We start from the raw sequence: 142,119 nt of genomic DNA on the forward strand, positions 1-142,119 counted from the left end.
CACTCAGAAACAGCCAAATGGGCAAGGTACCTGGGGGGAGGGTACATGGAGTTTCCATGCCCTCTCCAGATGCACCACCTTCCCACAACATCCGTGTGCTCACCAGCCCGGGAGCTCTCCAAATCTTATTGTTCAAGAGTTTTTTGGTTTTTTTTTACATTTACTTGTTTGTTTGTTTGTTTGTTTATTTTTTGGTGAGGAAGATTGGCCCTGAGCCAACATCTATTGCCAGTCTTCCTCTTTTTGCTTGAAGAAGATTGTTGCTGAGTTAACATCTGTGCCAATCTTCCTCTATTTTGTTTGTGGGATGCCACCACACCATGGCTTGATGAGCAGTGCATAGATCCGTGCTCAGGATCCAAACCCATGAACCCAAGGCCGCCGAAGTGGAGCGTGTGAACTTAACTACTATGCAACCGGGCCAGCCCCTGTTCAAGAGTTTTTATGTCTCAATCGCCAACACCCTACCACCCTCTAATCAAGTGTTTGGTATTTCTCGTGACAGGTCCCATCCAGAAGCTAACTAGGGGCCCCACCTGGTTCACTCATTAGTATAAACTCAGGTGTAGTCAAAAGAGGCTTTTTATGAGTAACAAAAGACGCTCCTGTCACCACTCAGGAAGTTCCAAGGGTTTCAGGACCTCTGTGCCAGGAACCAGGGAGAGACCAAATATATTTTTATTATACCACGGCTCCAGAGAGAGGTGATGCAGCAGCATGGTGAAGCGGGGGAGGCGGGGGTCCGAGGAAAAGCCTCAGCCAGTGAGGATTTCCTTGGGATGAAATGCCGACTTTTATTATTTATTCCATTTAGGTCATTTGCCATTTGTGGTGTTGCCTGGTAGTTGCCTGATAATGTAACTCTCCTCTGTCATCAGTAAATCCTTCAGTAAAACTCTGCCATATCCTTCGGTGTGTGCTTGCCTCGGAGAATCAAAGGAAAATGGGGCTGAACTATGGCTGGGTCAGCACAGGGTGGAGAGAAACCAGAGTGCCCATGAGATTCAAATGCTTCAGTGGAAACCAGATATTGGAGCTCTCACCCCTAAGACTTCCCAGAACCCCGCCCCTGATTGTCCCTGAGGCTCCCCAGAGGCATTTGGTGTTGGATTTCCCATCTTATGTGGGATGAAGCTTTTTTTTTTTTTAAGATTTTATTTTTTTCCCTTTTTCTCCCCAAAGCTCCCCAGTACGTAGTTGTATATTCTTCGTTGTGGGTCCTTCTAGTTGTGGTATGTGGGACGCTGCCTCAGCGTGGTTTGATGAGCAGTGCCATGACCGCGCCCAGGATTCGAACCAACAAAACACGGGGCCACCTGCAGCGGAGTGCGCAAACTTAACCACTCAGCCACGGGGCCAGCCCACTGTGGGATGAAGTTTTGAGTCATTTAAATGTAACTATTAACAGAGGGGTGACCCCACAAGGTATAGGACATGAGTACACCCTGGCTTTTGACATTTGGCTTTAAATATAAACTTGAAGTCTTTAGTAATGTGAATATCACTGTTCAGGAAGAAAATGGTATCATCTAAGGTCAACTCTGGGTTTAGTTTTAGCAAGCCAAAGATTTTTTTTTAATGAGCTGGAGCCTGGGGCCCTGTAGGTGACGCCAGTTAGCTGAGTTATGAGAAAAAAGGAGGAAGTGAAAACATGCGATGACGTAGGTCTTTAGGAGAGCTTCTGACCAGGTCAAGGAAAGAATGCAAAACTTCAGGGCTCTATGGTCTCACCCAGGGTCCAGGCTTCTAAAGAGGCCTTAAAAGTGCAGGCCAGCGGGCATGAGTGGATAGAGCACCCAGGGGCTGGGGGGAGACCCAGTCACTCGTGGAGGACGATTGATCTAACTGAAGCCAAAGGTCAGCCTGAGGGGCCACAGGTTTAAGCAGCCTGCTAGCTGGAGCCAGGACAGGTGAGTGGAAAGGAGGGTGAGACAGTCAGAAGAGATAAGAATCAATGCCTGAGAGGACAAGCAGAAAGTGCTCCTACTCACTTGAGAACTGGGCTTTTTAATGTGATGTTTTCTTAATGAAATATCAGAGCCAGGCCCTGCAAATGAGTCTAGGATGAATGTTCAATCAATGTCCAATAATGAGTTACTAATTATTATTCAACAACCAACCACACTCTTTCTAGGCCTGCCATAGAAACAAGGTGCTGACAGACACACTCTGTAGCTGTCTGGTCTATGCCCCGTTTTTGGAAGGGCATACTCTACCCCAGGTCTGTGAGGATTCTGTTTTGGTCTAAAATCACTTGATCGGCCTGTTCTGCTGTTTGTCCATGTTAATGCTGAGAAGCTTTCTTTTTCTGTGTTGTCAAACCCTCTTGCTAAAGATCATTTCAAACATTTAAGGAGCTCCTACTACATGCCAGGCACTGGCCTGACCACTGGGAGATACAAAGATGGACAAGGTAAACCAGATGTCGTCATCGTCCTCCAGAGTTCACATCTAATGTGTGTGTGTGTGTGTTGGGGTATGGGGGTTAGGGTGGTTGAGAGACTGGACACTCCAGGGAATTATAATACATTGTGAAGAGGGCTAGCAAGAAGTCATTGCTGAATCCAATGTCATGAAATTCCCCCCTATGTTTTCTTCTAAAAGTTTTATAGTTGTAGCTCTCACATTTGGGTCTTCGTTCCATTTTGAGTTAATTTTTGTATATGGTATAAGGTAAGGGCCCAACTGCATACTTTTGCACATGGATATCCAGTTTTCCCAGCACCATTTGTTGAAGAAACTATCCTCTATTTTTCATCATTTTGTGTGTATGTGTGTGAGGAAGATTTGCTCTGAGCTAACATCCATTGCCACTTCTCTTTTTTCGCTTGAGGAAGATTAGCCCTGACCTAACATCGATGCCAGTCTTTTTTTTGTATGTGGGATGTCTCCACAGCGTGGCTGACGAGCAGAGTAGGTCTGCACCTGGGATCTGAACCTGCAAACCTGGGCCACCGAAGAGGAGTGCACAGAACTTTAACCACTCAGCCTTGGGGCCGGCCCCCATTTTTCACCATTGTTAAGTATACAGTATAAAGTGATAGTAAGTACATTCACATTGTAGGACAGTCATCACCACTATCCATCTCCAGAACTTTTTCATCATCCTACTGAAATTCTGCGCCCATTAAACAATAACTCCTCATTCCCCTCTTCCCCAGCCCCTGGAAACCACTGTTCTACTTTCTATGTCTATGAATTTGTCACAGTCCATGCTCTTAAGGACCATATTCCACACAGGAAGTTGTGGGAGCACAGAGAAGGGCCCATGTTGGTGGGGGTGCTGGTTGGGAGAGTGATGCATGTCAGAGGAGGCTTTTGGAGGAGGAGGTGCCCAAGCTGGGAAGATATCAGCCAAGCAGGGGAGTGCGGGTGGAACAGCATATCAGCAAATGTGATGAGCAGAGGCAAAGCCTTGTGAGCAGCACAGGGTGTTCTGGGCACCACGAGTGGTCACACTCGGTCCCTCTTTGGTGAGACTGGCTGCTTACTGAAGCATAGGGATCACTGAATGATTTCCCAGCTGTCTCTCTGGAATTCCCTCCTCCTTTCACCATCCCTATTCAGAGCTGACCTTTCTTTCCCTCTGTCTCACTCCTCCTCTTTATTTTTTTCAGTTATAAACTTCTTATTGAAATATAACATATATACAGCACAATCCATGAATGTGTTTGATGAATTTCACAAAGTGAGCACACCCAGGTATCTTGTACTCAGATGGAGTAACAGAACCCCAACAGCCCGAGACCCCTCCCAGTGACTACCCACATCCTTCCCTCAAAGGTAACCACTACCCTGACTTCTAACAAAATAGATTACCTTTGCCCTTTTTGTACTTTATATAGGTGGAATCATACGGAATATACTCTTTTGTGTCTGGCTTCTTTGGCTCAACATTTTTCCTATTTTGTTCCTGTCAATTCTCATCCTTGCCTGAATGTCAGAAAATGGTCATTGTGCTAGTCCTTGTCCCAACCCAGAGGATGGAGAGGAACTGGCTACACAAATATGAGATGGCGTCACAATTCACAATAAACCACAGGACAAGAAGTTTCTCTGGCTTGGCCCTGCGGGGCTGCTGCTGAAAGAAATGGATGGTTCCCATCGAGGGCTGTAATGGAGGAGGGACAGTACCTACTCTGTGCTATTCTCCTAATATTTCAAGGAGAGTGAAGCTTAGAATTGTTAAACATTCCCAGAAGGGCCATAAATCTTATTTTAGTTAGTTTCAATTGCAGAATGAAATGGCCTGTTTTCTTGGCAACTTTTATTTTCCCCTCTCAGGCCCTCGCCCTCTGGTTCTCTGGCTCACAGGCGCATGGCTTCCTTCCTTCCTTCCTCTCCCAGACTCTTTCTCCTTTTGGCAGTCACGTTTCTGCAGAGTTCAGCCTTCCTCTGGACCCAGGAGCTTTCAGCCAGTTTTGGACTCAGGAGACAGAAGAGTTACAAGGATCCTGAAGATTAGCTGATTGACCTTACCCCTCAATTTTTGGTTGTTTAAAAAATTGAGATATGATTTACAGACAGTAGAGTGTACAGATCTTAGCACATAGCCCAAATGATTAATTCAGCTCAGTTAGCAAATTAATTTTTACATACGTAGACTGTCATGTAACCATCATTTAATCAAGAGATAGAACATTTCTAGCACCCGGAAGGTTTGCTCATACTTGTTCCCAGTTGACCTCTTCTCCTCCCCCCACCCCCGACCTTGGTAACCGCTATTTTTCTTCTATCACCATAGATCATGCCTGGCGGTTCCCGAACTTCAGATACATGGAAAAACACAGTATGTACTTTTTGTGTTTGGCTACTTTTGCTAAACAACATGGTTTTGAGATTCACCCATGTTGTTGTGTGTGTCTGTAGTTTTTTTCTTTTTTTAATTGGAGAATATGCTATCATTTATTTATCTGATCTTCTTTTCAAGGATATTTGGATTGTTTCTAGTTTTGGCTACCGATTTAGTTTGCTAGGGCTGCCATACCAAAGTACCACAGAAGAGCTGGCTTAAACAATGGAAATTTACCTTGTCACTGTTCTGCAGGCTGGAAGTCCAAGATCAAGGAATCAGCAGGGTTGGTTTCTTCTGAGACCTCTCTTCTTGGCTTGTAGACGGCTGTCTTCTCTCTGAGTCTTCACATAGTCTTTCCTTCTGTGTGTGTGTGTCCTAACGTCCTCTTTTTATAAGGACCCCAGTCATGTTGGATTAAGGCTCATCCTAATGACCTCATTAATTAATTACTTCTTTAAAGGACTTATCTCCAAATACAGTCACATTCCGAGGTACCGGAGATTAGGACTTTGACATACGGACTTTGGGGCACACGATTCAGCCCACAAGAGCGACTATGAATAAAGCTGCTAGCAACATTTTTGTGTATATTTTGTATACGTACTGTTGTCCAAAGTGGTTGAACGCATTTACACTCCCATCAGCAACATATGAGAATACCATTGCTCCACATCCTCACCAGCCATTCCATTTTACAGATGAGAAACCGAGCCCCACAGGGAAGAGCCGCAAGGCCCGCTTTCCCACATGCAGATCACGAGCTTAACGGTGCAGCACAAAGCACACAGAGGAAGCCCTGTCCCCAACCTGCTTCAGGAGTTTCTGAAACTCTCCAACACATTACCTCATTCAGTCATTCAGTCATTCATCAAAAAGGACACTGAGCACCATTCGAGGCTCAGGTCCTGAACAAGAAAGACATGACACTTAAATTCCGGTTGCATTGACAGACAATGAACACACACAATTAAGTGACTGCAGATGTGCTAAGTGCCGGGCAAGGAATATACAGAACCTGAGCTAAAGAATAAGGGCCTTGGGAGTGGGAGGGTAAAATCTCCTTCCAATGGGTTGCTCTGAATGGCCTCTCTCAGGGGGACATATAAGAGAGTCCTGAAAGATTAGATGGTGCCAGTCGGACCACGGGCCAGGGAGAGTGTTGAGGCAGAGAGAATAGGAAGAGTGCAAGCCTTAAAGTGGGAGCCGCTCTGGGAGTGGGAAGACAGGAAATGATGGTCTGTGTAACTGGAGCCAAGTGGACAAGGCAGAGGAGAGGCAGGAGATGAGGCCCACAGGGTCAGGCCCAGACATGCAGGTCGCACGGGTCATGGAGAGGAGTGTGGATTTCATTCCAAGGACGACGGGAAGTCATTGGAGGGATTCAGGGGAGTGGCAAGCAAAATCCAACTGACATGAACAAATGCACGGTAGAGGGTGTGAGGAGGGAGAAGAAGGCAAACACTTCAGGAGAGACATGTCAGTGACTTAGACTCAGCAGGTGGCAGAAGAGATAAATTTTGGAGGAAGAACTGACAGGACATGGTGATGGGTTGGATGGGCCTGTTGAGAAGCGAGGGTGAGTCAAGGATGACTTCTAGGTCTTGAGCTTTGAGTCTCTGGATAGTGAGCAAGGATCTTTTAGCTGTTAACCTACCAATTCCAGACTGTGCACTTCCTTGTCCATCTCACTATGGCGTATCTTGAGCCTCAGGATGTAGCAGGTGTTCAATAAACATTCTTGAATGAATAACTGATTGCATGCATGAATGTTTTAGCACATGGACTGGGTCCAATAAAGGTTTTCTTTTCTTTTGAATTTTTTATTGAAATAAAATTCGTATAACATAAAATTAACGATTTAAAAATTTACAATTTGGTGGCATTTAGTGCATTCACAATGTTATGTGAACATCACCTCTGTCTGGTTCCAAAACATTTTCATCATCTCCCAAAGGAGATCTTGTACCCATTGAGCGGTCACTCCCCATTCCTCCTCTCCCAGCCCCAGGCAACTGCTAATCTACTTTCTATCTCTATGGATTTACCTATTCTAACTATTTTAGACGAATGAACATGTAACTCTTTGTGTCTAACTCCTTTCACTTAACGTGTTTCTGAGGTTCATCCATCTTACAGCATGTGTCAGTATGTCATTCCTTTTTAGGGCTGAATAATATTCCATTGCAAGGATATAACATGTTATTTATCCATTCATCTCTCAATGGAGAGTAGGTTGTTTCCACTTTTTGGCACTGAGAATAACGCTACTATGAACACTGGTGTACAAGCATTTGTTTCAATACCTGTTTTCCATTCTTTTGGGTATATTCCTAGGAGTGGAATTGCTGGGTCATACGTTAACCTGTGTTTAACTTTTTGAGGAACCACCAAACTGTTTTCCAACAGCTCCGTAAAGTTTTTCTGAATAAAAAAAGAATAGGTAGGTGGGATGAGGGTTCTTCCTATCCTCCACAAGTAGCACTTCCGCTATTTGCAGGCTGCGTGATATGGGTCAAATCACTTAAATTCTCTGGGCTGCTTCCTCAATCCCAAAGTGGGGAAAATAAAATTTAGCACTGTGAGCTGAATGAGGTCTTGTTTCTAACGCTCCGGCAGGCACAGAGTAAGCCCCCCAAATTAATTACCTTCCTTTACGTCCTGACCTTGCCATTTGTGCTCCACTTGTGTTCCTGCACGGTCTTGGGGCCAAGTCCACACGCACGGGCCCCACAGCTCAGCCTTGCTAAAAACTACAACTCCCAGCGAGCACTTCTTCCCGGCCGCCTCTCCCAGCCTGGTGCGCATGCTTTGGCAGACGTGGCACCGCGAACTCGGAGGCGGGGAGCAATTGGGAAGTGGCGGTGGTGGTTGGACCCGGCGGAGCTGCGGACGCGGGAGCCGGAGTGGAGACGGGAGCCGGCCGTGGGCAGCGGCGGCGGGGATGGCGCGGGCCGGGCCGGCGTGGCTGCTGCTGCTGGCAGTCTGGGTGAGGCTGTGGGGCGGGCGTCCGGGCTGGGGCGGGCACGTGCGCCCCGCGTGCGGGTCAGCGCTCCCTGCTCCTGGCCCTCCCCGGACGTGCGGGGAGATGCCTCCGGGCACCGGGGTGGGGGTGTGCGTACCCGGCGGGCGGGGAGGCAGCGGGGTGGCCCCAGTGATCTCTCCGCGGAGCGCTCCGGGGCGCAGGGGCCAGAGGGAGCCCGGGGGGTGCTGGGCGATCCCGCGCAGGGTGCTTGCGCCGCGGGCACAACTTTGTGGGGGTGCAAGACAGGGCGTCCCGCCGGCTAGGGCAGGACACCCGCGGATTGGGGGGTGCACCCCGCCCCAGACTCCGGGCCCTGCACCTGTGTGAGTGCCGGGTGGGAAGGCGGTGCGTTCCACCTGCACTGCCGGAAACATTATTTTAGGGCCACCTTGTTCTTGGTTTTGACCCTGGGCGGCTGGGAAACATTCGGTCACCACCTGGGCCCTCGCCGCGCAAGGCTGGGCGGGCTGGGTGGGGTCGTCGCGAGGAGTTCTGCCCCTACAGCCAACGGAGGCTGGCTGGAACCTCAGCCACTTTCTGGCTGTGTGACGCGGCGTATCCTTTAATGTATCTGACTTGGTCTCCTCATCCGTGAAGTGGGGACGGTAAAGACGCCCCCCTCACAAGGTTGTCGGGAGGGTCGGATGAGAAATCGGAGGAGGAAGCTCTGTAAACTGCAGAATCATACAAGAGTGGAGGAGGGGTGGGCTCTCCAGAGGAGTTTGCTGCACTTGGGGAGGAGGCGGGGGCTCGGGGCATCCCTGGAAGAGGTCGGAATGGGTGTGTCCACCGCGCCCGGGACCCTCGGGTTTGGCCTTGGTGTTGCTGTGGGTGTGTGATGGGATTTCGTGGCCGCCTTCCACATCTCTCCCGTAACTTCTGGTCTCCTTTATTTTAGAACCATCTTGGCTCCTTTTTCCCCCCCGAAGTTCCAGGGAACTTCCTGCTGCTGGCACCCTCTCCAATCCAGATTTTTCATTTTTTTTTTTCTTTCGGGTGTGGCAAGGATGCTGGGCAAACGGGAAGAGAAAAAGTCGAGTGTGGATTGAGTTGCTTTAAACACTTCCTTCTTCCGATACCCTGCCCTTTTGGGATCACCAGTGAGGAGTGGCCCTGTATTTTCTGGCTGTATGGGAGTGGGTGGGAAAGGGCGCTCCCTGTCCGCCTAGATCTGACCGTTTTCCCTCCCAGAGAAGATTAGGCGGGAGTCGGGTAATGTCACGTCACTCACCTCTAGGTGTGTTTGATGATCTGTTTGCTTTCTATTCCTCGAGCCAGTTGGCCTGGGTGAGTCTCTAGGCCAGGCAGGACTGCAGGACTGCGGCAGGGCCATCTCCACTGAGAACCCCCATCAGGTCTTTGCACTTGGGCTGTTTTAGGAGGTCCTGTTCTCCTCTCGTCTTCCCTTTCCCCCCTCCCTCCTGTGAGAATAAAGGGCTTGGGAACTTGACCAGAAAGAAGTTTAATTCAGCAAACATTTATTTATCAACCACATTGTTTGGCACTGGGTTGGATTTTGGGTGGAGAGCAAAACACACATTGTCCTCCAGTGTGGCCCTGGGTTGGGAAGGGAAGTCCAAGCTGCAAGTGCTGATACCTGAAGTGCTGGGAGCCTCCACTGAAGGGGAGCCGTACATTAAGTTAGAGGGCGCTAGCCATGGCTCTCCTGAGGCGCTGGGTTGAGCAGTCTGGAGGGAGTGTGTGAGTCAGCCGGGCAACAGAGGTCTGCTGGTGCCGTCCCCAGGGAGGTGCAGATGAGTGGGTAGGTTTGCTGAGAGCACTGGAATCTGACAGTTCCTCCTTTCTCCAAGCCCTGGATTGGCTTAGCAGGAGGGAGGCAGGGGTGCAGAGTCGGTGGTGAGTGGCTGGTGGTCACCAGGGTGGCCTCTCTAAATTTACACTCTCTGTCCCTGTGATAAGGGCTCCCCAGGTCCTGAGAGTGGGTTGGGTTTCTTTGTTCACTAATAATTACTGAGGGCTGATTGTGCAGAGCACTGGGCTGTGACCCGCAGATGTAATGAAGTATAAAGGCCTCTACAGAGACTCGTGGACAGTGAGGTACACCCACCACGTCTTTTACAGTAGTAAAAATATGAAAATAGCTTAAATGTTCAACAATAGTGGCATGGTTAAATGACTTCTGGCCCCGTCCACACCAAGGAAAGTGATGTTGGTAAAGAATGTTTATATTTACTAGAATGCTATGTTTATTATCAAAATATTTTATGATGTTTATGAAGAATATCTAAGGACATGGAAAAGTGCTGGGGTGTGATAATTAGGGGAGAAGCAGGATGCAAAACTGAATCCCAGGGTGGCTGAAGATAGCTACTGAAGTGTTTGCGGGATCAGCAGTGCATTGTAATGTTAACCACGATTGTTCTGGAAGGTGGAGTTGTGGGCAACTTTTGCTAACTTCTTTGCATGTGGTTTTTGTGTTTTCCAAGTTCTCCCTGTGAGTATCTATTCATTTTTGATCAGAAAAGTTAATACAGGAAGCTTTTTAAAAAGGTTCCTTTGGGGGCTCTCACCCTTTCACAGGAATCCTAGGGTGGAAAGTGTCACAGTCAACACTTGGGACAAGCTGGTCCGGCCCTTTCAGACTGGGGGTCTCTGCGCTCAGGGCCTGTGGCTGGGGAGGCCATGCTGTCTTGTCCCCAGCTCTGTGCCGCCTGTCCCTTCCTGCTGTCCAGCTCAGCTCCTCCCTGCAGCTGACCCTTCCCCAGGGCCGTTCATGCTGATGGGTGTATAGTCTGCATCCTATCCTTGCAACGGAGAACTGTCAGCTGGAGAGGCCCGACGTCACCCAGCCGAAGTGGGTGCAGTGTCAGGCCAAGGACTGGGACGAAGTTTTCAGTGGTCCGTAGGCAAATTGGAAAAATAACAGTGGTTGAATGGTTTTTTTCATGAATCCAAATATTTTCAGTTTAAAAACTTGTCCATTTTTTTTGACATGGCTGTCTGTATTGGGGAGAGGGTGGTTTACAGTGTCCTTTTGAAAAATGAAAATAGTATATTGTGATTTTTTTTTTAAAAAAGCATTTTCTTGATAAAATTTATTTTTAAATATATAATACACATTATTATATTTAAAAATGTATATATTTAACAAAATATATCCTGCCAATCTGTGAGATTCCAAAGTCTAGGAACTACGGATCTAACTCAGCCCTCTATTTTATAAGAGAAAAGTGAGACTTCGAGAGGAAAGGGGCTCACTCAAGGCCCCCCGGGTTGTAGAGGCGGAGCCGGAATTAGAGCAGCCTCCTGAATTATGAGTCAGGGTTCTTCCCCCTCCATCTCTGTCATCCCAGCCCCTCACCTCCTGCCTGCTGCCCTCCACCCAGGCCGCTGCGGGGGGCCTGCCTCACGGGGCCTTGAAGCTGAGAACCTGCTGGGGCGGTGAGCGGAGGTGCAGGAAGCAGGAGATGTTTGCCCCGGTCTCTCCTGCAGAGCTTTTTAATGTACACGTTTTTAGGTTCTATACCATTATATGTTTAATAGGCTTTTGTGGGCTGGCCTGGGGACCTAATTGCCACTTAGAATGCTGTTTGGAACCTGGAGTGCACTTTTCCCACAAAAATAAATACATTACAGAGGAAGTTTTGAAACAGCACTGGCACGTAAGTTGGAAGGATGGCTGAATGCTGCTTGAGTAGCTGACAGTGATGCTGTGGATTCGGGCAAGGGGAGGGCCTGGGCCCTGAGTGATAAGGTAAGGGCCCAGCTCACGCCTCACAAGGAGGGCAGACTCTGAGCTCTGTGAGTGGTGGGGACCCTCCCTGTCCTGGCTGTGGTGTCCCCATCTTTGAGCCTGGGGCCTGCATGTGCTTGTCCCCAGGCTATGTTTGATTGAAGGGATTAGTGTTGCAGGCAGAGAAAGGAAACCTTCCAAGACTGAGACAGAGAAATGAGGAGTGATGGGTCAGGCTGGGTGGAAGGGAGGATTTGAATCCAGGGATGGTGAAGAAGACTGGAAAAGTGGATTGTAAAGAACCATAAATGCCTGGTAAAGCTTTTGAGGCTCAATTCTGTAGGTAGTGGAGAGACACGATGAAAGCTGCCCTTTTATTAACAAGATCAGTCAGGCCACAGTGTAGGGTTGGGTTAGAGTGGGAGAGACTGGATTAATTTTCCCAGAACAACACTTTTCTTCCTTTTATTTTCTTCTCTGTTATCTACAAGATAAAGTCAAGTGTGATGGAGTGGAAAGAACATGGGCTTTTAGCCAGCTGGACGCTCAGGAGCTGTGTGACCTTGGCCCTGCCTCAGTTTTCTTGTTTGTCAGAGGTGTTAATATCCATCTTGCAGAAGTGAAGGAATCAGAAATGATACAGGAAGCACCCAGCACAGTGTTGGCACGTGGGAGTGCCCAGTACACAGAGAGGAGGTGCTGGGGAGGCCAGTTAGCAGGGGGCAGTGAAGGGCAGAGCGAGTATGAGTGGAGGTTGCAAGACATAGATGGGGGGAGGGCAGTCCTCTGCCGCTGGGATTGTCCCCATCACAGTTCCTTGCAGCTGGGCTCTTGGATTACTCCTTGGCCCTCCCTGCTGGGCCCCTGTGGAGCTTGGGGTGCGGGTGCAGAGGGGCTGAGAATTTTAGTGTTCTGTCTTTCTCTCCTCTTTCTTCTGAAAATGGATCCTCTCTTGAGAACGGAGATACCAACCACACTGCCTCCCAGGAGGGTTCGCGTCAGTTTTGTGGTTTTGTTCTGTGGGCCTCTTGTGTCTTGCTTGGTGGCTGTGGTAGGTTTTGGAGGCTGTCTCAGTGACAGTGGACCGGAGAGTACTACATGACATGCTGCATGGCGTGTAAGGAGAGCCTGAGCTCTCTTACAGTACCCGGACCTCCACGGTTTCTTTGCCCCACTCCCCTTCTCCCTCCTTCCTTGTTTCTGCACCTGGCATCGTCAGTCCCAGTGGGAGAGGGAAGAGTGATACTGCTCACCCGTTGCCGGGCTTGTCTGTCCTCCTGCCTGGCCCATCTGCGGCACTGACTGGAGCCTCTGACTTCCCATTTGACCTGTTGGTGAGAATTATAAAACACTTGGTGCATTGGTAGAGGGCTTTAGAGTTTGCAAAGCCTTTTCCTATTTTTCACGTCTGTGTAGTTTTGGGTCCCTTGTTAACTGGGTGAGGTAGGCTGTTTAATATTGCTACCCCTAGAGACGGGTGGGTGGCTGGACAGAGAGGTAGGAAGAGATGCCATTAGACAAGAGTAGGGGCGTGGCCTGGAAGGCAAGGGGATAGACAGACAGTTGGGACACATGTAATAGTTCTCAGGGGCTCGTCTGAATGTTTAAGCAGCCGCCACGTCAGGTACTGTTTTCTGAAATAGCTGCACCAGCCATTTTCCTGGGGTGTCCACGAAACTTGCTCCTTAGCTCCCTGATGGCCTGAGGAGCGGAGGAGGGGCCGCTAGTTGGGCACTCACTGACCATCCTTCTCCGCTTTCTCATCACCCTCCCTATGTAGCTCTAGTTTGCTGTCCCTCTGACCACCCTATGTCCAATAGGACCTCTTCCCACACATCAGTCATGACCATTTCTGAGTAATTAGCTTTGCAATCATGCTGTGGGGGGTTATATACTCAGATGGCATGTGGGGTTAGGGTAGCCTTTTTGTGTCTTTGATTCCCCAGGGTCGCCTGAGTCCCCCAGTTTGCTGTGCGGTCTGTTCCCTGGTGGCCTGATGGTGAGCCTGTGCCTGGCTTCAGTGTCTATCTCATTACCCTGGCTGGGCATGGTGGAGTATCCATCCTCCACAAAGAATCCTGCCATTCCTCCAACCCCTTGGCACGAGCAGATGTCTTTAACTTGTGAGCAGATCCTTTAATCCTTGCCTTGGAAGGTATTAATGGAGATCCAGGCTGAGAGCCCTAAGCTGGGGCTTAAACATAAAGATGATCTAGCATCCGAGCCGAGATGTGGGCCTGGCTAGAAAGCTCCGTGGTTTGGCCAAATAGGGCAGGCTCCTGAGGAACAAGCAGGCTTGCTGTCGCCAAGGGGTGTGACCTTGCTAGATCCTGGGCAGAGCATTGTACATGCCCCTATGTCAAAGGAACATGGACCAGCATCTGTATGCTACACATGTCACAGATGCTCAGTCAGTCCACAGATCTTTCTTTTTTTTTTTTGACAGATATTCCTTGAGAGTCTTTTATGAGCCAGACATACCATGCTAAGACATTGGGGACATAATGATGAATAAGATAGACACCATTCCTTCCTCCCGTTGCCCAGTGGGAGAGCCACTAATTTATTATTTAATTCAAGTAGTAAGTGCTAGAAAGAGGATGTATGAGGTGGTAAGAGAATGTGTAAGAGGGGTCCCTAATCTAATGCAGGGAGTCAGGAAAGGCTTTTCTGTGGACTTATGGACCCTTTTTAGAATGATGTTTTAAAATATGTACAGAATGCATAGGATTACAAAGGAAACCAGTGATACTGAAATACAATTATAAAAATAACAAATATGTGATAAAATGATATTTACAGTTCTTTATTAATGCATCCTACGAGAAGATCTAGTGGCAGGTTTGATGTTTTCTGTAATTTTAAGTAGTGATGACCATAAACAGTGTTTCAAGACATCTCTACTAGTTGTCCTGTGATGAAAAAATGTGATTTCTGGGGGACAAGTGGCAAAAAAAAAAAAAAGAAAAAATGTGATTTCTGTTGGTGGCAAAGTCACAGACCAGTGCTAATGTCATTTGTTATCTACGTTCATAGGAAACGGAGGCTTAAATTTCAGTTAGAGATTAGTGAAGATAAAGATAGAATTTTTCCCCGTCCAAATTGGTAGACCTCAATGTAAAGAAAAATTATTCAACAACTTGGAAATAAAAGATGGTTTAGTGACTTTTCAATGTCATGCTTGAGCACTGTCTAAGAAGCCTGCCTAAGGGCCCTCTGTGCTCTAGAGAGTGTAACTTTGTTTATTGTTCTTTAGGACCCACTCTCTATAAAGTTAGATAAGATGCAAACGATTTCTGTTTGGTAGAGAAAAGAGGCCCAGGGTTATTGCCCTGCAGGACATTAACTAGTTTGGTACCTAATTTAGCAGTGTTATATCAGGATTCTTTTTTTTCATTGATCATATGCATATTAGTTTGTTATAACTTATTATTGGTTTTTTTTTGTGAGGAGGATTGGCCCTGACCTAACATCTGTTGCCAATCTTCCTCTTTTTGCTTGAGGAAGATTGGCGCTGAACTAACATCTGTGCCAACCTTCCTCTATTTTATGTGGGATGCCTTCACAGCGTGGCATGATGAGCAGTGCTAGGTCCGTGCCTGGGATCTGAACCTGTGAACCCTGGTCCGCCAAAGCGAAGCATGCAAACTTAACCACCATGCCACTGGACTGGCCCCTATAACTTCATTTTTTAAAATCTTTTTTTTAACCTTTTTTTCTTATATCCTCTCTGGACATAACCTTGTCATTTCAGTGGGTTCCTTATTAATGCGTTTGGTAACATTTTGAAATATGGTCAATATCAATTTGTATGAGAATTAGGTTTTTAACATTTGAGAATTATACTTGACCCCACTTTTAAGAACTGTTGAACGAGCAGGATGTGAAGGTATGGTGCTGAGAAGGGAGGTCTGGGCTGGAGATGTTAATTTAGGGGTGCTGCTCGGGAGGGGGTGAGACCCCGGGGAGAGTGTAGAGCAGGAAGACAGGTGGACCGAGTGAGCCCTGAGGAGCTTCAACATTTAAAGGTTAGGAGAGGAGGGTTTACAAAGAGTATAGAAAGGTGGCCAGAGGGGTAGAAAGGAGACCAAGAGTGTTTTGCCTGGAGGTCGAGCAAAGTGAGAACTGGAGGCTCGCAGTGTTCTGCATTTGGCAGTCGTTGTTGAACCCCCACCCAGAGCCTCTTTGGTGGTGGTGGGGCGTATCTGAAAGGGCTGAGGAATACAGGTGGAAGATTCTGGCTGTGAAGGAATGGGGAGTGACATGGGGTCCAGAGAGAGGGTTTTTAAAGGATGGGACAGCGGCAGAGGTTTTCCACCCTGGCTCTGGATCCAAATCACCTTGAGTGGGTCTGTGTAAAAATGGATTCCTGGGCTCCCCATGTCTGTGAGATGATTTTCCTCAAGGATAAAGCCCAGGAATCTGTATTTCTAACAAGCCCATACTTAGAGCTCTGTTGTAGCTACAAACCAGTTAAATTTACAAATTAATAACCTTAATTTTATGTGGTGGATAGTATTTTGCCAACTGAGGTTGCTGCTCTGGGCTGAGTGGTGTGGCACAAGTTCTGCTCACGTCCTGAGCCATGCACACCCAGAAGTGCGGGCAGGCAGGTAGCGGAGGAAGGATGGATCAGGTGGCATCTGGAGCTCTTTTCGGTTGGCCAGTTGCTGGCCTCTCAGCTCTTCTTCTGGGTGGAGCTTGAGGGAGACCAGTGGGAGGTAGTCATTGACGGGCAAAGAGAAGAGCACGGGTCTGTGCTCAGGAGACCCCGTCTGAGTCCTGGCTCTGCCATTTTAGGCTTCCCTTGAGGTGAATCCCTTAACATCTTTGAGCCTCAGTTTTCACATCTCTAAAGTGGGGCTAGTGCCACCTCTTACACAGATTGTTCATAGCAGTTTTTCAAACATTTTTGCTGCAACTCCTGCAAGAAGTTATAGATTTTACATTGTAAACAAGTACATCCATAAATATAACAGATAGAAATGTTTCACGGCATACTCAGCCCTGCTACCTGTGGTACACACTGACGTTTTCTATTTAATGTCATTTTGAAAAATGCTGGTGGAAATCCCCTGAATTGATTTGGTGACTCGGCTCTTGGGTTGAAGCCTGAAGGATGGCCAGCAGTGGTTTAGACTCTCAGCTTGGAACCCTGGATGAGATCACGTGTGTAAATGCACGGATGTGCTCCATGGGTCCTGAGTGCTTGAATTGTTTTCTTATCAATTAACGGAGCTTTGAGTCAGGGCTGGACTTCCGGAGGGGCAGTTCACCTGCCCTGCCTCCCTCCCTGTGCCTAACTTGCTGTCCTTCTGCCAGCTCTTCACGTCGGCAGGTCTGGCACACCAGGCTGGCAGTGGCCCAAAGCCCTCTTGGCTCTGGAAGAGGTTTTCCAAAACATTAAAAGCTTTAGGGACTTAAGTCCTGGTAAGATGCACTTGCGGTCTCAGGGTAAGGAAACCTGTTGTTACCAGCCCTTGCGTCAGTTGGCCTGCCCCTGAGTGCCCTTTGTTGACAGCCACGTTTGCTGTGGGGAAGGTAGGGGGAAGAAAGGACTGTTTAGAGCACATATAAGGTGCAGGCTTTAAAGGAAGCAAAATAAAGAAAGGCAGCTGGCTTTGTGTTTCTAGGAGCAAGGAGTAAGGTGTGTGGCTCCAGGAGTCTGTCGTCTTTGTGCTCCACCTTGGGCGCTGGGGTCTGGCAGACTTGGGTCTGAGTCACGGCTCTCTTACCTCCTTGCTGTGTGATGTTGAGCAAGTTTCTTCACTCCTCTTAGTTCCAGTTTCCTTATCTATAAAATAGGTGTATAATAAAAGTAGTGATTTAATTCGCTTGCCAGGATAATGCAGTTAGATAATCCTGTGAACTGCTTAGCTGCTCCCGCTCACACAGGAGGCGCTCTGTGTTTTGGGCTGTTCTCATTATTGGGGCTAATCCCCAGGCTCTGGATTGGGGATTAAAGAGTCCTCTCTCGGGGGTCTGTTCCTGGCCGAGTGCTTTCCCATTGCTTGCTCTTTCTTTTTTTTTAAATTTTTTACTGCAGTAACATTGGATTATAATATTATATATCTTTCAGGTTACATCGTAATATATTATAACATTATATATCTTTCAGGTTACATCATAATATATTTTGAATTCTGTGCAGATTATATCATGTGCTCTCTCTTTCTTAATAAGCACATTTCGGTCCTCAGCTGTGGCTAGTCAGGGGACACATCCGAGGGCCAGGCCGTGTCTCTGTCTCTGTTGCGCTCTCTCTCTCTCTCTCTCTCTCTCTCACACACACACACACACACTCTCTCGCCATTCAGGGACTCACGTGCTCGTTTGTATCTCGAAGGCTGCTGGATCGACGTTTAAACATTGGGAAGTACCGGTGGTGAAATCTCCGAACTTGGTTTGAGGTCAGCCCTTCATTCCTGTGAAGAGTGGTGTCTAGCCGTGGTGGTTGGTGACAGATGCTTAAAATTTGCCCCTTTAAGGGGCTTAAATTACCCATATTTTAAAATTAATGCTCTTTTCTGTCTCTCTGTCATCAAAGCCACTCTAGGTATGTGCTGCATGCAGAGTGCTTTGCAGATTGCATATAATAGTTCCTATAAAAGCTACGCAATGCCAGGTGAGCAGTGGAGCAGACAGCCCGAGGGACGAAGGGCAGATGAGCGCCCTGCGCACTTACGTGGGAGGTGCCGGTGAGCGCTGGCTGGCCGGGTGGCAGAGGGTGTCAGGAGGCCTGTAGGGGCTGGGGGAGGCAGTGTTTTGTTGTATCCTGGGCATCACCTTTTTTGTACTTTTTTAGGTAAGTTTTTTTCTTGACTCTAATTTTGAAGTAATTTTGGACTTATAGAAGAGTTGCAAGAAGAGTACAAAGGGTTCCCATCTGCCCTTTACCTTGATGCCACACGTATTAACATGTTGTCACATTTGTGTTACTACATTCTCCCTCTGCGTATATAAAGTTTGCAGACGTGGTGCTCCTTTGCCCCCTAAGTATTTCAGTATTTCCTGAAAGGCAAGGCCATTCTCTTACCTAACCACGGTACAAAGATCAAAATCAGGAATGTAGCACTTGGCTCAGGATCCAGTCTAGAATCACACTTTAAATTTACTTGTCATATCTCTTTAGTCTCCAGTTTCTCAGTCTTTGTCTTTTGTGACCTTGACATTTTTGAAGAATGTCCCTCCATTGTGTTTTTGATGTCTCCCTTCAGTGCAATTATATGGGGAGGCATATGATGTCGATTTGACCCATTACTGGTGGTATTAATGTTGGTCCCTTAATTAAGGGGGTTTCTGCCGGGCTTCTCAGCTGTGAAGTTATATTTTCTTAGGGGAGATACTTTGAGATTGTTAATTATTTCTTGATGGTGGCCAAATGGCAGTTAATTTTTTTTTCTTTCAATATTTCAATTGGACACGCCTATTATAGTGAGTTAGGAAAATAGACAAAGGGCCAGAGTAAAATCTATCCAAGGAGAAGCCTTACTTTGTTGCATTTTTCTTCTTCCAGTCTTTTTCTGAGCCTAATTTTGTGTGTAGTTGTAATCATACCATGTACATTTTGAGTTCTATTTTTTAAAACTTAACATTAAAACAAGTATGTTTCCATTGCACAATCTTTGAAAACATCATTTAAATGGCTGTGTTACTCTGTCAAGTGGTGTACTCTAAGTAACCATTCCCCCACTGTTGGGTAGTTAGGTTGTTCACAATTTTGGGCTTTTATGAGTAGGACTCTATGACTCATATCTGTGTCAGAACTTCTGCTAATTTCCTCAGGGAATTCCCAAAAGTGGAATTACCAAGTCAAAGAGCATAAATACTTTTAAGATAGTTGATAAATTGTGCCAAGTAGCTTTCCAAAAGAATTGTACTGGCTTAGGCTTTTGCCAGCACCGTATGACAGTTGGATGCCATATTTTAAGAGATTTGCTAATGGTGTTTTTCAGCTTTTTTCTAAAACTGTGACTTACCAGTCAAGATTTGTATTGGGATTAATTTCCTCTATTTTGAGGTATGAAAGGATAGGTCTTTATTTCCAAAAATAAATGATAATGTAACATAGCACATTACTCTTTCCGGGCCCTGGCACTCTGCTCCCTGCCTTGGGGTAGCGCTGAGACTCATGAGCGTGGCCGTGACTGGGGCAGATCGTTCAGGACGATGAGGGACTTGGGGGCACATGTGAGGAATTGGGGTATTTCACCTATGGAATCCTAAGAGGGACCATGTTTGCATCTTCAGAGTGTGATAGGCTGACAGAGTGGTGTGGGAAGGGGAGCAATGTGAACTTTGTAATGACTGGAGCTATCCAGGGTGAAACGGTAGGGTGGAGGCCATAGACTTCTGTGAATTAATGTGTTTAGTTCCCACAGCCTTCTGGCCCCACTCGGTTGAGCAGCCTCAGGAGATTTTGAGTCCTTGGCTCTAGAGGGCTCCTGGAAGCTGGAGACGGCATGCGAGGAATGTTGAGAGGAGTCCTGTATCAAGGAACCCAACCAGCCCAACTCAGGCCTGTTAATTGCAAGGGATGTCCTGGACTTTTTGGTCTCTTGCTGTGGTCCCCTTGCTAGTAAAGGGCTGAGGCTGTAGGGAAACTGGAGAGTTAGGAGCTAATTTCCCTTTCATTTGTGGCTGGCTGTCACCAGGTGACCAAGATAGCTGATAAGAATAGGCACAGTGAAACTTTGGAGGAACACAGTATATCAAACCTTTGATAGTCTCTTTTTCTCATTCCTTATAACAATTTATGTAAAGTATAATGCATGAATTGATGCCTTAGACCCTTTGAAATATCCCAACTGGAGCAGATATTAATATTTCTTTCTAGTTAAAGCTTTTGTTTCAGGAGGTATTCAACATCTACTTGTATGTGTGCCAGAAAACCAAGAATGATAGTGCCTTAAAAAGATAATTTCACTTATGTAGATGCCTGGAAAGGGGTGTTCCAGGGCCAATATATCTCTGTGGTGTCAGGGACCCAGGCACCTTCTTTCTTCTTACTTCACATCTTTAGGAAGTCCTTCCTCCTCATTGTCTCAGGTGGCTGCTTGAGTTCCAGCCATCTTGTCCAAATTCCAGCTGGCAGGAAGGAGGAAGGGACTCATATGGATGTCTACTAGGGACAGTTCCTAAAAGTTGCCACATAACACTTCTGCTTAAATTCTGGGGGCCAGAATTTAGTCACATAGCCACTCTTGCTGCAATGGAGACTGAGAGCTGTAGCTTAATGTGAGTGGCCATGTGCCCAGAGAAACTCAGTGCTTTCTTCACAAAGTATAATTGCCTCACCGTACTTCTCTGGTAGTGCCCGTGAGAATAGGTTTGCCGGATGTCACAAATGGGAAGGACTTTGGAATCACTTTCAGCCCCTTCATTTTACAGAGGAAGAAGCTAAGGCTTAGAGAAGGAGCAAGGACTTGTCCAAGGGCTCACAGCCGGTAAATATCAAAGCCGGCAAAAATCTGGGTTTCTTGTTCTTTCCACCAAACCTCCAGCTCTAAATTCTCAGCCAGCTCGAGTTCTCTGACCTTCAGGTCATCTGTTTTTAACGTTTTTCCTGGATCCCTTTACCACCAGCTTCTTAAAAGTCTAGACTTTTAGATTCTGACGTTTCAAAACTATTTTGAGCAAAATGTGGGTTACATACACTAAATTAAACCGTTTCTTCACAGCTCCCAACGTAAGAAGGGTGTCTTTTTTCAGGTGACAGGAAAAAAAGTCAAGTCCCACCTCTGCCCTTTTTCCTAAATATTATTAAGCTTCTGTCCTCCAGTCTTCCTTCTTTAGCGAGCCGCTTCACGGTCCGCACCGAACAGTGACTGTCGTGGCAGGGCAGACATCTTCCCAGCTGCAGAGGACGGGAGGGCGCCCCAGAGACCTGGAGCTTTTTAAGCTGAGGGTGTAGTGTGGCGAGGACTGTTCTCTCCGGCATTTTCCAGAATTGTACGACTCTTTACCTCTTTGGTCTGGTGGTGATGGTGGGTGAGGTTAAGCGAGGAGGGAGGCGCTGTGTGTTCTCCGTGTTAGAGCGAGAGCAGGTGGAGGGGCGCAGGCTGGACACAGCGTCTGATCAACAGCACCTCTGGGCTGATTGCCCTGGGCCCTGAGGACTCTGGGGACAACAGCGACCTCTGGGCTTGCGGGAAGCACAGGGTTATAAACCCCTGCTGGGACCCTCCTTGCCCTGAAATTCGGGCTTTCCCTGGCTGCTTTGATGGGCCCTACCTGGGAAGGAGGTGCTCCTTTTCTGCTTGGGTTGCCCCAGGTGCAGGGAGCTTGTGGGGTTGAGAAGCAGACCCCTCTGGCCAGGAGCTGGGACACCCGAGCTCCAGTCCTAGCTCTGCTGCTTACCTACTCTGTGACCCTGGCAAGTGATTTAACCTCTCTGAGCCTCAGGTTCCTCATCTGTGGGGTGAGGCTAGTACCCGCTCAATGGGTTATTGTGAGGGGCAGACAGGCCCAAACCCTGGAAGGAGGCTCTGTGTGTGCTGCGGGACTCTTGGTCTGGGCTGCTGTGCGCATGGGGGTTATTCCAGGTTTTATGATCCTGAATGTGTGTATGTGCACGTTCCTTCCTTTCTGGACCTGCTGTTTTGCCTGATTGCCGGCAGGGCCCTGGAGAGGAAGGGGTGGTGCCTGTTTTACTGTTGTTCTTGAGCTATCTGTGATTTGTCTCACTAATAGGAATAATAAAGGTAATTATGATTATTATGTTCTTCTGTATGCCAAGCGTTCTGTGAGGTTCTCTGTGTACTTTTCTCCCCCTCATTTAGTCCTCAGCCATCCCGCAAAGCAGGTATGGGTACTGTCCTCTCCACCTACAGGTGGGGGAGTGACACTCTGAGATCATCTCGCTGTAAATGATGGCACCTAGGTTCGAGGCCCGGTCTCTCTGACTCCAGAAGCAGTGCTCTTTCCGCAGTGTCTGGGGCGTGGGAATCCCACAAAGGGAGAAGATGTGAGTGGGCTTCTAGGCTGGCCCCGATACGGGCAGACAACTGTTAGGAGAACACTGCAGGGAGTCTGGAAGATGAGGAGAGCCAGCCCGGGTTCCTCCAGCCCATTGCCTCCAGCCAGGGTGGGGGTGGGGTGAGGGGGGAGCTGCGCCAGGCACCCTGGGTGCTGCTGGGCTCGAAGAGGGCCTGTGCTCTGATGGGGGGAGGGGTGGGTGGAGTGGGGTGGGGGCTGCTACTCTGATGGAGGGTCCCGGTGTTCTGAGGTGGGGAGCTCACTGTGATGGGTTGGGGCCTGATGGGGCCTGGGGGCGCTGGCTCTCCAGTGCAGTCCGGACCTGGCTTTGGGGCCTGTAGTCCTCTGCAGGAGGAAAAGGGGAAGCCGTTTTCCCCAGCAGTGTTCCACCCTGCACCGGGGAAGGTTATGGGTGTCAGCCCAGCCAGGGGGCTGCTCAGCCCTGATGCAAATGCTGTTAAAGCTCAGAGTTGGTGAGCAGAAAGAAAACAATTATTGGAGAAGGTCAGGAGGAGTTTGCATGGTGAACTAAGGGGGTTTTTTCTCTCCTTTACCTCCAAAGCGAATGACTTAGAATGTAAAGAGGCTGCCAAGCCCGGGAGCTGTTCTTTGGCTGGCTTGGGAGGTGGCTGGCTTTGGAAGCACTTCTCAGACACTGCCCTCTCCCCGTGAGAGCTTGACAAAGCAGAGAGTTTGTGCATCATTAACGTTGTTATTGTTGCTGTAGTTATTGTTGTCAAGGTTTGTGGGTTGTGACTTATGAAGTCTGCAGGAAGGCGCTTGGCAAGGTGATCCCGGGCTCACTGGAGCTGCATCTTAAGGAAAGGAAGGAGCATGCACACTGGAAGGGTTGAAATAGACTGAAGTGGAGGAGAAAGGAGAATGTTAAGTGGCTGGAGGAGAGTCCCCTGGGCTTAGGTGAGGGAGGGAAGAGCCCCCCTCCCCCTCTCAGAGTTGCTAAACTGCCATCTTAGCTCTTTGCACACCACGTCCCCTGGTTCCCTCTGGATCTGGCTGTCCCGACTCTTTTTCCTCTGTCGCTCCCAAATCTCCAAATCCTGCCCCTCTGGGCAAATCCTGCCTCTCCTGTGTCCACAAAGGTCCACAGTGGAGACAGCCCGTCCTTCTGACCCTGCTGGGCTGCTGCGCCCCTTCCCCTTGTCGCCCCAGCTCCTGTGCTGGGTGTGCTTTCTCTTCTCAGCAGTCTGTCCTCTGACCTTCTTCCCCCGACACTACTGAATTCTCTGGGTGTCCCTGAGGACTCTGGCCCCTGGATCCATCACTGGTCCCGGCTTTTCTGTGTGTCTGCTCCCTGATCTGTGTTGACGTGGCACTTCCCGCTTCTCCTTCCTGCCCTTCCGCCTGCCTTTGCTTCTCCCCTCATCTGAGGTATTCCCTTGTCTTCTGCTCCTGATTGCTGACCCCACAAGGCTGCTCTCCAGCCTGGAGGCACCAGTGCTGGGATGTCTTACTGTCCATGTGTCCACACCTGGGCTTGTTATCACCTCCTCAGCATGAGACAGAAGCCTCTTCTGCTGCTGTGTCTCAGTCCTTCCGTTTTTGGTTCTTGTTGCATGCTCCGGCTCAGAATCCCTGGAGTCCTTTTAGCCTCCTCTCTGTTCCTTCTCTCTTCCTTCCGTGCTTACATCTGAAGAGTCATTGAGCTCTGCTGTGTTTCCCTGAGGCCCTTGGATTGACCCATTTCTTTCCACTTGGGCAGCCACCTAGCTGGTCCCTGCACCAGGCAGCTGCCCAGTCTGAGGTCATGGCCAGATGAGGCCCTTGAGCCGATCTTTCAAGACCCTGGCCCGGCTCCACTCACCTTCTCCTGTCACACTCCAACCCAGACCCTCGCTGGGCTGTACTCTGTCTGGTTTTGGTGGTCCCTTCCAGGTCTCCCTTGAGCTGCCATGGACTCAGCTTGTAAGGCTCCTAGCGGGTGACCTCTGCAAAGGTCAGGAGTGTGGTAGCAAGTGTGACTTGTCATGTTTGCTTTCAAGGGGCCAGGCGCTGTGCTGGGTCCTGCCCTCCAGAGCTCTTAGTCTAGAGGTGGGGGAGGAATGGGGGAGGCTGGGGGGGTGTGGGACCTCCGTAAAGAATTCTAAACCAGGCTGGCCGCAGGCTGTGCCCAGTTTTAGCCCCAGTGCCGTGCCATGCCTGGGGATGGTGTTCCAGCAAAGTCTGTTTGCTCAGGGTATTTCTGGCTGAGCTTAGGTTCTCTGCTGTGTGAGGTAAACGCTGGGTCAGGGGCTTTGGCGGCTGGCTGGAAAGTGGTTGGTTTACTCTGAGGGTGACCACTAGGTAGATGATCTGAGGGATTCACTGGGTTTTATAGGAAGGAAGCTGTGGGTATGCCATGAGACTCGCCTCTTGTGCCTTTTGCTGTTGCTGCGGCCCGCTCAGCAGCTGGGCACTGAGTCCACTCTCCCTCCCTTCCCCGTCCTTCTCCCCAGTTCCAGAATTGCCGTTGCCCGCCAGTTGCAGGAGGGCTGGTCCACAGGTCAGAGCACTGAGGCCCTGGACGAGGCAGTTGTTTTTCTTGACTGACCAGATTATCTGAGGATTAAAAACAGAGCAGTGTCAATGTGTTTTTCCAACAGATTCTTTTCTTTTTTGCCTTTAATCATGTGCATTGAGCTGTGGCCTTTCTAGTCTGAGGTCCATTAGCTCCCTGGGAGCAGTGGAATAACAGGTAATAATAACGCGGAATGAACTTTCTGGTGGGCTCTCGAGGTGGGCTGCGTAAGGGCAGCGAGTCCTCAGGCGGCGTGCACAGCTCTTGCAGGACACTGAGGGAGGCACGCTTCCTCCTCCTCCTGTGTGCCTTTACCCTGGGGAGAAGGAACCTTTTAATCCCAATGGCAGGTTATATTTAGAAACACTAGAACGTGGCCACATTTCGGTCTTCTACTCTGCTGAGGTAGAAGTTTGTAATTTGTATTATGGTAGCTGATCCTGTTGGAGTGCTTTATGACTTCTGAAGCACCTTTGGTAAGTTGTCCCATTTCCTCCTCACAGCAGTCCCACCAGGGAGGTGTCCATATCTGCATGTCATGTGCAAGGCACTGAGCCTGTGGGAGGTTGAGCGATGTTGCATAGGCATCTTAGCTATTGAATGTTAGAGCTCATGCTCAAGACTTCTGGCTGCAAAGAGGCAGTAGACTGAGAGGGCATGGGCTCAAATAGAGGGACTGGGGTTCAGGATCTGTCCCTGCTACTTATTAGCTGTGTAACTTTGGTCAGATTATTTAACTGATCGATATGATCAAGCATATTAGGTAATCTATAGTTGCCTCTTTTTCTTGACCCCATTCTTCTATAACTCTCTGTCCTGGCTCCATTCTGGGCTTGTTCTGTGGGCCGTAGAACAGTTGCCCTGGACTTCTCTTCGCCATCAACGTGGTAATTCTTGCCTCTCTCCTCTGCTGATCCTTTGTTTCCTAGGTTCCACGTCTTTCTTGTTTTTTATTTACTTCTTGTTTTGGTACAGCGTGAGTTCCAGGAGCTTACTGAGAAAGGGTGCATTGGTGGTAAATTTTTCACATCTGAGACCTTAAGTCTGAGTAAATCTGTATTCACAGTTGACAGAGAGTTTGGCTGGTTATAGAATGCCAGTCGGAAATCACGTTGCTTGAGAATTGTGAAGGCAGTGCTTCATTGTCTTCTGGAGTGCTGATGAGCTGTCTTATGCCAATTCTTATTCCTCATCTTTTGTTTCTGGTGATTTTTTCTTTGAAACTTTCAGAATCTCCTCTTTGTCAGCAGGGTTCTGAAAGTTTTCAGTGATGTACTTTAGTGAGAGTCTTTTTTTAATTCATGCTGCTGGGCCTTCTCAACTGGAAACTCACCTCTTTCAATTCTGGGATATTTTCTTGAAGTATTTCTTTGATAACGTCTTTTCCTCTGTTTTCTTTTTCTGGAGTTCTTTTAATTTGGCTCTTGCACTTAGTGGATCCATTTTCTTATTTTTCTTATCTTTTTCTCCTGTTTTATATTTCTTGATATTTTTGTTTTTTATTTTACAGAGTTTGTTTTTTTTAAGATTGGCACCTGAGGTGACATCTGTTGCCAATCTTCCCTTTTTTTCTTCTTCTTCTCCTCCCTGAAGCGGCCCCCCCCCCCCCCACATAGTTGTATATTCTAATTGCAGGTCAGTTTGGTTGTGCTATGTGGGACGCTGCCTCAGCATGGCCTGATGGGCAGTGCCATGTCTGTGGCTGGGATCCGAACGGGCGAAACCTGGGGCTGCCAAAGCGGATCATGTGAACTTAACGACCTGGCCATGGGGCCAGCCCCCTGATCTTTTTGTCTTATTTTCTAGGAGCTTTTTTCAATTCCACTTTCAACTCTATTGAAATTTTTTATTTCTCTGAGAATTTTACTTTCCAAGAGTTTTTCCTGTTTCTCTGATTATTCCTTTCTCATGGCATGCTATTCTTGTTTTATGGATGTATTATTTTATTTTTCTGAGAAGAATAATTATAGTTTTATGGTTTTCTTCTGTTCTTTTTCTTCTGAGTTTCATCTTTCCATTGGTTTGTTTTTGTCTCTGTCTCCTGTGTGGAGGGCCTTCCTCAGATGTCTGGTGGACCTTGGTTGTCCATCTGTGTTGGAGAGTGAGGCGCTGGGGTGTGGATCGAAGACTGAGTGTTGGGAGGGGTGGAGGGCACACGCTGACTGAGAGGGCCTCTTGGTGGCTATTTGAGTGGGAGCCCTGCCGGTTTATTAGAGGATCTCCATATCACTGCCTTTAGGTTGTTTTCTTATGCTTCTCAGTTTCCCCAGAGAAAAATTCTCTAATCTCCTGCCTCCAGGAATAAGACTGGCGGCATTCTGGAACAGGGAGGGGAGGTGCTGGGGGTGGGGGCTGAGGGGGTGGGTGAGCTCCAGGTTTGGTTTGCGACTTTTCCTTAGTCCCCTTGATTTCTCTCAGGGTCATTCTTCCACCCTCTGCCTGGCGTCTCCCAGCAGAGCTTTTCTTATTCAGTCTCTGTATAGTAAACCCTGTGTTTTCTACCAGCTGGCGGGGCTGGGGGCTGTGGCCAGCTGTGTGGGCTGGGTGAGGGGATCTGCTGTGTGACTGTTCCTTATTCAGGCTTTTAACACCCCCTGCACCCTGGTTTTAGCCCACCCCTCATTGTGCCTGCAGAGGTGCCTGGCCCCTCCAGTGCCCAGCGTGTTCAGGGTTCCTGGGAGAGAATTGGCTCGCTTGTTGTTGCCTGGCCTCCTGAGATCATTGTTTGAGTGGGGAAAGTGGGAAACCCCTCACCCATTTATTCTCATCTTAAACGTGAGCAGTGTTCTTACGTCTCTGGATTCTGCGCTTTGGTGTTTCTAGGTGGGATGGAGTTTTCACGCTGCTCCAGTGTGTGGCATTTGGGGAGCTGTGAGGAATACAGACATTGACCTCCCAGAGGGGTCTTGACTGAGTGGGTGGCAAGTAGGTCCACGCAGCCTGCTTGTGTAGTGTGCAGTCCATACAACCTTATAAAAGTGCATGAAGTGGGGGTGGTTTGGAGACTGGTGGGCTGGGAAGGGTCCTTGGGGGGGGTTGGTGACTTGGAGAGAGGCTGAGGTGAAAAGGCGGGTGTAGTGTTGTGAGAAGGGGATGTGTCTCATCCCTCTGAAGTGAGATGTGCCCCAGGCAGCTCGTCTGCGGGGCCCCCTTCTTCCTCGGGCCCAGCTGGGAGCTGGGGCTCACGGTCCTTGGTTCCTTGATCCCCAGGTGGTCCTGCCGGCGTGGCTGTCCTCCTCAAAGGTCTCCTCGCTCATCGAGAGAATCTCTGACCCCAAGGACTTGAAAAAACTTCTCCGGACCCGGAATAATGTACTGGTGCTTTATTCCAGATCTGGTAAGTGCCCAGCTTGGCCTTGGGGTCGTCCTTCGGGGGTGGGAGGGGAGGGGATGGGAAGGAGGAGGGCAGAGATGGGAGGCAGAGACCTTAGGACCACAAACCACCCAAGGAGGGTCCGAGGACGTGGGATTTGTCAGCTTTCTTCAGAAGACCGGGGCAGAGGCGTGGAGGGACCTGCTGCTTTTGGATCCCTAAGAGGTCGTTTCAGTTCCCTTTTGCCAGTGTTTCTTAGGCAAAGCCCTCTGGAGTCCCTCCCTGCCTCAGGAGGGAGAGGAAGTATGTGTGTGTGTGTGAAGGAGGACGGAGGACAGTGGTCACCGCGATGGGCGTTCTGGCTTCCTGGACCAGCACGGGCCGGCCCTGCCAGGGCATGCTCCATCAGAGCTGGTGGTTAACTTACTGGGTCGGCTTGTTGCCAGCTGAATTGGTCCCAGGCTTGGGGGCACGCACCCAGGCAGGCAGCCCTGGCCCCCATCTGTCCTGCTCTGGGGTCAGAACATGAGGCTGAGTTTGGAGTGGGCTCCAAGCTCAGGACAGGGCAGCCTCAGTAGGGGTGGGAGCAGTGTCTTGCCCTTTCTGACCTTGAGGCTGAAGTGGGCATAGTGGAGTGAGAGACGTTTGCTCAGCTCTTGGCCATGAGTTTGAACATCTGACTGTTGGTGGTGTTCCAGCAGAGTTAAGTGTTTTCGCTGCTCCTGAGGATGCCAAGTTTTCTGTGCCCTGGAGGAGCTACAGCCAGTGGCTGGGCCAGTTCCGGGCACAGCTCTCCCTGGCAGCTCATCCTCGACACTCATTGGCACTGGGGGCTGATGGATGTTTTGGACGTGTGTCCGTCCTGAGGCCTGCATCCTCCAAGCACTCTGGCACATGCTGCTCCTTGCCCTTCCGAGGGCCTGGCACACACTCCCTGAGGTTGTTGGGAGCTCAGCATGTGACTGGCATTTCCCTGCTGTCAGGAATAGGGGGAAACCGAGGCAAGGGAGAAGCAGCGTTGTTCCTGAGGGCTGGGGTATAGGGCCCTGAATCAGCGTGGCTCGCCCCCTTGGATGCTCCTGAGCTAGGTTGTGAGTGCAGGAACACACTCGGTTCCTCCTCTGGGCAGCTGCCGTCGTGTAAGCCATCAGCTTACAAGGATTCTTCAGGGAACTTCTGCCGTGGACTCTCATTTGCTCCTTTGCCGTGAGGGGGGCAGTGCAGGTTGTCAGATAACGTCCAGTTTACGAGTGAAGAGACTGACGCTGAGAGAGAACAGCTGGCGTGTCTGAGCTCTGCCGGCTAGAGGATGGTGGAGCTGGTCCCTTTTGCCACCTCTGCTCGTCTCCTCTGCTGGAGGGTAGGAAGAAATGTAGTCTTAATTCAGCAACGACGGAAGGCCCAGAGACCAGGAAGGGGTTGTGGTGAGTTAGCAGGAAGGGCTCACCTAAAGGCACTAGTGGGTGGGAGGCTGGCCCACCGTGCTCTTGTTTTCCCTTCTGCCCTCGCCTGGCCACAGTCTTGGTTGCTGGCAGTGGAGCTCCCAGTGCTTCTGGCCTCCTGGCCTCCTGGCCTCCTCCCTGCTTGGCCATGGCCCTGGGCTGTTACTTTACCTTCCTGCCTCCTTGCCCAGGCCTGCTCCCGGACTTGTGGCCTTCAGTGGGCTTCAGGAGCGGCGTAGTGGCTGGGTTTTCTCCCCTCCCATCCTCCCAAGCAGTGCTTCCCTTTCTGCCGCTGAAACGCAGGGGTAGGGGAGGGGGCCTCACAGTGCTCTCCTTCAGTTTCCCTCCCGCCTCCCAGAGCCCAGTCTGAGCAGGGGAGCCATGGCCTTTCCCCCCTCACTGCTCCCCTCCTCCTGCTGCCCTGGTGGGGGTTCCTGGGAGGGCCTCCTTTGTGGATGCTTTTTGTTCTCAGCGTGCTTTGTATTCACAAACAGCTGCCATTACCCACCCTAGGAAGGGAGATCTGAGGAGTCAGATAATTCAGACGTCATTTCTGCTTGGCTTTGGAATGTATCATGTGGCTTTTGGTGGGGAAGGCAGCAGACTGCGCTCCCCACCAGCGTCTGAGTGGCGGGACTTTCGAGTGGGCTCACAGGTATAATGGGGGAAGGTGACACACTGGCCATAGCCGCTCTGCAGTGGACCCTTGCCGACTGCCAGTGTTGAAGTCCTGGCCACAGAGGCTCCATCCTCAAGAACCTGCCTCTCTTACAGTAGTTTCTAAGTGCTTTGCCCAGACACCTGGACCAACAAAAAAACTTTTCCTTTTTTGTGTTCATGCCACCCTGCCCCAAGGCATGGTCCACGCTTCTGCAGCTGACCCCCGAGGGACTGCCAGGCTGGCCCTTCCCCTGTTGCTTCTGGGAAATGGGCTGTGAAATGTGACTTGAATACACTTGGCACTGGTCCGTCAGAGACTAGTGTCACACATAAACCCCATTTAATCACCAGGTGGCACCGAGCCCCTAAATGACGTTATGATTCATAAGTAAAGGAAGGATCTGGTCCCTGCCCTCGTCAGCCCACAGTTTGGGCACTGGGACAGACGAGTGTGGAGCTGGCAAACTTGTTCCCTACTTTATAGAACTGTAATTTTTTTATAGAACTGCAATTATTTGGTTATAGAATTTTCAAAATTCATCTCAGAAAAGTGATGACTCAAAGATTCTACTGGGAGTTGAGGGTCCAGATGAGAGATTCTTGGAAGAGTGAGGCATGAAGTGTGGCTTAAAGGGGGTAAGTTGGGGGTCCTGTGTCTATGAGGAAGGCCCAGGAGGATGGCGGGAGCAGGGGTTTCTGAGCAGAGCTGGGCCGTTCTTGCAGAATGTTGATCATTGGGACAGTGTTTTGGCTGGTGCTCAGGACCTCACCTCTAAGCCTGGTCTCCATCCTTCCTCACCCCTGAGGGAAGACGGCAGGGGTGGCCGTGGTGCGCCTGGGCATAGATGTTTAATTTTTGTCTTTTTTACAGAGGCTGCAGCTGAAAGTCATCTCAGGTTATTGTCCACCGTGGCCCAGGCAGTGAAAGGACAAGGCACCATCTGCTGGGTAGACTGTGGGTATGTCCTGGGGACACGGGGCATGGTGGCTGGAGGGTGTGGAGGGAATTGTCCCTGATCAGTGCTGCAGGAGAGAAGATGTGGTGGAGAGAGCGCTGCAGGGACACCTCCCTGGCAGAATTGCAGGGCCACCAGGGGAAGGGGCTGGGCCGGGGAAGGGGCAGGTCCTGGCCCCCTCCTGTTCTTTGCAGCCCACCCCTCTTCTCCCTGCTGCCAGAGAGCTTTTACTTTTTATTCTGTTGTCATGTGTCCCTTGATTTTGTCTTCCCAGTGGGTGGCAGAGGGGGCCCTGTTTCGTAGAGGGGCCTTGATGCCCAGAGAGGCAATGTTATTTTCAAGGTCACCCTGTGAGCTTGCTAATGGGAGGTCTGCAGCAAGAACCGTGGGCTTTACCCGCAGCCCAGGTCATTGATAGAGGTCTTTGCTGCCTGCCACGCAAAGTGGGTGGGATGAGCGTTTTGTGAAACAGCTGACCCAACAGTTGCCTTGGCTTCCAGGTGCCTCAGTTAAATGTGTCAGTCCTGGACAGGTGGCTTAGTCCTTCCAGCTCTCTCCTCTGACCTGGGTCCCCACCCATCCACCCTCCTCTGCCTGTCCGGATGCCTGCACTGTGAGCCCCCTCTCCTCCTTCCTGACCCCCCTCCTCCCAGAGACTTTCCTGTCCGTGTTACCATGGCCGAATCAAGCCCCAGCCACAGAAGTGGTCCATAGGAAGAGAGCTCCCTCTTGGTGATGGAACTCCTCTGATTTTTTTGAGTTTGGGGGTTTGAGTCCGGGGGTACTTGGCTTCCCTTTCCTTTCAATCATGAGGAATAATTTCCACTTCCCTCTGTGTTCAGTGCTTTGCTGCTTGGCTATGTGTACACACAACCACACACACAACCCTCTTGTCATATATTAGCTTCCAGTTTAGCATAGATTGGCATAAACACCAAAAAAGACACACAGACAGTGAATGAACACAGGAAAAAAAGTAGCTAAGAACAGGTTTGTTCTTCGCATGTTTATTGAGCACCAGCTGTATGCAAGGTGCCGTGTTGCGCTTGGTGGATACCAGCGTTTCCATGTCCTTCTGACGGAGGACAAGCAGTGTTTCCAGAGCCACTGTGTCCAGCTGCTCCTCACCTGGACTTGGGGCTCATCAGGAGTCGGGGTTCGGGAGGAGGGAGAGGAGAAGGGACAGCATGCGCTCTGGTTAGGGCAGGAAGAGGTGGGGCTTTGTTGGGAAAGAGGCAATTCTTTTCCCGGATGGCCGTCAAGGTCTTTTGAGCCTTTAGTGTCGCTGTCCTTGCCTGAGTCGCAGCCCTGCTACTGCCCTGTGGGTTCAGGGAGCTTTCATGGGCTCCATTCCCTGCAGTCATCTTGCTTTGCCGTCTGAGTTCTAAACAGCTGTTTCGCAAATGAGCTTCTGCGGCACTCATTTCTAAGTTGGCCTCAAGCTTGTCTGCTCTGATTGGAGAGAATCAAAGGAGACTCATATTCTGACAAAGCCCTGAATGAGACCAGGGGAGAAGTCTTAGCCAAGCGGTGTTTGCTATGGGGTATGTGTGGGTGTGTGTGCGTGTGTGCGTGTGCACTCTCACATCTGGCCTCACACCTCCTGATTTATTCACACAACTTCATGGAAGAGACTGCTCACTAGACAGCTTGTGAGTTCTGAGCCGTTGGTTGATCCTAGTTCATAACTGGTCTGGAAGTGCTGGTCTTCAGGTGTGTCTCTGGCTCCCATGTCTTACCAGGGGTGCTCTATGTGACAGGCAAAGCAACAAAGCCTGTGAGGGGGAAAGGGCGCTTTGGAATCTCCATATCTGAAAGTGACACCGGTTCTACAGACGCTTATCACAGGGAGTCCCTATGCGGCTTGTGGGTGGCAGAAGCGGGCAGAAGAGCTCTGATTTAGTTGCATCCACCTGGGTCCACTCAGCAACCATTCCCGAGCTCTTCCTCTGTGCTTTGAGGTCCACAGATGGACAGCGGTGTCCTCATGGAGCTCAGTGTGCAAGGAGGAGGCAGACACCTAACCAGGTGATTATGGTCCAGGTGAAAAGTGCTGTTAATGGAGGCTCAATGTGTCACTTAATTCTTTCTGGAAAGGCTGAGAAAGGAGGAGGTGGAGTTCCAGTCTGGGGCAAAGACCTCAGAGGCCCAGGTCTTTCCAGTGCCCTGGCTTTCCCTGTGGGCAGCTCCCTGTGGGGTGGGCCCCGAGCTCTGTCTGGGGTCATGTGGCCAGTGTGTGTGGAGGTGGCAGTCCTGCTCTGCTCCAGAAATGGCAGGACTGCATGGGGCCGGGGTTAGTGTGTTAGGACAGACTAAGAAGATCAGGATTCAGGACTCATTTGGAGACATGATGTCTCAAGTCAATAAAAGTGCCAATGGGAGAAATAGTCCTGTGACTTTCAGTGTGCTAGAATGAAAACGTAGGGCACCTTAGAGCTTAAAAGAGGCGACCTTCAGAGAAAAGGGTGGACTGATCCCATAGCTGTCACTCAATTTATCCCTCTAAGAGGAAGTATAAACTGAAATGTGCAATAGCTTTTAAACAGTTCAGGTAAGTAGGTGGATAATGGAGCTATAATGGATTATGTTGGGAGCAGGAATATCTGGGTCCGACTTTGAAATCAGAGAGAGGGTGCAGCTCAGTCTTCCCAGAACAGCCCAAGGACAGAACTCAGGGCTCTAATCCAGGCAAGCCACCCTGGGTGTCAGTCCTCATGGATCACCAGGACCACCGTTACACGAGGGATCCCCCAGGGCATGAGCTGGTTCTGCCCTCCTGCTCAGCCACTGCCCCCAGACTTCTGAACCTGCCCCCTACATCCTTAGGGGACCCCCCCAATGTTAACTCCGGGGCCCTGTGGTGACTGTTCTCACTGTCCTCAATGCATTCGGTCTGTTGATGAGTCTGAACGAGATGCTCTGGGGACGTGCAGGGGCTCTGGGAACGCTTGCTGTTGCTGCCTGCAGTGGAGCAAACAGTCGTGTTTTGTCCCAGCTGCTGTTAAATAGCAGGGGGTCAGCCAGAGCGCGTCCCCTCGCATGGGCCCTGCTGAGGTTCCCCACCTCTCATCCTTCTCAGCTCTGCTTCCTGCCCTGCCAGCGAAGGGCTGAAGACTGGAATGGCAATGCAGGGCTTGGGGAGGGGTGACAGGCAGGTCAGGAGTGAGCAGCCCACTCTGCTTTCCCCTGGCAGGGCAGGTGGAGGGAGCAGGGGCATTCTGGGGCGAGGGCAGACTGTGCTGTGGTGCGAGGCGTCTCGAGTGTGTGGAGTGATGGCGGAGGCCCGGGTGGAAGGGTCAGCTCTGCTGCCTGCCAGCCCTATGCCCTTGGGCAGGTCAGTTACCTGAGTCTTGTTTCCTCATCTGTAAAATGGGACAGTAATACGTATCCTGCCTTCTTTCCAGGGCCGTGGTGAGGATCAGGTAAATGAAAGAAAGTTCTTTCTAGAGTAGAATTTAAATGTGAGATCCCCTTCGACTCTTATTATTTTTCATCTCGGCAGGGTTGTTCAGGGCATTCCAAGAGGAAGCTGGATGGGGAGCATTGGTGCGTTTGTTCTTCAACAGCTCTTTCTTGGATGAGGGTCCCTTGGATGTTGTGAGGATGCTCCTGAAGACAGTCTTGGGTGTGAGAGTTAGCCCCAGCAAAAGAGTGTTTTGCTCTGACCCTTAAGAAGAGTGCAGTGGAACTTGAGGGCTGCAGGTCAGGAGGCCTGGCTTTGAGTCCAGGCTCTGACAGCAAATAGCTGTGGCACCTTTGGCAAGTCGCTGCACCTCTCTGGGCTTCAGTTGAATCGTGTGTGAAACCTGGCGTCAAGTCTTCCAAGTTGCTCTCATCCCTAAATAACCTAGTTCAGAAAATCCTGTAATCTGCCAGGCTTGATGTGTGGTGTGTATGTGTGGAAGTAGGTGGTAGGGGTGTGGCTATCAGTTTTGGGGGTCTCTCTCTCTCTCCCCGCCCCCATCCTGGGTGTCTGCTTCTTTGCCTCTCCTCTCCTTCCCTCTGAGCGTCCCTCCTCTGTCCCCCTCCCTCACTGGTTTCTGAGGCCCCTTCCCTTCTCTGGGTCCTGCCTCTCCCATTCTTTTGGTCTTTTTCCTCCTCCCTTCTCTATGTGGATGTCTCTTTTCCTCTTTTTCTCGCTTTTCCCGCTCTTCTCCCTACCCCTGCTTGCGCGCCTGCAGGCTCACAAACCCGTCCACCTTGGTCATCTCCCAGGTCCCAGGCCCTGTCGCTTGTTGCTGTGAGGTGTCTGCAGGATGTCTGGCTTCTGTCCAGGGTTTGTCAGCTCTCCCTCCCCTCTCTCTACCTCCTGGCTCAGCCCTCTGCAGCCACGCTCAGTTGGCGGGAGGTGGTTGTCCGGTGTTCAGTGGGTTGTGTGGGAGGGAGTTGGTATTCCCCTCATGCCCTGCAGCCTGGCGTCGGGCTCGGCCTTGGCCTGCTGCTGTCTAGGCCACTGAGCTGGAGCCAGCAGGCAGGCGCTGTGCCTGGTATGCTAATTCCTGGGGCTGATTCTCACTGGGCCCAGACTGCCCAATCGGATGCTCACTGCTTTCCCTTCCTGAGGGTTTAAGGTCATTACCTAACCGCATGTGCCTTCTTCCCTGCTCTCTTTCTCCCATCTGCTTTATTTCCCTTGGATCAGTGTTGGCTTCCCCAGATCCAAGATTTGGGGACTGCCAGGGCAAGCATAGCTTATTTTGAAGTCCTGTGTTTTCTTCTAAAAAGTATTTGAACTTAGCATTTGCTCCTTTATATGTAAGCTTGTTTCACCTTACTTACCATGGGATAAAGTGGACTCCTAGAAGTGCTGTGTTTCTCTTGTGACTTCAGAGACCTGCTGGCAGGTTGCTGTGCACTCAGTGGGGTGACGTGTCCCCAGCTGGGGAGCAGAGCCTCCAAATTGCTGGCTGGGAGGCAGATGGAGGAGAAGGCCCGCTCCTCTCTCTCTTGTTCCATCACTTTTATTAACTGTGCTGCATAATTCATACTTGATTGTGTGCCTTCTTGAGGCAGGTGCCAAGGAGAACAGCCAGACCTGGGAGGATCCCTGTCGCAGCGAGTCCCTGCATCAGGGAGTGCTGTGTGACCACCAGGGTCTGTCCACAGTTCAGGCCCAGCTCTTCCAGGGCTGCTCTGTCTCCTGCCTTGTGTCCTGCAGCGATAGCCTTCCATGTTGTCCTTGGGATGTGGCACCTGGCAGTCACTCTGACAGTATTTCTTGCTCACTTCCCTGTCTCCCATTTTCTTCATGTCTCTGAAGGGAGGGTACTTCCTACCTTTCCCTCCCCCCGCTCCCCCCTCCCCCCAGGGGTCACAGGTCCATCTGCTCAGAAGCCTGCCATGTTAGACCCGGCAGATGGGAGAAAGAGACTCACCCCTTCTTTGATGGGGAAATGGAACCCAGGAAGGCGGGGCTAGCCAAGGGCACATAGTGGCTAAGATAGGCAGGGGCCTTCCTCTGGTCCTGAGTGTGGTCTCCTTTCTGCCCTGCCGCAGGGGGCTGCCCACAGTGTGTGAGGACATAAGGAAGCTGACTGGCCGAGTGGGGAGCCGGTTGGGGCGCTTGGAGAGAGATGACGGAGGTTCAGATCTTTTTGAGTCTCCACCTACTATCCTGGGTTCTGGCTCCTGGTTCTTCTGTCAGGATACAGGTGGCCTGCCTTGGTGCTGTAATAATTCTTGACCCTGTAGAGGAATTGCAAGCTCCGTTCAGCTCACGTGGACGACTCGCATTTTTGAGCTCGGGAAGCCGAAGGTCCTCAGAGGTCACAGGCTGGCTAATGGCGGAGTCAGCTCTAGAAGCTGCTGGTCATTCCAGCTGGCAGCTGGGCTTTCCTCCAGGGAGAGTTCGGTCCTTAGGTTGCAACTTTCAAGTTGCATACCTGCCCTTCCTGAGTCCCCAGGTCCTTGTTTTTTCCCTTTCCTCCTGCTCTCACCCCACCTTTCGTCCCTGGTCTGCCTGCCAGGAGCCTATTGCAGTCTCTTGGGTGATCGTTACTGTACGTGAAGATCTAGTAAGCACAACACCATGCACCAGCAGCAGCCACCGCACACAACAAATTCAAATGAACACGAGTGTGGGTGTGTCTCTCTGGCCGGGGTGGGGAGGAAAGCGTGTACAGGCCTCTGTAATCTTTTCCTCCACATTCTCTGTAGAGGAGAGCCAAGGGACACAGGGTGGGATAGGATGTAGCAGGTCGTGGGTGAGTAAACGGGCAGGGGGAGGCGGGCTCCAGCCTCCCCAGCAGACAAACGGCTGGTTCCTGCCAGACGGTCAAGGAAGGGCAGGTGAGGGCCTTTGCCCGGCCAGTCGGCTCTTCATGACCCCTGGTTTTCGCCCTCCCTCTCCATGCCGCAAAGCGGCTCTTTCCCTGCTCCCTGCCTTTGTCTCCTTTTCCCCTAGGGCCTCAGTCACCCGCTGGGGGAGGGAGGTGGAGAGGGAGGCAGCCAGTAGATCAATTAATTGTCCTTAATCTATCAGCCCAGATCCTTTTAAGTCCCTGAGCTTGGGTAATTTCTCTTCCCTTCTTGAACTCTCATGACTTTTATTGTCTGTACTGCACAATTAGTGCATGTGCGCACACACACGCACGCGCACACACTCATGCATTCTGAGAGACAGGGAGGAGGGAGTGGATCTGGGAGAACACTGTCAGGAGCTGTCACCTGGTAAGATTCCTGGAGCACGATAGATAGAGCCCAGAGCCTCCTCCCAGCGACAAGACAGCATCATTCCTTCACTCATTCACTCATTCACTCAGGTTATTTATAGAGGGCCTGCTGTGTGCCAGCTGCTGCTGTACTTGGGGAGATAGCTGTGAGCAAAACAAAGCTCTCCCCTTCACGGAGCGCACGTTCCTGAGGGGCTGACGGTCAGATGTGGGGATGTGCTGTGGAGAGAAAGACGGCAGGGAAGCCAGACGGTGGGGGCTGGAGGTGGGTGGCTGAGGCTCTGGGGTCTGTGCCAGAGGTGCTCAGAGAGGACAGGACACCGTAGCCCCATGTACCCCTCTGAGAATGTGTGCATTCGTATTTGTGTGTGTGTGTGTGTGTGTGTGTGTCTGTCTGTCTGTAGGGGGCGGGGCAGAGGAGGGACCCTTGGGGAGTGTCGTATACCCTCTGGAGGGAAGAGGTTGCAACAAGGAATCCTGTGGCAGAGACAGTGCTGTGATTCCCTGACTGGAGTCGGGGCCACAGGCTGCAGGCTGGGCGGGACCCGTGGGCGGGGGGTGCACACTGAGGAACAGGCGGGAGGCCCTCGGTGCCCTCCAGCCCCACGCGGCCAAGCTGGTTGGTTCAGAGCGTTGCTCCTAAGCCTGGCCTGGGCTCACCGGGCACCTAAGGCTGCAGCAGTCAGGCTTTTTCATGGAGTGGGTTCTGCAGAGCAGGCAGGGGTTGGGTTGGAATGACTCTGAGCCCTGCCACTCTTCTCTCTGCTTTGGGAAAGTCACAGGAAGAGGCTCCAGCCAGGCTGAGTGCAAGAGAGAGCTGGCATGGGGCGCCCTTCTCCCCTCAGTTGGCTGCCTTGCAGAGTCTGAGCAGTCGTGCAGCTGCAGCAGTGTGAGCAGGCCCTTCGGGTGCCCCTGCTGGATGTCAGGATGGGGCTGAGGGGGGCCATGGCCTCTGAGACTTAGCTCGTGCCCCAGCCACTGTTCATTGTTGCAGTCAGGTGGACGGTAGGTGGTTGCAGAAACGGCTGTGCCCAGCAGAACAAAGCCGGACAAGGACAGTGCCAAGTGAGTGGTTGAACATCCCAAGTTGAGCCCTCTCTCCTGGGGCGTTAACTCAGGCAGGAGAGGGCACCCCAGACAAAGTTGTTCTCAAACAGACCTGCGGCCTGTCAGTGTGGTCTCACCACGAGCCCCTGCAGGACAGGGCTAATAGGCATTGTCAGTGGAGTCATGTATGGCATCGCCACGGGCCTTCAGGGTCAGTTTCCAGCTGCTGGCGGCCGTGCGCTGCCTTTCTAGGGGCCTTCTGAGGTAGACTTGGCCCTTCTGGGTCTCCTCCCCTCCAGGCTTGGTCCTGCCCTCTGGACTCTCCCTGTCTTAAGGATACTGGTTGCTTAGGGAAGCAGCCATTGCAATGTCATTAGCCTGTCCTTTCTGAATTTGTCATGCATTTCCTGAGTCCCTGCTGTTGGCCGGCCTGGCCTGGAAGCCACAGTGATGGCTAACAACAGGCAAGACTAAATAGAGAGGGAAAGCCCTAGGGTGGGGGCGGGTGGGTGGCCCTGGGAGTAACTGATACTCCCCCCTACGCCACACCCCGCCCCCCCCCCCCCCCAACACACACACGTCTCCTGGATGACATGCTTCTTGAATTGCAAATTGTATGTTTACACTTAGAATGAGGTCTCACAATTTTGGTTGTCCATTGATGAGTGTTGCCTTCAGAATTGAGCTGAATGGTTTAATTAGTCCATCTGTTCTGGGGCTGGTGCACAGCTGTGTGAAGCTGATGACCGGAGAAGGTGGTGAGGTATGTGAACAGGTGGGAGATGAGGGACTTCCCTCAGGTGGCTGTCTTACCTGGCAGAACAAAGTTTCTCATGCAGTGTAGTCAGCAGGGACCAGTGGGGGTTGGGTGGCTGAGAAGCCCTCACTGAGTCCATTCAGATCTGGGGAGAGGCCCTGAAGTAAGGCGTAGGCCCCACATGGGTGGGATTGCTGACCGCCTTTGGCTGGTTGTTGAGCAGACTTGGCTGAGTATGGCGAGGTCATGGGGAGCTGTGAAAGCAGGTAAGGTCTCTGAGGGGCTGGCGGAGGGCATGCTGGAGGTGGCCAGGAGGAAGAGCCAGCGAAGGATGAGGGCATGCATCAGAATCACCTGTAAGCCTCCTTAAAACACAGATGTTCCAGTACCCGCAGAGCTTTGATTCAGTCAGGCTGGGAGGGGACTGGGAATCTGCATTTGTCACAGCTTCCTAGGTGATGCTGATGCTCTGGTCCAGGGACGACACCTTGAGAACCATTGGTCTAACAGGAAGGAAACCAAGATTAGATGAGTTCATGCGTGAGCACTTTGTAAATGATGAATGGCAGCTGACAGACAGTTCTTATTAGAAGAATTTCTAAGTGCGAGAGTGTGATATTGCAGACGCCAGCACTTCACGGAAGCTTTCCCCGTCTCCCTTCTCCTTTCGTCAATACCTGGTCAGATTTCATACCTTCCTCAACATCGTAGCACATTTTCCTCTCAGCCTGGTCAGATGGTCTGCAGCAGGTGCCATATGGCACACTGTAGAGCTCTAAAAACAAAACCTTGCTTGAGCTCGAGGCAGAGATGCTGAAGTGATGATCTGGGGAGGGCCAGGAAGTCAGTATTGCTTTAAACGTCCCCAGGTGATTCGAACGAGCAGCCAGGCTCGGGGGCCACTGATCCATACTGTGAGTTTATTTTTCTTCTTAAAATGGGCTGTCCACCGCCTACACTTCTGGGGCGCGTCCGTTGTCCGGACCTCTCTGTGTTGCCTCTTACAAGTAGTGATCCGTCCTTCCCGCCTGCCTGTCCTTGTCTCTCTCGATCAGCCCGTTTCCTGTTGGTTCCTCTCCTTCCTCCAGTTCTCTGAGAATGCGTCTGTGGTGAGGTCCTCACTTGCTGCTGAGAATTCCAAGTTACCTGGCTTATTCTTAGGCCACCAACAAATTGTGCTCTGTCAACACCTGCGTGAGGACTTCAGGTAACAAATGGTTCCTGACATTTTTGTCTTTCAGTGATGCAGAGAGTAGAAAATTGTGCAAGAAGATGAAGGTTGACCTGAGCCCGAAGGACAAAAAGGTTGAATTATTCCATTACCAGTAAGTACACGTGGGTATTTCCAATTTCTAAGTAAGTGCTGAAAGCTTTCATTGGTATTGTCAGTGAACAGGGATTTTTAGTTAGATTAATTTTATTTCAGAATGATTTTTTTTCCTGTGTTTACAATTATTTCTTTTAAAAATCCTGAGCTGTGTCCAATAGCTGAATCTTAAGATGCTTCAGGAAACCAGAGGTATGCATCTTCACAACCATTCCTAAAGTTAACACCTCTTTCTCCTCATTTGACAGGGATGGTGCATTTCATACTGAATATAACCGAGCTGTGACATTTAAGGTAAATTTACCTCCCTCATTCTCAGCAGAGGTGGAGTCTGAATGGACCCCAGAAGTCTGGCAGGTTCTCTCTGAGAGAACAAAGGGCAGGTTGCACAGGTAGCTCTTCTGAATGACCTGAGGGATTCTTATCTCTAGAGCACCTGTCAGCAGAATATCTAGAGAAGGTTGTAACTGTTACCACAGTGGGGATGACTGGCCTTGTACAGGGCTTGTGAATCTCTCCGCAGTTGTCTACTGAGATGTGTGACATCCCACCTCTCCCCCTCAAAGGCCTGGGTCCCCCTTTGCTGTGGCTTTAAGCCCTCCTTGATCTCTGTGGTCATGTCTCCAGTGGTGGCCCACAGGCCAGAGGGGACTTGCCTCTTGCAACGTGCAGGACATGGCAGCTTGGCACCTTTGGGCTGATGCAGCTTGTTCCAGATGAGATGCCCATGTCACTGGGGCGTTCGCGGCTACAAATGCAATTTAGAAGAAGAACGAGTGTCACTGGAAGCCTGGGTGGAGATCTGTGACCTGCAGGTGCTGTCCTGTTACACAAAGCAGCTGCCCCGCCCTGAGTCCTTTTGCTGCCTTCGGCTTCTCCTCGTTCAGCACACGCATTTCCTTCATCACACATCTTCTACCTCTGGCCCAGGCAGTGTGCCCCTGCCTGGTGGGGGCCATCTGTTTCTTCTGTTCCGTGAGAGGTTAGACTCACTCAGACTCTCATGCTTCTCACACTGGGGTGGACCCTGGGCTCCTCTCTCTGTCTGTGCAGCTGTCTGTGCCCCTGTCCCACTGCCTCTCTCCCCCCATCTCCCTGGTCATTTCTTGTTTATCCACCAACACTTGTTCTTTTTTAAGTTGCTGCAGCTTTTACCTTATGCAGACTCAGCTGATTACTCATCATCTTAACACCCACTTAGACACTTAGAGAAAATTCTACCAATTAGAGCTGCTTAACCCCTCCTATTCTGTGTTAAGACATCAACTGAAGTCCTTGGAGAGAACACATACTCCCCAGGAACATGGTTTAGCTTGGTGGGATGGGGAGGTGCTTATGCAGTGATGGAAAGAAGAGACGGGCTTTTTGGTTTGGGAGGTTGTGTTCAGTTTTTATTTAGCCGGCCCTCTGAGAAGTCTGTGCTGAGATCATGGAGCAGGGCCTAGCAGCTGCTTACAACTGTAGTAGCAGGAGAGGAGCAAGGAGCCCGGGTGCTCTGAGCTTGCCTGGGTCGGGGAAGCCGAGTTCTGCCCTTTGTCTGCCTCCTTACAAAGACCAGGTGTGTAGGAGCTGCTCGCTCTCCTCCTTCCTGTGATTTCTGCTTCAGCAAGCAGGGGGAGTGGGCTGAGCATCGTACGGAGTCAGAGTCTTTAGCGGAGAGAGAACATCCTTGGTCCCAGGGTCCCCAAAGCCTACTAGGGCCATCACGGACTGGGCTAGAGTCCAGGAGTTCTCCAGGGCAGGGGGATGTGGCCTAGTGATCCCGTGACTCCCTGATGGCTTCTGCTTTTCAGCAGAAGCAGCCAAGACCAAAGCCCTCCTTGGTCACGGACTAGTTTTCCTTCCAGGGTTTCTCCTGGGCCCCTCTCTCTCCAAGAGAGAAAGTGGAGCCTCTGGCAGGGCGGGCATACAGTCTCAGGCTCATGCTCTGGCTACTGTTGCCATCATCCTGTATGGTTCAGCAGGGCCTGGTCACAGGGACTGTGCCACAGCCCCTGGAGAGGCCAGCAGCCAGATAAGTGAGGGTGAAGAGCAGGAAACTCAAAGAGGGGAACTTCCTGTTTAGGCGGCCTTTTGCTTGTCGGCAGTCTGTCCAGCAAAATTCTTGGTGTGTGAAATGGTGAGGACCAGAGGTGCTGGGAAGCTGAAACTCAGATGGCCCTCTGATGACCTTCTCCTGAGGCCCTGGAGCTGCGAGTATGGTTTCCCAGCCATGAAGACATCCTGAAGACCAAGGGGTGGGTGTGGACCATTTCCCTCAGGTTCAGAGCACCCCGAATAGACGGCTGGGTGGGAGTTGTCCCAGGTGCTTCTCTCTGCAGACTTTCCCACCAGAGGTCTTGTCAGTTAGACCGATTCGGAGAGAACCTGTGGATGGGATTATTCATCCATCCATCCGTAGAAGAAGAATCTCCACCTGAAAAGCCAATGATTGCTAGTATGAAAATTTCATTTGTTACCTTAGGAGAGGCGATCTCTTTCCTTTTTCCATCCACATCATCTTTTCTCGTTGATGCTGATGGGGGGTGCGCATAGGGGGCTGGGGAGGCTGTGCTAACCCTTTAACTCTGCTCGTGCTGGTATAGGACAGGCCCCGCCCAGAGCAGTGGTTCCTATCCACTTTGGGTTCCTGATCCCACTGAGAATCTCCTGAAAGCCAGGGACCTTCTCCCTAGAAACAGTGCGTGTGCGTACATTAAAGTAAGTGTTTCCCTTGAGTCTGGGGTTTCACAGACTCCCGAAGTCCACTGTGCACCCTTGATTGAGAACCCCCTGCACCAGGTATTTCTGGAACAGCAGGCAGGTGGGCACCTGTAAGCGTCTCTCTCACATGGCCCAGGTGGGCAGGTGCCTCTGCAGCTGTGGGTGAGTGTGGCTCTCAGGAAGGTCCTGCCGGTTCCATTGTGGCTTATGTTGTCACGGTGAAGCTTCAATAGGGGACTGAGGGAGGTGGATCTGCCATCGCCCTGGTACAAATGGCCCTTCTTCTCTCGCCAGGGGGCATTTCTCAGCTCCATTTGGATGGACAGGGAGCATTACCTGAATGAAATCCTATGAAGTCTTGCCTGTCTCCCCTTCTTCTGTAGTGGCTCTTTCTAAATAGGAGTTGCCAGAAATAAGCCTCAGCGAGGTCCTCTGCGTGTGACCAGTGGATGGGCTGAATGCACAGCCTCACTAAGGCGGTGTTAACCTTTCCCGCCTCAGACTCCCCTACCCCCGACAGACACACCCAGATCATCATCTGCTCACTGGAGCTCCATCAAAATGGACAGAAGTAACAGAATGTGCATCAGACAGGGGACACTGAGGCCAGCTTCTCCCCTGCAGGCCACTTGGAGGGGTGGAGGCTTGGCTGGTTTCTGGTCCCCATTCCTGGCTCTCGCAGACTTAGAGCACCACGTCCCAGAGTGACTGTTGGAGAAGAAAGGGAATGCCTCCTCTGTCCTGGGCCAGTGACACGGCAGGTGGGGAGGGGAACGGAGAGGGACATACCCCCGCCATGTGTCTTCCCCGAGGGGAGCAGAAGTTTGAGTTAATTGTCCACCTGACAAAGGCTAGTTAAGTGCTTTATCGAAGGTCTTTGTCAGATCTTCATCCTGGGCCGTCTAGAAGGGAGCTCTTCAAGGAGAGAATACAGCAACCAGGTGGCCACAGAGGTGAGCAGCTTGCCCTGGGGCTTCCTGGTCTGAGCCCCACAGAGGGTGATCAGGATTCAGCTCACTTCCAAGTCATTGTAGGTCATGAAACACCAAACAGGTCACAAGTAGGTATGGTTACCTGCTTATGCAATTGACAGTTTTAGTGGCTGCATGAATATGGAAGTCAATGCTTTGGACAGGACTGGAGACCTTTATTCAAACTGATCAGAGAGACTTTCTGGAGGAGCTGAAATTTAGTAGAAGCATGAGTGTCTCTGGTTTGAATGAGCCAACTAATTGTCTCACATTTCCTCTTTTTTGTCCTGAAGAAGCATGGTAGGTATGGATCAGTTGACCAGAGTGAGGTGTCGTGTGGCTGAAAAGTCCTGGTGGGGGTGGTGGGTACATTTTTAGTGCTCTTAGCAGTGCTGTCAGTGGGTGGTGGAGTGGCACACCCCAAGAGTTTGCCCATGTGCCACGTGCGGTCCCGTTCCAGGCAGCGGGGTCTCCAGGCAGGATAACAGGGCAGCTTCCCAATTCCCCCAACTCCCTCTTTCCTGGCTAAAATGAGTCTTTCCTTCTCTCTTCTTTTCCTCAGTCCTTAGTGGCCTTTCTGAAGGATCCAAAAGGACCCCCGCTGTGGGAGGAAGATCCTGGAGCCAAAGATGTGGTTCACATTGACAGTGAAAAGGTAATTTATTCCCCATCACTTCTGATGGATGCGGGAAGCTTCCCCAAACCAGGGTCTCCTGAGGAGAGAGGCCCAGGGACTGAGAAGTGGGAGTGTCTGGAGCTGGGCCAAGGCCCTGATATCTGCGTCGTCTTACAACTCGTGAGGGAACAACCAGATCATCACAGGCTAGCTGCCTGAGAGCTTCATTTGTTTTTCGCTGCCTTATTTAATGTATTTTAATGTATTCAGATTTTTCTGAAAGGAATATCGATTTAAATGTCCTCTCCTTATTATGTAATCTGATTGTTGCTGGGATTGGCTTTGTGTTTTTTTTTTAAGTGGGTTTTGGTTTTTGGCTTTTTTAAAGAATCATCTGAGAGGTTTGGGTTGGATTCCCAGAGACTGGGGTCAGGACTCTACAATTCTGAGTCGTTGTGTAACTTTGAACAAATTATTTACCCTCTTCAGCTTCAATTTCTGGATTTGGCTGGGGTGGGGGTGGAAGGGTGATTCTGATTTATAGTCTCTGTACAGCCTTGACCCTCCTTCTTTCGAAGCCTGTCCTGCCGAACCTGAGTGTGCTTTATCCATGTGTACGTGTGTGTGCGTCATGCACACGTGTGTGCTTTGCTTATTTGGCTCTGCCTTCACAAAAGGATGGGCAAGATCTTCTCTGCTACATTTCAAGTGATCTGTGAGGCAAGCCGTGCTTTTTGTAGATGGAGGGAGAATGTTCTTATCTTGATAACATAAAATGTACCTTTTATGTTCCTCTGCCTCCTCTCCCTTTTCATTTAAAATTATTGACTCTTGATGCTTGTTAGCCCAAAAGAAAATGATGCCGTTTGTACTTCCTGGGGGAATCCTGTGTGATCATTGTGGTCTAACCAAGAGGGTCTGTGGTGATTTGACTTAAGGGGCTGGCATCAACATTTCTCTGAGATAGAAAGTGCCAGTATTCTTGGATAGAAGACAAAGCCTTTTCAAAAAGCTTGTTGGGGGCAAGGGAAGAGGGACAAGTGTCAGGAGGTGGTGGCCTCTGTGCCTTTAGCTATGAAAAAACAGCGTGACTGATTGTTGCTCCTGGTAGATTTCATGATAGTACGTGTTTATAGCCTCTCTGGAAGGTCATTGTCTGCTGCCTCCCTCCCCCAAATCTTCATGGCCTGAAACTCCTAAGATTACTCTTCTCTAACCAGAAGTATTCAGCAGAAATATTTTTTCCACACCTGTAGGCAATCCTCTTGTTACACTTTGTGTTGTCTTCTCTCCTGTAGGAGTATAAGGTACAGCTGCTTTCTGCTAATAGAATCCCCACATAAAATTACCAAAAGTTCCAAATTCACGTTTGAATTGCTGATTCATATTAGCTTAGGTTTCCACACTTATTGAAGGTAATTAAGCATCCTCGAGTGTAATATAATATTTGTTACTACTCAGGGTATGAAACCAAATTGCTGCAGGCTCAGAAAAACCTCTTCTTCTCGGATCTTTTGCCAGGTTTTATCTTGAGAGATTCCAGAAGATCATGTTCAAAGTGTTTGCATGCTTCACCCCAGTCAAGGTCAAAGATCTTGGTTACTAATTCTGCCTTAACCCTCTAGTTATGTAAACAAGAGTCAACATCTTCAGAATTTATTATAAAATGTTTTAAATTCCCCAAAAATATTTGTAATCTTTTTTATCCAACTGAAAATGATAAATAATACATATTCATTGTTGAAAATTTAGAAAGTACAGTTTAAGCATAAAAAGCTTAAGCATAAAAGAAAAAAAAACCCACTCCATCCTTTCCCACTGAGAGATGCTCAGTGCTGGTATTTTCTGCAGCCTCGCAGACTTTCAACATAATGCATACATAAATGTTTTTACTCAGAAAAGTGTCATTACATTTTATGTGCTCTTTTGTAACTTGCTTTTCCCCCCACTTAATGTAACATGCACATCTTATTGTAACATTAAATATTCCTCGTCATCATCTGTAACGACGCAGTAGTGTTCCATTGTGTGGGATGGACCATCATCTATTTACCTAATGTCTTGTTGCTGCCAGAAAGCTGCATTTTGAAATTTCCTCTTATTTTTCTTATTATTCAAAAGAGAAAAACCTCTAATTTTCTTCTCTGGAAACTGGTTAGAGGAGCTTATTTAATCAAAATATGCTCCGTCATCGTGCTTCTCCACAGTCCTTGATAGATGTGCTCTTTCCCGAACATCATTGACTCGCTGGAGGAAGTCTCCATCAGCACTGTTGTGACCATTTGTCTTTGTACATTTATTGTATTTATTTAACAAATAATTATATATTGCCTAATGATGTGCCAGGCACTGTTCTGGGGGTTTTACGAATACAAGTGATCCTTTTAGCTTGTAACCTTCTGGGGGGTGGGGGCTCACGCCTCATCCTTGTGCTCTTGTGTGCACAGTGGACTCGTGGGGACATGGGCAGTGGTGGTCAGGCTGGGGCTGGGGGAAAAATTAGCGGGTGTGTGTTTAACCCCGTGTCACAGTGGCAAGCAGATCCCATCTGAAAACATCAACCCCACCACAGCAAGACGGCTCCATAAATCACATGAAGAAGGGGCTGCCTGGTCTACAGCCTCATGAGATACAGATAGCTCCTTGCAATTTTCATTATTCAGGTGAAGCTTCAAGTAAGGCTAGTAGCCTGGTCCTGACTACTTCATCCCACCAAGTGGCCTTGGGAAAGCCATTTGTCCCCCAGGGCCTCAGTTTCCCCATCTGTAATATGAGAGGGTAGTCTAGAATGGATCGTCTCTGAGGTTCTTTCAGCTCCTCACATGCCACGACTCTGTACTGGATCCTCTGCTCCCCAGGTCAGACTGTGGGGTTTCTGAAGTGCTCGCCCGCCCCCCCACCACTGTAGGTCCCTGCAGGGATGGCGCCTTCGGTACTCTGTTGTCTGTGACCTGCGTGTTCTCTGTTTGTGTCTCAGGACTTCAGACGGCTCCTGAAGAAGGAAGAGAAGCCACTCCTGATGATGTTCTATGCACCCTGTGAGTGACCTTTCTCCTTTGGGCTAGAGTTGGTTGTTCAGACTCTTGGGGGGCAGCTGGGAGTTGCAAGGGGGTGCTGGGAACTAGCCCCCGGTCTCTCACCTAGGATGCCGCTCCCTGTTGCTCACTCTGGCTCTCCGTCTGTGCCTCTCTTCCTTCATGTTTGCCTTTTCATCTGGCTCCTCCCCTCCTGCCGTCCACGTCAGTTTTTCTCTCACTAGAATTGGCATCCTTCTGCCGCTTCACTCCGAGCTGCACCCAGCAAATACACGGGTCCCTCTCCAGGTGCCTCCGCCTTCCCCTGCCCCTCTGCCTCCCGTGGGCCTGGAGCCCCTTTCCTGCCTGCTGTGTGCTTGCTGGAGCCACACCTCAGCCTCGGCACATGCTCTGAGGTGTACCTGCTGCTCACCGTCCAGAGCCTGGCTGGCCTCTGGGGCAGCCACTGGTCCAGCTCTGGCTCCTGCTCACCTTGCTGGTGCCACTTGGAAGGACCAGGGAGAAAAGGGCGCCGTACTTGGGTTCAGTCTCTGTATGAGGCAAGAGGCCATGGGAATACAAGATCGTTGAGATGACAAGCAGAGACCTGGGTTCTGATTCCAGCTCTGCCACCACTGAGCTGGGTGACCTTGTCAAGTCCTTCATCTCTGTGCCTCAGGTTCCATTTCTTTAAGAGAAGGGGGTTGGATCAGGGCAGTGGCTTTCAAACTTTTTGACTGCATTTCACAGTATTAAAAATATTTTACCTTGTAACCCAGTACTATAAGTATATGTAAATTATATGTAAATAAGCTGAAACAGGAGTTTCACAAAACTATACTTACCCTTACTACATGCCACCCACTTTACCAGATCTGGTGCCTACTGATCTTTTCCTTTCTCTTCTGTTTTATTTAAAAGTTACTGGTTTTTCCTCCTCCTTCATAACCCTCTAATAAAGGGTCAGCAAACTATGGCCCATGGGCTGGCCAGCTTTTTTTGTAACTTAACTTTTGTTGGGACACAGCCACATCCGTTCGTTTCTATGTTGTCTGGCTGCTTGCAGGCTACAGCAGCAGGGCTGAGTGGTTGACCGTGTGCCCGGCAGAGCCTCAGCTTTTCCCTGTGTGGGCTACACCTGCGTGTGAATGGCCCTTCCCACAGATTGAGAAGCCCTGGATTAGAGCCTGTGGAAGGCCCTTCGAGCCATGACTTAAGGAACAGAGATGCCCCTCAGGCAGCCAGAGCCTACAGGCTGGAGAGGGGCTGGGTGTGGTGGGAGGTGGGTATGTCCAGGCGTGACTGTGGCTGTGGTGGGCGGCATCGTGTGGCACCAGGCTCTGTTTACTGTGGAAAGCCAGCTTCCATTCCCCCTCCCTGAGAAGCTCTTTGAGCAAAGGCCCCTCCCACCTCCACCCTGGTGACCGCACCTCCCCAGCCGCATGCCTTCTGTGAGGCCCTGGTGGGTCTGTCTGACCCCGGCCTGTGGCTTGTTCACTGTGACAACAGTCTCTCCTCAGCCCATGTTGATTGCTAGGTGTCCTCCCACCTGAACTCCCCCAGACACTGTGCTTGCCCCAGGGCTGTGCCTGTCTGTGGAAGAAGCCCTGCTGTGCCACTTGCTGTTAGACCCAGCTCTGCCCAGAGCGGTCTGCAGCTTACCCCTCGGTCATGCTCTTTAGGAATGTTCACTGGTTGCTTTTCCCCTTTTTGTTTCTCCTTGGAGGGATCTTACTGACTCCCCAGCTGTGAATTTCAGGAATTGTCCGCCTACGCAGCCCCTTGAGGACCGGCCTCCTTTGGTTTATCTCAGCACCATTCAGGACTCAACATGCTAGTTAAATGAGACAGAGTGTATGCCAGGGCACAGTACACATCACAGGCTGGGTCATGGCATAACCGTGCGGGTTTCAGTGTGATGACACTAGTTAATCACTTACCAAGAGTGGTTCACCAGCAGTTTGCCCCTGAATGTGTGTGCCACCACCCCTCATGCCCCAGACTTTCTGCAGCGTGCCCAGCCCACTCCTCAAGTAGACAGAGATGGGAGCATAGTTGCTATCTTTATGTAACAGAAAGCTGGGGTGGGAGAAGTTAGGTTCCATGTAGGTGTCACAGAGCAATTAGTACTGGGGGAGGGAGGGTGAAAACTCGGAGCTGTTATCTTCACACCTGCGGTGGAGGGGCCAGGTTGGATGGCCGCCTCCTTTTGTTGTTGTTTTTAATGAAACAGACTTGTGCTTTTATTACACAATCAAGCCTGCATGGCCTCATCATTCAGCTTATTCCTGGGAAACACACCAACTCCCTAACTGGGAAGCCTTTTAGAACTCTGATCCTTTGACCACATTTGGGGTGAATGAACCCAGAGGCAGTGGGAGCCTTTAGTTGTGACAAGGAATCTGGGTCCCCAGGACCTCCTGTTTGTTCAGCAAATGTCACTTGACTGAATTAATGAGAAAATAAAAGGGCTAACTGATCTAACTTTGGGGGTTTGAGAGAGATCATTAGTCTTATCTCTTCCCCTGTCTCCCCGTTAAATCAGTTGCAAGATAAACTCAGGTAGGGTCCCAGTGCCAGCTCTGTTTTTGGTAAAGGTCAATTAGAAACTGGCGTGGCCTATGGCTTCCTATTACTCTTCCATCACCTCTTTGCCCCGATAACTTCTTCAGCAGTGCTGCTGGCCTCCACCCACGGGCACAGCTGGCTGACTTACCACTCATTTAGGGAGCGTGGGGAATGATCTCGCTCCAGACTGGCAGAGCTGGAGGATAGAGGCCATACTGGTGGGGACAGGTAATAAATTAAGCTCCTGCCTGATGAATGTGGCCCAGTGGGTGTCGGACTCCACCATCTCATCACGTTACTGGGTAAAGAGTGGGTGAAGGGCTGCAAGTGTGCCCCCTCATTTTCCCTCCGGGGCTGTGGGATGACATCCTCGTTCCCTGCGGTAGTGTTTGCCCACCATGGAGCAGGAGGCAAACTCTCAGGCTTTGTGTTGACTGAGCCTCTCTGCTGGTTCCTGGCCCCGTCTGCCCTCCCAGGTGTTGGCTCCGTCCCTCAGCCTGTAGGGCAGGTGCTGTCTCCACTTCACAGATGGGGAAACTGAGGCTCAGACCACTTATGTCACTAGCCCAGAGTCACACAGGCAGCAAATGGTCATGGGGAGTTGCAAACCTGGGTCTCATTCTCCCCAGAGCCGAGCTCCTTCCTCTGCCGTGTGGCCCCATGTTGTCCCTACCTCGTGGCGTTCACCTGGTGGAGCACGGGCATCCGGTGCAGTTCGCGTTGTTGTCCCTGTTTCCCTTCTCTCTGTGAATCCCCACGGTGGGAACAGAGTTGCCTGACAAGTGTCACATTCCTTCCTTCACAACACTTGTGGGGTCCGTGCTGTGGTGGCAGCTGCTGGGGAGAGGCGCATCTTATCTTCTGAGTGCAGATGCTGTGGGGTCACGCTGTGGCTGACCTCGCAACATCTCCTGTTCTGCTGAGTCTCCCTGAGTCTGAGCCTGACCTAATGGCATGAACTTAAGCCCAGGTTTAATGTGTCTTAAGATGTGTGTGCACGCATCTGTCTGCCAGGCAGGAAAGTTGGGGAGGGGACCATGGGCCTTTTGAGAGTTGCGTGTCAAAATAGCCTCCATCACATCTTGTAGACTTGGTGCTGGGGACGTTCCGGTGGTCCCAGGGGAGTTTTGACCTGCCCACAGTTCTCCAGTCTGTGTCTGGCTCCATGGGTGAGAGCACCTCTCTGATCCGAATTACTCTGCCCACGGCCTGCCAAGGTGTCAGCCAAACATGCATCAGAGCTTGTCAGCCTGCTGCCGCATGGCCCGTGCCCGCTGTGCCGTGTTGAGATGAGATCCAGCCTGACGCAGGGTTCCAGGCAGCTTTGGTGTCTTCAGCCTTCAGATGCGTCTCAAAGCCTGTTTTGCAGCAGAGCGGCTGTCAGAAAGAGTAGCAGCCTGGCATGTCAGAATTCCTCACGTGTGAGGAAGCTGGTGCTTGTGTCCTGCACGGTAACTGCTGATACGTGGCCTGCTCTGGTTGAAGGAGAGGGGTGGGTTTAAATCAGGGTCACTTTGAAGTAGTAGTGGGTGTTGGTGGCCTGGCTACCTTGGCTCCGAGTACCCCAAGGCTTGGGGGGCTTTTCCACCCCAGGAGAGGAGTGTGACTGTGGCGGGCCACAGAACCCCAGACAGGGTTGGCCCAAAGACATCACAGAATCCTCTGACGTCAGAGCTGGAAGGGGCCGGAGGTTGTTGGTCCAACGCCCTTCATTTGTCAGAAGGAGCAGCAGCCCAGGGAGAGGAGGTGACCTGTCCAGGGCCATCCAGCAAATCGAGGGAAGATGAGAACTTGAATGTTCCGATCCTGGCCTGGTGCTCTTCCCATGGGGCCAGGGCCAACCTCTTTCATGCCTGGCCTGCCTCCGGTCACCGCACAGTTATTCTTGTTAATAAAGGAAAAGGGGCACGAAAATCCCTAAGTCATTGCGTTTGTCGTTGTCCTTTTTCTGTCTAACGGCATTTGATACAGGCTCATTTGCAGCCCCTGACTAGGCAGTGGGGGAGGCTTTTAGCTGAGCATGAAGGGGGTGCTTTCCTGGCACGTATTCTGGCTCCTGAATTCCTGTTGAACTCGTCATTGGCTCTAAATTATTCAGTGCTTTGCCCTTCTCCAGCTGTGTCCCGTTTGCTCTGTCAGTCCCACATTTATTGAGTGACTGCTGGGCTGTGTCCTGTTTCATGCCATGGAGATTGTAAGCTCCGTGGGGCAAGGGCCTCTGCCTCCTGTCCTCTGTGTCCCCAGTGTCTAGGGCCATTCTGCGCTTCTGGAGGCTGGATAAGTATTTGTTGGCAGAGGTCGGCCTGAGGGGAGCGAGGGCCAAGCCCAGGAGCCCAGCTGCCACTGTAACCGAGTTTGGTTTTCTCCTGCCTGTGACTAGGGTGCAGCATGTGCAAGAGGATAATGCCACATTTCCAGAAGGCTGCAACCCAGCTGCGTGGCCACTCCGTAAGTGGGGCCCCACGGTCCAGGGGTGGGTTGCTGGCTCTTGGACTTCCCCCCCCACCTGGGAAGATGATGGAGGAGGGGTGTAGGGTGGGGGAATGGTAGGTTTTGAAATCATGAGGACTCACCCTACTGCTGCTGACCCTGCTGCCCTGGGGCATGTGGACAAAGGCCTGTCCCCAGTGAGTGTTGGGAACTCTGCAGAGTTGCTGGGACCCGGCGAGTTTGGTGCCTGTCAAAGGCCAGTGATGAAATAGCCAGGAAACCAGCAAGAAGCACCTATGGTGTTGCTGGGAGGCCGGGGCCAACATCCCACCATCAGGGTCCAGCATTAATGGGGCTGTGCTCCAGAGTAGGCCGAGGCCCCAATGCCAGGGAGCCCAGTGGCACAGAAAGGGGCCTGGTGACAGCAGTGGTGGGCCCAAAGCACAGGTGTGTTCACGAGGCAGTCTCCTGCCAGACTCGCCAGGGCTCTGTGGTTCCTGTGGAACGGTGGAAACCACAGCAGGAAGAGGTAGCCCAGAGCGGGAGCTGGGACCTGAACATGCAGGCATTCTCTGAACTAGAGTGTGCGAGGGTGGGGGCAGACAGGGGACAAGGTTGTCTCAGGGACGCCCCCCTTCAGGGGACAGGAGAGGGAAGAGGAGTCACTGAGGAAACGGGCCTCCAGAGAAGTAGGAGCAAGCAGGATGGTCAGCAAGGGAGGAGGGGAGGGCGTGGCCATCAGACCTCACCACGTCCAAGACCACTTCACTGGCTGTCCTTTCCTGGCTGTCTCTTTCTCCCACCCTGCCAGGCTTGTCTCTTCTGTGCCATGTGTTTGTCCTTTTTTGTACTTTGAGCCATGGAGGTTTTGGGTTTTTTGTTTGTTTGGTTTTGGGTCATTTTTTTTTTTGGTGGCCACAGAAAAATAACTGCTAGGTCCTCTAGGGAGCGTGGAAAAATCCATACACCTTTCATGAAAGGTCATTGGGAGGAGCCATCCAGGGGCGTTGGCCAAAGTCCCATTGAGGGAGTTCTGAGGTCTTAAAAATGCATCATGATCTTTATGGTCAAATTAAGTTGGTGATTAGTTCAGAGTCAATTTAAAAAGTTGAAATGGCAGCACCTGGGCATGGCGACAGCCCTGCTAGGTGGCTACAAGATTGGCTTGCAGAGAACCAGTGCTTTCTCTTTTGACCTCATTCTGGGACAACAACAAGGTCCTGCCTGCTTCTCACTAATGAATTTTTAGCAACTTGCCTGGAGACGTCTGGCCTTGGGGCACACACACATCACTCTGGGAAAGTTCCACTTCGCATTTTGGAGCCTATCAATAGGTACTACATTTTAAGATTATTTCGCCTGGAGAAGAGACTTAATTACTCACAGCGTTCTCCCTACCTGCACCTGCATGCACTTAGAAAACTGCTCAGCTCCACTTCCGAACTCTGCGGTGCTGTGGGAGGTAAACAGCTCCAGCCCCAATCAGATCACGAATTACCCTGGCCAGCCCCACCAAAGCAGACGAGGTCTTGGTGCCAGTCTCATGCACCTTCTGGAAGATTCTCAGCCAATGCTGCATCCACCTGCCAAACTCAGCGTTCCTCCAGGTCCCTCCTGCGCTCCTGCAGAGCCCGTTCCTGCCACACATGGCGGGGTCCGCCCATCTTTGCTTTTGTTCTAGATCACTTTGTTCACTAGTTGATACTAATTATAATATGATTATCTTATTTTAAGCTCTATATTTACATTAAAAGTGATGTTCCCTTTTTCAAAGGCATTCAGAGCATCAGTTACTAGGGACAAAGTGGGAAAGACGTTTGTGGGATGGGGACCTTCCTCCTTGGCCCTAGGCTCACACCAGGCTTTCACAAGGTTAGCTCTGAAAGTTACTTGGGGTAAGGGTATTCGAAAAAAGGACAAAAACAGTTCCTGCTCCTCCTGCCTGGGCCCAGGTTGAGAAATGTAAAACATGACCCTCCCGGTTCACTGGACAGTGTTACAGAAGTTGATAGGATTATCTAGGTACCGGGAGAGCCTGGCTGGTCAAGCCCAACTTTGGCAAGTGTTAGTTACCTCGGCCTGAGGCATCTGTGTTGTGTGAACTTATCTGTTTCCTTGCTTCTGTATTTTCTTGCTTGGGGTTTGGTTTGTTCTGTTCCCCCTTAGTTTCTTAGGAAATCACCTTTTGAAAAATTCTCTTTCCCAGCTCCATGAAGGGGGAAGGGTCCTGGCCATCACGGACACCACCCACTGCAGGAGGCCTCCAGAGGCCAGGCTCATGGTGCGGCCACAGCTCCCCGGAAGTAGGGCATGATTCCTTTCTGTCCTCACACACAGGGCAGAGATGGGCTGCTAGTCCCCAGAAATCAAGAGCTTACCCCTCCTGTGTGCTGAAATCTGGCTGGATTAGTGCCTCCTATCTCCCCGTCATCTCTGTCAAAGAACTTTGAGCCCTTTTCAGCTGGTCATGTCTGTGGCAAAGGTCAGAAATCTTCCTCTTCTACAGATTTCTTGGAAGGTGTCCAACCTAATGATGTCATTTAGACAGAAGCCAGGCCAGGTCAGGGATGCACAGCCTTTGCCATTTTCCAAACTCAAATCTGCCTCTGTTTTGCTGTCATTGACGTTTGGTGACTCATCGGCATCTGTCCCATCTCCTCCTGCTAATTGACATCCTCCTCAGCAGCCGTTGTTGCTCCCTGTCTCAGCGCAGCCATCAGGACAAGCCCATCCCCCTCCATCTCCTCTTCCCAGCCTTGCTGGGTGTCGACGTCCACACTGAGACTTTGAGCTTTGCCCCGTCTTTTGGTGACCTTGGCCGTGAAGGGCCCACCGTGAGATGGGTTGGTAATGGTGACAGGTTTGTGCAGATCAGACTCTGGTGCTGGCTCTCGCTGACCAGCTGGGAGATCTTGGGCCAGCTTCTTAGATTGGAGCCTCTGTTTCCCCATCTGTAAAATGGGGGGATAATGCCAACCCTGCCCACCTCACTGGGTTGTTGTGAAGAGGAAATGGTCTGGTGTGTGGAGACAGCTCTAAAACCTACAGACCTGGAGCCGGCCCTGTGGCCAAGTGGTTAAGTTCGCATACTCTGCTTCGGTGGCCTGGGGTTTTGCCAGTTTGGATCCCAGGCACAGACATGGCACTGCTCATCAGGCCATGCTGAGGCAGTGTCCCACATAGCACAGCCAGAGGAACTCACAACTAGAATATACAACTATGTACTGGGGGGCTGTGGGGAGAAAGAAAAAAAAAGAAGATTGGCAACAGATGTTAGCTCAGGTACCAATCTTAAATAAAAAAATAAAACCTACAGACTCTTCACAGATACGATGATCAATCCCCCGCCCCACTGCTCTGTGCCTCTTGTTCCCCCCACTTACTAAATGGGGGTGCTCCCAGGGCTCTGCTTTCTCACCTCTTTTCTTTTATATTAGCACATTGGAGCACCGGCCTGGCGCTGTGCTCTGCTTGTCTCGTTGTGGTCTGTCCCTCAGTGATTTTTCCACATCCATAGCTTCAACAAAATGTAGCTCCATGGAGCCAGAATCCTTCCCCTAAGCTCCAGTACCACGTGTCAGACCACTTGATATCTCAGTCTGGATTTTTCTCCCTGTGTCTCAAATGCAGGATGTCTAAAATAAAATTCAGTACCTTTCCATCTAGTAGATGCCAGCTTTCCTTCACGCCTCGTCCCGAGTACCCAGTCCTCTGCCACACGCCTTCTGTCTGGGCCTCATCTGACATCTCCCCCCACACTCCGCCATCCTCTCTCTGCCCACTGTCCTGGTCGGGCCCTGGTCAGCACGCACAGGATGGTCGCCAACGACTGCTGACTTGTTTCCCTGACCTGTGACTTGCCCCTCACAGCCCAGCTTCAAAAAATGCAGCTGGGAAACCCTCAATACCTCTCCAGCACCTCCTGAGTAAAGGCCTGGTTTTTAGGCATTAAAGCCTTTTCCAAAGTGACCTCAGTGAGCTCACCCAGCCTTCTTTTCCTGTGCCCTTCTGTGTGCCCATGGTCCAGTCACACTGACACAGCCCCGGTTCTCCAGCCACTTCTCGCTTTGTCTGGCCTCCGTTTTCTCCTCCCGGAGTGTCTGTGGGAAGCTTACCCTCCGTGGATCACTGGCTCACGTGCTGCCCCCTGTGAGGCTTCCCTCGTTGTTCCCGTCAGACACGGGCTGCACGCGGGGAAGGGATGTCGTGCCCACTGAACGGCCCCAAGCCCACATGGCTCAGTGTCAGGCCTTGTGGCCTTAACTTCTCCTAGAGTGACACCAGTTTTGCCTCATTTGGCTTTACCAGCTCCAAAAAGTAGTTATACTTAGTTGTTCAAAAAATATTTATCTCATTAACTAATAAATGCCCCCCAAGTGGTACAGAAGTGCTACAGAAACTCAGAGAATTAAGAGCTCACCACAAGCAAAGGTGGTTTGGAAAGGCTGCCCAGGGAGGTGGGATTTGATTAGCCTTAAAGGATGGATGTGTCTTCGCTGGTGCTGAGAGATGAGGAATGGACATGTTGGGCAAAGGGACTAGGAGGCACACATTAGGGCCAGGAGAGCACAGCATGTGTTCTGGAGACGTGAGCCTCTTAGTAGTGTGAATGAAAACAGCTGACATTTGTTGAGTGTTAGTCTTTACTTGGGTTATCTCGTTTAATCTTTACAGCAACCACAGGAGGTGGTTGCAAATGAGGAAACTGAGGCACCGAGGCAATGGGATTTGTTCAAGGACATGTATCTCCGAAGTGAGGAGTCAGAATTCAAACCCAGTGTCCTCGCCCTGAGCCCTTACTCCTCGCCACTATGGCATATTGCCCGGTGCAAGGTGCCTTAAAGAGCAAAGTGTCCAACTTCCTCCCTTGCAGAAACCTCAGACTGTCTCATTCCTGCGAGAATAAAAAATCTAAGACTCTAGCAGGTATATAATGAAGGGTTTTATAAGAAGGGAGAATCCGGACATGAGAGAGGGAGCATATGGTCTTTGAATGTGGAGTTAGCCGTTAGACTGTATTCAGTGGAATTGAAAGGTTTTGTGCAGGGAAGTGATGTAATAAAAGGGGAGGATGTGGAAGATTAATCTTGCAGCGAATGTGCACTGACACTAGGGAGATCAATTAGACATAAAAAATGAACTTTAAAGCAGACAAATATTACTGGAACAGGCTGCAGAGTCATTCTGGGGGAATGAACAGAATGGCTTTTAGAGAGTTCCAGGGCTTCTAGTAAGTTCTATTTCAGGCTTATTCTCCCTGTAATCTTTGCAGCATCCCAAAATGGGCTGGGGGTGGGGGGGAGTCAGTGACTTAGCAAGCATTTATTGTGTGCCCACTGTATGCCAGGCATTGTGCCTGGGTACTTAAAACAGTTGGAAAGACGTGTTCAGATGCCTCCAAGGAGCCACAGGTAGCACCGGCAGGATTTGGTAGGAAATAAAGAACTTGACAGTTATTGAGGTTTTATGCCAAAACTTCTAGCATGGGTTGTCTCATTCAGTCCTCTTAAGAGCCCTGTGATGTCTCATTACCCATGTCTTCCAAACAAGGCACCTCCATGAGGGTGAGTAACTTGCCCACGATCACGTGACTCCTAGTGGAAGCAGTCTTTCAAATGAAGTCATTGTCCACTGAAACTACTATTTTCCTTTTTCTCTTCCTGTGTGTCCTGATGTATTCTTGAGCAATTCAGCTTCCTGGATGACTTCTCTCTGCTTCTGTACCTGCTTCTGGCTTTTTTGAACTTTCTTTCCCCTCTCCTGTGCCACCTTGCTTTGTGGAGCAGCCTTCCTGTGTCTGTACTCTGTCTATGTTCTCTTTTGTTTTTTTCCCTGCTTTTTCTCCCCAAATCCCCCCAGTACATGGTTGTGTATTTTAGTTGTGGGTCCTTCTAGTTGTGGCTTGTGGGACGCCGCCTCAGCATGGCCTGAGAAGCGGTGCCATGTCCATGCCCAGGATCTGAACCAGCAAAACCCCAGGCTGCTGAAGCAGAGTGTGTGAACTTAACCATTCGGCCATGGGGCCAGCCCCCTGTCTGTGTTCTCTTATGAGAACAGATTCAAAGTTCTCTTTCTGGGCCTCCTGAGCCAGCCCTGGAGAAGACGGTTCCCGTTCCAGGAGAGGGGTTTTAGGGGACTCTGTATTCTGGTTGTTCTTAGCACTTAGCCCTTTCGTCAGTAACACAGCTACCTAAAGTCTCCTTTCTGATTCAGGGGCTTGGGATGTGGATCCCAGCAACCAGAACATGTTCAGACTTTGGAATGATGGTCGAATCAGGCCATAGATGAGGGCCACAAACAGGAGGAAAGAGTTGGGGAGCCCTCGCAAGGTCTGGAGGGTGAAGAGTTAGGCAGGGGAATCGTCCTGAGAACCACAGTCTCTCCTTGGCCACATATGAGATGTGAAGTCTGAAAACGTCATGCATGAAGCCCAGGCGGACACACTGAGGACAGGCCACGAAGTAGCTGGGCAGGTGTGCGCAGACGTTGTGGAGTGGCTGAGTGGGTCTCCATGAGTGCTCCCTGAGTTGACCTGGGCAGAGAGGAGGTATAATATGGACCGGGGTGGCAGTGGCCCCACCCTTGGCCCTGTTTTAATTTGGTAACAAGACCTGGTTTCTTCCTGAACCCTCAGAACTTTGTTTTTGCTCTGGGATGGTTCCTCTTGCAGGGCAGGTAGAGGGCAGTGCCTGTGTGAAGGACAGACTCAGGCCCAGAGGCCTGCCTCTTCCAGAGCCCCCAGCTCTCGTTCCTAGCTGGCTTCACTTGCCTTCTCCGCTGCTGCCCTGGATGTCTGGACGGGCGGCACATGGACAAGGGAAGGGCGTCTGCCAGGCAGAGGGTGGACCCGTCTGTTCTCCCTTTGCTCCTAGGTGCTGGCCGGGATGAACGTCTACCCCTCGGAATTTGAAAACATCAAGGAGGAGTACAATGTGCGCGGCTACCCCACCATCTGCTATTTCGAGTAAGTCCCCTGCTTACCTTCTGAAGCTCATTCTCCTCCGTGATGGTGTTTGCACGCTGGCTGAGCCCCTGCTGTCTTTCCACGTTTCACAGGAAAGGACGGTTTCTGTTGCAGTATGACCACTATGGGTCTACAGCGGAGGACATTGTGGAGTGGATGAAGAAGTAAGTTGGGTGTTTGCCTCAGGGGGGTGCCCAGAGGGAGGGGCATTGGCCAGGCCCCATGGTGGTGCCTGGTGGCAGGCTCTGGCTGGAGTTTGAGGAAGAGAATGAGGATGCACTGCCCACACAGCTGTTTCTGGGTTGCATCTAGGTGAGGGTGGGGGTCTCTGTGCGTTTAGGATGCAGGAGTTGGAGGATTGGCTGTGACTTTGGCTGTGATGACTGCATTTTAAATAGTTTTTCCCCTTCCTATCTCTCTGATGGGTAGAGATATTTCTCACCCAGGATGTCAGGTTTGAGAGAGGTTCCACTGCAGGTCTCTCTGTAAATAGAATTGTCACTTGAACGCGTCTTTCAAACATAACACTGTGTGAGGTGCTGCAAAGCTGCTGAGAAACATGCGAATGCCTTGGGTTTGCAGGATGCTTTGCCTTCACCACGCGCTCCCCACAGATGCTGCTGCACCGCACCCTGTGGTCCCTGTGTTGTGATGTGATTGGATCCTGGTAACCCAAGCACCCCTCACTTGCAGCCCCTGCCTCACTAGGCGTGTGACTTGGGCGTGATGGTGGGTCCCTGACTGGTGTGTTGGACAGGGAGTCTGTCTTCCCCAGCCCTGCCCCACGACCAGAGCTGGGGAGGGGCCGCCTCTCCTGGACCCCCCCTGGGCCGGCCCAGCTTGGGGCTCACCCTGCTTGCCTGGCGCTTTGCCCATCAGGTTTGGCTCTTACCAGGCACTGCTGGCGTGTGGCTATTTGTGCATGGTTTTTGGAGTAATAACAGCAAACATTTTTGGGTTCCACTTCTGGCTGACACCGTTCTAAGCACTTTCTGTGGGTTCTCACGTAATCCTCAGAGCAGCCCTGTGAGGGAGATGGTATGATCACCCTTACAGGTGGGTAACTGAGCACAGCAGTGAAGTCGCTTGTCCCAGCCCCTGCGGCTCCCACGTGGCAGGGCCAGGCTTGACCCCGGTTGGCAGCCCCCATGGTCCAGTCCGCTCCCCCAAGTTCTGCTCCGAGCCCCTCAACACCTTCCTGTTACCAGCGTGGTGGATATTTATTGACATCTTTACCTGAGGGACACAGGATTATGGAATTCGTTATCCAAAGATAAAGAGGTTGAAATGTGTATTTTTAGAATGGGAAAGGAGGGTAAATTTTGTACCCAAAAAAACCCCCCATAAGAAACAAACTGTTAGATTCTAAAGGTTGAAACTCTCAGTCTTCTGTTCTCTTGGTTCCCAGGGGCCCCAGAGATAAAACACAACGGCAGCGCCGTGTTTGCGTAGCGCCCTTTATTTCTTGGAAACATTTTCACATCTCTGTCCCCGTCTATTACCTCGTTTTCAGCCCCGGCCTGGGAAGGCAGCTCCCTGTTCTCATGTGTTGGTCGTCCTCACGTGGGCCTTCGTGCCCCTGTTTTCCTTTTTCATTTGATAATAAGCATGTCCTCTCCTCCAGCCAGATATATCTCACTCTGCTTTGGGAGAAGGTTTCAACAAATAGCAATCTCATTTGTCACCGGAGCATAAAATCTGCCTGCTTCTCTCCCCTTCTCTAACCTTTTCTGGTTTCAGAATACACTCGTATCTTTTTGGAAGGATACAGTCTGGTTTTTTAAAAAAAGTGTTCAGAATTGCTTGCTAACCCTAGACAAGGGGAGCCCATCAGTGGAGTTTCTGAGACAGGTTATTATCTCCCCCCCGGGGCCTGTCACTCTGCCCCCCACCCCCTCCTCTCTGCACACGGCACCCCCCAGCTCCTCCATCAGCCTCTGCTCTGGCCTGCTGGAACCCCAGGGCTGCCTCCAGATCTCTGTCCTGGGCTGGCACCTCCCCATCTCCCACCTCCGCCTTCCTCCCTCTCCTCACCCGATATGGGAAGGAAACCTTATTAGCAGCTTCTGGTTCACCCTTGGTCTCCGAGCTGAGGTTGGTGGGGTAGCTCCGGGGAAGAGAAGGCAGTATTATTCTGCCTGGGCAGCCCCTTTCAAGCCACCAGCCCCCTGTGATCACTGTGCTGGGGACACACCTGGGGGAGCAGCTCCTCCCGAGGCATGACTGCAGCCCACTGCTCCAGCACGGGGGCGGCCAGGGAGGTGACCTCCTGAGGGACCCCCAGTGAGCTGCCTCATGTCATGCCTGGCAAGAGCTAGTGATGTCACTGTGCTTCCCACTGGCTTAATCTTTAAAAAAATCTTTTCTGACTTTTAAGGCTATTCAAATGAGATATGTTATTATAAAAAAAAACTTAAAAATATAACAAAAACTTAAAAATAAGCAAAAAGAAAAGCCCCCCCACTACCCAAAGATAACATGTTGTGATATTGTGGTAAATTTCAATCCAGATTCCCCTCTGCCCATACCCAGTCCTGCATGTGGTTTTCCTGTGCCAGGTGTATTAAGTCTTTCCCAGATTACGCTGAGTCCTGGCAGGTAGCAGCCACCCCACCTTTCCTGCTTCCCTGGGCCTCTCCATTGGCTGCTCATGGCTTACGGCAGCCAAGTGTAGAAGGATGAGGGTGGACCCAGCCTTGCTAATTCTCCAGATGCTTTCAGAAGCCCAGGAGGGAAGAGCCTGGACCCCACCCTCGGAGTGACCTGGTGGGTGGGCACGGTGTGGGTGGGCACGGTGTGGGACCACTGGGGAGCCCCAGTTCAGAGTGTCCCAGGGCTCTGGGGTAGCTGTGCTGATCGTGGCAGGTGTGGCCGCTTGTGTTCCTGACAGCTGCATCTCTCATTCCTCCCTCTCAGAGTTCACACTGCTGAGTTGAGCTTGGCAGGTAGAGTGCAGAAGTGGTAATCCACTTTGGCCCAGCTACCCGTTTTGCGTGTGTGTTTTTAGATGACCAGAAGCGAACTGAAAACAAACACAAACAAACAAAACAAACACAAAAACAAAATGGTTTTCTCAACTTGCAGATGCTTAGAGTTGCATCTTCTCCATGGCACAGGCACCCACCTCAGGCAAGGATCCACTTGGTTTGAACTTCCCGGTCCTGCAGAGCCGGGGAGATCAGAGTCCCAGGACTGGAAGGGAATGTCAGAGTCAGCGAGCCCGCCCCCAGCAGTTCCCTTTCAGTGTTCGCGTGCCTCTCGGAGAGATGTGGGTACCACAGTCCTGCTCAGACACCTCAGAGAACAGGGCCTCCGCTTGTTTTGAGAGGTTGCTCGCTTGTGTTTGAACGGTTCTCATGATTTAGGTTGTGAATGATGTCTAGGAAGTAGATTTAGAAAGTGTCTCACACCCATCATCTGTCTAGTTGTTCCTAGAGGTGGGTAAAGAAAAGCCTGCAAATACACCGTCCTGTAGGCGTCTTAAGTCGAGTTGGTTGCCCGCGTCCCTAGGGCTGGTGCGTGGAGGGAACAGGACTCACACCCAGGTCTTCTGACTCCCAGTTTGGCTTCTTTCCCCCTCACCTGCTGCAGGTGGAACGTTCTTCTCTCGAGCTGAAGTTTCTTTCTCTGGAGCTTCCACTTATGGGTGTTGCTTCTCCTTTTGGGAACCATAGAAAACAAATCTTAATTTGTCTTCCCTGTGCAGTCTGAAATACTTGAAGACAGCTATTGTGCTCCCCCTGTCTTCTCCTCTCCAGGTTAAGCCCTCCAATTCCTTGAACCATTCTTCTCTTGAACCATTCATCATTTATGCAAAAAGCATTTATTGGGAATCTGCTGTGTGTTAGGTGCAGGAGATAAAGAGATAAGAGGGAGTCCCGGTTTTCAAGGAGAGAGATAGTAAAAAGCACAATTTGGTATTAGTGTTTTGGCCTCAGAATTCTACTCCATCCCTCTCTTTCTCGTAAGTCCTCTTACCATTGGGCCCAGCTCTGCGATGCTCTCCAGAACGTAAACTTCCTGTTGTCTGCTGAGGGGGAGAGGGGGCCTCACCTGGCTAGAGATGAGGGGCAGGATCCGAGGGCCCAGCGGCTCAAGCTTTCAGTGTGCCTTCTGTTTTCAGCCCAGGCCACCGCCCTGCTCCAGGAGGTGGTGCCCTGGGTCCCTTGCAGCCTTTGGCTTGCCCCCCAGTGCAGTTCTAGGGCCCTGCCCCGTCTCCGCACCCAGCACTGCGGGTTTCCACCGTCTGTTCTGCAAAGTTCGTTTTCTAAAATTGTGCTGACCTCTTTTTCTTTCTTTGCTGTTGTTTTCGTTCCTGTTCTTTTTGCTCCTGTGGGTTTAATATTTTTTTTTTTTAACTCCTGTACTGTTATTTTAGTGGTTTTGGCGTGTCTTCTCCTCCATGTTTAACTAGAAGTTTCTCACACGCTTCCATATGTTTGTACTGCTGCTAAGCCATGACTTCTCCATTCTGTGGGTGTGCTCTTGCTGGATTTTTAAAAGTTATTTGAACTTTTGAATAGATTCCATTTACATAATTAAAATAATTTTTTTAAAGATACTTAAAAATTATACATTGAAAAGTCTCGCTTCCACCTGTTTCCTCCGTCTTATTCTCCCTTCCACCCCCTAGAGGTAACAACTTTGATAAGTTTCTGTATGCAGATACAAGCAAATGTGAATAAGAATTTTTTTATCTCTCCCTATTTTATGCAAAAGCTAGCACATGGACTGTTCTGTGCACCCCTGCAATCTATCCACATCAGTGCATGGAGGGCATTCTTGTTCTTCTTTACATGCTCAGCCCTCCGTTGTGTGGATGGACTGCAGTTGACCTAATCATCTCCTACCAACAGACACCGGGTTGTTTCCAGTCTTTGCGCTGACAGATGATCTACAGTGCATACCTTTGAATGCATGTAATTTTCTTTTTCTTATCTTTTCTTTTCTTTTTTTTGAGGAAGATTAGCCCTGAGCTAACATCTGCTGCCAGTCCTTCTCTTTTTGCTGAGGAAGACTGGCCCTGAACTAACATCCGTGCCCATCTTCCTCTACTTTATATGTGGGACACCTACCACGGCGTGGCATGCCAAGCTGTGCCATGTCCACACCCAAGATCCGAACCCACGAACCCTGGGCCGCAGAAGCAGAGCGCAGACTTAACCACTGGGCCGGCCCCTGAATGCATGTAATTTCGATGTGTGCAGGTGTATTGTAGAGATGAATTCCCTGAAGTGGAATTGGTGGTGTTTTGAGGGCTTGGTGCTTTGAGCCCAGTTATAGGAACTAAGGTTTTCTCGTGTTGTTCTGGGACCATTGTCTAGCTGGTAACTCATGCCGAAGCATGATTTTTACCACCAGCCCCCTCTGATGTTGGGTGCACACGGGCTGAGCGTGGTTTGCCCTTTCCCTGTCACTTTCCATTTTTGGGACCAGGGTGGTTGAGGGAACCAGCAGGGCCCAGGCAGAAGTTCCAGAGAGGGTTTCTGAGGGTGATGTCACACCCCACCCAGGGTGGGGTGGGGGTCGTGGGTTCCACTGTGTTGGCCACGTGGAGGGGTGGCAGGTCCATTGTGTTGGCCACATTGCTCTTGTGAATTCTCAGCCCTGGACACTTTACTGTGGGCTCTCAGACGCAGGCAGCACTGGTTGTCTTTTCATGTTTGTTGTCCCGAGGGAGGCAGCGTTGAGGTGCTCTGGCAGAAGTGCTTGTGGCAGTAAAGCAGCTGGGAGTTTGTGTCACCAGCAGTCTTGTCCTCAGCTTTGAGTGAGACAGGACACCTGCGAGCCTGCCCCTCAGAGCAGCTGGTCACGGAGATGTCAGCCCGCGGTGATCCCAGGTGAAGCAGGCTCCAGGGCGTGCAGCTGCATCCGACGGTTTGCGGCCAGAGGTGCTAGAGAGGGATTTGGCCTGGCCTCCAGCCCAGCTGCAGCGCCCGGCCTCTGGGAGAATTGGATCACTTTGGTCCTGGTCTCCAGGAAGGACTCAGGATAGCCTGGGCGCTGTCACAGTTGGGATGCCCAGCCTTGTCCCCTTGGCCGCACTCCTCCTCATCATGAGCCTCCTCCCACACTGGTCAAGTGAGCGCAGCACCACCCCTCTGGCCGCCTCCCCAGCCCAGCCCCTTCCCTGGCCCAGATTTGTCTTTCTCAGACCCCTGTCCTCTCTCCCTCTCAGCCCCACGTGAACACCCCTCTCTCATCCTCTATTATTTCCTCTCCCTGCCCCGTGGGGACTACTTAACATAACAGTGAGCTTTTCCAAAGGTCACTCTTGGCTGTTGCTATTTATTCTTGCCAGTTTGCTGAAAATTTGAAAGAGCTTGAGAAGCTAACAAACCCCCAGATTCCCGGGAGGAAGCGCGATTTCTTGAGCTGCCTAGAGAGCTGTAGCTGAAAGCCACTATTTGTAATAGGATATCAGCTAGGCACTCCTCTGGGTTGAGGGGGTGGTGGAGGTGGGCAGGGCCAGACCCCTCACCCTCTGCTCCTCCACCAGGGCGGTTTCTGGTGAGCCCCTGACGCAGGCCATGCTGAGCCAGTGGGGGCTCTGTGCCGGGGGCTGGATTTCATGAGGGCTGCTCGGGCCCTGGGGCTTGCTCTGAGCTCTGCCTGTTTTTGGTCTTCCAGTCCGCAGCCGCCACAGCCCCAGGTCCCCGAGACTCCCTGGGCAGATGAGGGCGGCTCCGTTTATCACCTGACCGATGAAGACTTTGACCAGTTTGTGAAGGAACACTCCTCTGTCCTCGTCATGTTCCACGCCCCATGTGAGTGGAACCTTACTCCTCCCTGCCGCAGCCTCCCCTCCCCAGCGTAGGGCGGGCGCTGCTCTGGGACACAAGCACTTGCTTGTTGGTCGCCTTCTCTTGTCGGACACCAGGGAGGCACTGGTGCCAGGTGGGGTCCCCACTCTCATGGTGCACGCAGCCCGCCCTGCATCACCATCGGAACAGCACAGAAGTCCTGATCAGGCTGCATGTGTCCCTCAGCTCGACCTGGAGGACCTGAGCAGCTTCCTCCAAGTCAGCGTGAATTGGAAATGCAAATTAATTTCCCAGAATTGGAGGCATTAGGACCGGAAGGGCCCTTAGATATTACCTAGAACAGTAATCACCTGTCATCTTACAGATGGGGAAACTGAGGCCCCTAGAGAGCCTGTATGTTGCTCAGCAGCTGGGAGGGCAGAGAGAGGCCAGGGCTGGATCCTCAGGCCCCCCAGCACCTGGAATGCCTTATTTCTCCTTCACACAGTGTCCTTCACAGCCTGAAGCAGCCACAGTGGATCAAGGAAGGAAAATGTGTGAATGCTGTAAGGTGTGTTTGCAGTAGTGGCTGGAGACCCTGTAGCTCAGGATTTTTCTAGGCCACTGTTCTCGCTATTCCCATGGAGAATGGAAAATTGCTTGTAATTTGTTTCTAAGGAGAAAGATGCTCCTGGAAAAGTGAGCAAGGATCGCATGAGAACAAGGGGATGACAGCCCTGGGCACAGGGCTCCCGGGAGCAGCTCCTTGGAAAGGCAGGTCCATCCTGATGGGTGAAGAAGGTGGGTCGTCAGCAACCAGGGACAGGGTGCATGTGTGTGGGGTGCTCTTCTCCCATAGCTTTCTGCCAGCAGTTTGGCCTTGCAGTGGTGGGTAAGAGATCTTAGAGGAGTAAAAAAAGCAAGAAATAGGGATCAGTGTCATAATCATGATGTCACTGCACATGAGGATCGGTAGTCTAGTCCATGGAGGCACAGTCAGTGACGAGAATGCGTTATTAATTGTCTTAGTCACAGCGATCCTTATGCTAACAGTTGTGTATCACTGTACGGGGACAAAGTGCCTTCCTGCTAGGTCACCTCCTTTCATCTTACCCACAGTGCCACAAAGCAAGTATGATTAGTCCCCCACTTTTTGTTTTTTAAAAGATTTTATTTATTTATTTTTCCTTTTTCTCCCCAAAGCCCCCCAGTACATGGTTGTATATTCCCAGTTGTGGGTCCTTCTAGTTGTGGCATGTGGGACGCTGCCTCAGCATGGCTTGATGAGCGGTGCCATGTCCGCGCCCAGGATTCGAACTGGTGAAACCCTGGGCCACTGCAGCGGAGTGCGCGAACCTAACCACTCGGCCATGGGGCCGGCCTCTGGTTAGCCCCCTTTTACAGATAAGAAGATTGTCGCACAAAGAAATGGCAGGAGTCATTTGCTACGCTGTGAGTCCTGTACTGCTGGCCCCTGCTCTGCCCGCCCTCCCTTCCCCGGCAGCATCACAGGGCTTTAGTTAGTGAGAATTGTTCATAGATGGACCACTATTGGGATTTCCCTAACTCCTTCTTTCTTATAAGAGCCAAATTCTTAAAGAATCCAACGGAAAAGTATTCCCTATGGCCCTTCTTCTTCTGAATTTCTGGAAAACTGATGAAAAAAACAAAATAACTAAGTTTCAAAGAGCCTCCTGATAAAGGGCCCTGACAGACAGGGCCTTAGGAGCACATCACCCCCAGCCTGCTAGGGCTGTAGCGAGGGTGTCTTTATGGTTCCAGGTACCCGTGAAACTGCCGCCGGGTGGCACTGCAGTGCTCTCCCTCCGTGAGCTGCGCTCTCCCGCCAGTCTCAGAGCTGCCGATGGAAGCACATCTTGCAGGAGGTTATGGTGCGCCTAGAGCTGCAGTCACCCTGCCTGCGTCCCTGTCCCAGCAGTAAAGGCAGATACTGGCTAGCTGTTTTCAGTCCTCCCTGGGAACTTCACCCCCATGTGTCGGTCCTCCAGTCTGCCTCAGGAGAGCCCACCTGGCTCCTGGAAGAGTGCAGAGTAGTGTGAGCAGTGCTTTGTGGTGTGTGCATTGCAGTATGAAGAGTGTGTGTCCCCTTTATGAATCCTGTAAGTTTTCCAAAAACACTATGTACCAGATAGGTTGGAATCATTTAATAATTGTTTCTTAGGCCCCCTTTTTTAAAGAATCCTGGTTGCAAACTGGAAATTGCTTTGTCTGTGTTCCTTTTATAGTCTCCAGTTGTGAGCAATCCGTTGTAGTAGCTGATGCTTGCAGAGTCTGGGGGCCAGGAGCCTGGCTATAGGGTTCCTCTCCTTCCCTTCACCTTATAATGCATCCTTTTCCCTCCCTGAACCAGAAGGATCTTGCTCATCACACCCCTACCCCACCAACCCTAGTCACCTAAGGGCATTGAGTAAGGGCTTAATGAATGAGAAAACAAACAAATGAAGTTGTTCTAGAGCTGAATTAGAGAATGAGAACAAGAAACCAGATGGCTGCTTTTCTTTCCACGTTAGTCATTGTCATTCACAAATATTACCAATACCACCCAACTCCGTGTAGAGCCCTGTTGAGGGGGCTCTGATTTCAGACTTAGCAGACGAGATGTCGAGGCTTCTTTTGGTGGCTGTCTCCCCTCTAAGGAGCCTGCATTCTCTGAGGAGGTGTCTGTTGGGCCCCAGTCTGCGTGTGTGCATGTGTGGGTTTATTGCCGCTGGACTGGAGAGCGAGAGGGATGAGGGCAAAGCGCGAGGTGAGACTTCCTGATGAACTGCCTCTGAAAGTCCCGTCAGATGGGAACGGCTCTGCGTCAGATCATCTGTCTGCACGGTCCTCCTCCTTTATCCAGGAGCGTGGTCTTTAGCCACAGAAGGGATGGAGTACACATCGTTTAGGGAGAATCAAAGCCCAGAAGGGGTGAACTGAGAGCAGAGAGCTCTTAGCTGCTTGGCTGTGTATCTCATGCCAGAGTGCTGTGGAAAACCCACAGTGGGACCCAGAGACAAGGACAGATGTCAGCAGGCCAGAGGCTGGCAGTGCTTTCCCAGGTCTCCCAAATGCGTAAAAGGTGAATTCTGCAAAGCACAGTGTGACAGGTGTCAATCCCAGACCAAATAGGGAAGGTTTAGAGACAGACCATTTGGAGACTTAGAAAAACAAGTTGGGATCTGTCACCAGAGAATTCACCATAGACCATAGATTCTACTAAGGATTGCCGGATGCGCTTGGCTTGTTTCTTGGGATAGGATTATCAGGTTGATGAATTAGCATGTATTTTTTTTTTTTTAATCAAAAGTGAGTTACTGTTTCCCTGACTGCAATAGGGAGATGGGGAGAACCGGGCGGGATGGGTCCCCCCTGAGGGGAGCATCCCCTTGGTGCCCTGTGACTTTGAGTCTGGCCTGGCTTTGTCTAGAAAGTAGTACTTGTTTTTTAATCAGCAGTTTTGTTGAAACGATAAAAAACAAAGTGTACTTCCAAATCTGAAAGAGTTAGATTTGGAAAAAGGATAGCTAGCTAAAATATTGAACAGTTGCATTAAGATTTTAAAAGATCTCAACAGACTGAAATAGTGGAGCTCAAACTAAAAGGCTGGATTTATTTTTATGCCTTTATGCTAATTTAAAAGAAATGCATGTACCTTTTATAAAGGATAATATAGGAATGTATAAAGAAGAAAATTAACATTCCTGATACAGACTCCCAGAAAGAGCCATGGTCTCTCTTTGCAGTGTTATTTCTATGTACAGGGTAAGTGCTCAATGTTAGCCTCTTTCCAGGTCCCACTTCGAAAGGCCAGGAAGAGAAGGAGTCTCAGCCTTTCTCCTGACCACTGCCTGCCCCGGGTGGGGGCTCCCTGGCACCTATGGGTTCCAGAGGCAAGTCCTTGGTTCTTTGCCTGAAACCTTGATGGGGTGCCTGCGGGCCACACTCCTGGGTTCTTGGCAGGAAAGGCACACGGGCCCCTGGTTGTTGCATATTATCAAACACCTCTGTTCGCCCCCGCTTCTTTACCCTCTTTCTTAGCTTTCCCACCACTTCCTTCCCACCGTAGCCTCTCGCCTCGCCTCATCACCTCCTTTCCCTTCCCTCCCTCCCAGCCAGAGTCTGTTAGAAACTCCACACAGATCTTCCATAGCCTCTACATCTCATGCCCGAGTCGTCCTTTAACATATAATCCCAGGCCTAGCGCAGCGTGGGGCCCTCCACATATGTTAGCTTTGGTCCTGGCCCGGGTTATACCGAGGGAGCAGGGGGAGCTGAGATTTACAAGCAGCTTTGACCCATGGAGCCCACCCTCCAAGATCAGACCAGGCCTCCTGGGGAGGACGGTCTGAGTGCGAGCAGTGGGCCCTGAGAGGGGGGTGTGCACCTCGCAGTGTGAGGACAGAGGCTGGCCATGTGGCCCCTGTGGGCAGCCTCTCCATGACTCAGTACCTCCCACTTTGTTGTCCGTCTGGCCCTCACTGTGGGGCCTGGAGGTTGTGGGAGGCTGCAGCACCAGGCCCAGCTCTCTGAACCCGCAGAGGACAAAGACGGCATCCGAAAATGGCGTGGCAGCAGGACATTGACTGCTACTGCTCTGCTCCACGGTGCCTTTTGTTCCTTTCTGCAGCGTTCTGAATGAGGAAAGTCAGATTGTACAGTCCCTTGCCTTCTCTCATCACTGTCTGTTTTGCTGCCATAGCATCCACCTGCTCCTCCCCCCATGTGCCTCCAGCCCAGCGTTAGGCTGGAAGGACATGACGCTGTGATAACGCTGAGTGAGCGTCACTTGCGTGGGGATGATAGAAGGAACAAAGTGGGGGCTCCCAGGGACGGGGTCCTCTCCCACATGAATGCTGAGGGGCTGCTGGCAGGGAGCCAGAGAAAGAAGTTGCTGGGAACCAGAGCACCCCCTTGCCACCCTTTCCCCAGGGCTACAGCCCCGGCCGCCAGCCCTGTCCTCGCCCATCCTGCCCCATCTGTCCCTTTCCTTGGCTGCAGGCCCAGGGAGAGATGTTTTCTTTGCTACCACTCGCCACCAGCAGGTGTGTGCTGGCGGCCACGGGCCAGGCCTGCCTCCCAAGAGCTGAGCTGTCCCTCTGGATTCAGTGGCAGGTCCCTCTCAGACTCCAGACTTCCAGCTCTTACTTTATTTCTGCCTTAGTCTCAAGTAATATGTGATCTTTGTAGAAAATCTAGAAGATACAGAGAAACATAAATGATTAAGGATAAAAAACTGCGTATAATGCCGTTATCTAGAAATGATCACTTTTCACTTTTTGGCATCATTCCTTCTAGTTCTTTTTCTTTTATTTTTCCCTTGTTTTTAACTTTTATTTTTTAAATTAACATACAGTTAAATTTTTTTTCTGACGTGTAGATTTGTGTAACCATCATGCCATAAAACTCCTTTATGCTGTCACTTTTATTTATTTATTTATCCTTCTTCTTTTCCCAAAGCCCCCCAGTGCATAGTTGTATATTCTAGTTGTGGGTCCCTCTGGTTGTGATATGTGGGACACCACCTCAGCATGGCCTGACCAGCGGTGCCATGTCCGCACACAGGATCTGAACCAGTGAAACCCTGGGACGCCGAAGCAGAGCACGCGAACTTAACTGCTCGGCCAAGGGGCTGGCCCCTACTTTTATTTTTTAATTGTGCAAATAATTTAGGAATAATATTAACAACATTCTTGTTATTGGCAGTGAAAGGTTCAAGGGATACGTGAGAACAGAGTGCAGACAGTGAAAGTCCTGCTCCCCACCCCGTCCCCTTCCCGGGGTTGCCCACTGCTAACAGTGCGTGTATCCTTCTCCCCCTTCTGTGCTTCTCCCTAAACAACAGTGTTTTGGTTTTTGTTTTTTATGTAAATAAGATCATGCCCTATCCATTTTTCTGTGATTTGCTTTTTTCCACTTACACTAGGTCTTGAAGATATTTTTGTGTAAATGTAGATGTTCTATCTACATCTCCGTCTACATATCCATCCACCTCAATCTTTGTAACCACTGAATAGTATTCTATAATTTAGACATGCCAGAGATTTTAAACCACTCCCCTGTTGACAGACTTTTGTCTCCAGTCTTTGGTTGTTCAAACAATGCAGTGAGCATTTGTAAACAGGTATATTTGGGAACATGTCTAAGTGTTTCTGACTAATTCCTGAAAGTGAAGTGGCTGGGCCGTGGGGTGAGTGTGCTGGAGCTCCCACAGGCACTGGCAGCTTCCCTCCGCAAGGCTTCGCCACCCTGCAGCGTGTGGCAGAGCCCGCCTCCTCCCTCCCGGCCGTGGGTACTGTCAGCCTTTTATGTTCCTGCTAAACCGGCCGGAGGGGCAGCTTGTCTGCAGCTGCCTGGCCTCCCGGGAAGCTGAGCCTCCTTTCGTCTGAGAATGAGCTTTCCGTTCTTCTGTGAACCACCTCTTCACACCCTTTGCCCCTTTTCCTACTGGGTGATTTGTCTTTTTCTTCTTGACCTAGAACTCCATGCTTATGAATATTAGTCTTTATCTGTCTTCTGTGTTCCAGGTGTCCTCTCTTAGTCTGCTGCTTGCTTTAACTTTCTTATGGTCCCTTTCATTGTACAAAAGCGTTACAATTTGTGTGATCAAGTAAGAGCTAGAATGTTTATCGAGCACTTATTATGGGTCAGGCATTGTTCTAAGCACTTCCCACATGTTAACTCCTTTAATCTTCACAACAAACCTTGGGAAGTAGATATCATGATTATTCCCATTTTACAGGTTAGGAAAGAGGTCGAGAAACTTGCCAAAGGTCACATAGCTGAAAGGGAGAGGCAGGATGAAAACTCCGGCAGGCCTAGAGGCCGCAGCCTCAGCAGCGAGCTTTCTGCAGACCTGTCTTTTCCCATCCTGACCTCTGGGATTCGTGGGTTCCTTGGGAAATCTGCCTCCAGGATATACAGACAATGCCCTATATTTTGTTACAGTGTTTTTGTCTTTTCATCTTGTTCTTTAATTCATCTGAATTTTTCATTTGTTTTTTTGTGGCAGGTGGGAGGAAGGAATTTAATTTTATTTAAGTCCTTTTTTTTTGAGGAAGATTAGCCCTGAGCTAACTACGGCCAATCCTCCTCTTTTTGCTGAGGAAGACTGGCCCTGAGCTCACATCTGTGCCCATCTTCCTCTGCTTTATATGTGGGATGCCTACCACAGCATGGCTTGACAAGTGGTGCCATATCCGCACCTGGGATCAGAACCGGCAAACCCCAGTCAGCCGAAGCAGAACTTGTGAACTTAACCTCAGTGCCACCAGACCGGCCCCTAAGTCATTTTTTCATGTATCTTTTTCCTTTAGATTTTTCTTAACATTATCTTGTAAGCATTTTTTTGTATTATTAAAAATTCTTTTTTTGTGCATACTTTTTGTGGTCACATAATATTCCATTGTATAATGGCACCATAAATTACTTAACCAGCACCATGATGTTGAAAGTTCGAGTTGTTCACCATATTTCCCAATTATAAATAATGCTTCAGAGAACATTTTCATGCATAAATATTTGTCCACTTGTCAGATTATTTCCTTAGGATAGAAGTCTGGAAGAAAAAATTTAAAAGCTTGTTATCCACATTTTACACTAATGTAAAAGAAGAAAAAAACCCACTCTCTCTTTGCGTAAGAAAAGGTCTGGTGATGGATGGAGAGACCCATCAGCGCGTGAGTCTGCCCCAGGGTGTCTGGAGCGTCCAGAGTCAGCTATAGTGTGTCTATAGCTGGAAGCCTCAGAAGAGCCCTGAGGTCTCTGGGGGCCGTCAGAATGTTAAAACATCAGTGTGTCTGCTAGTGGCTGTAGGAGCTCCACCTCCCTGGCATGCCCCAAGCCAGGTTCCAGGCAAGTCGGCAGGAAGGTCGATAGGCAAATCCAGGCTCCTCTAGAGTCCCAGGTACCAGGCAGCTTTCCAGATTAATCTAGTCCCCTGGAAAATTCTGGTTCCAGGATCTGGGAAAGTCTCCATAGCTGGTCTGTAATAAAATCATAGGTGTAATTGAAGTTAAAGGAATCCAGAGGAATCTGAAGGCTTGGGGTTGATGGGAAGCCAGCATTCCACAGCCAGGAAAGAGTGTGATCAAGGCATTGATGGGCAGCTTCTGTGCCAGGTCATGAAAATCAGTGTAAGCATATTTACACAGATGATAAAAACCCAACAAGGAAGCTTGGCAATAAAACTTAATGGCCTGTCAAATCACAATCGGGGCACTAAAACGCAGTGGCCTGGAGTCCTGCTCCTGCATCTGACCCTCCTCCTCTGGCTTTCCCTGCAGCCCACGCAGCCAGGACATCCTGAAGGCCAGGCCCAGGTCAAGGCAAGCACCGTCCATCACTCACGGCTATCTGAGACAGGCGGGTGCCGGTGAGGGAGATGTTTACTTGGCTATACCTTTCTCCTCCTCGGGGCCTGGCCTGTCTCCTCGTCATAAACTCTGTTTACAGAAGTTTATTGCTTAGCCTTAGTATCTTGTTCCGGAAGCTGAGGGACTTGATGCTAGAAGTGGAAACCATAACGATAAAGAGAACTCTAGGGTATGTATGGGAAACTTTAGAACAGCATTGATAGATGCTGGAGATTTCCAAAGATGTTTTCCAGACCCAGTAAGGAGTAGGGGAAGTGTATAAATGGCAGTGAGCTGGGGAGGGCATGTACACAGTAACTGGCTTGGCTGCCAGTTATACTAAATAGAGGTGTTTCATCAAACTAGCAACTATTTGGGTACAAGGCACGACTCGCACCCAAAAAGAATTTAGTCCAGTTAAACCTTGTGTGCATGGTTAACCATGAGGTTGATTCATTCAAAAAGCGTGTGGAACACCATCCTCAGTACCAGAGATGTGGTGGTGAGCTGGACAGACAGCTGAGCCTGGACGGAGCCTATGTTCTAGTTAGGGGGATGGACAGGGAACAAGTAAGCAGATGACTCCAGCTGTTTCGAGTACATTTGAGAAAATAAACAGGATGTTGGAAGACAGCAGGATGAGGTAAGGCTCCCTGGTGTTAGGTGGTCAGGGAGTTTCTCTGTCGAGTGAAATTTGGGCTAAGGCCTGAATGCTGTGAAGGGGTGAGCCGTGCAGAGAGACCTGAGGAAAGAGGGTGTTCCAGGCAACAGCACGTTAAGAGCCCTGAGGTAGAGATGAGCTTGGTGTGATAGGAGAACAGAAGGAGGAAGGTGACCTGCGTTGAGGGTAGAGAGTAGGGGCTCAGATGGTGTGGGGCTTCTGGCCATGGTAAGGAGTCTGGATTTTGATCTACGTGTGATGGGAGCCACTGGAAAGTCTTAACCAAGGGAATTTGATCTGATTTATGTTTTGAAAAGATGCCCTTGCTGCTCCTAAATATCAGAAGATAGCAATATAACAGTTTCAAGGCAGTACAAAATTAAGTGCTCTAGAATTGTATGAATAAGAAGTATTTTATGAGTTGAAGGTAACTAGATGGTTCAGCGGGCTGGAGTGAGCTGGAGACCAAAGCAGGGCCAGAGCCCGAATGGGCGTGCCCTGTGGAGAGGCCTCGTCCATAAGGGCAGGGACCATGATGAAGAGGGGTGGGTGCTGGGGGACAGAAGAACTTCAGGGAAAAGATCAGCTCTTGTGGACACAGTGACGGGAGCTCCAGGCAGAAGATGCACCTTCTAATCTCATCTCCTTGTTGACAGTGACCCTGGTACCCTGGGGCCTGGGTTTATCACTCCCTCTCTCAGAGCCGTCATTTCTGGCTCTAATGAGCTCTGTCCAGTCTGTCTCTTGGGGCTGCTGAGATAAAGTATGTGGAAGCCAGTTCAGAGAGCAAGCAGTTTTATTACGTGGGAGAGTCCTGGGAGATGAGGATGGAAGTTCAGGAGAGAGCCGCGAGGGCAAGCTAAAGGATCCAGATGTTTTCCTGGCAGACATTGCGAGTTGATCACAGCTCTTGGACCCAGTGAGCCAGTTCTTAGTCTGAGTCCATCTCTAGCCTGCCGCTGATAGAAGCCAGCAGGCAGTATGGGGCCTGTTTTGCCACCCCCTCAGGGCAGTGGCATCAAAGGGCTGGAACCTGAGGAAGGTATGAAGGTAGATTTCTCCCAGTGCAAGGTGACTTCTCGTCTTTTGGGGTCCTGCCACATTGACTGGGACATTTTAGAAGGAAACAGTGGTTTTTATAGCAGCAGTGGCCAGCCTTTCTTTGTCTTCCCTTCCCCACCCCCACTCCAGTCCAGCCTCCCACCTTGACCACGGGCCCTGCCTGCACTGACCTGCCAGCACCATTCAGATCCATTTAGGGGAGAGGGTGGCAGGGGAGCGTCTTCTGCCTGCCTCTCCTGCCTTCCACAGAGGCCACTTAGAGCCATGAGCCAGGTCTCCTGAGGCTTGTCCAGGTGTCCTCCCTTGTGCACTGCTGGGCTGAGTGGGTCTGACTCGGGCCACTCACTTCCTCCTCTTCAGGGCAGGCTGAACTCTTGGGTGAGAGACCCATCGCAGCAGGAGTGTCTCCTGAGCTTCCTTTTCTTGAAGTCTCTTCACAAAGGGTGTACACCCCCGGCCACAGTCAGGGGAGGTCAGCCTAGGAGCAGGGGAATGGGGCGGTCACCCTGGGGCAGGGTGCAGGAAGCTGTCAGCCTTGAGGCAAGCCAGGGGGCTGTCCCTTTAAGAGTTGTAGAACCTTTGCCTCCTGACCATAAGCCCCAAAGAATGATTCATTCCTTTTAGTGAGACCAAAAAAATGTTCATCTTAGTATAGTTCATGTTAAATCAGTGGACTCTTCCCTAGGTTATTCCATTTACTCCTGACATGAGGATCGGTGTGGAAGGATGCCCGAGGCCGACACCTGTGGGGACATCTCCGTGTTTTCCCACCCCCTCCATGGGAAAGCGATTGCCTTGGAGTCGGGCCTTCTCCGTCTTGGCCTCCTAACCTGGGGTCTGTGAGCCAGTCAGGATCCAGATCCCTTTGAAGTTATACGTGAACTTAGAGCGTGTGCCCATCAGTGTGGGAGCCGGGGACTTACATTCTCAAGAATGTCAGTGACCTGGACAGGCCCAGAGTCCCGCCCTGAGCTGAGGAGGCTGCGCCCCTCCTCTGCATGGGAGCCACCACCGCCTGCTGGGAGAGGCCCGCTGGGTGTCCGAGCTGGGCTGTGGCTGTGTGTTTTCCATCTAGGGGACTGTTCGGTGAAGTAGAAATAGCGCTGTGTGCTCTGTATGCTTCAGGTCCGTTCTGTTAAATGGGCTTTTGTGGTTGCTCCTGAGAATCTGTACAATCTGTGTATGAAATTATTTCTGTGGGGAAAACAAGTTTTCAGTTCCAAACAGCCAATTTACCAAAACAAAAGAAAAAACCCTTTTGTAACCTGATTGTTTAGAAAGTGACAAATGGGCTATGATAGCGTTAAACGTTCTTTTCTGGAAAATAATGTTCTTATGTTTCAATGTTATGATGAGCTTGATACCCGCATGGTTCGGAGGGGGCAGTCCTTGGTGGGCTCTGGTGAGACCCTGAGCCACATATGTCCCTCTTCCTGGGCCCATTTGAGAAGGACCAACTCTCGGTGCAGCTGAGGATTGCAGTCGCTGCCTGGGCTGGATTCCATCAGGGACGGTTTCCTCCACCAAGTCACCTCACGGCTCCCCGAGAGTGCTCTGTCCAGAGGAGGGGCGCGACAGCACTGGCCTGGGAGCTCAGTGATCACCTACATTTTCTGTTACCAGCATGGGGATAGTCAGGGTAGCCACTGTGGAGCCCCTCGTCTTTGGGAGGGTCAAGGTGAGCGTGGACTGAGGAAACTGGGAGCTGGCAGGAATGGAAGGGACGTGTGTTGGTGCCACCTGGAGCTGAGCTCTGAAGGAGCGACACTGGAGGAGGCAGAACCTTCGTCCCAGCCAAGTGCTCAGATGGAGGCAGGAGAGGCTCAGTGGCTTCTGTGGTGTGGGAGGACTTCTCTGATAATACTGGTGTGTGTGTGTCTGTCTTCCTTTCTTGACTGTCTTTTTCCTAACAATCGTAGTAGAATTGCCAGGCTCTCAGCTCACACACAGTAGCTCACTGCATGAGAGGGCCGAGTGACGTCCCTGCCATCCACTTAGCCTGGTGGCGTGGCACCACACAGCCAGATCACCTCTAGAGCGAACTCCAGCCTGAGGCAGTCTGGACCTCCTCGCTCCACAGCCCCCCCTCACCATAGAAGCCAGGAAGTTTTCTTTCTACTAAAATGAAAACGATTTACAAACGTCCTCATATCACCTACAGAAAGTGCTTGTTTCCTTTTTTTTTTTAAGGATTTACTTATTTATTTGAGGAAGATTAGCCCTGAGCTAACATCTGCCGCCAATCCTCCTCTTTTTGCTGAGGAAGATAGGCCCTGAGCTAACATCCGTGCCCATCTTCCTCTACTTTATATGTGGGATGCCTGCCACAGCATAGCTTGACAAGTGGTGCATAGGTCTGCACCCAGTATCCAAACTGGCGAACCCCGCCAAAGCAGAATGTGCGAACTTAACCGCTGCACCACTGGGCCAGCCCCGCTTGTTTCCTTTTTAATGTACCAAATTTTATTATTCGTGACATCTTACTGCCTTCATGTGGTTGTAAGGAGAGGGCAAAGCAGTCTTTATCCCAAGAAAATTCCATTAGTGTGGAAATGACACATCAGATCCCTGTGCTTGTCCTGTCATACCTTCTCCCAATATGGGGACAATTGGAACTTAATTTTCCTCCATCCTCTTGCTTCTGTGAATTCTTATTCCCAGTTCAAGGCCCAGACCCCCTCCTGCCCTGGAGAAGATGGTGGTGGTGATAGTAGCGTGGTGCTGGGAGGCACACACGTCCTGTGGCCGTGGCCTCCAGCCAGATTGCTTGGGTTTTCAGCCCAGCCCTGCTCTGTGGCTGGGTGTGTAGCTGTGGGCGGTCACCCACCCTCTTTTTTCTTATCTGTGCAATAGAGATAATGTCAGTTCACACCTAGTAGGGTTGTCACGAGGCTATAGAGCACTTAGAGCCGGGCTTGGATGCAATACCTGGATGCATATGGCCAGTATTGTTTGTGTGGTTATTGCATTTTTGCCTTTTGTCTCCCCCCCCCTCACACACACACACTCCCCATGGACCATGAATTAAGCAAAAGATTTTTTTCTTCGAGTTGGGGCTTGTTCTTCTTTTCTCCTGGGGACCCCTGGTGTCTGGGAACAGGGCCCAGCTATCTTACAGAGGCGGCCACAAGGGGCATCACCAGGGGAGTGATGGTCTTTCTCTTGATTTCTTACAGGGTGTGGACACTGTAAGAAAATGAAGCCAGAGTTTGAGAGCGCAGCAGAAGTCCTCCATGGAGAAGCAGACGTAAGCTGCCTTCCTTAACCTCTCCCCATCCTTCTCTTCTAAAGCATCAGTGACCTGAATCATTACAACGACTTTCCCTCCGAGCTCCACAGCAGCTCTCCCAGTCCCCAGAGGGCTGCGGTACTTCTGTGTCCCCCAGTAGGCATGTCTTAGGTGGGCTCCCTACCAGGGTTGGAGGGGTACAGAGAGACTATGGGTGCAGGTGACCTCTGCCAGATCATGGCTCCGAGGTGAAGCCCCAAGGTTGTCCCTCTTTTTTCTGGGACCGTGGCTATTGGGAACAGCTACAGTCCTCACAGCCTGGTTGATGAGGCAAATTTAAAAGCCTCACGTCAGCCCTCAAAGGAGAAATGATGGATACTCCAGTGTCACATCGTTCCCTGGGATATATGAGCCCAGGGGTCAGCCAGCCACCCCCTGTGAAATCCCGGCAGGTCCAGGGTGGGCTGGGGGCTGGCTGGCCTCTGGGCTCTTCTGCCAGCACCGCATCTGAGGCTGTCATGCATGGTTGGCCTCTCCCCCATCCCAGAGCTCTGGTGTCCTTGCAGCTGTCGATGCCACTGTCAACAAGGCCCTGGCAGAAAGATTCCACATCTCCGAGTTTCCTACACTGAAGTACTTTAAGAATGGAGAGAAATATACAGTGCCCGTGCTCAGAACAAAGAAGAACTTTATTGAGTGGTTGCGAAAGTAAGTCTGATGGTCCTGATGGCACATCTTCACTCTGGCTGTCTGCCACTGGAGAGGGCCTTGAGGAGATAGAGAGGCTGCTGGCCTTGGCTCAGGGCCACAGGAGCTGAGATGGATTTGACTTGCCCAATCCTGAAGCCACCTCTGGTGTGCTGACCTCGTGTCTCCATCCAGCACATCACTGGTGGTCCGTCTGGCTGCCTCCTCCTCAGCTCCAGGAAGCTGTGTGTTTCTGTCTTCAGAGGGCCCCTCTCCATGTCCGAGCCCCGGGTTTCATCACCTGCATTTCATTCCATCCCCTTTGAACGAATGAAGTTAAGTACACAGCTCTTCACATCCAGAGCTGGACTCATGCGGGCCTATGTTTGCTGGTAGTTGATGGGCCTCCAGTAGTATCCGTGGTGCAGCTTCCGTGGTTTGGGGTTGAGAATAAGATTTCAAAGAGGCCCTCCGCCTGCGTGATGGTGCCAGGGCTGCCACAACAGGTAATGCAGGCTGGGTGGCTTGACAGCAGAAGTTTATTTTCTCAGAATTCTGGAGACCTGAAATCCAAGGTAAATGTCAGCAGAGTTGGTTTCTTGTGAGGCCTCTCTCCTTGGCTATCTTCTTCCTGTGTCTCACATGGCCTTCCCTCTGTGAGTGTCCTCTTTTCCTTTCTTAAAAGGACACCATTAAGATTGGGTTAGGGCCCCACCCTAATGACCTCGTTTTAACTTAGTTAGCTCTAAAGACCCTGTCTTCAAACACAGTCACATTCTGAGGGGCTGGGGGTTAGGCCTTCAACATATGAATTTGGCGGGGGACAGTTCAGCCCATAACAGCCTGCAAGTCCGGAGAACCTGAGGAGCCTCGAGATTCCAGGCCCAGGGGCTCTGGAGCCCACAGTTGTTAGCATTTCCTCTCTTGTGAGAGGACTAACTGGGCCATCAGGGAGACGCCCTGGGAAGTGGAGGAAGCCGCTGGCCTCCCTTGAGAGGCAGAAATTGTTAGGACACAGTTCAGGAGCCTTTCTCCTGCCTACACACCCCCTCCCCCAACACACACACACACAGACGCACACACTCACATGTAATTGAATATTTGAGAATATTTCCTCATTTCAGCACCGAGGGGGATGATAAAGAAGACGTGTTCTGGCCTTTGCAGAGGTCTCTGGTACATGGTGCAGCGATGCCCACATGAGAACTAAGGCTTTAGAGTCACAGAGTGACATGAAAGCCACACAGAATAGCCGCTTCCAGATCGGTTACTTTGTTAGGACGTTGGTCCTCAAACTTGGATGTACATAAGCATCACCTGGTGTTGCGGTGCCTATTTAAAGTACAGATTCTGTGCTGTTGTCCCCAAAGCTTTGGTTCAGGAAGTGTGAATGGGACCCTCAGCCATAGTGTTTTGAGAAACACCAACAAAAATGTAGAAGCAAAGTTACCACTAGGTTCAGAAGAGGCCCCTGGCAAGAGGTGAGTGGGCTGGTGAGGCCCTGGTCTCAGCTCCTTCTGCTTTGTCCTGCTCATCGCTGGGGGTGGATTCTCAGAGTAGCCAGGCCTTTGTCTTAGGGACCAGAGGGGAGCGGTGCTTCACCTCCGAAAGGGACAGGCGCTCTGCCCTGGGAAGCAGATTGCTATCCACACCCACCTCTCCAGCCTCACTCTGTTCCAGGGCCGGTTCACTGGGAGGGGTTGGGTGGGGTGAGGGGTTGAGGCAGGGTCCATGGTGCTTGTGGTCAGAGAGCTGAGGGAATCAGGAGTGTTAATCGTTGCTAATCCCTGCTCCTCCAGAGGCCTGGATGCAAATACTGAGCTCAGAGGGTCTCTGTCCTTTCTGTGCGTGGTCGTCACTGCTGAGCGCCTGAGGCGCCCCAAGAGTGAGAGCATGGACTTCGGAGTCTGAAAGGCTGTGCTCAGATTGTGACCCCGAGCCATTTACTTGACCTCACTAAGCCCCAGTTTCCCATCTGTAAAATGCAGACAATACTTTTCCCATAGACTTGTCTAGAGAATTAAATTAGACCGTTGTGCTTAGCATGGTGCATGGTGTGGAAATACTCAAAGGAAGCTGTTTTTATTACTGATGCCGGCTATCGTGTGGAGCTGCAGCAGACAGTTTCGCCGTGTCAGTGGCCGTACCTACCCGGCCTTTGCAGAATGCTTCTACGGCTGTTGCCCCAATTCATCCTCAGATCCTACTTAGGCCAGAGTTTTTATTCCTGTTTCCTTGGTGAAGAAACTTAGGTTCAGAGAGCTTAAGGGCCTTGCCAGGGACAAATAGTTCTTTTGGGAGCTTGGAAGGAATCACTCAGGCAGAGTGTGAACAGCAGATGGATCTGAGATGGAGAGTTGAGGCTGGTCACCAGAAGCAGAGTGAGCAGACGGCGTCCGGTGAGGCTGACAGTGCTTCCAGGCTTGAGCACGGGCTGTGCTGCCAGTAACAGCAGGCAGGCCTGGGGAGGGGGGATCCAGGGATATGGCAGAGCAGAAAGGTCGGGTGGGCGGTGTCAGCCATGGAGCCAGGGTTTATGACAGGGGACCTCGAGGACCAAGAAAAGGGAGGAAGACAGGAAGGCTGAGAGGGGCCAGTCTCGATCACAAGAGCAGGGGTGCCATTAACCAAAGTGCAGAAGTTGAGGGGAGCTGATGTGGGAGGTGCAGAGGAGGGGGAGAGCACTATGTTCTATGTCGTGTTGGGATTGGGGTGACAGTGGGACCTCCAGGTGGAAACACCTGAAAAACACCTGGAAATCGGGGGCTTAGATGAGAGGTCAGGGCTCAAGTCAGTCTCCTCAGCCCCAGGGTTAAGGAAGCCACACAGAGGGTGCCATCTTCTGAGACCTGCAGGCGCTTGGAGACAGAACTGGAAGAGAGAGGGCTATCGGGAAGGTGGGGCGGTGCCCGGTAGAACGGGCTCCTGAAATGTGAGCTGCTGGCGGCTGTGTGCAGACCCGCGGGCAGAAGCCAGGTGGTGCAGGGGTGAGGGAGAGTGCAGGGGAGGATGTGGCAGTGCTGGGTGCAGACCACTCCCCAGAGACGCTTCTCAGACAGCGGAGAGGCGGGGGAAGGGCAGCAAAGGCTTTTCGAAGGCCCTGGAGATCTGTACTTGAGTGAGGCAGTGTGGAGGGAGCCAGAGAACAGGAGGAGATGAAAAAGTAGACGTGCTGATTGAACGCTGCCATTTAGTAGAGCCTACAGGCTGTCAGCTCTGTTAGCTGCTTGACTGACTTGGTGCCTTAGGTACACGGTTTCTGCTCTGCATAAGATCCCAGAAAGCAGGTATTTGTCCTCATCTAGCAGAAAAGAAAATGGAAGCTCAGAAGGGTTTAGTAACTTACCTAAGGTCACACTGCTGGATTTGTACCCAGGCCCTCCTCACTCCTTGGCCCATGCTCTCTCCACCAGGACAAAGTCTCAGGAGCAGAAGACAAGGAGGGTCCTTAGGGTCCCAGAAGAGGTGGGGGCGGGGGCCTGGGTGGAGCAGCTTCTCTACCACACCCTGAGAGGCTGCCCTGCCCTGAAAGGGGCTCAGGTCTTCCACACCTTCACAAAGTGGCTTTTCACGAGGCTCCTCAGAGGGAATCGGCGTATCTTTGCTGATGGTCCAGATTTGTTCATGCTCAAACTGAGGTTTTAAGATGAACTTTCAGGAAGGATGTAAATGTATTCTCGGGTGACCTCCTGAGTGGTTGGGGGGTGGGGGTGGAAGTGCTTGCCTCCATCGGCCTCTCCTTCTGACTATCTCCCCTCCGCCCCTGGCTTCCTGCAGCCCCGAGGCCCCTCCACCCCCAGAGCCCACCTGGGAAGAGCAGCAGACCAGTGTGTTGCATCTGATGGGGGACAACTTCCGGGAGACTCTAAAGAAGAAGAAACACACCTTGGTCATGTTCTATGCCCCTTGTAAGTAACTGCGGTGCTCACCAAGGGGTGAGGTAGAGGGGTGATCTGACTGAACTAAGGAGAGCCCCCCGGGGACCAGGGCAGCCACAGGTCAACTCTGGGCTTGTCTCTGCTGTGAGCAAGGCTCCCCGATTTCCTTCCAGGCTGAGGTCCTGCAAAATCCAGGGCTCCTTCTGTCAGCTCTGTCAGGTTGTCTCCCTCTTTCCGGGGAGCGTTTCTCACATCAGTCCTAAAGCCCTCTATTTCTGTTTGTGGTAGGGACCTGTCGTATAATTGTTGTCTCCTTCTGTCCCTGAAATATGCCAAGCTGCCTGCCTCCTTCCTGGCCACTTCCTTCCACCCCTTGGCTCCCTCCATCCCTCAGGCATGACTTCACCTTTAAGCCACAAAACTGAGCAACTTGGAATTTAGCTGGCCTATTTAGGCCTCTGCTTCCCTTGTCTTCCTGAGCTCCCGCAGCCCAGCTCCCTGTCCCTGACCTTCCCAGGTGGCTTTAAAGCTGTGGTAAAGGCACAGTCACATTTGCTCTGAGCTCCCCGGCACTCCTCCCTTGTGATCCTCATTTTTTTTTTTTTAAGATTTTATTTTTTTCCTCTTTTTCCCCAAAGCTCCCTGGTACATAGTTGTATGTTCTTCGTTGTGGGTCCTTCTAGTTGTGGCATGTGGGACGCTGCCTCAGCATGGCTTGGTGAGCAGTGCCATGTCCGCGCCCAGGATTTGAACCAACGAAACACTGGGCCGCCTGCAGCGGAGCGCACGAATTTAACCACTCGGCCACGGGGCCAGCCCCTCCTCATTTTAATCAAAGCTTAAGTTGAGGAGGTGATCCGTTAGCTGCTAACGCTGGTGTTTGTGACCTCAGGTTTCCGTGTCTTCCCATTTTGAAGTTGTTAATTGATGCTTGAATGGCTCTTGAATTCCCACTCTTCTGTTGCCCTTCTCTCCCTCCCCCAGGTCACAGCTCAGCTTAATGGAGTGGGGATCATAAAGCTGTGCTCTACAGAGAAGCCAGGCACCTCAATCTAGTCGTAAACCCGCTGGGTTGTAGCCAACCCTCCTGTTTGCACCCCTCCTGCCCCCACTTTTCAAGTGTCAATGATCCGTAATGTCTCTCCCCAGCTCTCACTGTCTGGGGCCAGTGGCCTCCTGGCCCCGCTATCCTCCAGCCACAGACCCTGCCCTCAGGCGGCTAACACATCATGCCAGTTCCTTACGGAGCTTCTCACTGTCCTCATTTGTTCTGGGAGTTTGTCTAGAAGACCAAGTGGGTTTTAAGAGGTTAACCTCTTCCTTCGGGGCAGAGTAGGGGGTGCAGGACTGGGCCCAGCAGATGCTGGCTTGCCCAAGGCCTCGGAGCGACTTAATGACAGCACCCTTTGCAGCCTCAGTTGGTGCTCTTCTTTTGTTGCAGACACTGTTCAGAGAGTAAGAGCTTTCTCAGCAGTGAGCGAGAACCTGGCCACGGAAGTAGGAGTCCTTGATCTGCCACTGGGTTGACTTCAGAAAGTCCAGACTGAATACTTTCCCCCAGACGTGCCCCTCTCCCCGCCAGACCTCTGGACCTGAGTCATGGCATTCTCTCAGCCTTTCTAGCCCCTTCTTTACCGAAGGGTCTTCATGATAGAGAGGAAAGCCCCACTGGCTGCTGGGGCAACCGTTCCTAAGTCCCTAGGGAATGGGATGGGGACTCCATCCCTGCTGGGGTGCTGGGTGGTGACCTGGGCCCAGGATACAAGGGAAGGAGCCATGGTCCCTGCCAGGCCTCAAAGGCCTCACAGTCTGCTCTGGTAGGAAGTAACTCTGGACATGGTCCATTCAGGGCCACGTCCCTGAGCAAGTCAACTTCTGGCAAAGGGCTTGGCGCCGAGTCTGCCATCTCCCTGACTGCACTTCCCTGTCCCTGAGCTCTGCCCCAGACGCAAGACATGGTCATCCATGGGCTGGAAGGGGGTACTATTATAAAGAGTCTAAATACTCCGGAAAGGTCTCACACCCCTGATAAAGGCAGGTACAAAGGAAAAAGCAAAAGTCGACCCGCATATCCCTCCCTCCACATCCCCACCCCATCTTGCCTCCTGGTTTCTGCGCAGATCTTCCTCCTGCTGTTTCATTGTCCTGTCCGCTTCCAAGCCCCCTGTGCTCTGAATGGTCTGGGCTCAGTGACTTCCCTTCTTAGGCCACTTGGCTGAGTCCCTAGAGATGGAGTTTTCTGTCCAGTGCTCAGTCTTTCTCTCCCCGCTCTGAGAGGCTGCTTTGGTTTCCTGCTACGCGGACGGAGGTGGTGCCTTTTTGTCACAAGCTCAAATGAAACAATCACACCTCTCTGGCCGGCCTGATGCCTCTTGGAAACATCTTCATGCCCTTTCTAGAGCAGCCTCCCCTCTGGTTATTCCTCTGCCATGCTCTTTTTTTTGGATAATGAGAACATTAGATGCACCAGAAGGCCATTAATTAGAGACTTAAATACCTTAAATTGATGGTAATAGGAATTTGCTCTAGGCTGGCAGTTACCCTGATACTCTGACTAAGCAAAGAGGTTAGAATGGAAGAAGTAATAGTGATACCAGATTTGGGGCGAGGGGCAGCTTATTTCCAGTCAGCCTAATGCCATTAGTGGGCATCCACGTGCCGCTCACGGGACCTCTGGGCACTGCAGGGTATGCTTTGACGAGCCTTGTCAACCAGCACCTGTGCTCTTCACATGTCTTGAAAACTATATACCATCATTCCTTTATGGTATGAAATTTTCGTGAATTTGACCTATTTTTCTCTCTGGTCAGTCGAATTAGTGTAGTATTCTTGCAACTGCCGTTGAGGCAATTAAAAAATCATCTATTGGCATCTTCCCTGAGTCAGGCTGTGCTAGGCACTTCAGCTCATTTAGTTCTGCTATAACCCATAACCAGCCTAGTCTCTTCTCTGCCCGATGCTGGGAAAATCCCTTAAGCCCCCTCCCCATCACCGCCCACACTGTTGAGGCTGTATGGGTGGTCCTGCCCATCTCAGGAACTGGCTCAAGTGCTCAATTCAGATTAAAGTTGTAGCTTAGCCTTAATTTGGTTTCACAAAACCCTTTGAAATGCCAGTCATGATTATCTTATTTTAAAAAGAGAGAAAGCAGATGAGCCATTTCCGTGCCCCACCCTGGCTTTCCCGAGGCCACGGGAGGCCTGGCCCAGCTGTTTGTCGGGAAGGTGGCTGGTGCCAGGTCTCTCCACGGGGCACTTGGCCTCTCCCACCTGTGGTTTGATCAGAATTAATTACCACAGTCAGGAAAACCCTCCCCTCAAAGCAGTTCTGTTCTCTAGGCAGTTGTGTTCACCAGTGTCTGGGAAATGGTTGAGAGGGGAGGTGGGCTTGAGTTTGGATCTACTAACATAAGGGAAGGGCCAAGAAAGCAGGTCTGGGCCAGCCCGTGACTGAGACGCTGTCTTTGGAGCCAGAAGGGCTCAGGGTGACACACGGAGCAACAGAGACAGGATGTCGTGTGCACCACTGTCACATCCAGGCCTCTGGGACCACAGGTCCCTGTCCTCTCTGGCAGGCCTCATCCCTGGGTCAGGAACACAGGCTCTGAGAAGCATTGTGGGCTCCTACAGCTTGTCTTTCTCTTAGCCTGAGCTTGGATTTTCCATTGCTGATCCAAGATTCAGGTTGATTGTAGAGCAAAGGATGGAAGGACAGCATGAGGACCTGGGGCAGAGTTTGGCTGCCTGGTCTGGGGTGGGGGTGCTAGGAATGTGGGAGTTAGCAGCGAAGCATGAGCAGTGGGGGCTTAGGCCCCCACATTCCCATCCTGCTTTCTCAGTCATGAAATGGAAAGATCTGCCATTGTCAGTGGGCAAAAGAAGGGGCTTTGTAACAAACCCAGAGAATCCTGAGCACACGTCCTCCTTTCCTAAGTGAAAAGCTCCCTCTGCACCCGGATCATGCTCTTCCCAGCCTGAAGGCAGCCCTCTGTGGAAGGAGCTTCCAGAGCAAGACCACTGTGTCCATCTCCCCCAGCCCCAGCCTCGGGCTCTGTGTTTGATGGGAGGTCTGGGATGGGAGGTCCCTGGCAGGACTGGACCCAACACTTGCCACAGGCGACTCCTAGAAAGCCCTTGTGCCCACAGCAGACAATAGGTCAGTGATGGGTGGCAGTCTTGACACATGGACCCTGACAGTGGAGTGTGGAGGGAGGGAGAGTTGAGTGAAGCCCCCCAGTCTGTTGAGTGGAGACAAGCTCCTAGAAAGGCCTGTCTGGAGGCTCCAGGAGGGGCCCTGGCTCTGCAGCCTCTTGGTGTGTGCAACATTCTATCGTGCTCTCTCCTTCCCCTCTCACGCAGGGTGCCCACACTGTAAGAAGGTCATTCCGCACTTCACTGCCACTGCTGACATCTTCAAAGATGACCGAAAGGTAAGGACAGCCCTGTTCATCTCTTGTCTCGTCTCCAACTTTGCCCTGCACCGATTCCTGTACCTTCCTCCCTTCCATTCAGATCCCCTTCACAAATAGGTTCTGCAGAGACCAGGGGGTTTCTGGGAACTAGCACATTCTTTTCACAAGGCAGGATGAGCAGCCTGAATGTATGCTGCCAAATCAACTAAAAAGGGTACACTGAACCTTCACAGCGCCTCCTTGGAGGAGGGGATGATAAAGGGGTCATCTGTTTATGTTCTTAGTGCTGAACCTTTTTACAGTAGGATTTGTAGTCATGCATTACTTACATAATTAAAAATACAAACAAAAAAATCCAACAAAAGTCAACTGTAGGCAGCCACGGTGGAGGGGAGAGCAAGGCTGCGTCTGTGGAACCTCATCCCTGAGTGAGAGGCTCCTGCAGCTGCCGACCGATGAAGCATAAAATTAACAAGCCAGAGCTGCAGATTGGCTTAGAGGCGGGAGGGGGCCAGGCACATCTCCCAGGCAGCTCAGCAGCCAGGGCAGTGCCGGTGCCACTGGGTGAGGGTAGCACATGAGTCTGGGGCCGAGGGGTTGTGCGGCAGAGGGAAGACCCCAGAACTCAGGCTGGTGCACCTTGGCTGCTGCTGAATGTGTGACCTGGGAGAAGTCATATCAACTCTCCAGGCTCAAGTTCCCTTCTCTCTAAAGTCCCCATGCGAGTTCAGATGATCATGAAGACTATTTCCAGCCTGAGACTCGGGTGTTGGAACCTCTCCCGTGACAGGCCCCAGACACACACCCACACTCACCCAGACCCAGAGTCTCATGCATCTCTTCATGCTGCCTTGTTTTCCTGGGCAGAATCCTCAGGCATGGCCAGGGCGGGCTGGTACACACACCAGGACCACCTTGCACTGGCCCTGCAGCAGTGGCAGAGGTGGGATGGTGAGAGACGTGAGGGACAGCAAGTCAGAGGAAGCCGGACTGGGACACAAGTACGCATGTGGAGAGCAGGGACAAACTGGGGACTCAGACCCTGGAGACCCTTCCCTGGTCATAGGGAGTCCCGTCATCACCCACAAGCCCTGGCTGTGTCCTTGAGGCACCTCACCCTGTCAGGAAGGAATTTAAGGACCAGAAACAGCTTTCTCCTCTGCCTGCCACTTGGCCTGCATTGAGAGAGGTGTGGCAAGAGGGGCTTCCCGTCTGCTGTCTCCCTCCACCCCCCACCGCTTCTGCCCCCAGGGCCTGTGCACGTGACAGGGAGGTCCAGCACAGTCCGGGCTGCCAGTCCCCACAGGATTCCCTCACAGTCTGGGCATTGGTGTGGAGGGGCCTTTACTCCCCGGAGCCAGGACTGGACTGGCAGTTACTGCGTTGACTCCTGTTGCCCACCACCCAGAACACTCGGAGCTGTGGACGGACAGGAGATGGCCGATGTGTAGGGTCTCCCTGCCCCCGGCTGCTGAGGGTCGGTGAGGGGATCACATCAGTCCCAGTGAGTCCAGGCTGGCGGTGCCTGCAGTAGGCAGCCAGGAGCCGGTGCTCCTCTTCCCCGTTCCCCTCTGCTGATGCACTGGGGTCCCATGTCCATGGTGACCCCCTCCTTCTCTGAGACAGTGATAGGCCTGTGCTTAATTGTCTTAACTTGGGCCAGTAATGTCACTGGCCCTTTCCTGGGGTCATTCCCTCTTCTCTGTTACTCCCTCTGTCCCTCCTTCCAGCTTCCTTTATTCCAAGCCAGGGATCACCCTCGCTTGTTTTCAGAAACACACTGAACCTGTCCCAGGCAGCTGGCAGGCCTGGCTCTTAGTAACAGCAGGAAAGCAGTCTGTCTCTCGGGCCTGGGGGACTGAAGTCACTGGTGCCACGATTGCTGGGTGCCATCCTGGAAGTATCAGATCAGAGCCTCTGGGGGCTGGTTCCAGGAATTTGTGACTTTTAAGAGCGGGCTCACGTGCCGGCCACAGACAGGTGTTTGGGGACTGCTGGCCTGCCCAGCCCCCTCCTGATCTCAGGACGGATCAAGGCCCAGAGAGGAGCTGTGTCCCTTGCCCAGGGATGCCCAGTGGGTCACTGACAGTCAGAACTGGGTCTCCTGACTCCCAGTTCTTCCTGACACCCCATGCTGCCACTTCTTAGTGGGAATTGTATTTTTTTCCACCAGAAGCCGGTCCTTGTTCCTTCCCCAATCAATATGCAGTTGGTCGTTCACTTCCATTTTCATAGCCAAAGTCAATATTAGCTCTTGCAGAGATTTATTTTACTGAATCAATAAAGCCACATGAGACAACTCATATTTTAGCTGGGGAGCCTCCGCCCCCTCCCAGGAGCTTACTAGGGGACTTCAGCGGTTGACATGCTGAGTGGAGAAAGGCCTGCATGCCGTTAGTGTTGAAACGAATGGTGTGATGGCAGAGGCTCTGGAAGATAAGGATCCAAGGTGGAAGGCTGGGGGGTGCAGGCAAGAGTCAGGACCACTGGGCTGGCAAGTTGGGGCTCACCTCTCCCTGCGCATCAAGGTGTCCCCAGCCTGGGGTGGGGCAGGGCCAACAGTGCAGCCCTTGGCCTGGTGTGAAGGTCATCTGGAGCGCCTCCTCTGTGATTGGTCCACAATGCTGCTGTAACTCTGGCCGTGTTATATATAGTCCCCGTGTTCACAAAGCTGTCTACGCATCAGAAGGGAAAGCTCCTTGAGGGCAAGGACCTTACTTGTCCTTGAATTCCCTGCAGTCCTGACTCCTGAGACCTCTGTGAATGTTGACTGAATGAAGGAACAATGACGTTTGATATTTCCTGAGAGCTCCACTTCCCCTAATACTTTAAAAGCATTATGTTGTGCTCACAGTAGCTCAATTGACTAGGTATTACTATGACTCTCCCATTTTTCAGACTTTAAAAGCATTATGTCATGCTCACAGTAGCTTAATTGACTAGGTATTACTATGACTCTCCCATTTTGCAGATGAAGAGATTAAGTCTTAGGTTAAATGACTAGCCTAGCTGGAGAGGGGCAACGTCAGAATCGAATAAACAGGCATTATTAGAGTTCTCCCAGAAGCCGACCGGGGCCTGGGACTCACATGCAGGGGATATCTTTGGGAGGTGGTCTCAGGATGCAGCCGAGAGGATGGAGGAAGGGAGACTGGACAAGGAAGGAAGCAGAGCATGTGCCTTAATGAGCAGATTACCGGGTGGGTACCTGAGGCTCAGTCCCTGGAGACCTCGCTAGGGACAGAGTTGTCTGACTTGAAGGTCAAGGAAGCCAGGGGGACATGTCCTCAAGCCCTGTCCATTGCTGGCCTTACTTCTAGCTCCCTGCAGCCAGGAGTTGCAGGTACCAGTGACCAGTGCTGGGCCAAGGGGACATGGAAGGACACCGACAGCTGACTACCATGGAAAAAATGTAGAAGTTAGAGGTGTGCGTTCAGTGCTGCGGGTGAGCCAGTGCACATCTGGAGTGGGCACAGGTGGGGCAGGCATTTAGACAGGGGAAGCTGGATGGATGAGAAGAGGTTGATTTACTGCCTTCTTTCCAGAGTCTAAGCCACTTCCTTTAGAGAGGCCACACTTGTCTCCTCTTCCCCTGTACAACCTGAGCACAGATTAGCCTTTGCAACCAGGAGTAGCACTCTGTGTATGCGGCTGGCAGCTAGTTTAGGTGATTCAGAAGAAGTACACATTTTTAATGTAGTCAATTTATAAAACCATGCACTACATTTCCTGTAGCTCCAGGGCATGTATACAAATTAAATCCATAATTTAAAGCCATGCCAGGAGAGCAGCAGCCCAGAGCAGCACTCATCAAACACTTTCACACGTAGCCGAGGAGCATTGGCCCCTGGCCCAGGGCCGGATGCAGAGAGCCCTTGGCTTCTGGTCTCCTCTGGGCCCGGCCCCTCTGTGCCTACCCTGAGAACCGGAACCCTGAGGACTGCCAGAGGAGCATCTGGCTCACGTCTGAATAATTCAGGAAGCACGTTAGAGGGTAGGCTGGGATTCTCAGAAGCCTGCAGGAGCAACCTGCCGACCCAGTGATTCGGGCGCCGTGTGGACGTGGGCGGATGGCAAGTTGAACCTGCCTGAAGGAGACAGTCGCCCCTCTGCTCCAGCCAAGTGTTGCCTGTGGGAATGCAGGGCAAGTGCCATCAAATCTGGCTTTTACAGAGAAGCTGGAGAGCCAAACTTTTATATGAAATCTCCTGGCTCTTTTTCTGAGTTGGCAGCTAATTCAGATTTATTTATTTTTTTTAAATTCCATGTGGGCCAAATAGAACAGGACTGAGAGCCAGATATGGATCGTGTGCAGCGAGTTTGCAAACTCTGCTCCAAGAAGTCTTTCTGTATAGAACACTATATAGCTGGCAAGGTAGAGGGGAGGGGAAGGAGAGTGGGGAGGGCAGGTGTGGCCACTGGTGAGCAGGGTGCAGGCCCTGCTCACTCATCACTCTGACTACCAGTCCTGCTGTGCACAGAATAGTAGCACCGCTCACCTGGGCACAAGGTAAGTGACCAGTAAGCGTGACTGTGGGGACCCGCAGGGCTCTGCTACCTGGAAAGGAGGCCTCCATCCACATGTGATTAACCAGCAGCCAATGGACTGTGAATTGTGGTCATTCATCAGTTTTAAACTTCAAGCGTGGTAGCAGTTCAGTCCAGATTCCTCGGTGGGCCCCATGCAGTGACAGTTCGGCCCAGATTCCTCAGTGGGCTCGGGCCCTCAGAGGTGCCACGCTCCTCCATCTCTCAGGTCCTGGCATGGGCTGGTCCTTTTATTTGGTTGCTCTCCTCGGGCCTTCACATGGCTGGCTGCCTCCTTCTCACACAGGTCTCAGATCGAATTTATCCCCTCAGAAAGGCCTCCTTGGCCATCCTGGCAGAAGCAGCCCCTCTGACCACTGTCTTACCAATCCTGCTGTTGATTTCTTCAAAGTGTTCATTGGGCTCAATGATGATCTCGCTCATTACGTATCTTTTGACTGCCTTCCCACAGTAAGAAGGGCAGTCACTCTGTGACTGTGCTTTGTCAAGGTCACCACTGTACCCCTAGCACCTAGAACAGGCTTAGTGCATAGCAGGACTCAGATAAATGCTGCCCCTCATCAGAGCCTGCCTTCCCCTCTTCTGTACTGCTTTCTGGTTACATAGTGCCATTAATTGACTCTTCCTCCTCCTTCCCTGCTTTGTGATCCTCAACAGGGAAAAAATTCCCCATGTCTGCTTTATACCCTCTTATTTTGAAAGAACATAAATAGTAAGGAAAAACTACCCAGTGTGTGGAATCTGTTAGGTGGGCAAGAAGAGGCCAAAGGCCAATTTAGGGACCTCTCTCTGCCCAAAGACTCTATCTGCTTTAGTCATGCTGAACTCTTCCAGTTTCTGGAATGTGCTCCCCTGGCTGGAACTTCCTTCTCTTCCTCCAAGCCTCGGCTCAGATGGCAAACTGTGCAAAGCGCCTTTGCGCCACTCCCACGGCTCTCTGGCACTGTGGACCACTTCTCTCGTACCTCCTATCATGTCTTGGAATCATCTCTTTATCCAACTCCCTGACCAGACGCGCAGCTCCTGTCCGGGACAGAGCTTGTATGGGGCCAGTAGGAGTGATCATACCAGCAGCTGACATTGACCACTGGCCATGTGCCAGGTCCTGTGCCAATTCACCTCACCTGAATTCTTTTACTCACTCTTTATACTATCCTGATGACCCAAGTATTGTTATTATCCCCAACTTTACAGATGAGCAAATTGAGGCACCAAGAGGCTAGGTAATTTTCCTTTTTTTTTTTTTTTTTTAAGATTGGCACCTGAGCTAACAACTGTTCCCAATCTTTTTGGGTTTTTTTTTTTCTGCTTTGTCTTCCCAAACCCCCCATACATAGTTGTAAATCTTAGTTGCAGGTCCTTCTAGTTGTGGGATGTGGGACGCCGCCTCAATGTGGCCTGACAAGCGTGCCATGTCCGCGCCCAGGATCCAAACCCTGGGCCGCCACAGCGGAGCGTGTGAACTTAACCACTCGGCCACGGAGCCAGCTTCTCCTTAAGTCTTAATATTCAGCCAGACCAAGATTTACCCTTGGGAAACTTGGCTTCAAAGCTCTTGTTCCTAACCTTGGTACTACACTGCCTCCCCAGACAGATGTCCAGGAATATGAGCTGATAAATGAGTGAGTCCCACAGTGCCTCACAGAAAGCGTCACAAAACCTGTGGTGTTTACAAAGGCTTTCAAGTCATAATGTCCCTTATGGCCATTATACTTGATTTTAAAGGGTAGTCTGTGGGCACTCCAAGCTGAGTCCCCTGACCTTACCCATCTGCCTTGGAAGTCGAAAACAAGCACCACCAGTCTCCAGGAGCTCTGGGCTGGGAGGCTTTTGGCTCAGCTCATCTGCTATTGGGGAGAAAGACGACAGAAAGCACATGACGTGGGCCAGGACGCAGTCTGTGCACAGAGGCTCCAGGCCCCAGCTCTCAGACTGGAGACCCCTGTGCTGACCCTCCCTTTCTTGGGCCCGTAGATTGCCTGTGCTGCTGTTGACTGTGTCAAAGAGAAGAACCAGGACCTGTGTCAGCAGGAGGCTGTCAAAGCCTACCCCACTTTCCACTACTACCACTACGGGAAGTCGGCGGAGAAGTACGAAGGTGATCGGACGGTGAGTGGAGAGAGTCTGAACTGAGCCCTTTCTGCTGACGGGCAGGGAAACAGCCACTGAGGGGGCGGCAGAAGCCACAGCAGGCGGCTGGCCATCAGAGCGGAGAAGGCAGGGGCTCTGGGCCTGGCTGGAAGGGGCCCAAGGGGTTGTCGCAGAAGTCCTGTCCCCAGAGCCAGAGTGGCTTCCGAGGTGCAGGAGTTTTCTCACCCACTTCTCAGGGCTTCTCCATAGCCAAGCAGACCCTCCCGCGTCGCCAGCTGCCCCCTCTGTCCAGAGGAGCGAGCACTGGAGGGTCAGGGAAGGGGAGGGAGGGAGGGAGTGCCCTCCGTATCAGGGGTGAACGTTGCTTTTTTTCGCTCTCTCTTCCTTACAGGAACTGGGATTTACCAATTTTATTCGAACCCTCCGGGAGGGAGACCATGAAAGACTAGGGAAGAAAAAGGAGGAGTTGTAATTTCTGCCTCAGAGAAATCTTTTCCATTACACTGTGAATGATACCTGTTTTGTTCTTTCTGAATTTCCACGTGTTCTGAAGACAAAGTTTTTTATAGCCACTTATGGCCATTTTGTACAATTTTGAAATAAAATTAAATCAATTGTTTGGTGGTATGGGTTATTTCCATGGAGCCTGTACTAACAGAGATGGATACTTGTGTTCTCCCTCATTCCTCGTCCTCTTCTGGCGGGTGGAGAGCCACACTCCAGTGTCATGTCTGCATGGAAGAGATGCAGGCGGGCGGGTGAGGAGGGTGGCACAGGGTGCTGGCTCCTGTCAGTCACTGGAGAGCAGAACAGGGAAGTTGGACCACAAAATATCCTGTCGGAAAATGACTGGTATTGAGAGGAAATACATTTAAGATGATCAGTGAAAATGGGATGCTGAAGCAAACGATAGCCAAGCATTAGCTTTTTCTGGATCATTGTGGTTTCTGTCCTGGTATGTTTTCCTGGAACTTATTTACATATTCCTCTTTCTCCAGTTATTTCTGTCTTCTTCCCTCTTCCTCTCCTCAGTCCCTCCCTGCTCCCCCTTTAAAAAGAAGTCAGTCTCCACTTCAGGGATGAGTGCAGGGTCCCCCCCGGCCTCGAGGCTGTCTAGATTGGAGTCAGGGAGGGGCCTCTGTGAGGCTGCTTGCTCTGCACATCTCCTGGAAGAGATGGCGTGGGAGATACGGTGGTGCCTTCTCAGTGTGCAGGTGCTGGGTCTCTTAACCCGCCCCCTCCCGCCACCCCAATAACCTCCAAACCTTCACACCACGTTCTCCATGGGTGGGCACCACCCCAGACCCACGCTCAGCCTGGCACCTCACTCTGCCTCCTGCCTCTGTGCCATCTCTTTCTTGCTAGTCCTGCTTTCTGCATCCCCGCCTGACTAACACCAGCCCTGTGCCCAGGGCGCTACCAGAGGCAGAGCACCCCCTGCCCTGGCTGGTCCGCTCAGGGGTGTTTCTCCAGGGGGAGTAGAGAGCCTCCCTCCGGCTGTCTGACTTGGGTTAGTGGCAGGGTCCCAGCCTTGGCTTCCTGGGTGGTTCAGAGGCGGGGTTGCCTAAGCTGTAGCACTTGGCGGTGCACTTTGGTGGCCTTGTTGAGTAGCTGATCTGCGGGACCAGCCCTGCCTCCTGGGCCAGACCCCTCCCCCATGGCCTCCATCCTTCCTGTTGGTGGTATGTCCGCAGAGAGGATCAGAGCAGCAGAGTTCTTCGAGGCCGCGTTGATGGGGTGCCGCTGCACATGGCTCCCTTAAGTGAAATAGAAGGTTTTGAGAGCCCTTGTGTGCATTGCTCCCACTTCCCAATCCACCCCCTGCCAGCTCAGCCTTTCTTTTTGCCCCTAAGCACCCACTTCCTTAGCAGTGGGCCCTGGTCTTGCTCCAGGTGAACGGGTATGAAAGGAAGAAGCATACATATAAAGGCCATTTAAATACACATGTGCTGAGCTCCTGCTGGTGACCTTGTGCTGTCACATGAGGAGCCATTTAATCCTGACACAGCGTGCTGTGTACCCGTTCCTGCAAGGGGCTCTTGAGAGAGCATGTGTGCCCATGGACCTGGGTTTCCTTGATGGTGGTTTGGAATATTTGTGGGAGGAGCCTGTTGGCTTGTGTCTTCAAAAAAAGTTTGGGTTTTTTTTTACTGTATCTTTAAAATAGTACCTGGCAAAAGCTGCTTCCTGGCTGAGGATCACTGGTACCCACCTTCAAGTCATAGGGCTTTCTTTCTATTCGTTCCATAGCCCCAATGGTCAGATTTGCCTGGCCCGGCTTCTGTGTGAGGACTTGAAAGCATCAGGAAATGGAATCCTGTTCACTTCTCTTTATTTGCAGACTTTGTCAATTATGGGACCTTTGTCAGAGTGTCTCGTATTTGCCATAACTTTGCATGACTTGAGCAGGTTTGTCCCAGCTCTGGGCAGCTGCCTCTGCAGACAGAGCTCCCTTCCTCCGCTCCCACCTGTCCCCTCTGTGCCTCAATTCTGGAGCTCTGAGACTGAGCCAGTATCGAGGCGTCTGGTTAGTTCCATTCCCAGGGCCCAGGTTAGTTCATTGGGGTTCATTGATCTTCAGTGCAGAGTCTTCCCTACCCCTCATTTGAGGACTTGCCGTCACCCGCTCTGTGCGCCTGGATCCTGCATTTGCAGGCTGATTTCTCTGCAGGAAGTAAATGAGAGGGTCAGGAGAGAACTAAATCCCAGTCTTCATTCAAGTGACTTTGGCATAACCTTTGCGTCAGTTTCTCTCCCTTGGGGCACTGCTTCTGTTTCCATTCCCTACTGGTCTGCCTTAGTGGCCAGGCTTGCTCTGCATCCACCATGCCTCTCTCCCACCAGTGATTGCCCATCACCACTTAACTGGAGCTTTCAGAGCGGGCCCCCAACTCTTCTCATCTTCCACATGCTGCCTCCTCCCTTTAGAGGCGTTTGGCTTCCAGAAACTGTTCTGTGCCAGACACAGGAAGGTGATGCTCCGGGTTCAGGAACTGGTTTGCTCCACCAACGTAAGAAGATGTGGAATCTCATCTGGAAAGCACTGGTCCCTCTTGTGTATTGACAATGAAGCCTATGGTTTAGAGGGGTCACATGACCTGCCCAAATGGCACAGAATGAAATAGGTGCCAGGCCTGCTCTCAGGGAGCTCCCAGTCTGAGAGTGACTGAGATTGCTGGTCAGAACTGAGCTCCCTGCACACATGCTCTTACTGTTTACCATTATTTTGTTATCTTCAGGCTCAAAGAATGAAACTGATATCCTTTTTTAAAATTTAAAAAATTTTTTTCTTTTTGAGGAAGATTAGCCCTGAGCTAACATCTGCTGCCAATCCTCCTCTTTTTGCTGAGGAAGACTGGCCCTGAGCCAACATTGGTGCCCATCTTCCTCTACTTTATATGTGGGACGCCTGCCACAGCATGGCTTGCCAAGCAGTGCTAGGCCAAACTGGCAAACTCTGGGCTGCCAAAGCAGAGCATGTGAACTTAACTGCTGCGCCACCGGGCCAGCCCTGTGAAACTGATATCCTTAAGCTACATGTGAAAACCAAATTACTTTTGTGATCCCACCAAATATATGCCACCCCTAAAATCCTTTATTTTAGGTCTGTGCATCCAATACAGTAACCATTAGCCACATACGGCTATTGGGTGCTTGAAGTGTGGCAACCGCAACTGAGGAGTGAGTATGCGTGTGTGTCTGGATGTGTGTGTTTTATTTATTGTGTTATTTATTTTTCTTTATTGTTGTAAAATACACACAACATAAAATTTCCCATTTCCAAGTCTACAGTTTAGTGGCACTAAGTACATTCACACTGTTGTCAACCATCATTGCTATCCGTCTCCAGAACATTTTCATCATCTCAAACAGAAACTCTGTATTCATAAACAATAACTCCCCGTTCCTCCCTCCTCCCAGCCCCTGGGAGCCATCATTCTACTTTCTCCATGAATTTGACTATTCTAGGTAGCTCATATAAGTGGAATCATACAGTGTTTGTCCTTTTGTGACTGCCTTATTTCACTTAACATAATGTTTTCAAGGTTCATCCATGTTGTAGCGTGTGTCGGAATTTCATTTCTTTCTAAGGCTGAATAATAGTCCATTGTATGTATATAGCATATTTTGTTTACCCATTCATCCATCAATGGACGTTTGGGTTGTTTCCAACTTTTGGCTATTGTGAATAATGCTGCTGTGAGCAAAGGTGTACCAATCATCTGAGTCCCTGCTTTCAATTCTTTTGAAAGTAGAATTGCTGGCGGTAATTCTGTGTTTACTTTTTTGAGGAATCATTGTTCTATTTTCAACAGTGTCTGCACCATTTTACATTCCTACCAGCAATGCACAAGAGTTCTCCACATCCTTGCCAATGGTTGTTTTGTGTATGTGTGCATTTTAGTAGTAGCCATCCTAGTGGATGTTAAGTGATGCCTCATTGTGGTTTTGATTTGCACTTCCTTAATGATTAGTGATGTTGAGCATCTTTTCCTGTGCTTTTGACCATTTGTATGTCTTCTTTGGAGAAATGTCTATTCAAGGCCTTTGCCCATTTTTGAAATGGGTTGTTTGGTTTTTCGTTGGTCCCTTGGAGGAGTTCTTTATATATTCTGGATATTGATCCCTTATCAGATAGATGATATTCAAATATTTTCTGCCATTCCCTGGGCTGTCTTTTCACTTCCTTGATAGTGTCCTTTGATGCACAAAAGTTTTTAATTTTGATGAAGTCCAATTCATCTATTTTTTGTTTTGTTCCCTGTGTTTTTGGTGAAATATTCAAGAAACCATTGCCAAATCCATTGTCCAAAGCTTTTCTTTTATGTTCTCTTTTAAGAGTTTTATATCCTGAGGTCATCCATTTACGACTTTGAGCCCTTTTGAGTTAAGTGTAAGGTAAGGGTCCAGCTTCATTGTTTTGCATGTGGATATCCAGTTTTCCCAAAACCATTTGTGGAAAAGACTCTCCTTTCCTCATTGAATAGTCTTGGCACCCTAGGTAAAAATCATTTGACCATATATGTGAGTGTTTATTTCTGGGCTTTCTCTTCTATTCCGTTAGTCTCTGTCTGTCTTTATGCCAGTACCACACTGTTTTGATTACTGTAGATTTGTAGTAAACTATGAAAAACAAAAACCTGTGAGTCCTCCAACTTTGTTCTTTTTCAAGATTGTTTCGGCTATTCGGGGTCCCTTGAAATTTCATGTGTCTATGCCACTTATCACATGTGTAGATTTGCATAACCAAGACTGCAATCAAAACGCAGAACTATTCCATCAGCATAAAGATCTTTCTCACATCCCTTTCTGTTCACACCTATTTCCCCTCCCTCTCATCACTAAGCACTGGCAACCACTAACTTGTCTCTGTCTATAATTTTGTCATTTGGGCAATGCTATATAAATGGGGTCTCTTGAGTTGGCTTTTCTCACTGCATAATGCCCTTAAGATCCATCCAAATTGTTGCATGTATCAATATTTCATTCCTGTTTATTACTGAGCAGTCTTCCATGGAATAGATGTGCCACAGTTTATTTAACCATTTACCTATTAAGGAACATTTTGGTTGTTTCCAGTTTGGGGCCATTACAAATAAAGCTGCCTTCAGTTTAGATGTAAATTTTTACTTCTCTGGGATAAATACCCAGGAGTACGATTGCTGGGTCGTATGTTAAGTGTATGTTTAGCCTTTAAGGAACTGTCAAACTTCTCCAGAGTGGCTGTATCATTTACTTTCTCATCAGTAATGTATAAGAGCTCTGGTTTCTCCGCATCCTCACCAACATTTGATAATGTCATTATTATTTTTTAGAATTTTAGCTATTTTAACACGTGTAGTAATATCTCATTATGGTCTTAATGTACATTTCCCTAATGATTAGTGATGTTGGCTATTTTTTCACGTGCTTATTTGCCATCTGTATATCCTCATCAGTGAAATGTCTGTTCATGTCTTTTGCCCATTTTCGAACTGGAGCATTCTTTTTTTACTGTTGAGTTTTGAGAGTTTTTTTTATACACTCTAGATAGTAGTCCTTTGTCAGCTATGTGGCTTGTAAATATTTCCTCCTAGTCTGCAGCTTATTTTTCCCACTTCTTAACAGGATCTTTCACAGAGCAAAAGTTTTTAATTTTGGTGAAGTCCGATACATGCATTTTTTTCTTTCATGGAACTTTCTTTTGATGTCATGTCTAAGAACTCATCACTAAATCCTAGGTCCCAAAGATTTTCTTCTGTTTTTTCCTAAAGTTTTATATTTAAATACATGATCCATTTTGAGTTAATTTTTGTATACGGTGTGAGACTTAGGTCGGGTTCATTTTTTTCACCTGTGATGTCCAACTGTTCCAGCTCTATTTGTCGAAGACTGTCTTTCCTCTACTGTATTGTTTTTGCATCTTTGTCAAAAATCAGTTGGCTCGACTTACAGAGGTCTGTTTCTGGGTTCTCTGTTCTGTTCCATTGATGTGTATGTTTCTCTCTTCACCAATACCACAGTCTTAATTACTGTATCTATATAATGTCTTGAAATCAAGCAGACTGATTTCTCCCACTACTTTTCTTCTTTCAAAATTGCTTTAGCTATTATAGTTCCTTTACCTTTCCATATAAATTTTGGAATAATCTTGTCTATAAAAAACATTTTTCTGGGATTTTAATATCATTTCAAATAATTCAGAAAAATATATACATATATATGTGTGTATATGTATATATAGAGAGAAAGACATATATATAGATAGATAGATAGATACACATACAAATACACACATAAAAGAGACAAAATGTAAATAACTGATGAATCTGGGCTAAAGGTATATACAACTTTTTATGAGTTTGAAATTACATCGAAATAAAAAGTGCTTCCCTTTTCTCGCCCTAAAAATTACCCATGCAAAAAAAAAAAAAAGCACACCCCAAATATATAAACTTAGTGACCCAGTTTATCAGGGAGCGCCTAAAGTTAACTCTCTTGGCAGCCCTGTTTCCTGTGTGGCTAGGCCCCAGAGTTCCTCTGTCCACCCACAGAGGGCAGCAGAAGTTGGCCAAGAGTCTGGCTGATGAGCTTGCCAGAGGGTGTCACCGCAGTGAGATCTCAGGCCAACCTCAGGGATCCACAGCACCAGTGGGAATGAGGTGCTGCCCAGCCAGAACTAGAGAAGGAGCCCCAGGCTCCAGCAGCAAGAGCCACAGAATGCCCCAGAACAGGACCAGCTGCTCCTCAGCAGCCACTACTCCAGGTGCGGCATTGACCAGCATGGGGAGGGAGGGTCTGCAGGACCTGGTATAGATCTAGGCCCCTTCTCCCTGGGTGTCTCGGGGACAAAGTGAACTTTGTCTACACCTCACGTGGAGGGGAACTCTGAAAGACTGGGCATTTACATAGGGAGTCATCGTAGAGTTGCCCAAAAAGAACTGTCAGTTTATTGCGTCAGGCTGAGATCACCACTTCTACTAAATCAATTACTAGGAAGACACACACACACACACACAGTGTGTGTGTGTGTGTGTGTGAGAGGAAGATTTGCCCTGAGCTGACATCCATTGCCAATCCTCCTCTTTTTTCGCTTGAGGAAGATTGTCCCTGAGCTAACATCTGTGCCAGTCTTCCTCTATTTTGTATGTGTGATGCCGCCACAGAATGGCTGATGAGCAGAGTATGTCCACACACAGGATACAAACCACAAACCTGGGCTGCCGAAGCGGAGTGCACGGAACTTTAACCCCTCGGTCACGGGGCCAGCCCCCAGAATATGCCTTTTTTTAAGGCCTGTAATATATATTGTCCATTTCCCTTCAGCAATGTACCTATTTATACTCTTACCAAGAGTATATGAAATTACCTATTTTCCTAAACTCTTGCAAGCTCTGGGAATTACAATTTTTAAAGATCTTTGCAAATTTTATTTTTGATATAATTATGAGACAATTATTCCAATTACATTTTTTCTTGAAAAGCCATCTTTGTTTAGCCTGCCAGGATGTTTTAGATCTGTTTCTGTCTCTGAGAAGTTTTCTATCTTTAACTTCATGTCACTTGCAAATTTGATAAGAATTAAAATGTTGTACAAGATAGTGTGTAGCCTAGAATAGTAGGCCAATGGAAATTTCCTCTCATTCCTAGACACACTCATTCAGCAAGTCCCTAACACACTCAACTGTCCAACATCCAACTTGTATCTTCCAATCTTTCCTAAAAGGTACAATGAAAGATGTTGTCAAATGTTTTGTTGACCTCTGGTTGTTCTGTGTCTACCACATGACTCTGATGAATCAATCTAATAATCCTGTGAAAGAATAATAATCCTTTACCTGTGCACAGCACATTACAGGTTGGAAGTATTTTTCGCCTCATTTCATTCCATTTTCCCACGACTCCAGGATGTTGCTGTGAGGAGGCTGGGGCTCCAGGAGGCGAGGGGCTCCAGGAGGCGAGGTGACTTGTCGAAGGTCACGGAGGTGGGAAGAGGCAGAGCTCAGATGTAACACAGGGTTCCCTCCTCTCTCTCATGACCAACAAAACTTGTAGTTGGTAATGCTTCCTCCTAGTGATTATCGCTTCCTTTCCAAGACCCACTAATCCTTACTGAACTAACCAGCATAATGCCTGCTCAGTAAGCCTTCCCTTTCCTGAGCTATAACTTAGCTGTGTCTCAGATTCTTTCAGGACCCTGGGGGGAGATTTGTCTAAATCAAAAAATGTGGAATTATTTAGAGCAAGCAGAGGCTTTCCTTCCAACTTTTAACCAGTGTTGATTTTTTTTTTTTTAAAGATTTTATTTTTTCCTTTTTCTCCCCAAAGCCCCCCCGGTACATAGTTGTGTATTCTTCGTTGTGGGTTCTTCTAGTTGTGGCATGTGGGACGCTGCCTCAGCGTGGTCTGATGAGCAGTGCCATGTCCGCGCCCAGGATTCGAACTGATGAAACACTGGGCCGCCTGCAGCGGAGCGCGCGAACTTAACCACTCGGCCACGGGGCCAGCCCCCAGTGTTGATTTTTTTTAAAATTTGTTTTTATTTTATATATCTTCTCTGTAAAAAAAAAATCAACTAATACCTAATCAATATATAAATATATATTTTATACACTATATAATATATATATGCCAGACACAAAAGAACAAATATATATATTGTGTAAAATATATATTTAGTTATTAACTTAGTGTATTTGTGTGTATATTTAGATACCTGGAAAAAGAGAGAGAGAAAGAAATTTCTCAATTTATTACCCTCCGGTTTCACACCCAGACATAACTACTGTCAAGTTTGGTGTGTATCCTTCTAAGCATTTGTTTCAGGGATTTTTTTGTTCATAAGCAAATGTGTAATATGCTTTGTGTGTGTGTCTACATGTGTGTGTGTGTGCATATATAGTTATACAGATTCAGAAAACTCTCCCACTCCAAGATCATATATACATTTTTCCTAGTGTGTTAAAATACATCTCATATTTGTTTTGATTTAAGGAATGACATAGCCATCCAGGTTTTTATTTTTCAAAATGGTTAGCCACTTGCCCCAACGCCATTTTGAATAATTCCTCTTTTCTCCACTGAAAAGCCACTTTTACCAGCCAGCACATTTCAAAATGTGTTCAGATGCTGGCCTTTCAGGCCTGTTCCACTAATCTATCTATTCCCATTTTATTTTATTTTTTATTCTCATTTTAATTACTTATTTTTTATTTTTGGAATTGGCCTGGCTGTTTTTGTGTATTTTTTCAGTTAAACTTTCTGTCTTGGATTTTAGTTTCTTCTAACCAATGATCCTTTCAACCTTTTCAGTACGGTGATCCTTCCCTGTGCCAGAGTAAACAGAAATAAAAGCTGTGGTGTTTCATTCCTTTTCTCATCCATCACTGTTATGTCGTTGGTTCCAAGCAGGGTGCCCAGACCTCCTTCCTGGAACCGCTTACTGGGACTTGATTGAAACAGCCCTTTTTCTTGTCTGTACCTTTTTGTTGCAAGCCTCAGTCCGCTGGGCTTTCCAGGACCTCCTGCGAGGTCTCTCACACACGCCCTCCTTGTTCCTTGTCCTTTATGATCTGGGCTCACCTCCCAGTGCAACCCCCACTGGATTCTTTTATATATGTCCTCCTTTTCTTTCCATTGAGATCCCTTTTAATCATAAAGGCAAAAACCACATTTTTGAGAACTTCCTCATCCTCTTGGGTCACATCTCCTACTCTGAGTATTTTAGCTTAGAGGGAGGGCATCATTTCTATGACAGTCACCTTCACAGCCTGAGCTGAGAGTTATGGCCCCACGGACCCCAGCTGCCCTCCAATCTCAAGCCGGAAGCCCCTCATGATGAGGAAAAGGAAGGAAGAGATGCCACCAGCATCTCGTCATTGGAAACTGGGAACCCCAGGGGCTGAATTCCTTGCAGTAACCAGGATTTTCTGCTACTTGGTTCTCTGCAAAGAGGATAGATCAACATCCTTGCCCATCTTTTCCCAGGTGCAACGGTTCTCAATCCTGGCTGCATGGTTAATCATGGGGAGCTTTAAAAACCCTCTGGGCCAGGGCCCCAACCCAAAACAGCTGAACCAGAATCTCTGGGAATGGAGCCCTGACATTGTGTTTTGAAAGATATTCAGATTGTTTCAACGTGCATCCTCGGTTCAGAACCAGGAGGGGTGAGTCCTGCAGGCTTCACTCATGTGCAATACTGACCTTACATATATGGAAGTGAGGCTAGGAAAACTTGGAAAAACCAAGGGAAAGCAATTTTTCCAACAATGTTATTCTCCAAAACATTGGAAATTTTTCATTATGATTAACTAAGTTGCTCACGATCTATTCCTCCCTTTAACTCTCCTGAAAATTGTTTCTAAAAAACATTCAAAGGAAGCGACATATGTAAATCTACCCACATTATCAGTGCAACACAGGATCCATGCAGCTAAAAATATCTTGGCTCTAAGACTCAAAGGCAGCAAAGTAAGTGACAGAAACACCACCATGTTTGTCTGGATGGTAGACTGAGCAGCACGTGCCGAACATGACGTTTTGAATGGCGCCGCATCACTCGGGGTTCAGCCTGGCGTCTAGGCTGCGAGTCTGCCAAGTGAACGTCTCTTCTAACAGGATGTTAAAGCCTCAGCAGACTCAGACTTTAATTCCTGTCATCTCCTGACTGCTTTCAAACCTTCTGCTTTCTGCAGCACGGAAAGAAATTAGTCTGGGTTTCAAAATTCTTCTATCAAGAAATAAACATGTGAGAGCATTGAGGGGCTTATCTGAATGCAAGCAGACACCGGGTTTTCAGAAGTCTTTGACGTGTTGAAAAGTGGTAGAGGTGTCTGAAAAAGAGAAATTGCTGATAGTGATAGCTCATGGAATAGAATGGAGCAAACCAAGCTCCAGCGGCAGGGGCGGGAAGCGAGGTTGTTCAGCTGCAATCTGGGGATACAACTTTTTGCTATTTGTGTATTCAGTTCATCCTGCTGTCTTCAGCCTCACTTTCAGATGTACTTGGGGCCTCCAAATTCTAAGTCTGCCCAGAGTTCTGTGCGTAATAGGAATCTGCTTCTGGGCTTTTCCACTGCCAGGTTGGGCTTCTGATCTGCCGAGCCAGTGGCCACCCACCAGCACAACAGAGTCGAAGGACTGATGCCCAACACCTTTCTTTCCTTAAGAGCTAAGTCTCCCAGCCTCCCTCTCAGAGAGTGCTGCCACCCGTAGATCAGCGATTTGTGAGGCTTGTACAATTTAGGGACCTCTTTAAGAAAAAGAGTACAAGGTTAGGGACGAAGGCAAATATTTATTTAGACTGAAAAGGAGAAATCACAAGTTAAACACTTAGAAAGCTGAAATATACCAAAAATACCACACAATCCAGAAAAATAATACTGTCTTTTTGTCTGCTTCTGTTTTTCTTTAGGAGTCTGCTCAGATATCATCTCCTTGGGGAGCCCTCTTTCTCTCACCACCCCATATGAAGGAGCCAGGACCCTTTTCATCAGTTTCCATCCCCATGCCCTGCTTTCTTTTATTCCATAGCACTTGTCTCTGGGAATGTCATATCTATTTTTAGTGCCGAGGAGTCGATTCTGACTCCTAGCACCCTGTGTACAGCAGAGCGGAACCCTGCGTGGTCTTTTTTGTGCCATCCTCTCACCTCCTGGCACTCTATCAGACAACACTCTGCTGTTATTCGTAGGGTTTTCGTGGCCAATGTTTTGTAAATGGGTGGCCAGCTCCTTCTTCCTAGTTTGTCTTAGTGTGGAAGCTCTGCTGAAACCTGTCCACCATGGGTGACCCTGCTGGTATTTGAAATCCTGGTGGCATAGCTTTCAGTGTCACAGCAGCACACAGCTGCCACAGTATGACAACCAAGAGATGGAAGCTGTGGTTCCCTGACTGGGAAACGAACCCAGGCCATGGCAGTGAGAGCATCGAATCGTAATCACTTCTCTATTCTTATTTATTTGCTGATTATCTTTCTTCCTCACTGGCCCTCTATGAGGGTGAAGACATTTTCTGTCTCCTTCTCTGTATTGCCCCGACACCCAGAACGTGGTAAGTGCTCAATGAATGCCTGTTGAGTGAATGTTGAAAATTTTCACATGGAATTCAATATTTTACAAAATATGTGTAGAGTTTGATCCAGTTTTTATAATAATATGCATAGGAAAAAAAGACTAGAAATAAATAGATTAAAATATTAAAAGTGATTATCTCTGGATGATAAAATTATGGGTGATTTTCATTTTCCTCATCCTGCTTTTCTAGGTATTCCAATTTTTTTCAATAATGTATTTAAAATTTTAGACAAATTAGAAGTGAAATACTCATGATGAAACGTGAAATGAGAAAAGCTAGATACAGAATGTGTCCAATAAGATTTCGATTTGGGGTTTTTTTTTGGTGAAGAAGATTGGCCCTGAGCTAACCTCTGTACCAGTCTTCCTCTATTTTGTGTGTGGGACACCGCCACAGTATGGCTTGACAAGTGGTGTGTAGGTCCACCCCTGGGATCCAAACCAGAGAACCCTGGGCTACCAAAGTGGAGCACATGAACCTAACCACTATGCCACTGGGCCAACCCCTGTTTAAGGGTTTTTTTTGTTACTAAAAAAAGACTTGAAGGCCAGCTCTGGTGGCCTAGTCATTAAGTTCAGTGTGCTCCACTTCCACAGCTTGGGTCTGGTTCCCAGGCACGGACCTACACTGCTCTGTTAGCGGCCATGCTGTGCTGGTGGTCCACGTACTAAAAAATAGAGGAAGATTGGCACAGATGTTAGCTCAGAGGGAATCTTACTCAGCAAAAAAAAAAAAAAAAAAAAGCAAAGGAAATAAAGCAATAAATTAATATTAGTTACCTCTGCAAGTTGGAATAACAGATGGTTTTCGTTTCTTGGTACTTTTTTGTGTTTTTGCAGTTTTTATAATGGACATGAATTACTTTGACAATCCATGAAAATTAAAACAACAAATATTAATATAAACAAAGAACAGGGGTTATGAAAAGTGAGGTCCCCTTAACTAGAGATACACCTAGATATTTGGTGGTGTTCAAAGAACAGACAGGAGGAGATAAAAAGAAGGAGATAATAAGGTGGGAATGGGGGCCTTGATGAGATTAAGATAAAAGTGTAATAGGGAAAGAAAGAAGAACCAACCACAGGGAGGGAGGAATGGAATAACGGAGCGAGGAGAAGTGGGACAGAGAAAGACCTCCAAATTCAGTAGGTGGAACTTTCATTTTGATTCAAATAAGTGGCCACCCTCAGAGCTGCCTAAATCAGTCTTACAATAATAGTTAATAAGAATGGGCATGGGGAAGAAAAGTCCAAAGTCGAGTGGTAAGGAAATAGACATCATTTTGTGAACTTCTGATGGGCTCTTTTAAAAAGCAGTGAGGAAGAAATATACCCTGAAATCACCCCAAATGCTTTCTTAACTCCAGTTTTTCGAGAGGCATTGAATCAAGATATTCATGACTTGACTTAATTGTGCATTAATTCCAGGCGGTGATGATTGACCGTAACTGCAAATAACAGGACACACTCCTGTGGTCTCCGAGGACTCCCTGGGTAATGGAATAATAATGACAATTAGGACATAGTCAATCCACCTTCTCACTATGAAATAGAATGCCAAATAGAAGTAGTTAGTATTCATTGAAAGCAGCATGTGAATAATCAGATAAAATAAAAATACTTAGTGGAGGCACAAAAATACTTCTTGAAAAGTCCTTTAACTTTTATTTTTGTAGCACAATAAAAGAAAAATGTGCGTTAGTTTTAAAATTCATGGCTTATCTAAAGGAACTCCCTGGGACTTATTGCCTACATATAAAATTAAAGAGAGAAATAGAGACTGTATTATAAAATGGAAGGAATTCAAAGTCTCTTTTTACTAGAATACACATTGATATGTAAAAGTGCTTTTAATTAGAGATAATTACAATAATAGGCTATATTTAAAATAATTACATATGAAAAGATGTCTACAAAATGATGGGAGCTTGGCTATAAAATGTTAACATGAGCAATATCAAGACAGAATAATAACTTATGTAAATGAATGTGTTTTTTTTTAATTAATCTGTCTTTTCACCCCACTTGCCCTTCTGCCTGGGGAAAAAACGAAAACAAAAAAACCTCACTAATATACAGACCCTGATTCAGCAGGTATAGAAGAAATTTACTGGAGTTGTATCTGTGACAAAGTTCTAAACATAAATTTATCATTGACATAAAACTTGAAAGTAGTGGATCCCATGAAATATATATTCGTATTCATATATCTATAGATATAGATAGCTACATATTTAATATATGACAGGTCTGACTGTGTTCCTCATATTAATAATTAACTTAGAAGGAAATAAAACTAGAAGGTCCCATGTACAAAGAATGTTTAAATAGTAATAAAATGAAATGCAAATTAAGGCAAGGAGTTTTTTTTTAATTAACAAAGTATTTTTTTAGATGATGCTACCCAAACCATCATCATCAATCATCACCAATAGCATTTTAAAGTGATTCAAACCTTATATATATATATATAGTCAAACCTTTTATAGATCTGGCCATGTATACTGAGAGGCACAAAAATATAACTTTCAATTTAGCATCTAGTTCTAGGAATGTATCTTAAGGAAATGATCTCAAGCATAGAAATAGCTATAAGCAAGAAAATATTCATCTATGCATTGCTCAAAATAGAAAAAAATTAAGGAGGAGAGAGAGGTCCCTGAAAAAATGCCGAATATCTAATAAAAGGATAGTTACGTAAATTATAAGACATTCATTTGATGTATTCTGCAGCTGGTAAAAATGCTAGTTATGAAAACTAAGGAGAAACATGGAAGAAATCTTATGGTGGGTTAAATTTTAACAGCAGAAGGCAGATATATATACTGTATGATTGAAATTCTTCAAAGATATGCTAGAAAAACTACCAGAAGAAAATACATTAAAATGATAATGATGGAGCTATTAGCGTGATGAAAGTGTGGATACTTTTGTTTCTTTTCTCTACTTTCTACATTTTTGTGTTGTGGTTATATTACTTTCAAAATGAACATATTATTAAATTTTTGTCGTGAGGATTTGCTAGTTTGAGGGTTTTTTTTTTTTTTTGAGGAAGATTAGCCCTGAGCTAACATCAGCTGCCAATCCTCCTCTTTTTGCTGAGGAAGACTGGCCCTGAGCTAACATCCGTGCCCATCTTCCTCTGCTTTATATGTGGGACGCCTACCACAACATGGCTTGCCAAACGGTGCCATGTCCGCACCCGGGATCCGAACCGGTGAACCCCGAGCCGACAAAGCAGAACGTGTGAACTTAACCGCCGTGCCACCAGGCTGACCCCTGAGGTGTTTTTTTTTTTTTTGCAATGTTTTTTCCGGCATCTTCTCCAGTCCCACTATATCGCTGAAGGCTTGATAAAACTAGATAGCATAAACTTAAATTTTGGGGAAAAATTTTAGGTAAATTACAGATGAAAATGCTCATGATGAAATATGATGTGAAAAAAATTCTGGATGCAAAATGTTTTATCTAATATGATTCTAATTTTAAAATATTGTTTAAAATATTTTGATTAAAAATAAGGCTTTACCTTATATATGATATCAAAAGCATAAGCAACAAAATAAAAAATAGATAAATTGAACTTCATCAAAATTAAAAAGTTTTGGTATTTGAAGGACAGCACTGAGAAAATGAAAAGATAACCTGCAGAATGGGAGAAAACATTTACAGATCAGATATCTGATAAAGGACTTGTATCCAGAATATATAAGGAACTCCTAATAACAATAAAAAGGCAAATAACCCAATTTTTTAAATAGACAAAGGATTTAAATAGGCATTTCTCCAAAAAGTAGATATACAAGTGGCCAACAAGCATGTGAAAAGGTGCTCAACTTTACTAGTCATTAGGGAAACGCAAATCAAAACCACAATGAGATAACACTTCACACCCACTAGGTTGGCTAGACTCAAAAAGACAGACAACAACTAGTGTTGGCAAGGATGTGGAATAATCGGAACTCATTCATTGCAATGGAAATGTAAAATGATGCACCTGCTTTGGAAAACAGTTTGAAAGTTACTAAAAATTAAACACTGAGTTACTATATGAGCCAGCAACCCCACTCCTAGGAGAAATGAAAATGTATGTCCACACAAAAACTTGTACATGAAGTTTAAAGCAGAATTCTATATAATAGCCCAAAAGTGGAAACAGCCCAAATGTCCATCAACAGATGAATAGATAAACAAAATGTGTCATATACATACCATGGAATATTATTCAATGCAAAGAAGTTCTGATACATGCCACAAGGTGGGTGAGCTTTGAAAACATCATGCTAAGTGAAAGAAGCCAGTTACAAAGGCCACATATTATATGATTCTATTTATATGAAATGTCCAGAATAGGAAAATGTATAATGACAGGAAATAGATTATTGTTTACCTAGAGCTGGGCGGTATGAAAGTGGAGGAATGGATATGGAGCTTCTTTTTAGAGTGATGAAAACAATCTAAAATTAGATAGTAATGACGATTGCACTACTCTGTGTGGTACTAAAAACCATTGAATCCATGTGCTTTAAATGGGTCAATTATGTTATGTGAATTATATTTCAACAAAGCAATTTAAAAAAACAAAAACATCACCTCTATTTTGACCCAACAGGGTGAAAAAAAGGGTTGAAGGAAATACTGCAATAGATTAATAGTGGTTGCTTCTCAATACTAGAATGACAGGTGATTTTCATTTTCTTCCTATTTTTTGGTGTTAACCAGTATTCGTAATGGGTGTTGTCTAAGACAGTGTGTCGATAGTTGCTGTTACGTATTATCAGAGGGCCACTGATGCAGAGCCGCCGAGCACTTCAGCGCGCTCTGGAGCAGACAAACCTGGATCACAGTCTTGGCTCCAGGCTGCTGTTAACTAGTTGTGTGATCTTGGGCAAGTCATCTGACCTCTCTGTGCCTTAGTTTCTTCTTCTGCACAAAGGACATCATGATGATTTCTCCACACTGTGTTGTTTCGAGCGTTAATGTAGAAAGTTTGTGTAAGTGCAGAGCACATTGCCTTGCATATGGCAAACTCAATAAATGCCAGCTAGTGACAGGAATCGCAATAGTAGTGTGTTAGCACTAGTGATAGGAGTAATCAGGGATCCACAGTGCAAAAGATGGTTAAGAACCTCTACTCTCGGCCCGCGTCCTGGATGCAAAGCCCTGTGTTTGCAGGTTGGTCAGTTGTTGTAAGTGAGGAGGGCAAGCAGGGCACCTCCCCAGCTCACAGGGCTTTTGGAGAAAATGGAGAGAGAAACATTCATTTGGTTTTCTGGGCATTTTGAATTCCTCATACTGGTTATTTTTTCTCTGAACTTTGTAGAGGTCAGAGGGAGGCCAGTCAGCAGTAGAGTATTTTTCCAGATTTTCTACTATGTACAATTAATTTGTTTCTTTCCTTTGTTCCTTTTCAAATTCAGATCCAAACAAATGGCTGAATTTTGAATTTTTTTTTCAACTAAATGAAATTATCTTGGGTTCAACAACTACACTTTGAGAGAGACAGAGTAATGGACCTTATTGGAGTATGAAGTGTATTTATCACTATCAGAGCTGTGCCAGCAGGAACAGCATAAATTCTACAAACGATTTTGCTGAGCTTTCGCACGACTAGGAAAAAATCAGGCTAGATTTTTGCTCTTTTTATACTTAGCTTTACTGTCAAGATCCATCTGAAAATCAGGATTAGTTGTCTTGGTGGTTTTCATTTTGTGTCTATAAAACAGTGGTCACATATTGTCTATTGTCACAAGCAACAAAAGATAGCAACCTGGGGCCGGCCCGGTGGCGCAGCGGTCAAGTGCTCACGTTCTGCTTCGGCGGCCCGAGGTTCACTGGTTTGGATCCCGGGGGCAGACATGGCACCGCTTGGCACGCCATGCTGTGGTAGGCGTCCCACATATAACGTAGAGGAAGATGGGCACGGATGTTAGCTCAGGGCCGGTCTTCCTCAGCAAAAAGAGGAGGATTGGCGGCAGATGTTAGCTCAGGGCTGATCTTCCTCAAAAGAAAAAGAAAAAGAAAAAAAAGGATAGCAATCTTTGATTTCTTCAATAATTTTCATGATACTAGTTGCCTGGTGGAGGCAGCACGGTGCGTTCCTCATCCTCTTTGCCCTTCGTGGGCACTCAGGAAAGTGACATTTCCCAGCCTTCCTTGCAGTTATGTTGTGGAGTCTGTGACTGGCTTCTATCCAGTGAAATGTAGGGGGGAACGATGCAAGCCACCTTTAGTTTGCTTCTTAAAACATCCTGTGTGATCCTCCAGCTCTCTCTTCCCTTGGATGCCATGTGTTCTAGAGGAAGGAATCAAGATCCCTGAGTCCCCTCTGGAGAGGAGCTGATGAGGGAGTAGCCGGAGACACCCGACATGAGCGATAAGTAAATCTTCGTTGTCTGAAGCCTGTCCTGTCTTGTCTAAAACAAACTGCATTTTAACACAGAAACTCCCAAATGCTCCCAATGAGAGAGTTGGGATCACATCATGTTAACTGTGAGTAATTTTGGTATGTACTGTATATTCTGCTTTTAGTAGCGTAACTAGGATCAGATGTTCACGCAGCCTGTATCTTACCTGTTACAGATGGCATCATGTGGATATTTGCCTTTACGTTTTTTTCACTCCAACGTGACAGAGGGCTCCTGTCTGTCCATGCCAGGGATGTGACATCCTTCACCTGAGCCCGCTTTTCTCCCTATGGCTTCTCTCTGCAACCTGCATGCCTTGGTTCTTCACTTGTAGCCAAAAGAGATGGTTCAAAAGTGATGAATGCATGAGAAATGGTTTACTCTATGAACTACCTTCCACTGAACATGTTATGATAGTCTCTCCCCTTTTAGAAAAACATTATTTGGTAACCGAATGACTAATACTTTAGGGCAAATCAACTCATGAGGTGAGAGATTATCGTACTGTTTCTTTTGCTAAGAATCCAGAAGTTCTTAGCATCTTACAAGCTATCACGTTTATCTTACAAAATCTCTTTTTCCCTTCTAACGTATAAGCTCCTTAAGGTCAAGGGACCAGGTTTTTTGATTTGTTTTGTTTTTAATCTCAAGTGCTGCAAGTTGGGTTAATCTTACTCCTTGATTTGTAGCAAATTATCATTATCAGTCCATATAAGGCCCATTTCTAGTTTTACATCATTTTGTTTTATTTTTACCCATTTGTCCCTGCCCCCCCAGGCAGTCATCCACCAATCTATCTTATCCGTGTTGTTCAATATGCATGTATCCATATGAAATGTGTGTCATGTTGCGGTATATGTGTGTAAAATCTTTGTCTCTTCTCCATGGGTATTAAATGATGTTGTACAAAGTCTGATGCAAAGGCCTGGGCTAGTTTTTTTTTTTAAGATTGGCACCTGAGCTAACAACTGTTGCCAATCTCTTTTTTTTTCTTTTTTTCTGCTTTTTCTCCTCAAGTCCCCCCAGTACATAGTTGTATATTTCAGTTGTGGGTCCTTCTAGTTGTGGCATGTGGGCCACTGCCTCAGCGTGGCCTGATGAGCAGTGCCATGTCCGTGCCCAGGATCTGAACCAGTGAAACCCCGGGCTGCTGAAGTGGAGCTCACAAGCTTAACCACTCGGCCACAGAGCCGGCCCCTGGGCTAGTTTCTAGGATGTTAGATAGATCACTTCCTCTGCAAACTTTCAGATAACATGCTGATGATTACATTATGCAACTTTATTACATTTATATGGTTTTCGATGCCCTTTGAAATGTGATTAGTTCTTTTAAGGTTCGTGGACACTTTATGACACTTAGCTCATAAATAATTAAATCAAATTAATACTCCAGACTGAACCAAACCTCATTTATTTCAAGTTCTGGTTCTCAGCAGAGGAGACCTTGTTTCACTACTGTTGAATAACATCACTACCTCATTCCATCTTCTCTTCGATTCATTTGGGTGCTAAAATACAAGTAACAAAAGAGGAGAAGTCATGCATGTAGAGTTTATATTAAAATGTGGTATTTTATCAATTTGAAAAAACTTCAAAATCCAGAAAAATGGAACGATACAATAAGCTACATGCCTTCTTTAAAAAATAATTTATTTCAGGGACTGGCCTGGTAGTGCAGTGGTTACACTTGTACATTCCCAGTTTTCGCCGGTTTGGGTCCCAGGAGCAGAGTTATACACTGCTCATCAAGCCATGCTGTGGTGCTGTCCACATACAAAGTAGAGGAAGACTGGCACAGATGTTAGCTCAGGGACAATCTTCCTCAAGCAACAAGAGGAAGATTGGCAAAAGATGTTAGCTCGGGGCCAATCTTCCTTACCAAAAAAAAAATAATAATAATTCATTTCAGATATAAAAAGGTATGAAAATAATACACAAAGCATCACTGTATCCATTCCTCAGCTTAGGATCTTACAAATACTGTTGAAGGCAGCTCCCTGACCCCATTCCCCTCCATTCTTCCACCCGCAAAATGACCTTTATCCTGAATTTCATGTTTATCATTCCCACATCAGTCTTTATGATTTTACTGCTCATATATGCATCCAAACCAACAGCATTGTTTAGCAGATTTTAAACTTTATATAAATGACAACATACTCTTAGTTTCCTTTTGTAACTTACTTTCTTATTTAATTTTTTTGGAGATGTTTTTTCGTGTTAATATGTGAGGTTCTAAGTCGTTCACCTCCCACTGCTGTCTGTTTCATTGCAGGAGTGAGGTTTGGTTTGGCAGTGACAAACAATGCCCGAGCGACCATTCTTATGCATGTCGTCGTGTGTTCTCCTGAGGGTGGGGGTGCTTGAGAGTGAGGGGCTTGCAGCTTCAGGTGCTCCTTCCCTGGCCGTCCTTGCTCATCCTCCTTCTGGTGCGGCTCACTCTTCTTTCTCTTGCAGCCGCATGGACGAGCACCTGAGGAGGGCAGCCACCATGTTACCATCACTGCCGTGAGGCTAAGTGTGTGGAAGGTGATGCTCCCTCTGGTGCCCCTTAGCTTCCACCGTTCCTCTGACTGTGCCCAGTCTAACTCTGGCACCCAGGCTCTCATCATACCCTCTGGAAGACCTGTTAGCAGCCCCTCTCTGTGAGCCCCCGGGACACTGACCTATCATGGGTATCTCAGCATTGCGCCCCATCTCGGCTGGGACCTCTTCACCATCATGTCTCCCTCCCTCTTGCCGCACCTCAACTTCATGCTCCATTCACTCCTTTCACCTGTCACTGCCTTCTCTCTGCCCCGACTCTGCCATTGGTCCCCTATCCTCACCTACCTTTTTTCCACTCCTACCAGTGTCCTTATTTCCTCTGCCCCAAAGCCCTCCTTGCCCCTGGGCTCATCTTATCTTTTACTTATCTTTTTCTTACCTCTATCACCAGCTTTCTTATCTTTGCACCAAGATCCTTTCTACTGCTAGACACACCCCCACCCCTGACTTTCTCCTTCTCTCCCACTCCATACAGGCCTCTCTCCTTGTCACCACAGCTCCTTTGCCACCAATCCCAACAACCCTTTCTTTGTTTTCTTTCATCCTCACCACTGGGCACCTCTCCACACAATAAAATAAAATCATTTTATTCCATTGGATCCCACATTCTTAGTGGACAGTCTTTCCCCCTATCATTTGCGTTTTCTTCTCTCCCCCTGGAGCACGTTCAGATCCTAAATCTTCTTCACCAACTAGACCTCACTTTCTGTCACTGGGCCCTTCCCTGTCATCTGAGCCCACCCTCTCTGAGGACACAGACCTCTATGCAGGCTTGCCCCACTCCGTGAATATCACTGGTTCATTTACCTGTCATCAGCAGCCACCAACCCTCTCTTCTCCACCCCAATATACATCACTTTAACTCTGACTCAATCCGACTCAGTTCCAATCCCACTGAATATGGTCCCACAGAGCTTGTCTCCATAGACCCCTGTTGGTTGGCCTCTTCTGCCCCAACAATCTCAGGCATTGATCCCCCAAGCCTGCCTGAGAAGGTGGGCTCCTCTATGCTGAGTTTCTATGTTAGGAAAAGGATGTGGGAGGAGAATTTAGGAATCCCTCCAAGGGTCATAGAGTTCAGGGAAATAAGGCTGAGCTCCTCAGCTGCAGTCAGGAGATGCCCCTACGTCCAATGAACTGGGAAACTCCCCAAAGTAAAATGGGGATCTATGCAGTCTCAAGCTTCCAGTGACCCAGGAAGGCCCTCCTGACAAGGAATGCTGATTGCCGTGCCTTACAGAGTGGCTTGCCTGCCGTTTGAAGCTCAGATTTGAAATAAAGCCACAGAACCAGTCCCAGGCCTGCTCCTTGCTCAGACATGTCTCAGGTCTCACTGGCCCATCCTCAGAGTGTGACCAGTGAGGACATGGCAGCTTCCCAGGTGCTGGGTGTCCATATGGAGGCAAGAGGGAGTTGCTTGGAACAGTAGGAACACTGTCTCTGAGCTGCTGGCCCCAGTGAAGAGCCAGGACAAGCATTTATCCCTAGTGGAAGAGAGAGAGGATACTAAGAGATCTAATACAGGAGAGCAAGGAGGAAGGCAGGCAGAGCTGGGGACCTCCCAAGCCCGAGGGAAGAGCCAAACCTGCACAGGTCGGAAGAGAGACTCTTGTAAGCAAGACCCTGCAGCTTCTGGCACAGAATCAACAGCCTCGTGCAGAAAGAAAACTGGGAAAAAGGATGAGGCATTTTCTATAGTGGTTTTATTCCAGGAAAAAAGGCAAGGGGCCAGAAGATGCCTTTCAAAAATCCAACTCAGTGTCAGCTTCTGCACAGAGCCAGACCCAGCAGAAACCGGAGGTTTCTTTATGGGCAGTGGGGATGCTGAAGTTCAGGAGTGCATGAGAGTCGTGGGTCTGATTCTGAGAAGAAGCTGGGGCTTGGACATGGGCTTCACACATGGGAGGAAAGCCAGAACAAGGAGGAATGTGGTCCTGGCAGAGCCTGGAGATGGGCATTCCTGTAACCACAAGGTTCCCTTCTTCCCAGAGCAAAGGAGAGTGATGCGTGCCACCTCCTGCAGCCATCAACTAGATCTCAAAGGCCAGAACTGTCCCAGCAGTAATAAGTGATAAGTCACCAGTAACCAGACATATTGACATCACATTCTTCTCGGGGTGTGATGCCCTGAGAAGGACTCAGCATGACTTCTGGGATCCAAAATGCACAAGCGCACTCTAATCAACAAAACACCAGGGGCTGGCCCCATGGCCGAGTGGTCAAGTTCTCGAGCTCCGCTTCAGCTGCCCAGGGTTTCGCGGGTTCGAATCCTGGGCACGGACATGGCACTGCTCGTCAAGCTATGCTGAGGAGGCGTTCCCACACACCACAACTGGAAGGACTCACAACTAAAAACACAAAACTATGTACCAGGGGGCTTTGGGGAGAAAAAGGAAAAATAAAATCTTTAAAAAAAAAAAGAAAACACCAGTCAAACCCAAATTGAGGGATACTTTACAAAATAACTTACCAGTACTTTTCAAAAGTATCAAGGTTGTGAAAATCAGGAGAAGGCTGAGGAAATGTCACAGATGGAGGAGATTTGATAACTAAATGCAATGTGGGATTCTGGACTGAATCCTAAGACAGAAGTCATGGGAAAACTAGTAAAATTCTGTAATTTTAGTTATTGCATCAATATTAATTTCTGGGGTTTTATTATTGTACTATATTGATATAAATTGTTAACAGTAGGGGATCCCGGGTGAAGATTATATAAGAATTCTTGACACTATTTTTGCAACTTTTCTGTAAGTCTAAGATTATTTCAAAATAAAATGTTAAAAAAAATCTAGACCTGTTGCCTTTTTGGGGGGGGGGTCAATTTGTACTCATTGATTTAATTTCTTTCTTAATTATTGTTCTATCTAGATTTTCTATTCCTCCTCTAGACAATTTTGGTAATTTTTCTCAAAACTTTTCCATTTCAATTGTTTTCAGAATTATTGGCATGATACTCATTTATATTAATCTCTAATACATTTTAAAATCTCTATTGAATTTATAGTTACGTCACCTTTTTCATTAATAATATTGTTCATTTGTGCTTTTTCCTCCTCTGTTTTCCCCTCTGATCAGGACTGTGAGAGGTCTGTCTTTTTTTATTAGTCTTTCAAAGGGTGTGTTTTGGTTTTGTTAATCATTCTATCATTTGTTTTCTACTTTCAGTAATTTCTGGCTTTATCGTCATTTTTCCTCCCTTTTTTTAAGTTCCTTCTATTACCCTTTTTCTAACTTCTTGAGTTGAATGCTTTGTTCATTAGTTGACCACTTTCCTTGTTTTCTACTGTAAGCAGTCGTAAGGGTATAATTATTTCTTCTACTTCTATTTCACTGAATCACTCAAGTTTTTGTAGGTAGTATTTTCCTTGTTGTACAATTTTAATGCTCATAATTCTGTTATAATTTTTCCTTTAACCCATGGATTATTTATAAGTATACCTTTTATTTCAAAATATATGGGGCTAGCTAAAATTTTATTCTTATCACATTTTATTTTGTTAAAACATGGGCCTTCTTATAGTTTAAATAATATCATTGTCATTTGGTACAAGGTTCACAATATAATTTTAATAAATACTGTCCATCTGTTCTTCCCTCTTCCCTCTAAGAGAGTTACTGGTTGCCTGAAAGGAGGAAAATGGTTCCAAATGGAATATGTATAATTGACTGAATGATCTGAGGTTTCGGCTTTGGCTCACTGTCCCACAGCTTTCCAACCGCTTTATATACTGAGGGAGAGTATCGAAGCACACCTTCAGCTTGATTTGTGATTCAGTTCACCATCTTCAAACAAATTACAGCCAATAAAAGTTTTCAAATTAGCATCTCTGGCACTTTCAGGTATCAGTGACATTTGCGTGTGGATGGAGGTTATGGAGATTTGTGATTGTGCTGAAGAAGATAGGTCCAGAATCAGTACTTATTATTGCTGGTGTTAAAGCATGACAAGTAATATCCTGGTGAATTTATATATTCCTGCTATTTGAAACACTGAGCTAAGCTGGAATCTGACGACAAGGTCAGGAAAGTCACTCTCTAAAATGGAATCTAATGAGATTTAATATACAGGGGAAGAGAGTTTTTGTAACATATCCTATTTTGTGGTTTCAAGTGCTCTTTCCTATGAGCCCGAGATTTTAGAAGTAACTGCTCTAACTCAGACTGAAAAGAGAATCTAGTAGTAGTTATCCGTCACTAGCTGTGTTAGTCAGAGTTCTCCAGCGATATATAACCAATAGGATGTGTATATATAGAGAGAGATTTATTTTGAGGAACTGGCTCACGTGATTATGGAGGCTGGCAAGTCAAAATGTGCAGGGTGAGCTGCCAGGCTGGAGACCCATTGAAGAGCCAATGCTGCAGTTGAAGTTGAAAGGCGTGTGCTAGCAGAACTCCCTCTTGCTTGGGAAGGTCAGTCTTTGATCTATTTAGGCCTTCCACTGATTGGATGAGGCCCACCCACAGTATGGAGGGCAACCTGCTTTTCTCAAAGTCCGCCAATCTAAATGTAAATTTCATCCAAAAAACACTGTCACAGAAACATCCACAATGTTTGACCAAACACCCTGACCCAGCCAAGTTGACACATATCATTAACCATTACACTGCCCGAGGAGAATAGGGGCTGTAATGAGTGGCTGCTAGTACATTAGTCTCTGGGAGTTGGGGTGCCCTGAAAAAAGAAGTGGGTAGATTTTGGTTCCCAACTGTAAATCAAAGAAGCAACTGTGGGTTGCTTCTTAGTTTTGTAACCTTGATCAGTTTAGTTAACCTCTTGGAGCTTCAGATTCTTTCTATGACTAAATAATAGGGTTGTGAGAATTAAATGATATAATCCATATATAACATCCAAGGGTCCCTTTGGAGGTGCTCAAAACTTGTTCATTTCCCTCTGCCTCCCTAGGAAAGAGCATTTTCCAGCTGCTGCCTCAGCCTGAGCCGAACTTCTTATGAGGCAACCCAACACCCTAGGCTCTGACACTGCTCACAAAGCCATATTCTGATTACTAATTCCATTTTCCACTTATGTGCACATAAGAATTCTCATCTAGGGGGCTGGCCTGGTGGTATAGTGATTAAGTTTGCGCACTCCACTTCAGCAACCTGGGGTTCGCAGTCTTAGATTTTGGGCGCAGACCTACACACCGTTCCTCAAGCTATGCTGTGGCAGCATCCCACATACAAAACAGGGGAAGATTAGCAAAGATGTTAACTCAAGGATAATCTTCCTAAAGCAAAAAGAGGAAGATTGGCAACAGATGTTAGCCCAGGGCCCATCTTCCTCACCAAAAAAACCCCAAAGAAAACCAAAAAAAACTCATTGGAAAGGACTATCCTGTTGTTCATGAATACAGTGGCATTCTTATTCATAAATCACTGTCTTGTTGGCAAGAAAAGAAATCCACTCTATAAAACTCATATAAAAAGAGAGCTTGTTATCAAGACTGAGGGGAACCTCACAGAGACCCAATTGTAGGAAATAGCCTATCCCCATTGGAAATCATAAAATGAGTTATCTGTCTCCACCTCTTTCTGAGGACAGATAGTCCTGTTCATTTCTCTTGGGCTTTCTTTGCCATGTTATAAATATCTGCTCACCTGTAATTTGGGCCCATGTGACACTCCATGGACTCTCTGGCCTATCCTCTACATGACCTTGCAGCTCCATGCAGGTGGCACCTCACCCACTCACTCTTTATGTTTCTTAGGTCAAATTCTTGAGAGCGTCTGACTGGTTGCTGGCCAGCTCCTTTGGCCAGACAGTCCCATCAGCTGTGGCTAAGTGGGAAGGGGTCATGTAACTGCTAGTCTGATCCTTTCAGGAATATGACTCAAAAACGTAAGCCATAAGGGTAAGTTGGCTGTGGCAGGCAGAGTAACCTACAAGTTCATCTCTAATATGATTGCCTAGCTGGAGCAGTAAATACTCCTCAAAGAGCTATGCCTGCCCTCTGCTCCTGCACCCCCAGCCCCCAGTTTGCCTTTATCTCACAGCTAGCCTCCAGACTTGCACAGGCTGGCTTCTCCCCAAGTCAGAGAAGCCCAGGCTCCTACAGGCCTTTCTGTCCCTGGTTGCCAATTGTCTGGCCACTGGAGAACCTTGACCACTCCTTTATGTGGCTTCCAATAGGCCACTCTGATCTCTGGCATGGACCGGACATCTCTTGTCTTGCTCTTGTATCTTTGTCTCCAATCTCAGCGGCTTCCCTGGTCTTTGCCTTCTCCTCCCTCCACAGACCTGTGGATTTTGTCTATCCTCACACTCCCTTAGCGCCCAGCTAGATCTTCTCCCTCGGGATGCTCACGGCCCAGTGCTTTATTACACTCCCTGAGGAACCACCTCATCACGTTGGCTTTCTGAACTTACAAAGCTGAGAGGCAAACCCAGACATGGCTGGATCCCTGAGGTATGTGAAGTACCCTGAGAGGACAAGCCTAAAAGAGCCAGTCTGCCTTCACTGCTGCAGAACCACCGCCTGGAAGTGGCAGCAAACATGCCAGTGAGAAGAACCAGCGTGTGAGTCAGAGGCCTGGGTTTGAATCCTGGCTTTTACATCCACTCACTGTGGGACCTTGGCCAAGTTTTCCGAGGCTTAGTCCTATAAAATAATAATAATTATAATACTTAAGGTGCAGAGTTGCTAAAGTAATGAAAGGAGTGCCAAATAATTAGCACATAATAAACAAATGGTAATAGTTATTTTTAATCACTTTTATCAGTGTCTTATCAGTGTTAATAACAACATTTCTCAGTCCGCAGAAAACGGTTAAAGAGGAAGTATTCTATACCCGCAGTCAACTACTCATTTCTGAGAAATAGGCTTTCTCTCGCCTCCATCTGTCCTACAAGGTCACTGCATGTGGGGGCGGTGAAGAAATGACGGATGTATTTCTAGCAGTCAGGGAAACACATTTTGGATTTAGAGAACTTTCACCACCTAAAACCCCCTCCTGTAATAAAAGTTTAAGGTCCTTTCCTTGCAGCTTCACTTATTTTTTTTCTGAAACCACAGCAGCAATGTCACATTGAGGTTTCTCTCTGTGCAAGCGCCACTGTACTAAAACGTATTTCTTACTGAATTTTGGTTGGAGGAAAGATTATTTCTAGTCATTTTTTCCTATAGCCAAGAAGTATAGAATAATTAAAACATTATTTGTAAACAGGAACAAGAAATAATTTATAGCTTATGTGCAATTGTTTTGTTCTTTCATGAACTTACATATTTATGTGTTTGGATAAAACCTATGAATACTAACTGGCTCTTTATTCCAGTAAATGAGACTGGTTGGGAGTGAATTGGAGGTGGAAAGTGTGGGGCACATAATTGAAAAATAAGATGGAAAGACAGATTTGAGATGCATGTCTGCCACTGAATCATTTTGTGACTCTAACTAAGTGTAACACTTCGTGCTCCGATTCTCCACCTGGAAGATTATGATAATATAACTATCTGGAAGGTATGGCATGAGATTCTGTTTTTAAAAAAGGGAGAACATCAAAAAGACTTTTGGACTTTTGGATCCAAACAGGCCAACATTCAAAATAAGAGCCTGGGAACTTAGAGTCCTTGTTAAGCCTGAAACATTTTATCCTTCGTTAACAGAATTTGCAATATTTGAAGAAGCTGCTTTCAGTCTGGGGTTTCATCAAATGAATAGTACTCATCATTGTCTAAGCAAAGAGACAGATGAATGGGCAATTTACAAAAGATGAAACACATTTGGCCAAGGCACATAAGGAAATTACTATCCTCACTAATAATATAAAAATTGCAAGCTAATCAATGAGGTAACTTGTTTTTTCACTTTTGAAATCAGAAAAGAATTAAACAATCGGACGATTCAAGTTGAGTTTTGGTGAGGGTGTGGAGAAATGCACACATTGTTGGTATAGAGAGAAGTCACTACAGGATTTTTGAGAGCAATCCGGTAGTAACTCTAAATGTTTTAAATCTGCATGCCCTTCGACCAAGAAATTTCACTTCAAGGAATCTGTCCTACCTACATACTCACCTTATGCAAAGATGCACATAATGATGGTGTTTGCGACAGCAATGTTCGTAATGGAATGGAAAGGGAACCCAAACATCCATTAATAGAAGGTGATTCAGTAACTCATGGTACATCCATATGACCATCTGCCACTGTGAAAAAGAAGGAAGTAAATCCACACATACTGACAGATGGGGTAGGAAGGGGGAATGTCCAAGAAATATTGTCATAAAAACAAGTTGCAAAACAATATGTAGAATATGATCTCATTTTTGAAAAAGCTTTGTGTGGAAGACATGCACTGAAATAGGAAGAGGAAGACTGTAAAACTGTTAAGGGATCGCTTTTCTTTCACATACTTCTACATTATAATTTTTTGTAACAAGTTAAATTACTTTTTTGTTAAAATAGTTTAAAACAGCACGGAATTTTATATAGACAGGCTCTTACAACAATCTCTTCCACCCTCCCCCACATTGCACCAGGCCAAGCTTTTCATCTGGATTTTCTCTTCTTGTTTTGGGAGGCATTTTTATATAAACAACTTTTCCCTCTAATTATAAAAGAGTTCTATTTATTGGAGAAAATTTGCAAAACTCAGAAAGGTCTGTCAAAGAAAATAAAACCAACTCTAATCCCACTCTCTAGAAGTAAACTGTGCGTATATTTTGCTGGATTGTCTTCTGGTCTTTTTTTTATAAATTCTAAAAAATAAGAATTATAGATACTGTACCGTATACTGATTTTTAACTTAATGTTTTATTATGAGTGCTTCCCCATGTTATTAACCATTTTTTGACACAATTTTAATGGTTACAGAACATACGATAGTATGGGTATACCATCAGTTATTTAATATTGAACATTTTTGTAGTTTCTAATTTTTTGTTATTGTAAAGAATATGTATATATGTACACAGAAATATATAAATCCATTATATCTTTGATTATTTCTTCAGGATAAATTTCTAGAAAAGGAAGTGTGATATTTTAAAGACTCAAAACATTTTGCCAGATTGGCTTCCAAAAAGGCTGAATTAATTCATACTCTTACCAGAAGGGGATCAGAGCAAATGAAGCTTCAACCCTCCCGCTCTGGCCAGTGGCTTAATTTTTAACTTAAATAAATGATAACAAGAAACTTTGGCCTATTTAATAGGTAAAAATGTTTTTTTCTTTTTAAAATTTATATTTATTGGTATAGTTGAAAAAATTTAAATATATTTTTACTTCAGTTTGTTGTTTATTTTGTTTTTAAAGATTGGCACCTGAGCTAACAACTGTTGCCATCTTCTTTTTTCCCCCTGCTTTTTCTCCCCAAATCACCCCAGGACATAGTTGTATATTTTAGTTGTGGGTCCTTCTAGTTGTGGCATGTGGGACACTGCCTCAGCGTGGCCTGATGAGCAGTGCCATGTCCGTGTCCAGGATCTGAACCGGCGAAACCGTGGGCTGCCCAAGCAGAACACTCAAACTTAACCACTCGGCCATGGGGCCGGCTCCCAGTTTGTAGTTTAGAAAAGAACATTTCCCTCTCGTCAAAAAAATTATCATAGTTAACAAATTAATAATTAGTAATTTATTATCTAATACCTACTTTATAGTTAAATTGCACCAATTGTCTTAAAAATGTCTTTCCTGGTTTGTTTAAAAAAAAATCTGACTCAAGACCATGCATTGCACCTGGTCGTTATGTCTTTTAAGATTCTCTTAATCTACCGTTCCTTTCTTTCTTTTGTTTTCATGCACTAACGTATTGAAGAGATTGGGCCAGTACGTACAGAATGTTTTATTTTTCAGGATTTTTCTGGTTGCTTTCCTGTAGTGCCGTTTGCCTGGACCCTCTCTTCCCTGTATTATTTGTCAATGTGGAGCTGGCTTTAAAGCACGATACATTCAAACTAAACATGTTTGGAAAGGGTACATCACAGGTGATGTACACTTCTTACTGCATCGCATCAGGGGACTGACACCTAACATCTCTTTTTTAAATTGCGGTAACAGTGGTTTATAACGCTATATAAATTTCTGGTGCACATCATTATATCCATAACATCTTAAGGTCAGTCGTCAGGGATGTTAAGACTGACCCTTGGATTACAATGGCGTCAACTTTTCCCTCCTTGTACAGGTGGGTTTTCCCCTTTGCGACTGAAGAGTAACCCGTGTGGTGTGCTTTGGCTCCAGGAGAATGTCCTTTGTCCGTCCACCATTCACATACTGACTTTACCACCAGTAGTTAATTTCTGCCTAAATCAATATTTTCATTTGGGATTGAAAATGATGATTTTTTAATTCTATCATTCCTTCTCTTATATTTATTTTCTATTATTCTATTAAGTAGAGCTTTCCATCATCAACTGGGACCACTTGTTTACTCTGAAATGCAGCTTCTACTAGAAAGGCAAGATATTTAATTTTTTCCCTTTAATTAACATTTAAATGTTGGTTGTCCACTTACAGTTCTTTTGTGAATCAGCTTTTCAGGTCCCCTGCCTATTTGCAGTGGGAGTGTTCCTAATTCTCTTATTGATATGTTGGCATTTTTGTCATATGTGGTGTGTATTTCCTTCGGTTTGTCATCTGACTTTTAATTTTGCTTATTTGTTTTCATGTACATACATTTTACACTTTTATTTAATCCAGTTTAATAATCTTTTTCTTTACGGTTTCTTCATTGCTTTCATGCTTAGAAATTCTTCTTTATCCCAAAGCCAGATTCACTTTTATTTTCTTATAGTTTTTTTATTTTTTTAAGATTGGCCCTGAGCTAACATCTGTTACCAATCTTCCTCTTTTCTCCAACCCGCTAAAGCCCCAGTAGATAGTCATATATCCTAGTTGCAAGTCATTCTGGTTCTTCTGTGTGGGATGCCACCACAGCATGGCCTGATGAGCAGTGTGTAGGTCGGTGCCCGGGATCTAAATTGGCAAACCCCAGGTTGCCAAAGTGGAGCATGTGAACTTGACCACTAAGCTCCCAGGCTGGCCACCACCTTTATTTTCTTATAACTGTTTTATAGTTGAATTTTTTTTTTTTAAAGATTTATTTTTTTCCTTTTTCTCCCCAAAGCCCCTCGGTACATAGTTGTATATTCTTCATTGTGGGTCCTTCTAGTTGTGGTATGTGGGACGCTGCCTCAGCGTGGCTTGATGAGCAGTGCCATGTCCGCACCCAGGATTCGAACTGACGAAACACCGGGCTGCCTGCAGCAGGGTGCACGAACTTAACCACTCGGCCACGGGGCCAGCCCCTATAGTTGAATTTTTAAAATAATTTTAGACTATGCTTATTTTAAAAACACCAACCTGCTTTACTATTCCTCTGCTTAAAATCCTTCAGTGTCTCCCCATTGCCTGCAGGATAAAAGTCACACTTGTAGCTCGGCTCATCAGCTCTTTGGAGTCTGGCCTTTCTTTAGGCTTCATTTCCCATCTACACTCTAGCAATAGGACACCACTTGCAGTTCCCTGAATTGTTAATGCTGTTCCACGTATCTATGCCTTTACGAATACGGATCCCCTTCTCCATGCCCGGCCACAGTTTGCCTGATAAACTTTTCTTCTTCCTGTAACTCTACTCAAGCATCACCTCTTTCTGTAAAAAGGTTTCCATGTTTCTCTCCTGCTCAGGTGCTCACTCCTTTGGAATCCTCCCAGAGCCTTTCAGTCAGACTTTCAGCGACATCTATCTTACTGGATTACCGTTGTCTTTATACATTTCTTTCCCCATCCTGACTGAGCACCTTAAAGGAGAGGGCCACATCATATTTTCCATTGTCACTGCCAGCACACAGAGGACACTCAATTTGCCGAATGTGTGAAAGGTTAATTAAAATACTGTTTTGGATGGTAAACCAAGACAACAGTTTGCAAAAGCTTTTGCAAAGTGGTGGAAATGTTATTTCAGAATTTCCAAGATACAGATGAAAAACTTTTCTTCCTCTGTTTTTTAGAAATATGACTGTCAAAGACAGCCCTGACCTGAAAGAAAAATAGCATCCTATAAATATGGCACCTATGAGTTAAGGATGGCTTTTGACGTACAAGGTTAGTGACAAAAAACGACGCCACAGCGGCAAAGCTGTGGATGCGAATGCCGTGCTGCGAAATGCTTTCCGGCCTCACCAGCCTCTCTGCCCTGCAGGTCTTTGCTCCCACTTCTGCAGCACTGTGCTCCAAGACTCAGACATATTCCTCACTTTTAAGGCAAATCTGCACCTCCCTCCACCACCAGGTCCACCTGGAGCCTCGCCGGGTAAGTGGCTCCCTTGGATGGCTGGCCGCACCGAGAGTCAATCCCGTCTATTTATCCCTCATTACAGTTTAAAATCCCAGGCTTTCCACAGAACTGGCTCACAAACCAATAATGCAATCTCAAAGTAGGCCGTGCAAAATTTTTTTAAAATGGGGGTGATGAGAGTGCTAGAAATACTCTCGATTTCTATATTATGGAAAGGTAGTGGTATAAAAAGAGTGCTGTCCAATAGAAATAGAAGGCAAGTCATGTGTAATTTAAAATTTTCTAAATTAAAATTTTAGGTAGCCACCCTAACAAAGTAAAAGGAAACAGGTAAAATTAATTATGATAATATATTTTAACTCATTAACATATTGTTTCAACATACATAATGTCTTAAAATTTCACGTTGCTTCAATCTTAAAATTTAAACTTAAAGTTAAGTAAAATTAAAATGATCAAAATCAGGACATTTAGTGTCGATATAATATTACCATCTAATCTACTGTCCACATTCAAATGTCACCAGTTGCCCAAGTAATGTTCTCTACGGCTATTCCTTCCCACAGTCCAGGATCTAACTGAGAATCATTCACTGCATTCTGTCATTATATCTCTTTAGTCTCCTTTAATCTGGAAAACATTCTCATTCTTTCTTTATCTTTCTTGACATTGACATTCTTGAAGCATATGCACCAGTTGTACTGAAGAATGTCCTTCAATTTGGGTTTGTCTGATGTTTCCACATGATTATTTTCAAGTTTTGCATTTTTTGGCAAGAATCCCACAGAAAACCTGTGTGTCTATGGTAGACACGGATGCCCTGACCATATCCTCCTTCAAGGGATGACTTGTTGAATGTTCTGGATCGAATGTTTGTGTCCCCCCAAATTCATGTTGACACACTAACTCCCAACGTGCTGAGGTAATTAGGTTGAGATGGGGTCATGATGGTGGATCCCTCATGATAAGGTTAATGCCCTTATAAGAAGAGCAAAAAACACCAGAGCTTGGGGGCTGGTCCCATGGCGTAGTGGTTAAGTTCGACAGGTTCCACTTCTGTAGCCTGGATTTGTGGTTTCAGATCCTAGTGTGGACCTACACCAGTCATCAGCCATGCTGTGGTGGTGACCCACATATACATAAGTGGAGAAAGACTGGTACAGATGTTAGCTAAGGGCTAATCTTACTCACAAAACAAAACAAAACAACGCACACCACTCCAGAGCTTGCTCTCTCTCCACGTGAGGATATAGCAAGAAGGCAGCCAGCCATCTGCAATCCAGGAAGAAGTGTCTCATCAAGAACCAGTCTGCCAGCACCTTGATCTTGGACTTCCTAGTCTCCAGAACTGTGAGAAACAAATATTCATTGTTTAAGCCACCCAGAGTGTGGTATTTTGTTATAGCAGCTCAAGCCGGCAAAGAAAGGAGGACTTGTCACCCAGCTGAGGAAGAGAGGTCAGCAGGTAGCCTCTAGCCAACAACTCCTTTATTGTCAGCCTCAGTTCCAGAGAGCCACCTTGTATGATGTCATGCCTGTCTCGGGGAAGTCCACATCTGGTGACTTGTGATGCAAGGATATAAAAGCCTGGCCATTTGGCCGACATGGGACACTCAAATGGGCAATACCTGCTCCAGAACTCCTTCTGGGTTGCTCGAAGCAACTCTTTATCAGGTCTGCATCACAGTTCAACTTCTTCCTCCATCTAATACTGTCTCTCCTCTTTCCCTTTACAGGTGTTGGTCCCTAATAAGCAACTCCATCTTAGCATCTACCTTCAAAGAACCCAACCTGATGGTACCAGAAATGGGATGATGTCAAAAAATAGGCAATAATGTGGGTGTTTGGAACTGAATCATTCACCACCTGCTTGGGGGTAGATGCAGCATAGAGAGCCCCACTTGTTAAAATCTTCAGCAGTGGTAAGTTGGGAGCTACACAGGTGAAAGGGAATATATAAGCAGGTACAATGTATCAGGCATTTCAGATGTATGGAGAAAGAGTGCCTATGAGGATAATGCACTGGATGGTTATCGCTGACTGCCATTGAGGTTCTACATAGAAATATGATAAACAATTAAAGGTAAGTCACAGGCAATTGAAAACCAAGAATGAAAGCTAAAGGACCACTTTGATTGCATATATAAAAAAGAGAAAATCTCATCTCTAGTGAGAGGGCAGAGAAAGCCCAGGACAAAGCTGAAGACTTACATTAAGAGCCACTCAAGGCAGGACAGTTATGCCAAGGTCAGATTCCTGGTTAGAAGCACTGGCTGGGAAATAGGACGCATGGGAAGGAGTCATTCAGGTGGATGACCCAGATGTACCAAAACTTGATGCAAGTTTTGGTACCCCCATCCCACTCCAGTCTCCCCTGAACCTTCTGAGCCTGCAGAAGTGGCTGTGGCCCAGTCCTCCATATTATGAACTGGTACCTGTCCCTCACAAGGCCACGTGTGCCCTGTCTTTATCTCCCCTTTTGGCTACCAGGTCTATGATGAGGGCTAAGTGAAAGCATAATCCAGCTGAGGACATGGTAGGCCTTATAAGGAAGGAAAGGCACTAACACACCAAAGAAGCTGCAAGATCTAGCCAATGTACCAGCAGGAGTTGGGGCAGTACATGTATGACTGGATTTTAAGAATGCTGAATCTAAGGAGCCAGAGCATAAGACTGGATAGGGAAGAGTTTATTGACTTGGGAGCACTTTCCAGAGACGCAGGATTTCCTACCTAGGTTCTTACCCAGGACCCCAGGAGGTGATGTGAATTCATTCCTAGGATTGCTCCTTCAAGCACGGAAAAATGATGGGGCCTACACAGTGAAGCTGAAATGCCGGATTTGCCCTGGCGGGCAGTAGAGGAAGGGATTAAAAGTAGATGTGGGCATCCTGGTATGGTTATACTGTGTATGGCTGGAAGGCTTGCCAGGTGATACGTTCGTGGGAGGGCCCAGAAGCATGAGCTATGATAAAAGGGGCATCACTATGTGGTTCACTGGGGGCTCTCTCTGTAAGCTAGGGCTGATGGCAGCAGAGGCTGTTACAGAATTTGGCTCCCTGATGTTATAGGACCCTGAACAAATTGAGGCCAAGTGTTAACGCTTAACTACCAGAAGCCAAGGTGAGGCCATGATTATTGAAATGACTGGCAAAGTCAGAGTGGCAGCCAGTGGGTATGATTGCAAATAATTATGGAAATGGTTGTTAGGACATGGCCTCTATCAGGGAAAAGAGATGGGCAGCTCACAAGAATATTATTCAGCTTTCACTTATCAGAAGAAATCAAAGATAGATGACTGAGAGGCTGAGGGCACTCACACAACAAAAAACTCATGATTCCTTATATCCCCAACAGGAACGATACATGGGTCTGGGTGCCAAGGGGTGGAAGTAGAGTGGAATCCCTTATTATGACTCATGGAGGGAATTTGCATTTCTTGTCTCCACAACTCTGGGGTCTGAGGGGTTTGAGTTCCTGGTCTCCCAAAGTGGCACATCTTTGCCAGAGGATACAAGAGTCCCATTGGATTATAAGCCACAGCTGCTGCCTAAGCATTTTGGGTTCTTTATGTCCAGGGACCAGGCAAGAAGAAGGTCATTGTCTTGGCAGGGGTTATTGATCATCAGGAGAGGGCGAAGCTGCTTTTACACAATGGGAGCAGAGAGGAACATGTGTGGAATGCAGGTGACCCACTTGGGAGCCTCATCGTACTCCTTCGCCCAATTGTGACTGTAAAAAGTCAAGAACAGTAACCATGGCCAGAGGATGATGCCCAGGGGGTGAGAGTCTGGGTCATGCCACTGGGAAGGCAGTGAAACTAGGAGAGTTGGTAATTAAAATGAGGGCATCTAGGATGGAGAGTGAAGGAGGGGAATGATGATATGCATCAATTGTAGCCTTGAGACCTACAGCATCAGCCATAGCTCGTCTTACTACCTTCCCTCCTTTAAGTTTCCCTTCAGGACAAGAGACCCACCAGATTCCTGGAGAAGTATGTTCAAGTAACACAAGGCACAGGCTGTGGTAGGTATGGAGCTAAGCTGCCTAGACCCCCCTTCAGTGAAGAAATTGCTGCCCAGCTTCAAGGAGTGTATATCCTTATCAGGGTGCAGAGAACTGCCTCATCTGAGGTCACGCCTTCCCAGGGCAGCCTACATCTGGTCACTGAATGAGGTTGAGCTATAAGAGCTTAGTCGTGGCAGGCAATACTCACTCCAGAGCTCCCCATTGGGTCCGGTGAGGCTTTGTCAGGTGTGAATTGTGGTTCGAACTCTTCTCAATCCCTCTTCCTCTGTATTTCCCTTCATAGGTGTTAATCCTTAATAAACATCTTGCGCTCCAAAACCTCTTAGTGTCTGCCTCCTGAGAACTGAAACTGTGAGTTCTTTTTCAGTGCGTAATATTAGGAAGCACATAAGGGCAGTTTGCTCCAAAATTAACAATAACCTTGGTGACTTGGTGGTGTCCGTAACACTTCTCCATTGTAAAGTTCCTGGTTTTCCCTTTGTTTAATAGGTAATTTGGGAGATGTTTTGAGAATATATAAATATCCTATCTTTCATTAAACTTTTGTCTATATTGGCACCCATTAATGATTTTCTAATTCCATTTTTTCCTTCTGTATTTATTACTTGGCAATTTTACTGTAAGGAGAAGCTTCCCTTCCTCTTTTATTTATTTATTTAAATTCATATCAGGGACTCATGGATTATTTCTTTAAGTCATTATTTTTATTCCATTCAGTGGGTTATAAGACATTACAATTATTGTTTAGTTTGATGCTCATATCGTCCCAGACTGGATCAGCAGGAATTCCTTCAAGCTGGCTCCTATGTCCTTTGGGTATACCTCTGTCATTCTTTGGCACTTTGCTTTCTGACACAGATGGCCCAGTCCTGACATCAGCCTTTTTGCCAAAGATATTTGGTTCCTTTTAGTGGAAATAGCATTTTACTCTCTTATTTTTAGGTAACTCCCTTATATTTAAGTAACTCCCTTATTTTTGGATAACTCTCTTGTTTTTAGCTCTCTTCCCTGACATGAGAAACCTGGTTTCCATTATCCTCAATGTATTTACTCATTTGCTCAAGCCTAGAAAACACAGAAAATAGTCTCAGAATTGCCAATTAGACTTCAATATTTGTATGCTATTTTTTTCCTTTTGAGGTAAAATTTACACACAATGAAATGCAAAAATCTTAAGTATATCATTTAATGAGTTCTGGAAAATGCATATACCTGTGCAACTCAAACCCTATCAAGATACAGAACATTATCACCACCCCAGAAATTTCCCTCATGCCCCTTTCTATTCAACCTAACCACTAGAAGTGACTATTTTTATGATTTTCTTTTTACAAATGATTAGTTTTACTGGTTTAGAATTTCGTTTAAATGGAAAAATACAGAATGTACTTTTTAGTGTCTAGTTTCTTTTACTCCAAATAATGTTTTTTCAAATTATTTTATGATCCAGAAAAGGGTCTAGCTTGGTGAATATTTTGCATGTGCACTTAAAAAGAATGTGTATTCTGCTGTTGTTTGGTGAAGTGTTCTATAAATGTCAGTTGTTTGTTATTTTTTTTCATGTCTTCTATATCCTTATTGATGTTTTGTCTACTTGTTCTATCATTTACTGAGAGAAAAGTGTTGAAATCTCCAACTATAATTGTGGACTTGTCTATTTCTCCCCTCAGTTCTTGCTTTATGTATTTTGAAACTCTGTTATTAAATGCATACCTATTTAAAATATTATGCCTTTTTGATGAAATAACTCCTTTATCATTATAAAACATCTCTCTTTAAACTTGACAATGTTTCTTGTTCTCAAGCTCACTCTGTCTGATATTAATATAATTACTTCACCTTTCTTTTGATTAGCAATTGAGTTTTTCTTTTTCCATTCTTTTACTTTCAACTGATCTGTGTCTTTATATTTAAAGTGAGTTTCTTGTAGATGGCATATAATTGGGTCTTGTCCTTTTCTTTTAATCCACTAGGACAATCTTTGCCTTTTAATTGCAATGTTTAGACTATTTACATTTAATGTGATCATCAATATGATTGGGTTTAAATCTATCATATTGATTATTTTGTTTTTATTTGCTTATCTGTTCTTTGTTCCATTTTTCTTGCCTTCTTTTGGATTGAGTATTTTATAGTATTCTAATTGTAATTCCTCTATTGGCTTATTAACTTTTGGGTACCTTTTATTTTCTTTTAGTCATTCCTCTTACAATATGTATTTTTAACTTATCACAGTATACTTTCAAATTATACCACTTCATGTATGGTATAAGAACTTTACAATATATATATCCAGTTACCCTTCCTTTATGTTGTTAATGTATATTTTGCCTCTTCTTTTGTTATAAACCTCACAAAACATTTTTACTATTTTTTGTTTAAATGGTTAATTATAATTTCAAGAAATTTTTAAAAAGAGGAAGAAATCTTTGTATTAACTTATATATGCACCATTTCTGGCACTTTTTGCTCCTTTTATGCAAATTCAAATTTCTGTCTGGAATCATTTGTGTTTAATCTGAAGAACTTTCTTTAGCATATATTATAATTCAGGTATGCTGGGAACAAATTGTCTCATCTTTCATTTGCCTGAAAATGGATCTATTTCACTTTCAGTATTTGAAAGAATTTTTGCTGGATATAAAATTCTAGGTTGACAGCTTTTTCTTGAGGACTTTAAAGATTTTATTCCATTATCTCCAGGCTTGCATTCTTTCTGATGTGAAGTCAGTAGTACTTCCTGTCTTTGTTCCCTATATACAATGTGGCTTTTTCTCTAGTTGTTTCTAATATTTTCTTTCAGTTATTGGTTTTCAGCAGTTTGAATGTAATGTGCCTTGGTGTGGCTTTCTTTGTGTTTATCCTGTTTGGGATTTGTTTGCTTTCTTGGATCAGTGGGTTTATATTTCTCATTAAATTTAGAAAAATTTTGGCCATGATTTCTTTGAATATTTTTAACTCCTCTCCTCTCTTTGCCTCTGATTACACATGTTTTAGGCAACTTGGTATTGTCCCACAGATCAGCAAGCTTCCGTTCATTTTCTTTTCAACTTTTCTTCTCTCTGTGTTTTGGTGTAGATAATTCTTTTGCACTGTTTCCTTGTCCCTGGATGTTTTATTCTGCAGTGTCTAAACTGCTTTTAAGCCCATCCAATAACATTTTTACTTCAGATATTGTATTTTTCTGTTCTGTTAGTTCTATTTGGTTCTTTTTATAGTTCCCATGTCTCTCAGTATATTTATGTTTTCCTTTAAATTCTTGGTCATACTTATAATAGATACTTTAAAATCCTTATCTGCTAATTTCATCATCTTTGTCATTTCTGAGTCTGTTTCTATTGACTAATTTTTCTCCTTTTTATGGTTTACCTTTTCCTACTTCTTCAGTATACAGTAATTTTTATTGGATACTGGACATTGTGGGTGCTAGATGTTTTAGTGCCTGGATTTTATTGTCTTTCTTTAAAAACTGTTAAGTTTCACTCAAGCAGGCAGTTAATTTGCTTGCAGATAAGCTTTTTCAGCTTTGGTTGGTTGGGTCTAGAATAGCCTTCCCTCTTGGCTAGTTTAGCTTTATTTCTAAACTGTGGCCTTTCTGAGGTCTGTCTAGCAAGTATCCTAGGTGTTGAACAAAGTTTATTTATTCCAAGTGGTCAGAACTTGGATGTTTCCAAATTCTATTCAAGCTCTAGCAGTTGTTCAGCTTACAGGTCCCCAGTAATTTTCTTTCCCCAGTAGTTGTTCTTTAATCAGCCTCATAGAGTCTGTCCTTAAACCTATACCAAAGATTCAAGGAGACTCTTATGTATATTTGGGGAGCTCTTTCCCTGGTACTCTGCCTTGCAAATTTTAGTTGCCCAATCTCTCCTAATTCCAATTTCTCTGTCCTCAGTTAGCAAGAGTACTATATTCTCCTTGGCTTTCTTCCATCCTGTGGTTAGGTAAATACCTCCAGAAAGAAATCTGGGGAATTCTTTGGGCTAGTCTTGTGTATTATCCTTCTTTCCAGGATCATAGTTTTACTATTGTGCCTATTGTCCAATGTCTGAAAATACTTGTTTCATAGATTTGGTCCAGTTTTCTACTGTTTGTGGTGGGAGGGTTAGTCTGGTACCAGTTACTTATTCACGGCTGGATCACCTTTAACATTTGTAAAATGTAACCTTTCTATTGTTTAATAAAATACATACTGAAAAATTGCATAAACCTTAAAAGTACAGCTTGATGAATTTTTATTAATTTAACACATTGGTGTAACCAACATTCACATCAAGAAGAAGAACTTTCTTAGAACTCCAGAAGCCCCCTACAGCCCTTTTCCAAACATTAGTACCTAAGGGGAACCAATATCCTTGTGTCTTCTACTGTAATTATTTTTGTCTGTTTTTGAACATTATATAAATGGAATCATGTAGTATACAATTTTTGTGTCTGGCTTCTTTTACTCAATTTTATTATTGTGAGATTCATCCATGTTTTGTGTGTAGTTGTAGATTGTTCATTCTGTTTCCTCTATATTATTCTACTATATTAATATTCTAAAATTTATTCATCCTATGAACATTCTTGTATATGTTTTTTGGTGAACATATGAATACATTTCTGTTGTGTAAATACCTAGGAATGGAATCACTGGGTTCACCCACTCCAACAACCGTCAGACTTACATAGTTAGTCCTGACCTTTCTTTCGAACTCCAGACTTACATATCCAAATCTGTTTGACATCTCCATTTATAAGAGATGTTATTAAATCTCAAATTTAACATATCCAAAACCCTGTGCTCCTCCTTCTATGTTCCCTGAATCAGTAAATGGCTTCTTAGTCCATCTAATCACTTAAGTAGTTATTCTTAATGCTCCTCTTTTCTTTACCCTTCCTGGAAAATCAAGCTATTATTAAGTCCCTTGAATTCCACCTCCAATTTATATGTCCCAAAATTATCCAAATTTTTCTGTCTCTAGTGCCATTATGCAAGTTCAAGCCACCATCATCTCTGGCCTTGACTGATGCAACTGCCTCCAAAATGGCCTTCTGGCAACTCCTCCTGCCCTCTTCCAAACTGCTCCCCACAAACAGCCTGAGTGAGCTTTTAAATATGTAAATCAGATCCTACTTAGCTTCCCATTGACCTTACGATACATTCTGAAATACAGTCTAAAATCTACAGTGTGGCCAATAATAGTCTGCATGGTCTGGCCTCTGCCTCAGCACAGCACAAGCTTGCTCTCTGAACTCCAACCACACTGACTTTCTTTCAATTCCTAGAACACACCAAATTTTTTCATGACCCAACAACCTCACACATAATGTTCCCTTGGCCTGGAACATTCTTTAAGACTCTTTCATATGCCTGGAGCTTAAAAGGCACTTCTTCAAAGAGTTCTTCCTTGATAGTCCAAAATTAATCCATCATCACACCCACTAATTTTCCTTCATAGTACTGATCACAATTTATAATTATGTAATGATTTATGCTTTAATGTCTCTTGCTACTCTTACACCTTAGAATTCCATCCAGTGTTATGTTCACCCCTGTAACCCAATGCCTAAACCCGGTGCTTGGCACATGGTAGACAGTCAGTAAGTGCTCGTTTAATAATGCATGACTCTAATGCATGACTAATGCAAAGGCTGGTAAGGGCTGCAGGGCCAGCCTCTGGCACTTCTCTGCCGAGGTTAGGCGCCTCCCGGTGTGTGGTGGTAGATGGGGCAGGTCCTTTTCTTGCTCTACTCAGAGGGGGCTTTTGCCTCCTGCTCCTTGGATAAGCGGGTGCTGTAGGGCTGCATGTGAGAGACAAACTGCCTTCAGACACAGGTGACAGGCAGCAGAGTTTAGCTTTCTTTCTGAGGGACAGCATAGAGTCTGTCGCCAGGGTATTTTGCAATCTCTCGGCGCAGGTGTTATTGACAGGGCCCATGTCTCCTGGAGGGGGCGGGTCAGTGTGTCCTTCCCACGGAACCTAATTGGCCTGGGCCAGCCGAGAGACGGGGGCGGGGCCTGATTCCGCCGGGCGCCAGCCACGTTGGACGCGAGCTGCCCCGCGGAAAGGCCACTCCCCCGGCCCACAATGCACCGCGGGCCGCGTCACTCGGAGCGGCGGGTCCCGGCTCGGCAGGTACGGCCCGGCCCCTCCCAGTCCTGGCTGCTCCCTCTCGGGGTCGCTCGAACCCTGGCCGGCTGCTCCGCTCGCTCTCCTCGCCTCCTGCCACGCTCGGCCCTCGCCCTAGGGACTACAGACCCACCCCGAGCAGGAGCCAAGCCCGTGCCGTGGGGGCGGGAGCAGGGTGTCGTTGGAGCCGCGGAGCCCTGGAGGGCAGGGTTGCGGGGACCTCGTCTCCCCCGACCTGAGGGGCTGTGGGGCCGCGCGGGCGGCCGTTGCCCCTCGGCTGACCTGCCCTGAGTATGGGGCAGCCCGGGCAGGGGGCCTGAGGGGGAGGGACAGTCGCTCTAGGCTGCCAGCTGGGGGGGTGGGGGCGGGAATTCCCTGGCCCCTAGGTGTCAGGAACCCGGGGACCACCGAGGCCACTTAGGCGGCCCAGAGAGTGGCGTTTCCTGTTTCTTTTAGGCAGGGTGGGATTTGAACCAGTGGCTTAGTTTGCGTTTTTTGGGGATGGAATGAGCACGGAGCCGAGATTTGCCCGCGTTGGCTCACCGAACCTCTTGAGGCCCTGTTAATGGCGCTTTGGGAACGATGTGGCATAAAGGAGACTTGAGCACCTGGCGTGGAAGGTGGAAGAAGGCTCCGAAATAGGAGGCCCACCCCCAGCCAGCTTGAATCTCTCTGCCAGTGGGAACAGCTTTGGACTTTTCTCCTGCTCCTTAGTTTCCTGGATCCTGACCTAGGGCAGTTGGGAAGCTTCAGAACTAGCCCCTCTTATGCCTTTTCAGCTGAGGCAGTGCCCGGCGCTATAGTGTCAGCCACTTGAGGGAGGTGTTGAAATCCGATCTAGCAGGTGGAACAGCCACTTGTAAAAACTCTGAATCCCCTTCCCTGGTACTGGCATTTGCTTAGTGCTGAGATTGTAAGGAATCAGGCAGTACCTTAAACAGTACCTACAACTTCTGGCATATGAAAGCTTTTAGTTCAGTACTTGAATCTAACATCTGTGACCATGCCCTACGTTGATGGGACATCTGGGCATTTACTGTGTTGAGAACCATGATACCAGTTTAGTGCTTTTTTTTTGGTGTAGGACTTTTAGAAATCTAAGTATATTTTATATTGGGGTGTGAAAGTAGCCCAGGTGTTATGAAAGGGGTGCCTGTGACCTTCTCCATGTAGTGAATAAGAAGCTTGGATGTGTCGAGAGGCAGTGTTCTCATAGGGTAAGTTAGGCCTGAGTTTAAATCTGTCACTTGCTAGCTTAGGGATTGAATCAATTGCTTAAACTTTCTGAGCTTGAATTTCTTCAAAGGTAAGGTGGAACTGATAATATCCACCTCACAGGTTATTGGAAGGCTTAAATGGGATAATGTGTAGAAAGTGCCTGGTAAATAGAGGGCAATCAATAAATAATAGCAAACACTTAATATTGCACTTTTAGCCTGCAAGGCAGTGTTTCAGGTTCTTTCCACGTCCCTGTGAGAAAGATACTATTAGTGTCTTTCTAACCCTGTGAGATAGATACTGTTGGTAGCCACACTTTACATGTGAGGAAATTGAGTACAGAAAGGCAAAGCTTGCCCAACTGACAAAATTAGTGCCTCATGGAGCCAGTTTTTGAACTCTGGCTCCAGAGTCCATCCCGTTAACTACTATACTGTACTGTCTTTAAAAAAAAATGTAAGCTGGTCTTTTATCATTATTTCAGAATGAGGAGCTAGATAGTTTCTGTATCACTGGGTTCTTGCCCCTTGTTGGTTTTAGGAGACTGATGTAGCACAGTGATGTAGAGAGACAAGAGAGTTAGGTTTAAGCACCAGTTCTGCTTTATATTAGCAGGGTGACTTTGAGAAAGGGAGCCTCAGTCTCCTCATCTGTAAAATGGAGGTTATGGCTACCTCACTGTTTGTAAACTATGAGGTGCTGCACGCATTTGTGCATGTGTTGGGGGCCCTGTTCCTAGACGTGGGTATAATCTACTCTGGAGCCAGGGGTCTTACACATACCGTGTGGTACAAGCACCTATAATGGGAGTACCAAAGGCTGCTGGTGAGGTGGGGGCACAGGCAAAGCTACAGAATAAACTCTGGTTGCCCTTGGTGCCCTTTCCCCTTCTCCTCTTCAAGCTCTGT

The 142,119-nt window shown here is 48.0% G+C and overlaps 2 protein-coding genes across 4 annotated transcripts in view; both read left to right on the top strand.

Annotated features, from left to right (window-relative positions):
- The first annotated feature begins 7,630 nt into the window (after positions 1–7,630).
- PDIA5 (protein disulfide isomerase family A member 5) lies at positions 7,631–96,733 on the top strand. 2 transcript variants are annotated; one of them, XM_046659100.1, is made up of 17 exons: positions 7,631–7,781; positions 28,214–28,340; positions 31,290–31,377; positions 41,091–41,174; positions 41,425–41,470; positions 45,413–45,505; positions 48,444–48,504; positions 53,429–53,496; positions 60,351–60,442; positions 60,535–60,606; positions 67,073–67,209; positions 80,439–80,509; positions 81,039–81,199; positions 84,956–85,086; positions 89,415–89,485; positions 95,990–96,124; positions 96,498–96,733. In XM_046659100.1, the coding sequence occupies exons 1-17, from the start codon at positions 7,737–7,739 to the stop codon at positions 96,576–96,578; spliced, it is 1,563 nt and encodes a 520-aa protein (XP_046515056.1). In that variant the 5' UTR covers positions 7,631–7,736; the 3' UTR covers positions 96,579–96,733. The 2 variants fall into 2 exon arrangements, with proteins under 2 accessions (XP_046515056.1, XP_046515057.1); XM_046659101.1 differs by lacking the exons at positions 7,631–7,781; positions 31,290–31,377 and adding an exon at positions 18,070–18,136.
- Positions 96,734–140,420: 43,687 nt separating this feature from the next.
- Positions 140,421–142,119, top strand: part of SEC22A (SEC22 homolog A, vesicle trafficking protein) — a 66,610-nt gene continuing 64,911 nt past the window's right edge. The window contains exon 1 of one of the 2 annotated variants that reach the window (XM_046659324.1): positions 140,421–141,210. The gene's annotated coding sequence lies outside the window, so the exon portion shown is untranslated. The remainder of the gene's footprint in view (positions 141,211–142,119) is intronic. The other variant, XM_046659325.1, reaches the window with a different exon arrangement.

The sequence above is a fragment of the Equus quagga genome, chromosome 4 (assembly GCF_021613505.1).
Source record: "Equus quagga isolate Etosha38 chromosome 4, UCLA_HA_Equagga_1.0, whole genome shotgun sequence".
Lineage (NCBI taxonomy): Eukaryota > Metazoa > Chordata > Mammalia > Perissodactyla > Equidae > Equus > Equus quagga.

What these genes read in the sequence shown, in the direction of transcription:
- PDIA5 (XM_046659100.1), top strand. Translation starts at nt 7,737, where the DNA reads ATGGCGCGGGCCGGGCCGGCGTGGCTGCTGCTGCTGGCAGTCTGG. An exon ending in TCCTCCATGGAGAAGCAGAC is followed by an intron (nt 80,510 to 81,038) that starts GTAAGCTGCCTT and finishes CCCCCATCCCAG; the next exon opens with AGCTCTGGTGTCCTTGCAGC. An exon ending in TCTTCAAAGATGACCGAAAG is followed by an intron (nt 89,486 to 95,989) that starts GTAAGGACAGCC and finishes TTGGGCCCGTAG; the next exon opens with ATTGCCTGTGCTGCTGTTGA.